This window comes from Semicossyphus pulcher, unplaced genomic scaffold (assembly GCF_022749685.1).
Source record: "Semicossyphus pulcher isolate SPU_LCO1_2020_fin unplaced genomic scaffold, fSemPul1.0.p SCAF_7, whole genome shotgun sequence".
Lineage (NCBI taxonomy): Eukaryota > Metazoa > Chordata > Actinopteri > Labriformes > Labridae > Semicossyphus > Semicossyphus pulcher.
The window spans coordinates 13701989-13845248 of record NW_027211748.1 but is presented as its reverse complement, the minus strand read 5'-3'; the positions used below and the strand labels follow the sequence as shown (position 1 = coordinate 13845248).

At 41.8% G+C, this 143260-nt stretch overlaps 1 protein-coding gene across 11 annotated transcripts; it reads left to right on the top strand.

The window, feature by feature from the left end:
* Window positions 1-43047: 43047 nt before the first annotated feature.
* On the top strand, window positions 43048-132491 carry LOC138611933 (adhesion G protein-coupled receptor L2-like). 11 transcript variants are annotated; one of them, XM_069685207.1, is made up of 23 exons: window positions 43048-43607; window positions 63681-63893; window positions 78811-79024; window positions 83608-83717; window positions 88446-89246; window positions 97671-97964; window positions 100251-100351; window positions 102255-102440; window positions 104912-104950; window positions 108327-108510; window positions 110038-110160; window positions 110673-110878; window positions 111462-111635; window positions 113994-114203; window positions 116288-116508; window positions 117243-117309; window positions 120794-120885; window positions 122223-122391; window positions 124056-124184; window positions 125436-125532; window positions 126537-126662; window positions 129833-129871; window positions 130473-130562. In XM_069685207.1, the coding sequence occupies exons 2-22, from the start codon at window positions 63818-63820 to the stop codon at window positions 129868-129870; spliced, it is 3657 nt and encodes a 1218-aa protein (XP_069541308.1). In that variant the 5' UTR covers window positions 43048-43607; window positions 63681-63817; the 3' UTR covers window position 129871; window positions 130473-130562. The 11 variants fall into 11 exon arrangements, with proteins under 11 accessions (XP_069541308.1, XP_069541307.1, XP_069541309.1 ...); XM_069685206.1 differs by having other exon boundaries at window positions 129833-129886; XM_069685208.1 differs by having other exon boundaries at window positions 129833-129886; window positions 130478-130498.
* Window positions 132492-143260: the final 10769 nt, after the last annotated feature.

Here is a 143260-nt window from a genome sequence, read left to right as displayed (position 1 = left end):
CAGCTCGGCTGGTGGAGGCTTCTGATAGTGTTCAGCAGGGAATCAGCAGGGGGCAATGTTCTCACATCAAACAATCCCAGACATGCAGCAAGAAGGAAACACTTGAGTCAAGGACGGATGAGCTCAGAATCACTGGCTGGGCTCAGTGTAATGGCAGCCGAGCAAACATTTTTCATATCCAGCACAGCGGTTATCATTGATAATTGACTATATAGTATCCTGTGCGGAGGCCTTATAATTGTAACCTAAATATTTTACACACTGCCAGACTCTACATTAGCCACGAGCATACACAGCCGGCTATGTTTAGGAAGCAAAAATGCATTTGAGATCATGTAATCATTAATAATTAATGCAATTGTAACATTCGCCATTGTGGGTTGCCTGGAAATATTTTCAGTGTAAAAGCATAGGCAGGGAGAGGGAGGGGGAGATGACAGTCTGACGACTGTTTGCAGCTTAAATTGTAACTCAGCCAGCGCAGAAGTGTCTGTTAAAAGCCTTGAAAGTAAAAGAACATGCATCGGACAGAAAGCATACCATTTAACCGACTCATTCTGTGTCTCCTGCCAGAAGTCACACTGTGGCAACACTTAACTGTAGAGGCCGCTACTGCAGTGAAACAGAAAAGGTCTGATATAATCTAAAATGGATAAAAGGGAATAGATTAATATATTAAGCTAATGAAAGGGGTGAGAGAGGGGAAACGGGCAGGCAGAGAGGAGCTCTTTGATTGAATTTAGTGGGAAGTTCAAACCGTATGCGCACTAAATTTAAGAGCAGTTTGAGTTTATTGTTTATCGCCATCGTCAACACTTGTTATATAAATCATGATGGCGGCTGTTAATAAAGCAGTTACACTGATAGGTCCACCTTATTGTGTAATACGGCTGAGTAAAAGACAGACATGTTAAATTCAATGAGATTTAGGGATTGGTTTCACAGACAGACAGCCAAAAGTTCTCTTTTTCACTGTATTAGACCAGGATTAGTTTAATCCACGTCTGTGAAATGGCCCCTTCATTTTCCTGGTAATGTCCTCAGTGCACTAGGTATCTCCTTGTTCCTTTTTCTCTTATTTCCTGAGGAGAAAAAAAAGACATTTTAAATCCACATGTCTTCGGTCATTTTCGTGAACGGTTTCAAGCAAGTTTACCGAGTTGCAGCATAGTCTGGAGAGGGTAGAGGAAGGAAAGCAGCGGATACAGAAAGGAAATTACAAACCAGAAAATGCGGGCGAGAGGGTGTGCAGAGCATCTGAAGGGTCATTGAAGTTTTACAGATTTCATTAAAAACTGTTTATGTGAGTGATTAAAGCATGACGACGAGGGAATTGATTTTATTGATGGCAGCGTATCGGCGGATTGATGCTCAGAGAAGACGAGAACGATGCTAATTTTCCACAACTGTTTTAATAAGGTGGAACAGGATATTGTTCCTGCTTTTCCAAGGAGCCCCTCACAGTGCATGGTGGGGGTAAATTGTGGTAAACAGAAACACCGCTCTGGCCTAGATTTCCCTCACACAGCGGCTATTTTATTAAGCACATCCTGCTTGCAGCAGACCAGACTCCCTTTACTGCAGCTTGTCTGATGGCTCTTGTGCTTTTTGAGATTCACTGTAGCTTCTGTTGTCAGACATGGAAATTCTGAGCTTGTAGCTTCCTTTTAGTTTTATTGTATTGCTAGACATGTGCTGGTTGTTTCACATGCTGCCTCTTTCCAGAGTTTTCCTCAAAATCTACGATTGACAGCTTACATCTGTCTTGTCTGTTTCACACTGAGAGGTTTAAAAAAGAACATCTCCAAGGCAAATACAGAGGGAGTTATTTTTCTCCTCAAAGACAGGGAGTGAAATGTGACATCCTATCCCACACACTGTAATTTGTAACTTGTATTGGCAGTTGCATAAACTGGATTGTGTGTGTATGTGTGTGTGTGTAGCTGCATGCTTCTCGAGAGTAGCTGTTTAAGTGAGTCAACCATTTAAAGTAAAAGTGACTGTTTCAAACTCAGATTTTTACCTCAAGTAAAAAAACAACAACTTTATACAGTAGAAATCTTTTCAAAGTAAAAGTCCTGCATTTAAACTTACTATTAAAAGTATTGTGTATTAGCATCAAAATGTACTTAAAGGGGACATATTATAGCTAAGCAATCAATTTTCTATTATGCTAATGTCTTTCTGAATCATGCTGGTAAAGTTTGTTTCCTTTTAAAAATTTTAAACATATTTTAATGACATTTTTCGGAGCCTCTCCTCTCCTGAAACGAACAAGCTGTTTTGCCATTCAAAGTTAGAACTTAACCACGATTGGCCGACAGTATTTGGAGTGGCCGCGTAGCCCCTCCCCTATGTGTGCGATCCTGCACTGTCACTTCAAAGTTGTAGAAAACATGGATGAATGACGATTGGTCGATTTCAGCGAAAGCAAGGTTCTACGTAGAAACCTGCAGCTGTTCTGAACGGCCCGTTTCAGAGGCAACCTTTTTAAAAATGTGATTCTGGAAAAACGCGGAAATATGCAGTTTTTACTTTTTCACTGTGAACAATAAAGAATGTGAAACCCATGCAGAATACAAGAATATCCATTAAAAAGATATGGCCCCTTTAAAGTACCTAAAGTAAAAGAAGTCACAATGCATAATGAGCAATTTCAGATTCATACATATGAATATAAATAACCATGCATTACAGTTATTGGTGGTACGGTGGTATGGTGCTACTTTAAATATAGCTGCATAGCTTAACCTATAATAAAACATACATAACACATATTGCTTTTCCCAACGTGAAGAAAAAGTAATTTTATATATTTGTAAGTGTGTATGTATGTGTACTTTATCCACCATATATATATATATATATGTTATACATATACATATAGATAATGGTGGAAAAAGTACACTATTTCCCTGCTAATAGTACAAGTATAAAGTTTCAAAAAATACTCAAATACATCTAAAATTATACATAAGTTCAGTATTTGTGTAAATGTTACTTTCCACCAGTGAACATTCACTCCAAAGCATGTGTAAAAAGGCTGTTTGTTGTGCACATAAAGCTCTTTCTCCCATCAGATTACTTACCTTTTTTTAGAGTGTGAGTGTGTAACTTCATTACATGAATGAAATAAAGTGTGAAAATCTGCGCGTGCATTAACCGCCTTGTTATGTCAGTATCACCTAATCACAGGCTTTTCCCCTCTGTCTTATAAATATGCTAATCTAACGTCAACTATTCTACTAACTGTAACACCAAATGTGTAAGGGTGAGAATTTAAAGCATTGCACTCATTAATCATTGTACCTGTTTTCTGGCTGCTTCATTCACAAAGACTTTACACATGTGGGGTTTGAACTAACAGGAACATCTGCTCAGTGTTAACGCTGCCTGCACCTGATTGGAGCGAGTGAGCGTGTTACGAGTACGCCGAGCTAATGGCCTAATCACATCCATACACACGGTCATGGAATCATTTCAGGCTTAATGCAGAATTGACTTTTCATTTGCTGTAGTTTAGCCTCAAATTATTCAAGAAAACATCTTGAACTTCAGGTTTTACTCCAGTTGTTTTGTATTTTACAACGACATGTAATAATATTTTAGTTTAAATTGTAGATATTTTTCAGGATTGTTGGATGAGCGTGAAGCTGGCCAGTCTGTGTTCTTTCTGTCTAAACAGGTGGCAAAAATAGATTTTTTTTTGCCTTCTGAACGTCATCTTAGTGACAAAAACTGACACAGCTGTGTTTGTGGTAAAAAAAAAAAAACATAAATCACACAGACATTTTAAGCTCCACCATCACCCGCTCCCTCTCTCTGAATCCTGCTCTGTGCTGGTACTTGCCTGTTTGTGGTCCACCCTTTCACTTGCTCGATTCTTGCTAGCCTCCCTCGATCTCTGCCATTAATGTGCTGCTTTTGTTGCCCCCTGAGCTTCTGCTGACTGTTGGCTGGTGGGTTGTCCAGTGCATGAAAAGCGCAGGAGGGGATTCTGTTTATGAGATACTGGAAACCATCATCCCTGGCATGGACAATCACAGCAACCCCCTCAGTGTCGCTTAATTCTGCAAAGCTTGTCCGCTCTGCTTTGTGCTGCAAACCGCAGCCATGTGCCTCTGATTCACTGTCTGCAGAAGCCATTCACTTTCACGAGTGGTGTAATGTGGCTAATGATATTCTCATAGCCGTTTGTGCCCTATTTATAAAACACAAGATATTACAATTTTTTAGGGATAATGTCAGAAAACAAGAGAGATCTGTAAATAGTTTTAGTGTTTGATTTCTCCTTACGCATTGATGCTAAATGAAATGTGCTTCTTACTTATGTTGAGGTGCAGGCAATGCTGTTTAGTCTCTTGTGCTCGGCTGTATTCATCTACCGTCAAGCCGAAGTTGATCTGCTATTCTCTTTGTACCAGATCCTCAGCGAGCATCTACGATCCAGACGCACGGGGGAGAAAACCTTGAAGAGGCGCATGAGAAGAAAACCAGCACATTTGGGTATGACTAAAACCTTCAAAGCATTCTCCCTCTGCCAGATTTCTGTGTGTGTGTGTGTGTGAGTCAGCCTATAGTACAGACACATGGAAAAGGATATTCTATATTTTCGGGAGCATGTGTTATTTGTGTTTCTCTAGACCTTGAGGTTCATGGAGCCCCCGCAAAATGAAGTGAGAGCTTGGAGCAGCTGCCAGACGGCATGTTGTATAGAAATACTACCTCCTCTGATGAGGTCGAGAGGAAAGACACATTTTTGAAAGGAGAAAGGAAATAAGAGGATTAGGGCTGCTAATGTGTGTGCGCTGCCTCCCACTAAGACAAGTGTGCCCTGTTGCAGAATACCTGTGGCTCATATAAGGGCCTGTTTACAATGGATTCAGAGACAAAGACAAAGGAGGGGCGTCTGGATTGGTTGGAGGAGGTTGTGTTATTGGCAGATGTGAAGCTTTATAATTATATAATCAAACACAAGAGCTGAAGGTCATCAAGGGTTTCACATGCATACCGCACGTTACTGACAAGAACCGATGCATCCTTTCCCATCTGAAGAACATGTTGTACTCGTAAAGCAGATATCTCTAATCCAATCCAAATCCCCTTTTGCTGTTCCTACTTAATTTGTTGATACTCGTTTTAAATTGTAAGTGAATGTGGCCAAACAGCCAGGCACCAGATGGGCTCCTACAGCGCCCCGGAAAAAACCTAAAAGTGTATTTAATGACCAGAATAATCCGCGAGTGTGAAAAATGATCTAAGAAATGTTGTTGTCTTGAAGTCTTTGCGCAGGCATAAATCACTGGCCTGTGTTGCTCAACATGTGTAAAGGATTTACTTGCAATCTAGTGTTTGGAGTACTTTCCAAAAAAAAAAGAAAACGCGTGTTATGCTCAAGGTTAACTCAGTCCAAATTTTGCAATTGAAGTAATTAGTAAACTGAGGGGAACACATGTTTATTTGCTGAAAAGGACCAGGCAGAGTAGCCAAATGTGCTGGAAAAATGCCAAAACACAAAACCATTCCCACATTTGGGCTATTATCGAATTCAGGTAATAAAAGGTTTGATTGATGAAGACGCTGGCAGAGCAGCGAAGAGCGCTCCCTGCCCATATTTACATACGGTAAATCACTGCCTGCCGAGTGAATGATTTGGCATTTGTGCCATCCGCAAACATTAATAAGACATAAATAAATAAAACGAGGGAAGGTGATTATGTACGTCTGTGGGGGTTTAGAAGCAGGATGGCTCCGACGAAAACGGCTCCAACTTCTCGTGTGCGCCCTCGCCAAGCCTCTATCAGCCTCCCTAAGTCATATCAGATGTTCGGGCTTTATTGGGACTTGAAATAGTTATTAGCCTGAGCACCCACCCTGCTGGATTTATCTCCTGCTGAATAGAGAGCCACACAATAATGAGCTACGCTTAGTGTCATATCTGTTCCTTCTATTCACCACTTTCCTTTCTTTAAATCAAAAACTGCCTCCTTTTAGAGCGATGACAGGCAGGTGTAATTGTAGTTAATATAAGAGGTAATATATCTCATGATGCTCTGAATCCGCTGGAGATGGAATAAAAAACTTTACATAACCAGCCTCATTACGGCTGACCAGCTAAAATGTCTTCTTCAGTGGATAAAACAAAGAACCACGCAGCCACACTGGCTCTGAATAGAAGCCTCATTGCCGTGCATGTCTGCAGACAGTTTGCTCAGTCTGTGCTGAAAATCTTCAGCAGGAGGGATTATGAGAGGAGGAGGAGCGTTTATGCCGTCCTCTGCATGTTTCCTAAATTACACTATGCGGGTCATTTCCATAGGGGGGGAAAGGAGGCCTGCGGCGTATCTAATTCGTCTATAATACGAGGAGAAATGGAGAATCTCCTGCCAAGCAGCATCCAACTTCTGACATCCTGTTGCCGGAATCGCAGAATTCTGCCAATCTGCTGCATGTATTTCACGAAATCAAACATAAGTCGTGCACTGTAAGAATGCTTTATGGTTTTAAATAATAAATTCTCATACGATAGGAAATTTTTTGGATACTTATATGATTGGTAGTAAATTCGCACTTTTGTGATGACACTTCTGGACACGAAATGGATAAAAATGTTCAATAAGCTGGACTTGTAAGAGTTATAATCCACAAAGTCTGCAGTAGCACAGTGTAGATTGCTACAGTTGTACAGGTATGAATGAAATGCATGGTCATGGATGAACCTTGAATAATGTAAAAAAGAATATATTGTATAACATAAGATTGAGCTGTATTCAAAGCTGATGCTCATAGCTGATAGCTCTTCTTATTTAAGATTCTGAATAATGTATAGTATAATAGAGCACAGTGATGGAAGAGAAAGTGGTAAAATACAGATAATCAAATGTCAGCCTTCTTTTATGAAGCTGATAATATATCAATGATGTGAGCGCAGTCATTTTTATGATCTCTCTTTGCAGCAGCCGCGCTGAGTGTTTGTGCAACACGGCTGCACATGTGAAAACACCTTCACTCTTTTGTTACGTGAACTAAAGCCTCTGACGCGCATGCATTTCTTTCATTTTCTTCCACCTCCTGTATTCCTGAGGTTGGCACAATGCCCAAGAATCAAACACAAGAAACCTTGGACTCCATGGAAATCCCATTCATTGGCAACAATACAGAGAAAGCTAGCATAATATAAGAGAAAGTGCTTTTTCTTCTCGAGAGGGGACATTAGAAAAAAAAGAAAGTCATTCCTCTGCATGGTCAGAAATATGAAATCATGCTGATTCAATTTAACTCTGCTGCAGGAGTGTAAAAAACATAACTCAATAAACGGCGGGTGCAGTGTTAAGCAATAATTTGTGTTATAGAAATATGGCCACTGCTGCTACTGATGCTGTCACCGTTTCTACACCGCTGCCATGTGGCTGCAGAGTGACTAAAAATTGTTGGCAGAGCAAGTGAAGTCTTTTTCCCTCCTGGAATCAAACTTCGTAGCTGCTCCAATAAGCATTTAGCAGTCAGGTGCTGGTCAGAGCGTTGCATGTGCTGCCTATATTAGATTCATTACGGGGTGAAGGGTGGCCGCTACAACTAAATTTAGGAAAGCTTTCATAAGTGAGATCTGAGTTGTTTTATTGTCTTCGTACGGCTACAGTGAGACTGCTCTCTGTCACTCAGGGTTACAAGCTGCTTCCCTGCTTGTGTTCAAAGTTAGACACACAGCACAGATCACACTAATGCAAACTGACAGGGAAGCAGAAACAATGTCAGATTTTTTTTTTTTTACCCTCAATGTGAAATTTTTACGTGTCATAATTTTCTAGCTAGCTTTAATAATCTGCTTTTGAATAATCAGTGATGCAGCATTTTTCTGCTGTAACCTTCTTCTAGCCACAGATGAAGGTTAACCTTTACTTCATGAGGAGAAAGAAGAAAAAAAAAGACATTTTTTTCTTCTGTGTGTGCGCCCTTGTTAACATTTATAATATAAATAAAACCCTCCCAAAATAGACTGAGTAACCTTTTGCTCATGCCCTCCTGAAAGACTTTTCAATCCAAAGACTCTTTTTTTCTTATTTTTTTAGAGTTCAAGATCTACTGTAGCTCCTACTGTGTAGCACAGTCCTTAAAAATACATCACTGATATTAATAGCAGCTGTACTTCAATTTAATAAAGATAAAAAGGAACATCTGAAAATGTGTTAATTACAAAACCGTGACATAGTGTGTATCTCCGTCAAAAATATTTATAAAGAAAATTAAAAAATATTGGAGAAAAAAAAGAAAAAATCTTATAAATGCCCAACTCCAATATTACCCATTAAAATTGCAATTTCTAACAAAAATAATACACCTTTAAAAATTTTTTGGGGGGAATATTTTATTTTCAAATTTTGGATTTTACAAGAAATACAAAAAACACACATAAACTCACAAACACATGGCTCTGAAACCACACCCTGCCCCACCCACATACGAACTGACAGACTCTACTCAAAAGGAGTCGGCGGTTTTTATGGCACAATTACATAAAAAAATAAAATGATAAATAAAATACTAAAAAAGGGAAAATGAAAGAGAGACACAATGTAAACAATCCTTATTTAGATGACTAATGGTGTATCAATTCTCTATATCGAATCTTATATAGGCTTTGGTAAGGTGTGCATACTGGCCAAGTAGGGTTGCCAAACCTTTCACATTCCACATCATCAAATGTACATAATTTTGTTAATAGGTGTATTAGTGACAACTATTGCAAGTCTTATGCAAAAACCTTATAATAAATCCTTCATGGTTTAATGTTCAGGTTCAGGTTTTTAAAGCTGCTTTAGAGCTGATTCAACTTAATGGTAATTTTTGAAGCTGTGGTTTGTGGTGCTGTAAAATTGTGTTGTGTTTCACTAAGGGGACAAATATTATTTATATTATAATATTACTTTTTGGATTTATTTATTTCAATGCTCTTATATTTCTATTTTTTTTTCTACTTGGGTAAAATCAAGAGTTCTACATCTTAACATCTACACTAAATTTAAATATTGAATTAGAATATTATTTGTATTAAAAATGGCCACATCCAAAATATGTCAATGTGTTAAGTCAAAAACATTGCAATATTCAATTTTATCCGTATTATTGTTTTTTTGGTAAAATCCTGACTCTGAAATTCTAAATTTTTCCGATAAATTGAAGGATCGTGTCTATCAGTTTCTCATGGTTGACATAATCTCAAGCCAGAGAGTTATTAAAAACTTAGAGTTTTATACGTCGTAACAAAACAAAATAATTGTGATTGAAACATCTTTTGACACTCATGTGTCCGTCGTCCAGGGACCGTCGTCCAGGGACCGTCGTCCAGGGACCGTCGTCCAGGGACCTGCCCTGCTTACGTTTTTAAATGTCTTGCTGCTGTATAAATCCCTGCTGTGTTAGGTGTCGTGCTGGTAATGACATAACTTATTTGTCAGTTCACAGCCTGTAGTTTGTCGCTCCCATCATTCTGTGTTTGGATAAACATTAGGGTGCTTAGAAATACAACTGTCAGCGCTGTAAACTGTGAAGGGATATTCAGCACAGCGCCACTTAGGATTGTTTAGCAAGTCGAGGAGTTCACTTCGGCCACAAGGAGCTGGAACATGATGGTGTAACACAAAAACACTGTCCAATTGACTGATATTAGTGTCAGGTTCTCTTGTTAACACAGCTGCGGTGGTCTGTTTTACCGCTATGAGTGCAGCCCCTATGTAAAAATCCACATCGCTGCATGTTGTCACCACATGTCTCTTTCACCGTTGGATAATTTCTATAATAGGTGTCTGCTAACTCTTGGTGTCGACTGTATAATCAATGCAGAAACAGCCCTAGGTGCTCAGTTTATTATATAAAATTAAATGAATACTGAAAGGTCAATCTGAAAAAATGTAAACTGGCCCGTGTTGTAAAATGATGCAGCTGCGATACTGCTGTTTTCACTCACTCTCTGCAGATCACTTAGAGTGCATTTCTGGCGCTGAAGAGTGAATTTTGTCACACTGTATGGTGCTCAAAAAAACAAGAGGTTAGGAAAACATAACCCGCCTGTCTGGGGCAATATGTTGAGGAAGGTCCTGCTGCTTCTGCTAATTCCCAGAGCAAGGAAACAAACAAGTCGAAAATAACTATGTGCCAGTGAGAGGAAATAACACATGTTGGTGGGTCTAATTCTATAGCGCAGTCGATAAAGGCAGACAAGAAAACACGATGCTTAATCAGATAATTGGGTCCAGAAAATGACCAAATGAATTATCTGCCTGTTTGAGTCACAGCCGGTGATAACCATGCAATTTTGATTTTAAAAACATCATAATATTTTGATGAGGGTCTGCAGGGCTCTAACAGATGGGGCATGGAAGCCTGAAGAATGCAGCACATTATTAAACATAATAGATAACCGAGGGAGAAGTCGCTCTGTTTACAAGTGGCCCATCTCCTGCTATTATTAAGTAAAAAAGTATTTCTGAAAATGGATTTAATTTGACAAAATATGCTCTCTATGGAGTCCCAAAACAGATATATGTCAAAATTATGTGTAACAATTATAATGCAGTTTTTAACAACTTATTTCTTCTTAAACCCACATACAATTTGTTTTCCTTTTTTAATTCACCCCTAAAATATTTTTTTCATTAATAATTCACTAGCTTATTTTGTTTTCCAACTCCGTCATTGTCCTATTTTTTTAACATATTTAATCATTTATCTTTTCCATGTTTTCCCCCGTGCAACATTTCCCATTCCTCTCCACATTCCTAGTTTTCCTAAAGCATATATGCTAATGTGATGGGCGTATCCGTTTGTGCTCAGAGCAGTGATTATTCCAGGAATTGTATGTGTGTGTGTGTGTGTGTGTGTGTGTGTGTGTGTGTGTGTGTGTGTATGTGTGTGTAAAATCAGTGGGACACAAGACTACTGGGGCTAGTTAGCTAAACAGAAAACACTGGCGCCTGCATACACACATGAGAGCCAGCCTTTTCAGCAGCCAAGCTAGCTGAAGCTAATTTTTGTGAGCTACCTACACCATTCAGTTTAGGTAGCGTTTATCATTCATGCACTCATGTCATTTTTATACTGCTACTATAGCACAGTGTACACTCTTGTATTAGCTGAAGCATTTTAGCCTGCTAAAGCTGCTAAGCTTATGGGAAGGGTTTTTACATTTTTATTCTGGTTCTCACAACAGGGTCATATTCAGTTGCCTTGGCAATTTGTTGTTCAAATAAAGACACATGAACATGAGTAACTGTACATAGAGTTCAGGCTCAGAATGACAATACTGATGTAATGACAATACTGTACATAATGTACTGTCGTCCTGCCAATCTCTTGTTGTCACACAGACCATTGAGTGCATAGAACAGTAAAGAGGACAAACGACAAGGTGCAAAAAGAAAAACATTTGGCTACCCTACAATGAACGAGGGATTTTGACATAATGAGAAAAAAGACGTAAAATTACTCCATTGTGATTCCTGATGAGCATAAAGAGGCACACACCTGGCATGACCACCATGTTTTGAAGTTAGAAGCTTTCTGTCTGCGAACCTGTTTTTGACTTTTTGCTTTTTGTCCGTTTTGGGGCTCCATAGCTTCCAGGACTAGAAAGCTATGTATGAACTTATGCTGAACAGACCATTCATTTTAATGAAGCTACTGCTTGTCCATGTTTCTCTCACATATATCCTTTTGAACAGATTTGGAATTCAAATAAAATGTTGTTTTACATTCCATCAAAGTTGAAGAAGCTCTTTAATCCTGGAAAACAAAACAAAAGGTTGCCCCCTTTAGCTGTTTTGTTTGTGTGTGCAGTATTTGTGTTCTCTGCTCTGTGAAAATCTAATTTTGGAATGAAACCCTCCACTTGATACAGATTCATCCAATTATTTTTTTTCCTGCTTGTTAATAAATTAAGTTCTAGTCAATATTGTTCGGAGAAAATGCGAAACAAGTTCTGCATCTGCCCATGTCATTAGATCCGGCTGTGAGGATTGCTCGCAGACTGGAAAGTTGCATCTCTGTAGAAACCTCTGGGCATTACTGTGGGGAGAGATTAACCCTGTCCTCTGCTGTTTGATGTGGTTAGCTGATGTAAAGCTGCACCGTCAACTGCGTGAAGAGACACGAACCGGCCTCCATGCAAATGCTCGGAGTTGTGTGTGAGGCATGCGAAGATGGTATATGAAGCATGCATTCTGCTAGCCCTCTTCCTAACAGCTTCCAGCCAGGGATGATGTCACTTCTTGCCCTGCAGAGGAGTAATCAGTCTCCTGCATGCCTGAAGGGCCCCTTAGGAGTTATCAGTCTTTGATAGTTGTCTCTATTGCAGCTGATTCAATCTGTAACACCACTTTGGGCCCTGTGCGAGCATATAACAAACATACTTAATCATTTCTGTCGTTAGAAGTCGGGAAAATCCTCCGCGAGCCTTCCTAGTTATGTTCTAGTTGCAGAGTATTAATATCAGAGCAGACAAAGTGCTACCCCGTGCAAGAGGTTTGATTACATACATACACATGACAGAGGGAGACGGAGAGCGACAGAGAGCACGCACACACCCCCAGGCTGATACAAGCACACAGACACACGCACACACACACACACACACACAGCTCTGTGTGGCACTTCCTCATCTCCTGCTGCTCTGTCCTTAAACCTCTTCACCCTCCATGCAGGGAGTAGACACTGCGCTCTTTTCTCTTTGTCATGGTAATAACACTAAGCCTAACTGTCCCCCATTTTGCCTGTCAACTTGCATTTATTTTGTTTTCCTTTTTTCTTTTCTTTCTCCGGCATGTACTGTCAGGTTTCTTGGGGTACGTTTAAGTCCCTCCCAGCGTCATTCACCGCTCCTGGAACCAATTATATTATCCGGCCAGCCCTTTTCAATTCCTTCAGAGGCAGGGACAGAAAGAAATCTAGATCTATTCTCCATGCCAGCAGCATCACACCTTTACTAACCTATTCTTAAGATCCCACTCATGAGATTTTCATTCCTCCCTTTTGCTTTCTCGTTCCCCCTCCAGCTCTTCCCTCCGTTGTTTCTCATTCTTTCCATGAAGCTGCCCCTGACAGTGTGAATAAGGGTCTTGTTGTTCGCGACACCCAACGTACTACTGTGTGACACATTATCTGCTGTAGTCTCCCCGTGCAGCAGGATGCTTGCCTCAGAGCCTAACCGTATTGTCTGAGCTTTCACCTCACCCCTGGCTATCTGCTGTGCTCTGGCTTAAGGCTTATCCTCAGGCTTCTGCAGAGCTGCCGGGCCAATGAACACTAACAACTTTCCCTTTGTATGCTGTGAGAACCTTTCTATACCAGCACTGGCACATTTACTACTACTATCTACCTCTGCTACTCGTATTATTCTGTCTGTCTATTAGTGGTGCAGCAGTCAGTTGTAGCCTGAATGTGGTGTTCAAAATCTCGCCAGTTTATATGAGATCACATCTTTTTTAACACGGCATCTGGTGTTTTTGTTGCACTGTGAGGCTTTGTTTTTTGTGACAAATGCTGAGAGACGACTCAGAATGGTTCAGATACTACCTTTCTTTATATAAATATGACTGTTATCTTTCTAATACCTTGCCAAAAGTATGTGGACACCTAAAGATTACACCTTTATCTCATGTGATTGTTAAGCATCTTATTCCGAAGCCTTGTGCATTGATCTGCAGCTATATCAGTCTCCACTCTGCTGGGAAGGCTTTCCACAAGGTTTTTTGGACGCAGGCTGCAGGGATTTGCTTTCATTCAGCCACAAAAGCATTAGCAAGGTCGTGCACTGTTGTTGGACAATAAGGCCCGGCCTCGCAGTTGGCGATTCAATTCATCCCAAAGGTGAGTGAATGGGGTTGGGGTCAGGGCTCTCTGCAGGGCCGGTCAAGTTCTTCCACACACAAACTCAGAAAGTCATTTTTTTTTTTTTTTTTATGGAGCTGACTGACTTTGTGCACGAGAGAAGCGGCATGTTGAAACAGTTACAGGCCTTCCTGAAACTGATAAAAGATAAAAGAGAAATCCCCCATGACCCACACAGCTTCTCTGGAACATCTAAAGCCTTAATAGTGTCAGCAGTCCAGTTAAGAAATAATATGATGGGAGTTTAAAAGGCCTACGGCAGCAGAAACAAAGTTTGATTTAGCACTCTCAGTCCGCCCGGCTATCTGTCTACCTATCTTTCTACCTTTCCACCTTTCTCTCTCCTTGTAAGAATGTCAGTCATGGCTGATGTTTTATGGCCCGGTGGGAGTTAATACAAGATGTGTTACCACCTGAAAGATGCCAAGATGTCTATTTGACTCCTTAATGCCACTGACGCCACTTAAAGGTGAAAGCAATCTACCCCCTTTAGTACTTGTGGTGCTTCTCAAAGCGTTTAGGTAAAAAACGACATGATAAACGAATTCTTTGATGTTCTTTCTAGTTTCTATTGCTCGTATAATCATCGGCTTTGATATGGATGCAACTCCATTGAGATATGTGTATTATCAATTCTTTTTATGTTGTATTCTTCTTCTGCCCGACATTGGTTTACTCTGACTGCAAAGTGATGCTAACTTCAGAAATATTTCATATTTTCCTGCCTCTCCTCAGGTTGTGCAGAGAGGTGGGATCCTGATTGAAATTCCAGTGCTACAGTCAAAGTTGTCCTCAGTTTCAGCTGAAAAGCAGGCCTATGTAATTAACCTTACCGCAGCTTCAAAAGCAGTGGAGCTGTCAAATACTCCCATGCAGGATAATTCACATATTGGCTAGAAATGAGGTGTTCGGACAAGCGAAACAAGGTGTCAGAAATGTCACTAGCTGAACAAAAACCCCGCTATTGTTGTTCTCTGACACCTGTGGCTACCTTTTTAGCAGACACGCTCTAATTACGTACTCAAAGAAAGATGTAGATGAGAAATATCGATGCTAATATATCTACTTCATCATTTTTAATCCATTTATAGTGGCTTATTGTCTAATATTGCAGTCTTTGTGGTGGTAAATGTCCTGAAATTGCTCCTTTTCAACATTAAAAAAAGTTTACAGATGCATGCAGCAGGGAAAATAAGCAACCGAAAGGTAACCTAAAGAAATCTATGTGAATGTTAGAAGGATGTAACTCGCTTCACTAACACAACAAAACCAAAGCAGACAGCCAAACACCCACAAACCATGTTAGGGGCTCTGCGATGACCCTGAGGTCAACAATACTCATGTCTCCTGGAGTTGCACTAATGAAAAGCCTTTTGGGGACAATGTAACCACAACAGACATGATGAGATAGACGGTTCCAGACAAGTGTGCAGTGAGATAAATACATAACAAAAAGTTAGAAAGCTGGATTTTTTTTCTGTTCTTTTCCTTCTGACAGGAGTGGAAAACAAATCAATCAACTTGCAGAACGCATAGCTGAGATTTGGATTTGCATGCAGACTGTATATAAGACGTGGATGTAGCCGTCTAATGAGAGATTGGCACTTGCTATTTTTGTTTCTTTGGAGCCAGAAGAGCGTATTTAGATGATAGGGCAGATGCAGGGCACATCCTTGATCCTGATTTACAGAACACCTGAAGATTTGAAACTAGCAATTGAGAGAATAAAGTTATGTGGAAAATCTGTTAAAAATCAATCTATCCATCCATCCATCCATCCATCCATCCATCCATTGCTTCCGCTTATCCAGGGGGCGGGTTGCGGTGGCAGCAAGCTAAGCAAGGTCACCCAGGTGTCCCTCTTCCCAGCAACGTTTTCAAGTTCCTCCTGGGGGATTCCGAGGCGTTCCCAGGCCAGGCGGGATATAAAATCCCCCAGTGAGCTCTGGGTCGGCCCCAGGGTCTCCTCCCAGTTGGACATGCCTGGAAAACCTCCAAAGGGAGACACCCAGGAGGCATCTTAATCAGATGTCCCAACCACCTCATCTAACTCGTTTCGTTGCAAAGGAGTAGCGGCTCTACTCCGAGCTCCCCCCGGATTTCCGAGCTCCTTACCCTATCTCTAATTCTGAGGCCAGACAACCTCCGAAGGAATCTCATTTCGGCTGCTTGTATCCACGATGTCATTCTATCGGTCACTACCCAAAGCTCATGACCATTGGTGAGGGTTGGAACGTAGATTGACTGGTAAATCAAAAGCTTTGCCTTCAGGCTCAGCTCCCTCTTCACCACCATGGTCCGGTACAACGCCCGCAATACTGCTGATGATGCACTGATCAGCTTGTCAATCTCACAATCCATTTTACCCTCACTTGTGAACAAGACCCCTAGATACTTTCACCTTCATTTGAGGCAAAGACTCACTCCCCACTGGAGGGGGCAATCCATCTTATTCTGGCAGAGAACCATGGCCTCAGACTTGAAGGTGCTGACTCTCATCCCAAACCACATCACACTCGGCTGCAAACCACCCTAATGCCTGCTGGAGGTCTTGAAGAAGCCAACAGGACAACATCATCTGCAAAAGAGCAGAGATGAAATTCTGAGGTGCCCAAACTAGAAACCGTCCTCCTCCTGGCTGTGCCTTGAGATCCTGTCCATGAAAATTACAAACAGAATCGGTGACAAGGGGCAACCCTGGCAGAGGCCAACACGCGGCGGGAACGTGTCTAACTTTTTGCCGAGGATGTGAACACAGTTCTCACTTAGGTTATACAGAGACCGGATGGCTTGTACTAACAGCCCAGGTACCCCATACTCCCGAAGTACCCTCCACAGGACCCCCCGGTGGGACACGATCGTAGGCCTTCTCCAAGTCCACAAAACACATGTAGACTGGATGGGCAAACTCCCATGCCTCCCCAAGCAGCCCTGCCAGGTTAAAGCGTTGGTCCACTGTTCCACAGCCAGGTCAGAATCCGCATTGTTCCTCCTGTATCTGAGGTTGTTAAAAATCAAGTGAGATGTAATATTTTTCATAGTTTTCCAATAGCATTTGGATATAGTCACCCCCTGCTGGCAATTAGAGAGAATGCAGTTTCCGACCATAGACAGTATAAAAAGATGGACAACATTACAGCTCCCTAAAAGTGAAGCCAAAATATTTGGAGCGCCCCCTGCTGACTGACTGCAGTATAGATCATAAAGCCCGCCTCCTCCATGTTAACAGATGGGACAAGAGTCAAACTATAAAATCTAAATACTCGCCAAATAAATTTTTCTCAAACATGGTTTCTGTCATTATAGTTAGTTCTTATCGTGCTGATTTACGCCCAAGTGTTCATTTTTCTGCAAAGTTTACTTTTAATTAGTTATTTGATGCTGTAAAAAGGATGATTGACAGCTCTGCTGACAAATACGGCTCCTGCAGCCGATCTGTTCTGGATTAGCAGAGTAGAGGAGGATCGAAGAGAGGAGACGTAATTAAAACAATCACTACATTCATTGAAGTTTCCATCTGTGAACGTCAACTTCAGACCATCACAAGAAGCTGTTCTGCTGTTAAATTTGCAGACGAGCGGGATCCTTACTGGGGTTTTTTCGGGAAGTTGAGTGTGTGTTTAGTGGCTACGGCGTCTCCAGCCGACTCTGCCTCCAAATGACGTCACCAGCGCAAGATAGCAGCGCCTGTCTCAGGGGGTATGTTGTACATTGATTCAGACGCAGAGACTAGGTCCACTTCTTATATACAGTGTGCTTTTGTGTGCTTGTCAGCTCCTCCACAAGCCTCTGCCACCTACTGTTACCCAAAAAATCCCTCCTTGCATATGCCTGCAGAGACATTCACATCTATTGTTGGAGAAGCATAATTCAAGCTTAACAAGAAAATTATGTAAAAGCTGACCTTCCAGCCAAAGTGCTATTGTTTGATATTGTTCAGGAAATTCACACATGAAAAAATCATCCTGCCTGCTGAAATTGATGTGTAGAAAGTAGATTATTTACAGGAAACATCGTGCTGAACAGTAAATAGAATGCAGTAACCACTGCTATGTTTTTGGGTTGAAATTGATGAGAGATGCAGCTGGCTGCTGGTGGTGCCGTAGGCGTCGACTGAAGCTCGGTCGCTCACGTAGGTTCGTGCTCATATCCGCGCAGCATCCGATAGTGTATCAATCGATCAGGAAGCGTAAAGCTTGTGATGCTAGGTGTTGTCACGACAAGTTCAGAAGCAGCTGTCTTGACAGCATGCGACAAAACAGGCTCCTGGTGAGGCTTACAAGCTCTCTGTGCACGCACGTACCGAGCAGATTCAGCAGGCGCTGCTCGCTGTTCGGGTCACTCACAGTTCAGGCTCCCAGATTTCTGGTCCTGCAGTGTGGAGAGTCTGCGCCGCGGAGAGAGGAGGAGCAGATAGAGACTACAGAGCTCTGCAGGCACAATCTTATTTATATTCAGTGTATAGATTTACCCTGACTCATCATGGTGCAGGAAGAAGTATTAAGAGTGCTGCTGCATGAGAAAGAAATCTGCTTATACTTTTTGTCAGTGATATGAAGACATGAAAAGAGAATCAATCATTGACATATGACGTCTGCTTGTGAAACAGGAACCTCTTTGTTTGGCGTCCTGACTTCACACGTTGCTTAAATTTGTATTAATCTCTTATTTTTCAAAAGCGCCCACACAAAATGCCAATCAGATGTCAGCACAGCCTCAGATTTATTCAATGTATTCCTTTTATAACTATAGAAAACAAATGCGAGATCACTACCTTCCATCAAAGCCCCCTCAGATCAATTTGATCGTCTGATTGAGTTTGCATCTCTCGCTGTCTGTCGGCTGCCATGTTCTCATTGAGATCAAACAATGCAGCCATACCATAATGCGGAGGGATGTTTCATCATATCAGGGAATAACAACTGTTATACCCAACACCACAAGCCACAGTATAGAAAAATCACAGCTGCCTGTGTTTAAGGGTCTATTACTTCCAGCCATGACTTCTGAAAGATGAAGCAGCTCGCTATAAACTATCCTGACAAACTTGTGTGTTTGTGTAGAAAGAGAAAAAAAAGGACAGCCGTACTGAGACTGTCTTTGTCTCTGTGATTTCTCTTTCCTCTATCATCACTTGTGCTACATTTTTCCAACTCTGCTAGAACCATCACTTCACAAGAGGAAGGACAGAGAGCATCTATTCCCTTACAGTTCACTTAGGACTGTTTCTCAGGATTCCTCAAGGACTTTACAGGTAGCCTTTTTTCAAGGGTTTAGTGCTCGCTCTGTGCTTCCACTGACATGAAAAATTAAACAAATGGATCCGGCATGAAACGGTCGGGACTTACAGTATGTTTTTATCCCTTGTTTGTCCCAAAAACAGTAAATCACTGCTGAAGTCTGCATTAAATAAATCAACATCCAAACTCCCGGCCACATCAGCTTAGGCGAACCACACAAGCTATTAGTGATGTATTTGATGATTAGCCTTGAAGATGCCTCCCCTTCCTGCTTGTGAACCCAGCACCTCTTGGGGGCAGTAGAGGCATCAACACTTCTTTTCATCTCTTCCTGGCTGCAGGAAAAGGGCAAGGTCAGATGGGATTTGAGCTTGGCTCTCCACCACATGTTTCTTTGCTTGCCCAGTCTTGCTTTAGGCACAGATTAGCACCATATACCGGCTACTGTTACAGTCCACCTTCGTGGGTTGTGTGCACGTCAGATCCTGACTGGCGTGTCAGGACTCTCCTTCCCTCCTTTACCTTCCATATTTATGCAACTAAAGCCTCTTTTCACTTCACTGATAAAAATATACACAAACGTGAGGCAAATTTAAAGAGCCTCTTAAAGGATTTCAAACCAAACATCAACAAAGGAGAGCTGGAAGCCATTTACAGAGCTTTAGCTGGACATGCTTCCCCTGTGTAGCCCCATTTTTACCTATTTATGTGATACTTCAGCAACTTAAACACTGATGTTGCAATTTCCATTGTTAATATCATGCATCATGGTTGATATGAATCATTTTGGAGACCATTTTCTCATCTTTAATATGACTATTTTCAGCCCGGCATCATGCTGGACACCACTTTAAGGACACTGCGTGTGATAAAAGATTCATAAAGCTTTGGGTATTCTCGCAGTCTCCGTTGACGGCACATCCTTTACATGGCCTACTTTTGTTTCGATTGAATCCTTGTATCATGAACACAATGAGGACTCGCTGGGTTTGCAGTTGTCTGTAAACTGGTGGTGTGTGGCTTAATTGTGCTGATGATTTGGCAGAGAAGGGAATTGTCAGGCAGAGCGTGAATAAAAGAGAAATCTTCCAGTGAGTAAAAAATAAATTAGAGGTTCATTATGTTTCTGGGGAGTGAGGACTGTGAGGAGAAGATATGTGTAAATGAAGAGCTGGAGCACTCCCACTACTTCAAATGTCACCAATCGTGCCATTTGAGGAATACAGAACAGTGATGAAAAGTGTTTGAATAAAAAAGAAACGCTAGAGTCCACAAAAAAAGTCTGTTCAAGTAGTTTTCCTTCTGCTCAGCTGCTATTGTTGCCTCTACTTTTCTCTGTGAAAACCAAGACACCTTAACTCTACTGACAGCCAGTCAATCGGTCAAATATTCCTCACACATTTCTCCCCTCACACAAATAGACACAAATCAAAAATGCATCAAAATGTTGTTGTTTTATATGTTTCTCTAAGTCTCCGGAGGCCTCAGGAGGACTTTGCTCTGAGTCCCAGAATGGCGAGGTCGAAGTCATCCAGCAGTGGCCTCCGTCTGGCATTTTACCCAGAGCACATCCTGTGGGAGCGGGAGCTTTGGAGCCGGCTGCGCGACCACATCAAACAATGGCTTTTTGTTGTAAACAAAGCCAGGGCAGCTTGCCGGGGGCCCTCTCTCTCTCCCTCTCTCTCTCCCTCTCCCTCTCCTCACGCTTACGGCCCGGATCCAGTCTGCCTACTATAATTCTGGACTGTCAGACAAATGTGCGCCAATGCACCACAAGTCTTTCTATTGCATTTGCATTTGTACACAGCGACCATGAACCTGGCAGCACAACAGACAAATTCAAATTTGTGGAAAATAGTGAAGCCAGATGAAAAGCAAAACTAACGGTTTGCCTCGAGAGGATAGTTAAAACACAATCACCTGAACAGTTGTTTGACTGCTCAGCATGAAACATAATGTCCTTATGTTTGTTTATTGGTGGATGTAACCACTGCTGCAGCTGCTTTGTCCAGAGGATAGAGCACCAGTTGTGCATAAAACTTTTTATGTGCATTTGTTTTTCCTGAAATATACTCAAAGGCCTGTTCGCAAGTTTCATCTCCATTATTGGAGATATATTCTTAAAAAGCACATCTCTTCCTTAAGATATTTGAACTTTATTTCTTTTAATTGACACACCAAGCGCTTTATGTCATCAAAGGCTAAATTAAAGCAGTCATGGACAATAATGCCCAATAAAAGCTGTTTAGCACTTACAGAAGCAGTGAAGCAGAGAAAAAAAAGGCTTTAACATTCTTAGACTGGCTGTAAAACTATGTAACATAGAGACAGTTTTTAATGCCCTCATTTTTTTACTTAAATCTTTTTTAATTGTTGACAAAAGACCTACATAATCCTCAGAATATACTGCACCCTGCCATTGGCACATACTCACGGAGAGCTAAAGGGAAAATGCTGTATCTTCAAGCTAAATGTTTTCTTTGAGTGAAGAAACCTTAAACTTTTTCAAGTATTTACAGTATAAGAAAGAAACTGCTTGGTGAAAGTTTTTCCAATTATTACTAATAGCACAATAATATAAAGTAATTTCAAGCTTAATACATTTTAATATTTTATTTAATAGCATTAATTCCGCTACTCTGCCTTTTATGTTAGCTTTAGCAACAGATTTCCCCCGTGTTATTTTTTTCCGTAATGAAGGTTAAACTAATTACCTTGTTTGTTAATATCATGTGGAATATTCAAGTGAATAACCAAGATATTAAGATTAAACAACCTGGGAATTTAAGCAAGTAGATTTAGCTTTGGGTTTAGCTAAAGCTAGCTGTTGCTATCTCTCCTACTAGCTTTTGCTTGATGTTGGCTAGCAGTCATACTTTAGTTGTAGTTACGTCTCTTTCCCGCAGTTTTGTATTTACTGCAAAGATAAAAATGTTTAAAATGTTTATAATGAAGGTTAAGCTAATTGCCTCATCTGTTAACGCCATGTGGATTATTTAAGTGAATAACCAAGATACTAGTTTTAAACAACCTGGGAAATTTAAACTTTGGTTTCAGCTAAAGCTAGCTGTTGCTATCTCTCCTACTAGCTTTTGCTTGATGTAGGCTAGCAGTCATACTTTAGCTGTAGTTACTTCTGTTTGCCTCAGTTTTTAGTTATTTTTTTACACATTTCTTTTAACAGATATTACACATTCTTATATTTATTTTTAATTATAAAATGTCAGATTCACCTTTGACAAAGCATGTTCATACCGTGTTGAGCCGTTGTACAGCCGCATAGATTTCCAGTGTGTTAGCTCAGTTGGCACGATGACCAGTTTAACTAACAAGCCACGCTAACCATGAAATTAGACCTAATAGGTACCCAAAGGTTGTGCACCCCAATGTCACATTAGATCAAAAAACCCATTTCAGAATCGGGAATGAATCAAAACACTACCAAATGCTGCAACGAGCTGCAACCCTGCTGTTTCATGTTAGTGCCATTCCTCCTGAGTATTTGATCAAAGGTGACAATACGTAATGTTTTCACAGTAGGGCTCAGGCTTATCCCAGCGATTAGCACCATGTTATTGTCTGGAGTGTTGCCTACACTCTGTTGGTATGGAGCAGTGATCACACTTTAACTATGATAATGAAATATTTTAAACACCCGGCTAATTGAAATGCCGGCGCAGGGCAGCAGCTGGGATGCACGCTCGCTCATTATCACTCCTAATAGTTTTGATGGGAAAGGGAAACAGGAAGGGGAAAGGGAGGCCCATCTCTTTGTCCCCGGAGCCCCACAGACCCTCTGAGGCTATTACAGCCTGTGTTTTTCTATTATGGTACCTATGTATATTTTATCCAAACTGATATTCTGTAAGCAACTCATGCAGAGTAGAATTTGGAGAGCTGCTTAATTGCAAGGTTTGCCGATAATTGTTTCATTAATTCTCGCTGGCTCCCATTGTTCCTGGCCAGGCACATGGGTCCAAGCCTATGCAGAGCTTGGCAGCAGTTTTTAAACGAAGGGGAAATGGAACAACCTGCTTCACTGCTCCTGCTGATCCCTCGGGTTTCAGCTGGTTTCTCTTTTTTCTCTCTTACCTAGTGTGTCAAGGGCATTCCCTGTCTCCAGGCTTCTAGAAACCTGCAGAGGACAATCATTCTAAAAGCTGGTGGAGGGGCACAGCAGGGGACCAGATTTACGTACTCTCTCCATATTCCCTTTCCACAGACTGGCCAGGGCGTTTGCACTTAATAAAAACCATGGCTTTTACAGTCCCATAAAATATTCTCTTCAAAGTGAATGTACACTGTAAGGTTCAGACATCATTTGTTTTGTTTCTGACAAAAGGAGGATTAGCATCCTGTTAACATTTATATTCTCATTCTGTTTCATATGAAGTGGAAATTATAATGGATTGAATTCTAACCAAGTATGTGCATGCTAATCACGCTTCCTTGCTATTTGAGATCCACATGCTGACTGCTGAAGGGGAAAGAGGCGCCCATTGACTCTATTTGAATCCATTGGTGAGCACATGTTCCAATCTCAACACTTGAGAGCTGGGGTTATAAAGTGTGGCGGTGGGAAGAACACCAGTGGGCAGAGGCCAGTGGCTTTATTGGTATTTGGAGCATTGCTGTGTGTCTTTGAGGTTTGAAAAGTTTGAATTAGATTTGCTTCAGCACGTCTCCAGCTGGTACCTATGTAAATTGACAGTAAGGAGTCTTATCTGTGCAAAAAAAAGTCAAAGCCTCTACCATAAGCCCTTTTTTTTATCATTTTATTTCCTGCACACAGACGGACGAGCCTAAAAATTGCCATGTAGCAATGATTGAGTATGCTCCTCTTCTTATCTGATACAAGATCAACAGGGAGAATGCAACCATATGGGCATATCCTGTTCACTAAATCTATTTCTGCTCTTATCCTTGAGGACTGTACTTTTTTTTCATTTGAAGGAATTAACCCAGCATGAAAATATTTTTCGGTATCTTTTTGTTCTTAAAGAAAAACAGGATGCCCCGGCTTTTCAATTCATGTGCGCTTTCTCAAAATAAAGGAAGAATCCAATCCCCTCAGTGCGGCTTAGAAGAATACATTTCAGCTTTGAATCACTGTGTAAAGTCTGTGTGCCGCCGCTACAGGCTGGTGTGGCCTGTAGACCCTGGGCAGGGCTTTACAGTGAGAGACAACAATCCTCCGTCATGGCTGGTGGCCGTTTTTCCTTGAACTGTGAAAACATATGAAGAGCCGAAGCGCCTCTGTGTAGCAGAGAAAAAAAGGGCTATCATTTATTATTCAAATGAAATGAGGTCCGGCAGATGGTGGGAGAGGGGCCGTGGGCTTGCGGCAGAAAACCTCCTGCTCTCTACCTCTGTGATTTCAGTCAGCCCGTGACGAAATAAAAAGTTCAAAGGGAATCAGCGATCGTGACGGGTCTCATTAGCATATTTCCAATGAGCAACATTAGAAGCAGAGATGGGGGAGTAGGGGTTCTATCCCATGAAGGAACTAATCAATGTTTACTGTGCATATGCATGCTGCAAGCCTCCCTTATATTTTACTATACACTGCGTTTACTCAGGGATATGTGGGTTAGCTTTCAAAATCGTAAAGGCACTGTTGCATAAATGTAAATATTCAGATCCACAGTTCAGACTCTTGTTGTCAACAAGCCGCCTATTTTTGTTTTGTTTTATCTTTTCACATTCGCTGAACAACAACATACAAAGGCTTATTTTCTCTCTTTCAATAGTTCAGACATCTCGGGAAGCGGGAATGGAATCCTGTTCAATCTTCACAAGCATTTGCAACATCTATTGCACGGTTTATGTCGCGTATAAACGTCTTTTCCGGTGTTTGGGGCTTTATATTATGCCAGAGTCTGTGAATGTTGTGGAAAGAAGAAAAAACAGAACTGACTCCAAAGAAGATCGTAAGAGCTCAGTTCTAACATGAAATAGTTGGTTAAAGAAATCGATTAATATCTGGGGAAATACCAGCGTTTATTGTTATGCTGGGAGATAGATGAGAAGATTAATATGTTTGTTTATTATGAAAGGAAAGAGCCTGGAGAGGGTTAGCTTAGCATAAAGCTAGAAAACTGTCCAAGAACAACCAGCATCTTTGAAGGCAATTAACAGTGTTTAACCTTAAACATCTCCATGTAGTGTTTCTCATGTGCTACAAGACATATCAGGGACAACATCAGCAGTCATCTCCACGGCTGGGCTTGTCTGCTTTTAAACTGCAGTGTACCAAGGACAGGCTGAACAACACGTTTTCAGATTGGCAGGTTTGAGACGTCACGTACGGGGTGATGCTATGCATATCATTATGTGCAACCTATGGCAACCACTTCGGTGATGCGCAAACCAGCTGTAACCATCATTGTAGTTTTTACAAACTCACTACTGACTACTAACGTTAACGTTACTGCTACTAATTACTACATTTCAAGCTAGCTAAGATTCAACAATTTGCCACTAACTGATGGCAGAGACGTGTTTTGTTTTTGCGACTGAGGGGACGGTTGGAAATTTGCATAGTGGGCGGGGACTATGCAGGTTTCGTGAATTTTGAATGAGAAGAAGGAGGAGATGCTTGGGAGGATTTTTACAAGGTAATTAAACGTATTTAACAGAAAAAACACATCAGACACAATTTATTATTTCAAGCAGAGCATTTTATGTCTTAAAACAGGACTGAAGCTGCTCTTTAAGTCTTGTTACTATATTCCTCTCCAAAAAACCAAGTGTAAGTAAGTTCATGAAGCCTTTGCTGGTTGCCAGAATGCATTTTACCCTTCCAAGAAAATTTCAAGCACCTAACACCCTGCAAAACCACAACTTCTTTATTACACAGATTAAACAAACAAGATATAAAACGAAAGTAAGTGAGCTTTAGAGGTGCTGATAGGGGGACTATGCTACCATTATGGCCAAGCTAGCTGATTCACTATGCTTTTAATATGCTAAGCTAAGCTAACCTGATCCAGGCACTGGCTTGAGAGGAGTATTGATCATTTTGTCTACTTTTTGGCAAGGAAGCTAGTATGTTATTATTATTATTATTATTATTATTAAAATATTATTTAATTTACACAAATCTAGCTCTGTTTGAGGGCCCCTTTAAACTCTTAAACTCTTTTACGACAAACACACACTCACATAAAACTCAAAAAACCTTGAAGATATATCAATACACAATATAAAACACGGCACAAAAGATGCTCTAAATGGTTATGTATTTCCAGAGATCCACAGTGGCTCCATTCACTGTGTGGACACTGCTGCATTATGGAGCGCAGCTTGTCATGCCATTTGCCTGAGCACTGTAAAACACTGCCATGTGTGGGGTGAACAAACCAAGGCTGGGCTTGTAAAAATGCTGAAAACTCTTTAGCTGCCCTTCAGACACATAAGACTTCAGCACCTGTCAAGGGGTTACTTAAGTGTCAGCCCTGTGACCACGTGCACCCAGCAAAATGCAGCCAGTGAATCGTCCGTGGAGCTTTGTGTTATTTAACATTTTATTTTGTAGGAGGCCGTTCACCCTTTCTTTTCTAAACAGACTAACATCCGTCTCAGATTTGAAATATTGAGCTGGGAGATTCTCTCGCCCCCTAGGCCCGACTGTATTTCAAAAAACTGAAATTTGAGTGAGTTTTTCTGAAGTTCCCCGTGGTGCTGTTCCTTTGGACCACAACAGGCCACAAATCTGGCAGCAGCAGCTTTTTTTTCTTCAGTGAAAATACACAGAAACATCTAGCCATTAAAGCACAAGAGGATTTTGGTCGGAGCTGGAATGCAATAAATGGTATAATAAAGGCCAAATTTGACTTTACACAAAGGATTTAAGGCTGTCGCAAAAACCAAACGAGGGATATAAAGGAACAAATAGATCACAATCTTTCTTATTTATGGGGTATAAAACGGGGCGGTCACATCCTGCAGTTGGGTTTTGGTTATCACATAAGACAGGAATGTTCTGTCTGCAGACAAGAAAAAGATCTGAAGCATGTTAAATATCGCAATTAGTTTATCCTAATTTGGAACTGATCAGGAAAACAGTGATTCAACTACTTTATCAGTTAATCTGGTGTAATAATAACATAATACCCTGCTTTTAATAAGTGTTAAACTGCAAACTAAGCGATCCTTAATGGAAGTCTTTAAACAAAAACATTTGGACTTTTGGCTTGGCAACACTTTGACCCTTTTGTTCAGCACAGATGAAAAATGGCTTAAATACAGCGCAGATTAATATAACAAAAATCCTGTTGCTGGGAAAACACCCAAACCTCGCTCTGTTGGCAACAATCGGGGATGTGAATGTCTGTTTTCAAGATTAATGACTAAGACGTTTTAGAAAAGACAAAGACAGAACAATTGCGTGGCAGACTGTAAGTCTCGATTTAGGGGAGAGATCAGTGTTATTAGCTCCGACTTTGCTGCGGCCACCTCCTGCTGCCAAATATCTTGACGCTTTTTTCACAACACTCCTACAATATCAGTTTGTGAATCCCACTCCTCTTTGCAATGTCACCTTGTAAATTCTTCCCACGTATTCCTCCCTGCGTTTTACTGCTCTGAAAATGAAGGGACCACCATGTGCCTGGAACATACCTTGGCTTCGCAACAGGTTCCTCCTTTTCTGACTCCCACTCAAACGCTCACCCACTTACTACTCTCCACTCTGGCGACCAGAATAGAAGCAGCAAAGCAAAGCGACATTGACGAGCACGCTGGGCCTGCAGGCTGATGTTAGGCCACCCTGGGATGAGGCTGGTGGAGGACCACCCCAGCAGGCTTGCTAAGCCCAGGGTGCCTTGACAAATTTATGACACCTACAAGGCGAGATTGCACTGTAGACACTTTAGAAAGCAAGTGGCTGAGTCACAGACCTGCTCCACTGCTTCCTGCTTCTACTCAAGGGTTTATTTCTGATTGTTTATTATGCCAACAGGCTTCTTTCTTACCGTTGTTAGTGTGATTGCTTTGCTGCAGCAATCACACTCAATTGTGTTTCATACTTATTCTTCTTCTTCAGTGCTTATTTAGTTCACTTCCTTCTAAAGAGGGGTTGTACTACAAACACCCTCCATATATCAACGCATACATAGTTCTTCCTGGTGTTCAGAAATAATGCATAAAAAGACCTTTGATTAATCTCTCGATGCGGCCACAAAGAAGATTTTCTTTTCGATTAATGTGGTGTTTTATGAATTATTAAGATGAAACGGTATAATAATAATACACTGTTATTTTTATCTAAGCCACTGTTCACAGAACAGACTCTACAACCATTTAGAATTCTCTGCATAAGACAGTGATCAAGTGGACATAAGCTCTTTATGATAACATATACGCTTAAGTACAGTAATATATTGCACCAGCTTCGATAGAGTTCCATTTACTTCCATTGAATTTATAACTCAGCCCTTGTATACTCTTCATCTCTACATCCCCATCCATTCATTGTTCAAAATGCTCAGCTTTAAACAAGCTCATTGTGATCACATGTTTGGTTTAGTGACATATCAGATTAAAGTCTACATAGTTCCATTGACTCCCATTGAATTCATATGTAAGTGCTTATATAAATTATATGCGCCATTAAAAGTTTAAAATGCTCAGTATTACACACTGATTAACTACCGACCAGCTCATTGTGATCACGTCTAGTTTAAGATAATAAAAGTGTTCTATATAACATAAAAATCCATTGACTCCCATTGAATTCATAACTTATTGCTTATTAAATTACATCATCCATCAAATGTTTAAAATGTACACACTGATTAGCTGTTAACAAAGGCATTATGATCAAATGTACAGTTTATGAGTAATTAAAATGTATTGCAATTAAGCCTATAGAGTTCCATTGACTCCCACTGAATTTATAACTCAGTGCTTATATACATTACGTCCTCCATCAGAAGTAAAAAATAAAGTATTTCACACTGATCAGCTTTAAACGTGCTCATTATGATAACATGTTTGTTTTATAAGTTATTATATTTTACATATTACAATAAAGCCCATAGTTCTATTTGCTCCCATTGAATTCTAACTCAGCACTTGTATACACTACAACCTCCATTAAAAGTTTAAAATGCTCAGTTTTGCTCGTTGATTAACTTCAGACAAGCTCATTGTGATCACATACACGGTACTGTATGAGAGGGATTTTAATTGATATACTACACGGAAGACTATAGTTCCATTTACTACCATTTAAATCATAACTCAATACTTGTACACACCACAACCTCCATCAAGGCTTTAACATTCTCAGTATAGCACACTGATCAGCTGTTAACAAGCGTATTATGATCACATGGACACTTTTTGAGGTATTATGAGTGATATATTACATTAAGCTCTATCGAGCTCCATTTTCTCCCATTGAATACCGCTCCGCTCTTGTATATGCTACAACCTCCATCAAGAGTTTAACATTCTCGTAATTGCTCCCTGATTAACTGTGGAGAAGCTCGTTATGATCTCATGCACTGTTTTTTAAATTTACATAATGTCTTCAATGTAGCCTCATTGACCTCCATCCTGTTTACATCTCTGTCACAGTGTTTTATACAGACTGCTTTAAAATTAAAAATGCTCAGCATTTCACAGCTATCAAATGTTCTGAAGGTCATTATGAGACATTTACATTTTATTAGTAATTGTGAGTTATATAAAACATCAGGTGTATGGATTGAGGCCCATTTAGTGCTGTTGTATTTATAAATCACTTGCACCTGTATGCAGACGCCAGCTGAATCTCAAAATGCTTTGGATAACACTGATCAAATCTAAATACGCTCATGATAACATCTATATTATATGAGAAATAGTCTTGTAGCAGTATTTCATAGTCTGCCAATACGACAGATTTGTTTTTAGCTTATTGAGTTTTTATGTCATCATTAAAATAATTAAAAAATGTTGCCAATAAGCATCAACGCACAAATCAATTGAATGCATTATTATTGTTATTATTATTAGACATTTCATCATCGTCGACTCCTGAAATTGATGAAATTGCAGCGCGCCTTCAAAGGTAGGACAGTAATAAGAAGCACCCGTTGAGTCTGACTACTCAAAAGGAGTGAAATTAAGACCAGACCAGACTGTGGACGAGCCTTAATCCACAGCAGATTCTCCCCTCAGCTTGAATAAAGCTTTGCAGCATGGCTCTCCTCTATGTCTGCTTGCTCTGGTAACAAGCCTCTCCTGTGACCGGGGAGAAAAATTCATAAGCAAGGCAAAGGTAGGGTAAAAGCTCCCCCCCTCCCTTCCTCTTCAAATAGCGGCATGCTGAGCTTCACTGGAGAGGTTGGTGGTAGGGGGGCACAGGGGAGCGTTCAAGCCCCTCTCCCCCTCACTCCTCAGTTTTTTAACCAGCCTTTTCCACGACCCAGTGTGCACGCAAGGCAAGCCAAAATAGATAATGAGGAATGTCAGCCTAGAAACAGAAAATCACCTCTACCAAGACCAAGCTGTTCCAGAGGACTGGATTGCATTCCACAGCAACTCTGAGTGATTTATGACGACCAAAAAAAAACAAGCCTCCCAAAAAGACATCTAGCTACACAGCTGGTTAATGCCAACTGGTTGTGACTTGTGATGAGTAATGACATCCCTTTGAGTCAGTAGCTTTGTTCTGCCATGTCTGGATGATGGATCATTCTTTTAAATCCGTTTTCAAGATGTGCAGATTACCCGTTTCATAATTACTATTTTTTTTTAAATGGAGAACTTTAAGAAGTCGTTTTCCTCTCCGCCAGGTCGGTTGTGTTATCATGTTTCTGTGGAGCGAGAGCTGAAGCCGTGGATGTCCGCTTTTCAGTGTGCTCATCAACAGTAGATCCAGGGTCCATACAAACCCAATTAAGAATCAATTTGAGCCAGTGTCAGACTGTCTGGCGCCTGCAGAGGGGTAAATGCTTTTAATATGAACATTTTATCGTTGTCTCACAGTCTTCCATCGTCTAACAGTCTGGCATGTGTAAAGTATCTGTCATGAAGCCTTATGCTTCAATACTACCACAGTAGTGCGTCCTCAGACCTCCACATATGGCAGGCATGTGAAAAGAAGAGGTTGAAAAACTGATATCCGAAACAACCCCACTTGAAAGGCGTGAATCATAAAATATGAAGACCAATGAGACTTTGACAGTCGCCTTGATTGGCGTATTTATTCTCCCTGCTGTTCAGTCTCAATTTCGTCCCCAGACATATGTCATGGCATGAAATGCGCTCTTGAATCATGTCAAACATGTTCGCCATGGGCCCAGGCTGATGTGGCTGCCACGGTTGCTTTACAAAACTGTCACCTTTGCTACTCTTATCTTGGAAAAAGACTAAGCAACTCCTTTCCACTTCAAATGTGCACCGCTCAACCGTCAGTTTTAATGGAGTTGAGTATGTTTATGGATGTGCATATGTTAGCATTTGTCTATTATTGTCATAGCTCCTGGAATGACCTTTAATGTAGTCGTAAACGCACCAATTTTTCAATAAAATGTCATGTTTAAGGCCTAACAGAAAAAGCATAAACGTACTATATCTGTGTTTGTACTGCAGACATATACCATTTGTAATGGAGCTATCAAATCAATATCATGCAATACTTCTGCCTCTGCTCCCACCAGGTAGCACGCCGTACCTGTATTTTCCATCAATTTGTAGCATTTCAGATGACAAGAGCCTGCACTTAGAGCACACGCCGCCTGAAACCAGCGCTGCAGCAGCCTCTTTCAGCTTCTCTCCCCGCACTGTCATACCTGTGGCTGTGAAATGCCATGATTATCATTGGAGGCAGCGCTGTTTAGAAAGGAGCTGTGAGGACGGCTGAGTGGCAGTCAAAAACTGAGTCATGTTTTCTGAACATATTCACCTGAGCATGAAGGTAATTTTTACACAAAGCTCCTCAAAGTCACGGATGGCAGTGATGTGTGTCGTGCTCTTATTGATTAAACAATTAGGCTCACTTGTGGGTTAGATGTGTGTTTTCAAGCGACACAGGTGGGTGAGAGGTTTTTGACAATTGTGACAGTGCGAGATATTATATTGTAGTGTTGAATGGTATTTTGGATCAAAATGTTGGCTGTGTGTAAGGCCATTCATGACTATCTGACAGCACACTCTAAGGCTAGCTTATGTACTGCAAATGTTTGCTCTGAAGGTATTCCTTTAGCGCTCTTCCTGGAAAGTCCTGAGATCATCTGTCCATATTTTAAAGTTATTTAGTGAGCAGAAACATTAAAACAGAGACAACAGACAAATGTTTGTTGTGTAAGCATTCAAAGACTACAGCTCCCATGAGGCTCGTAAATAAAACACATAAATATATTGCATGAGAGAGTAAAGGTTGCACAGTCTAGGAAATCTGACAAGGCAAGTAACCATATATTAACAATGAAGGAAAATACAGCAGAGAACTACAATAACTCAACAAATAAGAGGAATACATAAATAAATAATGGAAATAAATGTTTGTTTAAGATTGTATATTATTTCACACACCCATTCATCTCTATTTACAGATTCTACATAGAAATGTAGACTCTGTAGGCAGGGACGTGGATTTTAGTACGTAGGTAGTATGAGTAATATTGACCAATCACGTGTCAGCAGGCGGTGTATGAAGGAAAAACAGTCTGTATGGAGAGCAAAAGCAGGCGGAACGTAATGCACCGTAATGACATACCAGCTCCCGTCAGCGGTCATCTGACAACGACTTACCTCTAAACAGACGTCTGCATGCTAACAGCCTACAACTGAGATAAAATCCCTTGACGCGTTGTCATGAAAGCCGCTCAGCGTTCAGATTTCACGACGTCCTCAAATGCATCAGAAATGATCGATCTGACCTCCGTTCAACAAACGAAGTAGTTTTCTTCTCCTCTTGAGGACAGACCTGACAAAGCTTTCGGCAAAGGCAAGACCCGTTAATTAAAGTAAATCACAGGAAAAACGGGTTATTTTTCTGTAAACAATGCAGCATGCGGAAAAGGACGTTTTGACTGGAAGTCATTTATCGCTAACCGCTGGCTACACACCGGCATGTTCACCGTTATCCCCAGAGGCTATATCGTCCTCAGACTATAACTGATGGGATCTGAGATTGTACACCCATTAACCAGCTTCAATTTCAACAAAAAGCTCGAGCTGTTTCTAGCCAAATGGAGCTGTTAGAGGATTGGGGTCATAATCTGTATTAAAACAGTATCGGTAGTATTAAAACTCCCCCGGAACGTCCTAATGTAGGGCAACACTATGAAGAGTGACAAAGGAATTGGATGTTCTCTTGTACAGCGAGAAGAAGTTGCTCAATTTCATTCTTAACCAATAGATCAAATGTACAATTTTAAATGGGAAAACCTTTCAAAGTTTTTGGGGCAAATTCAACTTAAAAAGAGACCCCAAGGTAGACCTAGAGCATGAGGAATGATGCATCTGGCCTTGGAACGCCAGAGTTTTAAAATGTTGCTGGGGAGAGAGACGTTTGGAATACCTTACTAAGCTTGCTACCACTGCGACCTGAACCTGGACAAGCAGTTGAAAATAGATAGATGTAGTTTTCCAATATAAATTACACATGAAATGCAGTGCAACAGCAACTTGTGTGTGTATATGAAAGAAATAGTACAGAATTGCAGAAAGTTGCAGCTTATGACTCAAAAGAAGTGCTCTTTTTAGGCGCCGCCAAACTCAGCCACACCTGCGCAAGTGTGGTTTCAATGATGAGACCTCATCATCATGTGCATGTTGAAGTTGGGTGGAGTAACACTCGGAACTGTGTTAGTTAACATAACATTTAGATAATAAAGGCAAAGGTGTAATTTGTTCTGCCCCAACAGGTTCAAGACAACTAACCTGAGAGTGACGGAGATGTCAGTCAAACACGGTCACACCCCTGAGAAAATGACTTGTAAGGCATTACCGTAAACACCGGAGAGTAATTATCCAACACAGGAGCAGATTCCACTTTAGAGTTATCTCAGAACATAGAGAGAAAGCCCCCCTAGTGCTTCATGTTTCAGCTTTTCAGAAAGACCAATTAAAGAAACCCTTTAAAGACACGTATTAGGCGAGTGGAACAGAAGCTAGCTCGGAAAGAGAGAAGCACTAAAGTCCCTGCCCACCTTTAAGATTGCTCATTTTCCACGAGCATCTATTCCACTATGTGCTTTTGCATAAACGGTTTATTTTGCCCAATTTTCCTCCTGAGCTGCTTTGCAAATTAATGACTTCCAACCAACCCTTGAGAGGATAATATTCGTGTTTGGTGGATTTATTATTTATTGCGTCTGTGTTTGCTGTCAGGGTTAAACCGTATGGTATGCGTCTGAGCTGCAGGTACTAAAAATAGAGGCAGTCCCAGAACTCCTACTTGAGTGACAGGATTCCTTTCGCTGGCACGCAAAGATGACCCATTTCCTCTTTTCCTAAAAGTTAACCACTACCTACTATATGATGTTGTTGAAATAAACTTATGGCTTTATTCAACCACAGTGCTTTCTGCCAGACCAGTGTTTTTTTTTAGTATTGTATAGTTTATTTTGCTTTCTGTGTTTTTGTCTTGAAGAAAACTTAACCCTCAACTACCATTGGAGGGAATCATTAGATGCTATGAATGGTTTTTTTTTTCCCTGTCCTATTTTCTTCCCCTTTTCACATCGGACAATAACCATCTGTTTCCATTTTTCCCTGTGTTTAAGCCTCTTTGTGGAAAAGGATAGACTCGCTGCACAACAACAGATCAACATTCACAATAACTACGCTGTAAGATAAACAGTCATCAGTGGAAACTAAATTAAAACAAATGTTCCCCAGTTCTTCACCAAGTGCTTAAAGTATAGAATGAGATGCTTTTTCAGATAAGCTTGTTTTGGGGGCTGAGAAACACTGATATTTTTGGAGCAAATCACACAGTTGGAAAGCAGCGACTCTGGTACATTACACTTATTTGTTCAGTACTTTTCTCCATATAAGAGCATTTTTACAGACGTCCCAAGGTCGGAGGAAAGGCGAAGTTCTGTGAGCCAAAAAGATCCAGAGAGGAGACAAGCCCGGATCCATGTTGCTTGTCAGATTTTATCTATTGTGCAGAGCTGAATTCGCTTTCCGTGCTTGATCTAACTTCTGTGAGGAGAGTCGGCTCTCGCCAAAAGTCTCATGGGCACGAAAAATGGAGGACTACATAACTTCCAAATAGAGACTGCAGGACTCTGAAATTGAAAGCTACTCCTAAGACACTTTAAAGGCCGAAATTGATAATACAGTATGAATGGATACTATGGCTAACAGTCTGTAGCTTCTAAATGACTTGTCTTTTCACTATTCGGATAGTTTGTGGGTATTTTTGACAGAAAAAAAAGATTTTTAGAGAACGATATAGTACCTATTTTGATGCCTCCATGGTGGTGTCAGCAGGAGATGGAGGCCCTATGTTTTCAAGTTTTCTGTCAGACCACCCATCCAATTGTTGGAGCAGCACCTTTCAAATTTGGCACAAATACCCACTTCAACTCAAGGATGAACTGATAAGAATTCAGGTGTAAAATGTAAAGATCGCTATAAACCTTTTAAAAAACATTGTTTCCCCATAACTCAGTAATTAATACTCTAATTATGACACAATTTGTGACATCACCATATCCTTAAATCTTTTCTGGACACTATTTCCATCCCATTCTTGTGACAGTAATATCTCCAGAACGCCAACAGGGAATATCTTCAAATTTGGCACAAACGTCCACTTGAACTCAAGGATGAACTGATCAGATTTTGGTGTTTAAAGGTCAGGGTCACTGTGACCTCACATCCTTCCTGTTGTTGTCAACGGAATATCTCAACATTGCCTGTAGGGAATTTTATGACATCTGTCTTGTTTTATTTTTTCCTTATCTGATCTACCCTGGCTTTACCCCTCGGGAAGCTGTTTATTATGCTGTGGCAAGAAGCCTAACTGAAAATCACATCCTCAGCAGAGAAACAGAAGCTCCTCTCAGACATTTTCTAGACAATTTCAGCACATTTAGGTCCTGGAATTTTCCGGAATTGCCTGTCATACATGTACCTCACAGCGGGAGATTGTCCTTGTTGGACTCACAGGAGTCTTCAGTAATGGTGACTGTTTCTTGGTAAATATCTCTACAACATTTATGAGAATGTTTCTGCATTACAAAGGCAATAGCAGAAAACTTAATACAGGCAACTGAGGCGAGCAGTAAAGAGTGTAAAGCAGCTAAATTCCCCTCAAACACTAAACACAACATCCTCACCCCGCCGCCTTGCTCGCAGTGAATGTTCCAGACAATGACCTGCTGCATTCACCCTGACTTCGCGCAGACTTTTTATGAGAGGGTTGGCAGGAACAGGTATTTCAAATATTTACAATATACAAAAATATCACCCGTCTCGGCCACATTTACACATTCATTCTGTGTGAACCACTGATGGATGTAAACTGTAACATGACGGGTCAGTAGAGGCTAAATCTTTCTAGAAGTCATATAAGCCTAATTAAAGAAAGATTGATTTTCTATCTTCAGTATCAAGGGTAAAAATGTGACCTTCAGTCAGCGCTAAAGAGTTTTTTTTGTAAATTGAAAAAAGGCACACTTAAATATGAGTGTTTAAATTCTCACTCAAATCTTGTAGCTTGGTCTACATTATTTTTTATTAAAAATGTAGAACTACTATAACTGCCAGGTGTAATTGTTACCTTGCTAATGTTAGCTTAAACTATAATTAGCTTTAACTCTAGAGTCAGAAGTCAAAGAGGCATTTACATGTACAAACTGACAGGTGTAGCCTTAAGTGATGTTTAGCTAACGTTAGCTAAAACGAACATCAGCTGTTAGTAAAGAGTGTGAAGTAATAGAGGAAATATGACACATGAAAATGGGAAAAATGTTTTCTGATATTTGTATGAGAGGGAAATACTTTAACACTAACATGCCAACATAACATAATACACTGTATGTGCCTCAAATTACAAACATTACACTAAGCTAACATCAGGCTAAGTGTCAGCTACGTTAGCATACTAAGATAATCAAGTCATTCTAAAATGTGTGGTGTCTAAAACTTGGAAAAACACATCTGTCCACGGATGCGTATGTAAATATGAATAATAATAAATTAATTATAGATGCTTATGTTTACAATATTGCTAAAAAATATATTTTTTGAGGGGAGAAGTTAGGCTATGTGTTTCTTTGAGGTCCTACATGTTTCCTGGGAAGTGATTGTCACATTACTAAAATCACTAACACATTTCTAAGTTTTAATGAATGAACTGTATTAAGTAGGATAGTCTGAATATAGCTATTAGTTACTGAAGAAGACTAGAAGAATACACTCTAATCAATGTAATGGAATTACAAAGTTCATTTTAACCAATCCTCCTGGTCCTCATTGATTTAATTCATTGTCTTAATAGAAGAGTTCACTCAAAGCCGAGCCTCATAATCGAGTCCATCATGGGAACCGCCTATACATGACCATCAAGATCACAATTCCCACCCTTTCATGCTGGCCCATGATAACACAACTGTAGATGCTACACAATACGCTGGGAAATGGATGACGTAATGAGCTTCCTCTCAATGCAGACAGAACAGAGATTGTTACGGTCTTATGGAACAAGAGCATTTATTAAATCCCATAGAAATCCTCAGAAAACTCGGTCTAAATCCTTTGATTTTTCTGTTTTTCTCTGAATGGCTCTTCCCTTTAAGGTCTGAGATTGCCTTTGAATTTGCGGCTTTTGATCTTAATGAGTAAAACCACCAAATAATGACTCAAGACATATTTACCGCAGCATTCCCAGCTACCCACTTATTTACCACATGGATGTTTGTTGAAACAGCCCCACGTTATTACTTGAGGGGTTTTTTTTCCCATAATGTGAATGGCACATTTGAAGGGGGAACACACACAACGCATTAGAAGACCAAATCAAAGACTACGTGTCGAGGTGAAGGGACTTGCATTCTGAAACTGTGTTCTCTCTGTTGGGGTCTCTGCGGCCACGCCACAGAAACTCTACCACCCAAAAAAATTTAATCACCACTGCTTTAATCCAAAGGAACATCTGATGTTCAGATTTGTGCAGAATTTAGCCTGCTGTTTTCTTGTATTTCTGCAGATAATTCTCAGTCAGCAACGAGGGAAATTAGCAACAATTTCAAAGCAATGGCTGTCCTGTTGCAGTGAATTAGAATGTGTAATAAATACCAACTAAATAGCTTATAAAACGAATTCACACAACACAACCGCAAAGTAATTGTGTATGTTTGCTAAACAAGTTAAGACAGGAAATATGATGCAGAGGAAAGCAATAGCAATCAGGTAATGTAATGCGTATGTATGGGTGGTATTTAGACTCCCCCAGTGTTAATTAGCACAAATGGAGTTACTAAAGGCTGTGGTCATATGAGGAAGTTAAGAGAAGTATGAGTAGAGCATGATGTTTAGGCGCTGCTATAATTTCACACTGGCTTAAACTGGAGGTTTCATCAAGACCTATAATTAACAGCATGGAGCCTGTTCTTATGATAAAGTCTGATCTCTTGCTGTTAAATTTCTTTATAGCCTTTAGATGAGTCAGCAGCTAAACTGAGCCTCGCTTTTACTTCTTTTGTGCTGTTTCTTTGGGTTTTGATTGCACTTTAAATGCACGCAAGAATGACAGGCTGCAGCAGAAAAAGCAAAGCAAAGCATTTTCTGACAACTTCATCATGTTAGAGAAAGAAAAAGAAAAGAGAAAACAGAGACAAGGGCCGGCTGTGGTTATTTACATATATACTGCATTGACCAGAATGAATAAAACACATCTCTCCTGGGTCCGGTCAAGTGAAATAGAGAGTTTACACTTTCCGTAGAAGGCCATACATAAACATTGTGTCTCTAAATAAGAATATATGCCAGTGGATCAGCATCATTACATCTGCTTTCTCTCACTTCGCTTTTCTTTATTATGTAAAACTACGCCTCAGAAAACATGCAAGCTCTGCACTAATCCTCTCACTTTCCACCTGGTGAATTTGACCCAAATTCACGTTTCCCTTGTGCGGCCAGGGGGACTGTTTTTTATTGAAGCCACGTGTAACGGAGACCACTGACCCGGCTATGTACTTTGGCTCACGAGAGGAAGAGAAGAGATATTTAGGACATTAATAGTTCCAAACTTGGCGATCGAGTGTTTGTTCTTAGTCAGACGTTTCTCAGGCAAATATATCTTTTGCACCACTGAGGTAGCTCTTTTATTACAACGCTGAAAAGTAAGGATCTAAAAATAGGAGAGGTGTTGGGGAAGATTGAAAGCTCCTACTAACGGTATAATATCACGTTCAAAAGAAAGCTGCATGGGGCTGAACTTTAGAAACCAGAGGAAAATGTTACCATAAACCTGCCTCCAGCTGGGCAGATCATTTTCCTTGCAGTACATCGATTGTAGAGAAATGACAACAGAAGCTTCACATGATATTTTGAAGCCAAATGACAGAGCTCAGACAGCATATTAAAAATTGCACGCTTCCCGGGCAGAAAGGTGGCTGTGCAGAGACACCTCTGCTCACGACTAGGACACAGCTGGTGGTAGATCACGTCTCCTCGAATATTAGTTAGGTGTGCTGTTGGGGATTATGATGGGTGTAATGGTTCTAATGATAGCCTTCGAGTGAATAAATCTGAACATTATGAAATGCATTTGTATCTCCTTTTTTTGCTAGACAGAAAAGTACGTCGCCTGCAGCCGTATCCAAAGCAGTCAACAAATCATGACTGAATAATTGAGGAACTGCCGTGCACAAATATGCAGTTGTCCAGTTTGTCATTAAGATTACATCATATTTGTTCACAAATGGCAATTTAATGCTCATGTTTTGCAGCTTACAGTCAAATCCTAATGGGCTTTCAGCTCTGAAGTGTAATTTCATCGACAAAGCCAAACCATTTGCAGTCAACTCAGTTATAGTTTTGTGTTTTTGGGGAGCCAAGTCGGTTACAATTCTGGTCCCCGATCACGACCGTAAAATCAGGATTCAATTTGCCCCGTCTCTATTGGCAGCAGCGGAGGAGGCATGGTGCGCTTTCAGAATAAAGGCAGGGTCAATTCAATCAAATTTCAGTTTGCAGCAGGGACAATGTCTTCAGTTAAAGGAAGGCATCTGTTGAAACTGTGACAATACATAATATATACACATAATTATATTCTCCTATGCAATGAAAAACAGATATACAGAACTGCAGTTTGAAAAATCAATAGGCTACATCATTCCTATGTGCTCCTATGAGGTATTGTACTGTGCCTGCAGTCATGATGTTGGCCTTTAAGTGGTATTTTTATCTACTACTATAATAACATTCCTATATTGTAATAGGGCACTATGCTGTTTATAACAATGTTTGTTTTATGATACATGGAGCCTTTGTTTAGGGAAGAAATATCAGCCGCTCAACGCCATACAGCTTTAATGCAATAGTTATGACACATATATATTTACCATATACAAGTGGATTTTTATCTTTTAGCCCATTTTCTATTATGGACACTTTACATCAAAGCTAACCAATCTGCAAACCATGCCACGACTTTGGATAACGTAATGTATTCATTTATACAATTCTGGCTGCCATTGATTTCTATTCATTTCTATATAGTACAAAATCAGTTACGAGGTTCACGATGTATTAATGTATCACTGAAAAACAAACTATGTAACTCCATTAGCTATCTTGTGCTGTGAAATACACATACACACATGCGTCACATAATTGTTTGGTTGTAATTCAGTTTTATGGAACATACATTTTTTAAAAAGTCAAAAATATATATTAAATTATTTCCAAAACGTTTACCTAAACGTGTTGTTTGCTGTGATATTTTATAATTATCAGTTTGGGAGTTTATGAATTGATTTTCATAGCATATAGCAATAAATGGAAATTAATGGATTGGAAAATGTTCTGCAAAAATGTAATGCTTGTCTGGTTGTTCACACTCCCACATGTGAAACAAGTAGTCATACATACATATGGAGGTGTAGTGATAAAAATTATATTATTAAGTGAAAGACGTCCTTGTACCTTTACACAGAAAAAAATACACATTGAATTGGATGTAAAATTACATATTGGTTCTCTCACACCACTAATGTGTCTCATTTTAATTGACAAAAGGGATTTTTTTTTTTACATTTTATTACAGGGAATTATTAATTCAATAGAATGTATTCAAATATATCCTTGAGGTTTCAGGAGCATTGTGACGTCTCTTGTTCTACTGCTTCTGATGCTTTTACATGTCGACAGGAATGAAATGCAAAGGGAACACGCGCTGAACACACGGACTGAATGTTTGCACACAAGACGCAGCAGCATCTCGACATGTTTATGCAAGTATGACGCCTGTATGTATTTTCTATGCAAGGTGAAGGTTGAGGGTTAAATGCACATTGCTGTTTTGCTTCTGAGTATCTTAATGTTTAAAGCATTTTTAAGGCAATACTTTCAATACAACATTGCGTGCTGGATATATAGTATGTAACATAGCTGAACTAACTCTTCTGTTTATTCTATTTATTGGTTCCTTCCACACATATATATCTCACTCACTTACATAGCTGGCATTCTGTAGCTGCTTTCAAGCATTTTCCCCATTTTGCATATTGATTATTGTTAATTTTGCATACATACCACAGTTACATGCCTTCTAGTTATCTCTCATTAGTTAATTGTTCGTTTAGTGCAATTATAGGGCTGCAAGTTGCAACTAACAATTCATTTCTAATCAATGAATCCACCAATGTTTTGACTAATTGAGTAATTGTTACATCCATAAAATCTGAAAAAATAATTAAAAGGTTATTGAAAAAGGTCCAAGACCAAAAGTGATCCTTATAAAGAAATGCGTTTTGTCACAACGTGATAACCACAAAATATTCAGTTAATCTTGATATTAGGTGAACGAAAATCTGCTTATTCTGACAAGCGAGAAATTACATTTGGCTCCTTCACTTGATATATGAAGTACTGAAGGATTTATAGAAAATGTAAATGGTTACAGATAAATATTCTGTCAATTGTCTTATGACTAAGCTGACTAATGCTTTCATCTCCACTGTATATACAGCCTCTGTATACATCTGTTGATGATCTGATAGACGCTAGACTGGTACTTACAGATGAATGTACAGTAACATAATAGCTACACAAAGAGCTGTGCAGACCTGAGGATTTTCTTCTCTTTGGTGACATGACCCTGTTATACAGAGCACTTCTTGTTGAACCAAGTCAAATGCTTGTGATAAAAGGTGATATTATTATAACCTTGACGCTCTCTGCATTAACTACTTTATTTATGAAGCCTTTGGACTCACCTAATTAAAACAAGTTTCATGTCAGGCTCATTATTTTGTGTTTTTTATTATCACAAAACCTAATTATCCAGGTGCAAACTAGCTGCTGCCAACAATACTGAAATTCCAGTAGGATAAAAATTAGTATGCTATTTATATAAGCTACTTTCTGTAACAAGTTTTTGGTAATGAATGGCCTTGTACTTTTTTTTACACTCCTCTCCTGATTAAACAGCAAATACACCTGATTAAAACCTGCTCAACCTGGATTTGTTTCACTTCAGAAGCTTCCAGAAAATACAGCAGACTGTTTTCGCTGTAACACGTGCACGAAATCTTAACGCACGCACGAGATAAGGCTTCAATATTAGCCGTAACGTGGGCTGTCATAATTAGCACGAGGCTCCAGTCCGCGCGAGACCAGGAATCCGCTCCAGGTTTTGTGCTCCTCCCTGCACAGCCAGCTGCTGCAGAGCGGGGACCGGTGCGCCGTTTCTTCTCGCCTTGTTTGCCTCCAGTCCGGCTGTAGCTCCGACTGTCTGCACGGCGTGTGGAGGAGACGCACAGGGAACAACCGGGAGCGCTCCCAAACTAAAGAAGTCCTATCCTTCCTCTTCGGGGTGTACCTGTGGACCAGGCCGCTGGAGACCCGCACGCAGACTTGACAGTGTGGAAAGACGTGCTCGGAGTTTGATTTTGTAGCGAGACTGGGGCGCATCTCGTCTCCTTGAAGTGCTCCTTTTTTATGCAGTCTAACCGTCGGAAGGAGCCTGGGTGCACGCTCAGGAGAAGGAGGAGGAGGAGGAGGGGGGAGTAACGATTATTACTTTTGAATAGAGCCCCTCGACATGGAGCTATTCGTCCGGTCCTGGACGTGTTGGCTGGGAGAAGATCAGATACCTGCCACGGGAAACCCCACCACCACCATCCGCCCGCTGTGAGGAAAGTGGAGCATGCAGCCGAGCCCCAGCCGTCTTTGTGCGACCCGCTGCTTAGTTTCTGGGGGCCTCTTCTAAAAATCGGAGAGGAGAGCAAGAGGAGGGGGGCTCCTGGTGTTGATGTGAAATTCACACTCCATGCCGGGATCCATATTTTGGCACGGCGTACCACAGTAAGTAGCCCTTAAAAAGCGGATGTTTTGAGTCTTTCCAGGGAGATGCTGGCTTCTGCTCTGCTGGATCAATACCATTTATTTACACTCCCTGGATGTGATAAGGCAAATGTCAGAAAACGGGCCCACGGGCTCCTCCAGCAGTTTAAAACTGTTACGATAAGAGATCAATACATATTACAAATTGTATGCTTTTATTTTGTAGTGTCTGGAGACTCTGGATTTTAATGAATATGAAGTTGCTTGGCTTTAAGGGTCACATCGATGTGGATTTCAGTGTGTGTATAGCTTAGATTAAAAGCCCACTCAAAGATGCTTTCTTTTGTACGTGAAAAATGTGTGGAACTGCTTGTATTCAAGAGGATTTCAGGTGTTAAAATGAGATCGTATTCTTCTTTAGGATGAACCTTATTCAAAGAAACTCCTGGGTGTGAGTGAAAAGCCTCTTAAAAAGCCAGACAGGAGCTGATTTCTCAGATATTCGGGGATGATAATCAGCCTGAGAAGAGTGTGAAAAAGCCAAGCTCGCACAAACATCTCCACCCAGTCCAGGACACCAGGAGCTAAGTAGTTAGATGTCAGTTACTGTCTCCATTTACTTCTCCATTTTGCGGCTATAAAATAAGATCATTTCACAGAGCATGTATAATTCACAGACCTGAGGCAGCCATGTGTGATGATGGGACACACACTCACACATTTATACGCACACACACATAGACAGAGAGTTTTTACAGGCTGAGGGAGCCATATCTGATTCTCACGTGAAGCTTTTAGAGATAGGGCCGCTTAGACTTCAGAGAGAAGCCCCAGGAGAGCACGTCTGTGACAGGCTGGAATATCAACTTTAAATAACAGTTACACATAATCCATACTGTCAATGCCAAATCAGGGGAGTGCTGCAACATTATATAAGCCATACTGACAAGTTGGGGAACAGAGAGCTACCCAGGCGTTTACTTATATAACAGCTTTCATGCAGAGAAGTATGGATGATGAGCTTTTTCAAAAAAATGTACAAAATAAAAGCACGCCAAAGCATCGTTCCTGTCAGGTTTTTGAACAAAGGAAGCCGCAACATTATATAATCCATATGCAGAGTGTGAGGAATTGACTTGACTGAGAATATGTGGCTATGGCGGAGAAGTTTGCAGCCATTTTGGAGGACTAGACAAAGAAAATAAAAGTCGCCCCGGCTGGGATGATGCTGAATGTGGCTGTATGACACTGCCATGCCCTGTTCTGGGGGATTAAAAAGGTCATTTAAACCTCTCTGCCAATGAGGCAAGGGAAGGGAAGTTTTTGTTAATGTAGCCCACATGTTGGGCTTCACATCAGGCTCATTTTATGGAGGATTTCTTGATTTCTTCAAACAAAGCTCGGGCAGTGGATTGTAGGAATCCAAAAAAAAAAAAAGATGTAGAGGGGAACAAATGCTCTGTTGCCTCTTTCTCTCCACTCCCCTCCTCCTCCTCCTCTTCTTCTTCCTCCTGCTCTCCACCCTCTCTACCTTCACCCCCTGTCTCTGTCTCTCTCTCCCTCTCACCCACCCGCCCCAGACGTGCCGGTTGGGTCCATTTGTCTGTGTTGTCTTGGGAGGAAGTGCCATCTCATCTCACATTGCGCAAATGGCTTCAATGCATGCTAGTGTGAATTCTAGCGGGTTTTTGTAACTGCCAATTTCCATATCAAAGTGTCTGCATTTCAATAGGGAGAACTTGAGCTACCAGCCCCCTTTCCTCTGAGCAGTTTTGTTCTGATAGAGTGTTGCTGCCTCTGCTGCTGGTGGTGGAGGAGGTTTCTGACGAGATGGCTGGACACTGCAGTGGGTTTTGTGTGTGTGTGTGTGTGTGTGTGTGAGGAGCGAGTGTTAGAAACAGATTCAGTGTGGATTCGGAGAATTTGTTGGCCATAAACTCGCACCAAAAGCCACAAATTTAGCAGACAATTTGGGCGCCGTTCAGAGACGCGGTCATGTTAGAGGGAACTATTTTTTCTTGTATTTCTCAAACATCAAAGAAGGTCTTCATTTTATTTTGAAGGGGAAATCAAGAGAAGAAAAAGAAGCATAAATAACTTATGTCGAGAAGTTGTCCACATTTATCTGCACTTAAAATGACTCCAAGCACTTTCTTGCTAAACAAACGTTGAGTGTGGATGTAAAGGCGCAGAGTTTTCCAGCTCTGCGAGAGACTCGCGGTGTCTGATTGTTTTTCTGTCGCAGAGATAATATTTATTTCCCATTCTGTGCAGCTGTTGTTTGTCAGAGAAAGAATGCGGCAAGACGCTGTTTATTTTGATGGATTTTTTCTGTTATTTTTTCTCCTTTGTCTCGCTACACATGGCATCAAGTTCTCTGCAATTTTTATGCAACTTTAATAGAGGAAAAAGAAACAAAATGTGCTTTCTTGCTTTTATGCATGCCCTTACTTTGAAAGGAGGCTCAGTGCAGGTTAATAGTGAAAGAAAGTGCAGCATGTTTTTACACAGAGACAGAGTGTGTAAATGGCTCTGTGGCCCCTTCATGGTCATCCTGCTCCTTGGTAATAACAGAACCCAACTTCTCCTCTACCTGCTGGAGAAGAAAAGAAGTTCTTCTTCTTCTTCTTTCCTTTTATTTGGACTAAATGTTATATAAAAACTTGAAAGAGTGTGAGTTTTAAACCCCGGAAAGCAGGAAGGAGAAGACTTCACCTGCCATCTTCACTCATGGCGCCCGGGTTTGACAGCTGTCTTGTTCAATTCCTCTCACACGCTCGCTGTGAAATGTTGAACAAACAAACGGACAAAGAGCAAGAGAGAGAGGGAAGAAAGGAGGATGAATAATGTTAGATGAGAGGGATTTGATTGTATTGAAGGAGAAATACCCATTACATCACTTACACATAATCAATTTATGATGTTCAGCGCCATCTCTGCTGATTGATCTACTTCTTCTTCCCTTGTTGTACCGACTTCACCCTTCTTCTTCTGCTGTTAGTGATTTCCTATGTTTCCTACCACGACTTCAGAGAGAAAGCCCAGAGAACAGCGCTCCCTGCATTGTATATGTGTAGGAGGAGAGGGCAGGGGCGATATAGCGAGTGTAGTAAGTTTGTCGAGTCAAGAAAAAAGTGAGAGTTGAGTGGGATCCTCGCTGCGGTGAGCAGAGCCGAGCCTGGTTGTTGGAATTATTAAAAAGCAGCTGAGGAGGAGGAGAGGTACATGCATTCTGCTCTGTTGAGGGTGCTGTCGGTGGAGAAATTGGCACCAGTGCTCCTTCTAACATGGATTTCTTCCTGGGTTAGTGTAGCTGCAAAATGGTCCAGAGTCTAGAACTGACTCTGAGGCGTTGAAGAGAAAACACAGAACAGAAGAGGGCATTTTGTTTCTTTAACAAAGTGCTTCAGGGGTGAGTTTCTCGTTGGCTGCAGAAGCCATATCGTAGCTATTTTGCGGCTCGCCTTTAAAAATAAAGAGACAGACGAGTGGAAGGAATGATTATGCGTTCGGGTAGTTACCCCGATGGATGGATATATGGTCTCTCGCTCCTTGTCACTGACAAAATACATCTTAGGGGGGAGAAATAGTCTCCCATACTACCACCTCCTGCGTTTAAAATGACAGTTAACTTTCCCCCACTGCTTTAAAATGGATGTTTAATGATCAACAGAGGCTCTTGCAGTCACGCTGGCTGTGCTCGCACTCATTGCCGAGCCTCTGCAAAGAGAAAAAAAAGCTCCCCCTTTGGTGTTGTTAAAGGACGCTCAAAAGGGAAGCTGCTTTCTTGAGTGATGGATCATCAGAGGTCTCTTTGGGGGTGTGTGTTAACCCCTTCAGTGTGTGCAGATCTCCCCGGTTGGGGAGCCGTCGACGGCGTGTGATGGATGTGTCCCGGGTCTTTAGGCACCATATATCAGAAGATTAGCACTGACCTGTGAGTTGTCTGGGCCGCCCTCGGAGCTTCTTCTCCGACACTGGCTGGCATTAGCATACGAGGACGCTGCTCCGTCTCAGGGGGATACAAAGATAGTGTGCTTTATTTGGTGCTGTCATAGAATAGGTCACAGGAAGTGTGCAGATTAAAGGCTGAAGGCTTTGTCTTGGTATTAGGTGCGTCTGACAGGTCATCTGTCTTCAGCTGAGGAAATGCTCCTCTCTTTCTCAAATTCCTAAATAGTATCATATAATTATCCCAGGAATGGAGGCTCAGGCCATGCATGGCTGCAGAAAAATCTCCCCCTGTCCTCTTTCATGGTATTCAGGAATCACATAAAAATGTAAATCACTCGCCTGATGCGGTGTAACATTGTTATTTCTCTTTCTGCATTCAAACAGGGGACATTAGAACAGGTATACACCCAGGCCTGTGTTTGATTTTCCAGCTGAGTAATCTGCAGGCTCTTCACATGTGAAAGACAGCATGACTTCTTCCATTAAATGCTTTCACATTAAAAGCACAGGCACATTTGTTCCCTCAGAAATCAGTTGTTCGGTGTATCAAGCGGCTAAATTATAAAGCTACAGTGTTTTTCCTTTGTGAAATCCTTCCGTACTTGTGCTCTTGTTGAGTGCATTTTCAGTCCAACACTTGCATCTCACCTCCCACTGCACTGCTGCCATTAGTCTTCATGTACAGTAAGAATACATCAATGCTAATTCTCCCTTTCGAAAAAGAGGCATGCTGTCACCTTTAGCCTGCTACTTCTAATGGCTACTTGATGCCTAAGTGATGTCACTGGGCGCCGTGCAATGAAGCCAATGTGTTTTCAAGGTGACGAGATATTGTCAAAGCCCTTGAATGTTTCCCTGGCTTTGATTGGCAGGCGTTGTCACAGACAATGAGAAACGGTGGGAGTCACACAGCAAACAGAATCTATTACCCAGAATGGCGAGGCGTGCTTTCACAATGTGTCAGTGCAGTCAGCCATCTTGCTCCCTCCGTGTCTGTGGAAGAGTCCCTCCTCGGCTGCGGCGAGGGAGCGGCTTTCAAGTTTAATTTTGGTGGCTGCCAAAAGTAATGTCACTGATGTTTTATAGGTGGTTTCATACGATGATGAATTATCATGTAAAGACAAAAACATCTCAGCGCTCATCAACAGAGGCGTGTAATCCGTTTTAGGATCACTGGCAGTCAACATTTAAGAAAAAGAGGCAAGTGTTGCAACGTAAATGACATCCTGGCATGAAAAAGCAGCCGAGACAGGACTCCAGAATTCAGCTGCGCCCTTTCTTGTGCTGATTTCAAAAGCGTCCTTAAAAACAGAGAGAGAGAGAGAGAGAGAGAAGGAGGCTTGTTGTTGATCATCCAAGCAAATCAGATCTTGATATTTGAAGAGTGAAGTTGTGATTGCTAATCACTCCACTGCTGAGTTTTAATTAGGAGACTCATGAGCGTTATGTCATTCCTCTGCAGAGCATCCGACCAACTTTACAGAACAAACAATTAGCTTTCTTAACTGTTAGCGCTACAAACACAAGCCTTTTTATGCTATACGTTTATGAATATTTCATTGTATGTAGCTGCGTTGATTAAAAATACTGCAGCATGATCGTGTTTCATGTGTGCTTCATTATCTTAAATCAGATCTTGACCTTATTAAGGGATAAAAGAAGGCTTATTATGAGCACAGCGGCCGTGCGTGGACACTTTTTTCCAGCAGCCTGACTCTAATCTTGAACTGTTTTCTAGGAGATGGTGCTGTAATTCGGACGGAGCTTATTTTCAATGGACAGGTTTCTCTGCTGTGCTCCTAAGACCTTTGTTAGGACATTTTAATTACAGCAGAGCTGGATGTAATTGATCCAGGCTTAGAGGGATTTCACCGTCAATGAGAATGAGCCTGGGCGTTAATACAGCCGAGCAAACGCTTCCACCTCTGTGCTGCACTCTTTCACTCTCACACACACACACACACACATATAGGGGGAGATGTGTCTTTCTCGTTGACTTTCCCTTAATGCAGCGCGGCGTCTGTCTGTCCGGTGTAATGGTTAAATCAGCCTCACAGCACCGCTGCAGACGCCTCTCCCTCTTGCCTGCACTTTAACATATTTTCGCCACCTCCAGTGTCCTCTTACGGGGGCGCTTTCTTCATGCTTCCGTGTTGTCACCCAAAATCCTAAAATTTTTATAAGGCTGTTAGATAATGCTTCCCGATGAGAGTGAATTATTGATGGTCTTGTTCGTATGAGTGGGACAGGGCAGGCTTTTAACTCTCTGAGCTGCTGGGACTCTTATCCTGTAACTATGGGACACGGCACAAACACCCAAAGGAATGATGTACTGGAGGAGAGGGAAGAAAAAACGAAGGCGAGGGGGCTGAAAATAAAATAAAAGAAGCATGCATCCTTTACAATAGTGTTGTGCTAAGCCACAGCACAAGGGGAACTTGGCAGCGGAGGAAAGCGTTGCATCTACAGAAGCCTCGTCTTTGTTTTTGAAGCGCTGAGGATGGTATGGTGGCTGTGTGTTTGTTGCTTATATTTGTTGGTTTTTACGGGAGCACACACAGAACTCTGGCTTTGCTGCTTTTATTTTGTAGGAACAAATGTTTCAAGTTAGGTACGTTTGTTAACACGGGGTGCTCAGATGTGCTGCGAAGCTGTCAGGTGGAGAACAAAATGAGATAAGTCACCCGAGCTGAACTGATTAAGTGAGTAGAAAATGTTAATCAGAATCCATTTTGATGAGGTTGATTTTCAAGTCAAAAACATTCTCCAGTTTCTGAATGTATATTTTTGCTTTTCTCTGTGTTGTGTCATTACAAACTGTACATATAGGAGGTTTCTGATGTTTAATAGACTATCAAGACTAATAGATGTCTCTTGTCGCAGGCCTCATAGGAGTTAACTGGTGGGAGGGTGCAGAAAACTCACAGTTAAAGTGGTTTTCTTCGACTGTTTTGTCAAAAGCACCTTTCAGAAAACTTCTAAAATTGAGCTTTTTATATGAAGTCTTAAATCCTTGGTCCAAGGTAGAATAAACCATATTCGGACACTTCTTGCACACACAGAACCACACGGCCAAGAGTCAAATCCGCTTTTTATCAGCGAAATGGAGGTTTGAGCTTCCTCCCTGACCCTGGATGACAAACTGTGAAATATTCTGCAAACACACAATGATCACCTGCATTTCCAGGCATCGCTGAGTTTCAGTAAAATCAGTCATAACTGCTAGATGTACACCCGCACGCCCTGACAGCTGTCCTGTTCTTATAGCACGCACTTTCATCATTGTTCCAATTCATCCGCTCTGCACTCTCGTATGGCCCTCCAGTTTGCATCACAATGGAGCGAGCAGAACAAACTCTTGGAAATGCTGGTAAAGCGTATAATTTGGCACGCAAAAATTCAGCCGTATTGTCCTTTGAGCAACACTTTCAGTTCCATTCTACCATTTATTTAGAGATGTGGAAGTTTCTCAGTCAAAAACACAACATTTGGCCGAGTAAACAATCTGTCTTCTGTCAGAACGTAACAGATTTTGGGCATTTAAGACATAAAGTCTGGCCAAATGTGCATTCCAAGATTGGAGCTAAATTTCTGGAAACTTATCTAGTTGTTTAGAAGCTACGTTGTGTAATTATGTTGTATTTTTGTCCGCTCTGACATGTTAAAGCTTAGGTTGCATCCATGAAGGAAGACACATTCTAAACCCACCAGTCAACCTGACGTTACCCATCTCTCCAAATCACATGCGAGTGGTTTACAGCTGAATCAGGAGGAGTCAGTCTTAAATAATAACCCCCGAGACTGTCACAGTGAAGACAGGAAGAGAAAAGAAAAGTAATTATGTACAAGGAAACACGAAAAACAAGTCCAACCGGTTCCCATTTCCCAGTGGAAATGCTGCAGATTGATGCCTGTGTCGTGTTTCTAAAGGAACAGACAGAGTCTCCGGACAAATAAATAGAAACCATTTCTGAAAAAAATTTGGATTGAAAACAAGCATGAAACACGCCCAGGCCTAAAGCGCGTGTATGCATATTAAGTGCATGGCTCATTTCCAACTCAATACAGCCAAATGGTAGAGCTGGGCGACATGGCTAAAGGATATTAGCTTAATATTTTTAGGCTTTGGAGGAAAAAACTGCATCTTTCCAAGAGGATTTTTCTAATTAGACTTGTGATTCAGAGTAATCGGCCTGTAATAAATGCCATTGCATTTTAACAAGCCAGTACAAACATGTTTTCATTTAAGATTATAAAGCATTTTTAATCATGTTTGGACTAATTGAATTAAAATGTAAAGCACAGAATCAGGTTCTGTGTCCAAGACGGTCCCTCCAGGATGTGTGGGAGATGTTTGTGATTAACAACCAGAAACACTGGAACCAGAACGCGGAGCACATCTGTGAAATGATGTCTTTATGTTCTCCGTGTTCCCATATTTCCCCAATCAGAGTACACACTGATATAAACTGCCACAACTAACGGGCCTGTTTTTCTCTTTTAACTCATTTTTTTATGAAAATGATCTGAATTATTACCATGATGCAACCATCAGTTCCAAACAGAAATCACATAACTGCAGATGCAGCATCAGAAATTTCATTACAAAAATAATGGCAACCGAGTGAAAGGTTTTGTTGATTTGTTGAGTACCAAACAAGAACTTTTGCATCTTTCAAGCTGCATTTTTTAATTATTTTTATTATATAATATTTGGCCTTTTTGCCTTTATTTTGACGATACAGTGGATAGAGTCGGAAATGAGGAAAGAGAGAAGGTGGGGATGACATGCAGCAAAGGGCCGAGGGTCGGAGTTGAACCTGGGGTGCTGCATCCAGGGCTGTGCCTCTGTACGCAGGGGCACAAGCTATAACCGCTGAGCTAATCCGGAGCTCCCGCATTTTGATTAAAATTCTACATTTACTATGAAGAAAGTCACTCTTAGTGATGTTTTAGCGTCTTTCAGCTCATGGTTTTGGTTTAGCAGGCCTCAACATTACTGTTTGGTTCACACTCACCACTCTCTTAACATCATTTTCAGATGACAGGCAGCAGTTTTCAGCTTTGGAAGCCTACAGTACCCAAGCTGCACAGCATTGTATGGCATGCAGGCCCAGATACTTCCCTCAGGAGTTGGTGGAGACCAAAACAGAGACAAAACAATCAGGACGACTACAACAGGACGGCTAACGTTGCTCTGATTCTCTTCGATTTGGTGACATGTCCACTTAGCCTTTTTTTGGTTGTAATATAAGGGATGTTCAGTTTGTTGTGTTCAGGGCCACTGTATTGAATTTGCAAATAACTGGTACCAAAAAGGTGTGAAGAAAGCTGTTTAACACAATAATCCATGGTCAGACTCGTTGCATTTGAAGTACACACACAAAACCATTTAAATCTGTAGCCAAGACACAAACATGCTGGTTTAAGAAGCAAGAAACTGAAAAAACAAGCTGATATTAAACATTTCATGCACCTTTTTCTTCGTTCCGATGAGTTAACCTACAGAAAAAACCCCAACAAGCCCGTAAAACATGGTGGTGGGTCCATAATAGCATTGGCAGCCATCTCGCGGGACTCATTAGGACTGCCGATTGCTCCGCACAGTCGTGTAATAGCCAAAGTATATGAGGCAATTTTATAGGACTACTGTAGCTGTACCGTGTTTTGCAGTGGTTTCTTGAATTAAAACAAATTCCTGGTGTGGTTTTTCCCCCAGTCACCAGATCTAAAACATTATTTAACATGTAGGGAAACCCCGCGGAGCAAAGTATGGAGTCGACTTCCGTCTCCTTTCACTCTCACAGACCGGAGACTTAACTGCTCTGAGGAAATTCCACACTTCAGGACTAGAAGCTGTACTTAACTCTTGTAAGGGTCTTTTATTTATGTAGCCTTAATATAGTAAAATGTTTCTCTCACTGTAGGTTTTCCACATTGATTTTTATGTGTTGTATTAGTGAAAAAAAGTCATATATTGACCTCAGTGAACTCTGTTGTGGTATGTTGTCGTGCTGTTTTACTATATTCTAAACATTTACAATCAAGTTGTAACTGAAGACCAATAAAATGAGCAGCTGAACTTCTTGTTTTACACGTGGAAAGCCTCACGCATTACATTGTAACACAATTAATTAATTTTAAGTAAAATGTAATAATAGAGCGGCTGCAGCTAACGATCATTTTCATTAGTGGTGAATTTGAGATTATTTTCCTGTTTAACCAATCAGTAAATTGTTATAAATAATGATCACAATTACCCAGAATTCAATTTGGTAGCTTGTTATGTCGGACCAACAGTCCAAAACTGAAAAAATAGTCCGTCTGCAATGATGTGAAATAAAACAGATGTTAATAAAAATTGCATAAATTATTCAATGTTTTGATGTTAATTTATCAGCTCATTTTACATTATTATAAACAAACAGACTCACAAAAAAGTGTGCAATTTAACACTTTGGCGCAGGACGTGTGTGTGTTTTATAACTTCACACAAACCACAAAGTGTCCCTCCATGATTTTGTGTAAAAATCCAATATTGTCACTTTGCCCCTGAGTGCACATTAGAGCCCCGAGTGAATGCACGTCAGTCACGAGAGACGCCGAGTGAAAGGAGACCACACAAACAGCCCGCAGTTAGAATGCAGCACGTGTGCTGACCACGCAGAGGTAATGCAAAGCAGGCCCTAAAACGTGCTTTAAGTTGGACCGAACTTTACGTTGAATCCACAATACAGGGAGGTGATGAAACACGTGAGGATGGATCTGCGATGCGTGAAGTTGTCATTGTGGCACAACAGTCACTGCATTTAATAGTTTCCAGCTGAAAGAAGCCATATCACTTTAAATAGCTGCTACAATCAATAGGAAGATGCACCGAGCATGAAGTGTAAATCAGGATGGTCGGAGAGGCAGAGCAGCTTGTTTGAGGGATGTAAAATGTCAGGTTCACAGTTAATGTTCTTCAGATAACGTCTCACAGTGCCTGACATCACAGCTTAAATAACAAGAAGGAAGTGGAGATGCTTGTAGGACTGGCAGAGAAGTTCTGTCTCGTAGGTGTAACATGAGTTTTGTCCAAAGCTTACATGAGTGGGAACAAGTTTTTAATGTTTTAGAAATGTGTGTTAAGAAATGACTGAACGAGTGAGCGTCTTCTTGATGACAATTTAGATGTAAAATAGTTCGACCCACTTTTATAATTTCACTCTCACAGCCTGTGTGGCTTTCTCCCTTCTACAGGCTACCTCCCTGCCAGGCGTGGACAATTGATTTCAAGAACGATTTTGGCTTTTGTTTTGCATGTTGCTCTCATTTTCAAGTTATTGATCAAGGACACTGTTTATAATGCATCCGCCTACCCATCCAAATCTCAGAGACATTAAAGAATAACCAGGGCTATCATAGTCTTTCTTGCACAAGACATGTACCTAATTGGCTCTGTTAGCATCCAGGGCTTCAAGTAACTGGTGAACACTTTGGATAAGTGCTACATAATGCCGTTTTGTCACCATTTCCCCAGAGTTGCACTGCCTTCCCTGATGTTTTCATGTAAAATCCTTGTGATCTGAGTATCACCTTAATAATGGTGTTCAGGATTGTTGACATAATTGTGCATACCAACTCCTTACACTCTTATTGGTGGCGGTTGTCCTGTAGCCTTAGAGGAGACTACTTAAAGAGGGGTATTATGCTAATTTAAAGCTTCATACTTCACTCTGTGATACCTGTGGAGTAGCTTAGCATAATTTACTGTTTAAAAAACTCATAATTTTTCTCACACTGGTGCTCTGTGCAGGCCCTCATACAGCCTCTGCCTGAAACCACTCAGTCAGGTCTGTCCCTTTAACAAACCCCGCCCCTACAAGCCCACTTCCTTCTGATTGGCCAGCTCTCGTCACAAAGTGACATCACAAAGTGCAGCGTGTGGAAAAAACTGTTAAAACTGGTGTTCACAGCAGCCTGCAGACTGAGCTGAGACACCTGGGGATTACTCCAACATACTTTAACCTACAGATTTGAAACTTCACCCACATTTAGTCTGGACATCCAACATTGTAACATTACATATATATGTCTTAAAATGTGAAGTAGCATAATACCCCCTCTCTTTAAGACTGGAAATATACAGCAAACTGATCTGTGAAAATGTATTTTTATTTCTGCCATCATCAACATAATCTTAAAATTGCAGATTGTAGAAATAATGTTGGAATTTACACAATATTGAAATTCTCAAAAGAACACTACAAATTGCAAAAGCGTGATATAAATAGATATATAGTGAATATACACTGTGTAGCACCCCTAACTTCATATGCACTTATAATTCAAAATTAGTTATACTTTGCTTCTCTCCAGCCTTAATCGTGTTTGCTCAATTTGCATATATTTCTTCGTAAAAACAAACTCCTCTTTGCTGTTGGCAACAAACATGTCCCTTTGTCATTGTACCACTTTGTCATAAGCCCCATTTGGATGGGATTAGTTTTACGAGGGGAGGAAGGGGATCAAATGTAATCGAAAATGGAGCATGTCTGTAAATTTTTTTGCCCCCCATCTGAATCTAGCCCCGTCAGTGACTTGTGCGGATTTTAGCGGCCCGGCTAAAATCTGTGACCTCCTGCTCCTCCGCGGAAATAAACCTCTGATAAAACCTCAGCTAGTCCCCGCTGAACTGACAACCCGGAGATAGTTTGCAAATAGTGTGTCATTTCCTTTGGGGAGAGAGAGGCTCTGCACATATTTCAGCTTTTATTCCCAAATGTGAGATCACTCGGCGCCAGATGCAACATTTCTGCTTTCGGTCATTGTTTGAACAAGTTGCTGTCAGCTGCGGAAATGATGTTTGATTATTATGATACATTTGTGGTGCTATGGCAGCACATGAATGGAGTTCTGTAATACTGGAGACAGATTACACAGAGTATCCGTGCCTGCATGTTGTTCATTAATATCACAGATGTTCTGTATTAACAGTTACTTTAGCTGAAAACTAATCCGGACTGAATGGGGCTATAGTGTGTAAAAATCTAACATTGTGTCGATGTATTTTCCCCCCACAAGGTGTGAACACAAACACATCACCTGCTGGAAACCTGTGTGAAGGAATGAATGAATTTGTTGTGTGCGTGTTGTGAGGTGTGGGGGGCGATGTTGCCAGGCCAATCATGGCGTCTCTGTGTGTTTAAAAAAAAGTGTTTAAATGCTGCAGCGAGCTGGAGGTGAGCAGTGTGTGCGTGGGCGTGTTTGTGTGGATAAAGAGCAGGCAGGGGAGTGCTAGAATTATGCGTGGAGGAGGCGAGAAGTGAGGCTGTCAGTACATTTATGAAAAGACTGATTGAAGGAGAAGCCTCTCTTTTCCGTGTCAGCGTCAAGCTGCTCGGTGCTCCTCTCTGGTGACCCCACTGCTTAACCAACTGCTCCGAGGTCAGCCTATTCATTTCAAAGCCATGCCCGGCAGGAACGGCAAATATTAGAGAATGAAAGAGACAATTTAAGTCTTTTTTCCCAATAGATTTTTACATTTGTAGTTGCAGAAAACAGTTGGCTCCGTACGCCCGAGTAACCTTCACAAAATGGTCAGGCAGAAAATATATAATGTGTGTTTCACTATAACATTTCTGCTGCAAGCGATCACTTTAAGTATATCAAGACCAGAAGGAAAGACCAGTAAAACTGGCTGGTTTTATCTTTTAAAATGTTCACATTTTTTTGATTTTTCTTGTGAATATTTTGGGGTTTGGAAGGTTTGGGTTGGACACTGTGAGATTATGAGAAATCTTTTTTTTTCTTTTTGTATTTGTAGCCTTTTTCTGTTTGCAGCGTTTTCGTATTTGTAGCGTTTTTGTGTTTGTAGCATTTTTCTGATGGCAGCGTTTTTGTATTTGAAGCGTTTTTGTGTTTGTAGCATTTTTGTGATTGCAGCGTTTTTGTATTTGAAGCGTTTTTGTGTTTGTAGCATTTTTGTGATTGCAGCGGTTATCTGTTTGCAGCGTTTTTCTGTTTAGCTTTTTTCTGTTTAGCGTTTTTCTGTTAGCAACGTTTTTCTGTTCGGCATTTTTCTATGTAGCGTTTTTCTGTTTCTGTTTTCCTGTATTTTTGTTCTGTTTGCAGCATTTTTGTATTTGCATTTGTTTTCTTAAGTTGTGCATTGAGCCGTTATATGTTTTTGGTTTTTTGTTGATCAATCCGTTTTTTTTTCACAATAAATCAATTACTTTCACAATAAATGTGAGACATTTTTAGAACATGTCAATCAGTGTTTTCTAAAGCTCAAGGTTGCATCCTCCATTGAATTGCTTTGTCCAAAAAGATTCAGTTAACTGTCATAGAGGAGTAGAGAAATCAGAAAATATTCAGATTTTAGAAGCTGGAGTCAAAGAATTTTGATTATTTCACACTAAATGATCAATTATCAAAATATTTGGAAATTTCTGTAATAGATAAACACTTACTGGTGAATTGCAGCTCTATTTCTGCTACTACCATAGACAGAAAGATCCACTTTTCGCCTCTATGGAAGCGTCTGCTCCTCCACACTGCTCCTTTTTGAAGACTACACATCTCCCTCTCCTCTCTAAGCTTGACACTAACCTGGTTGTTCAGTCTGGGTCGTCTTTGTTCTCTTCACTTTACTAAGCTCCTGTGCTCGCCCCTCTCTGTTTCACTCTGTCCATCTGCCCGCTGGCACTCTATCTTATCTGCTGCCTCAATCATTTGGCCAGGAGCCGCTGAACACACCAACTGTTGTGTGCTTTCAATAAAATAGTGAAGCATTGCACCTTTCAGTGGGCTTTCTGTTCGGGCTTTTAGAGGTGAACTGAGGATTTCAGTCTTTCAGATGTCGTCTTTTAATGTAGAGCTGTTTATACCCAAGACAAAACAAGCATGAAAGCTGCAGTTTAAGTGCCTTGAATTAGAGATGTGCATGTTACAGTGTTACAGGAACTTATTCTGACCTCTGTAAACAGAAAACAGAAGGTGTAAGAAGTCCTCTGATGTTTTAACTATCATAACACCTGGTGACAAATACATGATTTACAGGCTCTTAATGAAGCTGTAGAGATGCACAAAGTGGCTTAAGGAACTCACACTACAAATGTTTCAGGATATTTTGACGCTCTTAAAACTTCTCTATAACTTAGTCAAGACTCAAAGCACTGAATCGATTATAAAAATAGTTCATAGTAATACGTTTACCTATTTCAGCTGTACTTTCATTCAAAATAGGCGTGATTAAGAATAAAGTATCACTCATAAAAGTTAGAACTATACTTGTACACTTTTGTCGATAAATATTCCCAAAGTTTGAAACATAAGAAATCTAAACGTGTCTGTAAACTGACACAGACTGATAAACAGTGAAAGCAACTGTTTCCTTGGCATTCTTGCTTAAAGAATTAGCCGCAGATCATCCATTGAATTAATCAACAAATCACTTCATCCCTATTCGAGACATTTGGGAAATCACTGTGCTTATCTGTAAACCTCAGTTTACACCCTGTTTATCCTAGTCGTATATCTTTTCAGCTGTGTTGAGAAAACACCCTCAGCAGACTGAGCTCGGTGTCGGCCCGTCTCTGTTTCTGGCAGTTGATGGCAGGTTCTCTACATCACTGATGGAGCCAAGGAAATGACATCATGTCCCTGCAGGGGTTGCGAGCGCAGCCCTGACAGGACTGTCATGACAAAAGAGTTCCTTGGGAACATCAGGGTGCACCGAGGACTGAAAAAAAAAGTGTCTGGAGGCTGTGTTTTCTTAGTTCCTGTAGTTCCCGTCTCCTACTTCTAGCCCATCAACCATTTTGTGATGTTTGAAATTCCCCTCTCACATGTGTGTCTTTTTTCTGTGCTGAATGTAGGGCAGAGGGGCGGGGCAGAAAGTTCTCCAAATTAGTACTTATTCAAAGAGTGGAAGAAGGATCATTGTGAGGCGAGATCCAGCTCAACAGAGCCACAGCTCTATTTCACTTGTAGGTTTTCAGCTTACACTTGGACTTGCGCATTAGTTTTGTTCCAGTCTTACTTGATATGTATGTATGCGCTCTTTATCTCTACTCTCGGCGCTGACAATTGAAAATAAATTAACATTCCTGGGCTTTATTTTTGTCTTCTCTAAGCCGGTGCAGAAAACTTGGAGGCGAACCCAGGAGGTCAGGCCATACTCACAGGCTGTCAATCCTCCTCTGTGACCCCACCGCCCCTTCCTTTCTCCCCCTTCCATTCTTCTCCTCCTCTGCTCTCCCTCTCCCATCCATTTAGTCCCTCCCGGCTTAGAAACTTCCAACTCCCCCCTTCCCCTCACTCTCTCTTTCACTGGACGCCTCTCCAGCTTGAGTGAGGCAGACACAAGCTTTGTCAAAGGAGACTCGCATTCATTGGGCCGGCTGTTGCGCACAGCCGTGTATTTCATGTGAAGACATGTGGGCTGTCTCCTTCTCTCCATTTATTTTAATTATCTTTTAATTGCTCGCCGTCCTCTTTTAAATGCTTGCTTATTATTTCTATCAGGCTGATGTGAAAAATTGGCTGTGGACTGTGATTTTCTCCATTATCTTAACTGATGATAGATTCCTCTCCTTGGGTTTCCACTGTGTATGTATAGGAGACAAAAGAAAAACAGATGTCGTGAATGTTTGTATATCATTCTTCATTTTTTTGTCTGGTTTCCAGAAAGATATACTGTTAATAGAGAGAAACCCAGAGGAATATATGAAGCTGTATTTTTCTAGGAAGAGGAGCTCACAGCGCAGATGAAAATGAATAACTTTGATTCAGTAAGTGGTCTTCTGGTGTATATTATGCGTTTGAGCTCATTGGATGTAGTGTAGGTGGTGACAGTTAGTCATAACTGTGTACCTTTTTTATATATCTGCCTCAGTGGAACATGCTGATCATTATGCGTAAATCGCTGGCCAAGAAACAACTAACCTCAATTCCCAGCCTTCAGAGCGGTGGTGGGGGGGGGTTGGTGTAGATAATTCCTTAGCACCATCTCTGAAGGGTTAACGATGCCTCGTTTAACTTACAATCATTTTCTGCTTGAGAACATCTCAGCCCCCCACCACCGTCGTCCCCCCCTCTGTCCCCTGATGTGAAATTATGATACGTCTGTCAGAACTTGTGTAAAGCATCTTAATGTTAATCGTCCTAATCCTTTTATCTCAAGTCCGGACCGATTCAGCGCCGAAATCCCACCAAACAAAACAGCATTTTAGGAAGATGAGCATGGCTGTGTCGTCCACCAGCTTAAGGGAGAAAGGGGGACATGTTGCCCAGCGGGGCGACGGCTGATCAGGAGAAAGAAACCCCGGGGTGGCGAGGGCAAGTCTGCATCCTGCAGGCCTGGCAGGCTCTCGCCCCCTGGTGTCTGGAGTGGCGGAGTGGCTCAGCGGGCTCAGCGGGCCAGAAGGGCAGGGGGATATCCCCCCAACAGTTTCCAATCTCCTCCTGTCAACCACCATTATGGTTACCCCATGGCCCCAGGCCTCATATTTGCAGAAGATAAATGGCTGAGGAAGAGGTCACGTGCGTCTCTGGAGATGTGGTGTTCTACCCGATATTGAACTGGTGGCAGTCTTGTTAAAGACTTGAGAGCGCGAGAGGTGTAGCAGACGTGTGAGACTTCCCGAGCAGGAGAGCTTCTACCCTCCAATTTTACCTTATCTGATCTGGTTCGGCGCCACTGGCAGATAAACAACTGGAGGACAATAAAACCACAATTCCAATGAAAACCACCCAAGTTTAACTGATAAATTATAAGTTAGCTGTATGTGTGTTTCCTTGGCTCGGCCAGGGTGACCTCAAATGAAAATAAACACTGTGAGGCTGCTTCAGGCTAGGTGCAGGGTTTTTATTCAGCTATTATCCCCAGACCAGGCATTTGTCATCTATAGAGTTAATGCAATACTTACATTATAACACAGTATGCTAATGTCAAAGCTCCCCATGCTATGTGGGTTTTTATGTTGCCAAAAATATCCGAGCGCATTAGCAAGCCAAGAGAGCGATCAGAGCTGACTGTTCTGCTGCTCAAATTTAGCTTCATTATAAAATAATCAGGCTGTTTGACGGGTGACTCTGGAGGAGCAGCGCTCACACACGGGAAACATTCACTCTCCTCTGCATGGCGACGGCTACCAAGTGGCCGATCCTGTTATTGATGTTGATGAGCGCGTGTGTGTGTGTGTGTGGGCACGGGGGGAAATGCTGGATACAAACCACATGGGAATAAACAAGATACAATATGTGTGGTGTGTGAGTGCGCTCATGTGGGTGTGTGAACGTGTGTCCATGTCAGCAGGAGTGTGCACGTCCTTGGCTATATGTTAGTGCAGGCATGCATATGTGAGTGTGTGTGTGTGTGGCATTTCACATACGACACAACACATCCCTCCTCGGTGTTTGACTTTGGTAAGCAGCTTATCTGTCTGGTTTGTTAGTCTGTCTCAAGCTCTAACCTTTTGCTGCTTTTTGCAGACAAAGAACTGTCTTCCTTGATAAGGAAGGAGACAAAAGTAGCACACAAAGCAGCTGTGTCTCTAATGGCGTCCTATGTGAACGTGTTGCATAGCGACAAGCTCTCTCTACCGCGGGGACCCGGGAGTTAATGGGGAAGGTGGTGGAGGGACGAGAGGGAGAATGAGTTAGTGTAAACATTCGGTTGTAACACTCCGGCGGGCGCTGAATAACTGCCGTGCAGCAGGCACGCTACCTGCTTTGTTGTTCATGTCGCTGCCCTCATAAACATTTGTAAACGCTTTCAATATTCCTTTGAACCTTGGTTCTGAAAAATGATTTTGTTCATTATATCAAACAGCAGCTTTGTTTTTGTTAGCAACTTACACATGACATCTTTTATTGCAATGCACACACGTAGAAACAGTAATGAGCTGATATTTTCAATCTTGATACCAACTCTGATACCTGAACTTGAGAATTAGCCGATACTGTGTCCCTCCAGCTCCAGTGGGATTAAAGACAAATACATGTTCTGGTTCATTTTTAACAGCTGCATACTATTAACCCTTTATACATGTGGTATGATAGCTATCATTATTGTATGGCTTGGCTCAGAACACTTGGGGAATCCTAACCTTAAAAACAAGCGAATCACCTAGAAACAAGCCAAGCTAACGTTAGCTACAGCTTAACGTCATAGAAACCCTGACTTTTGACATAAAACTGCTTTTATTTTGTGTATTTACCAATTTTAATTATGTTCACTTTAAATTAAAAAAGACTTACAGCCTTAAAATGTGTGATAGGAAAATAGAGGGTGTGGATATTTAGCTAGCTTTGGCTAATGTATTGCTTTCTGCTTTAACGCCAGTTTGTCTCTTCCACTCTTAAACTTTAGTTGCTAGTGGCAGCTATAATATAAATTATTGCTTTGTACACCACTGTTTTGGAGAAGAACAAGTCTACTTTTGATACATTATGGTATCCCATTAGAAAATGTTTTAAAAACAGCCTTAAAATGTGTGAAGAGAAAACACTGGTTGTTTGTCTTTAGCTATCTTTAGCTAATGTTTCACTTTCTGCTAGCAACACACTGTTGTTGTTTGTCTTTATTACATGATGATTTACCGAACACCACCTTATGTTTTCTACTCAAAAAATGTATTTCCTAGTGGCAGCCACAATATATATTATTATTTTGTGGGCTACTGAAAAGCAAATTGATTTTTGTCTGGGCTAATACATTATGGTATCCTAGTAGTTCTTTAGTCATCTTTTCTTAAAACAAAACACAGCCTTAAAATGTGTGAAGAGAAAAAACTGGTTGTTGGTCTTTAGCTAGCTTTAGCCAACGTTTCACTTTCTGCTAGTAACACACTGTTGTTGTTTGCTTGCTAGCTCGCTTGCTAGCTTGTGAGCCAAAAATATATATGATTGCTTTGTATGCTACTGTTATGTAAAAGAAGAAGTAAGTTGATTTTTGTTGGGGCTAACACATTATGGTATCAGTTCGTTGCATTGACTGGTGTACTGAAACCTGATGCTGCATTTTAGGCAGTAAAACGGGGAGTGAATCTGGAACAACTTGTAAAAAGATCACACCACAAACAGCACACCCAAATCTGCCATGGTACCAATGATGACACTCCATATTAATGCTCTCTCTCTTTCTTCCAGATGAGAAGATGACTGGTGATGCTTCTCCGAGAACTACTGATCGTTGACATCGCCCCAGCTTTCCGATCTCCCTGTGCAACACACTGAACCACTATAATCAGCAACCAGGCTCCTGGATCGTTTGCAAACAGCGCACAATGGCCTCTGCACTGTGGAGGTGTCCGGTGTTTCGCTGCCTCTTGCTCCTTCTCTTTTGCTTTCACTGCTCAGAAGGTGAGTTACCATGGCGTTACGTGGCTGAGAGGAGTGTTAATGTGATTCTGGTCAACCTTTCAAGAAGCCACTTACTATTCAGCTTATGAATGTGTTGAATTTATTAGCGCACATTCTTCAGTGAGTACTAATAGTTCCTCTTCAGTGGCTTTACCCTTGGACTTTTAAAAAGGTGTTTCAAACACTTTGTACCGACGCATTGAATATTCTTGGCAACCCAGGGATGCGTTCACTGACACATTTCTTCCCTTCAACAACACCTCAGAAACGGTGTGTCAGAGACCTCCGCCTTAAGGTTCATAACTGCACCTTCTCTGCACAATGAGCTTCCTAACAGATTGTCTGGGTGCACGATGAGGAGCCGCGGAGAATAGATGAAATTTTTATTTGCGCCTAAATCAGATCGTTCTCTGCAGACGATACACCTGAAACTCTCAAAAGCAGCACAATCTACTGAGAACCACACTTGAGAACCGGGAAAGAATGTGTCAGTGTTTTTGATTGTCTGCATTGACATCCCAAGGCTCTTTTTTTGGGCTCCTTCCCCCACTTTTGATTAGTACATTTGGCTGTAATTACAAGTATTGTCACAAAACACTCCCGTCTGTTACATACCCATCAAAACCACTGATGTTGGTATGTCTCCTTAATGATCATCATTACATTTTTCCCCTTTCGGTCCCATTGTAGCGGGAAGAAAGGAACCCACAATCATATGCTTGTGTTCCAAGCATTGATTACAGATAGATGTTGAAGCACATTATTTTAGAGGCTTCCTTTTCAATTTGGATTTTCCTTTTTTTCTCCCGCTTGCTGTTTTGTTCTATGATAGATTTCCTTTCCAGTTTTCTTTTAAGGTTTGGCTGTGGTGCACAATTTGTTAACAAAGACAGATTGCTGTGGAGCCGGCTATCCCAGCGGTGTTTCAAGCAGAGATGCACTTTTCCTGTAGATTAGCAATTTTAGATAATATGAAAGAATCTTACTGAGGCATGCGAAGAATAGCCCCCCCTGATTTGGCCCCACTTTAAAATTGAGTTGAATAGTCCTGTTGAATCTCTTAAAGAGGAATACTGCTTTGGTATGCAGAAAGTTCTGGTTTTGGGTTTCAGTTGATGTGAGTGCTCTCAGGCCTAAGAATGCATATTTGCCCATCCATCAATGAAGGAATGTGTGTGTGTGCGCATGTGTGTGTGTGTGCGAGTCACTCTGAAAACAATATCTGATTCTATCCACATGCCACTCACCTTCAGCCTGTCCAGCCCTGAGGGCCGGCATCCCAGCGCTTATGATCTACGTTTCCATCAGAGTCCGGGCAACAGAAAACTCTACTTGATAATTACCTCCTGTCCCTCACCAGGAGCGAGTATAATCAGGTTATCGTTTTCATCCAAAACATTCCTCTCGCTTTGAAATGCTCATTGACACAGCTGAAGGGAAAGTGATTTCTCCCTCTCATGGTATTGACTTCCCAGTCCAGTGGGAAGAATGAACATTAGTCCGGACATTTTTTAAATACAAATGTATTAAATGACAATGAGACAGATGCAAGAGGTGTCTACAGAGAGTTATCACCTGAACCTGCAGCTCAGCTCATTGTTTGGCTGACCTGTGACTATTGTTGTTACCTCTCAGCGCTCTTATAGCCTTGCATAGGCTGCTGCAGACTTTAGTGAAGAAACCACACAAACCACACAGCATTAAACAGTTAAGCAGATTCTTTTATCAGAAGTTGGTTGAGACCCAAATCGGAGCTAAAAGGCAGGGAATATTTGACTTGCCTTAGCTTTTCACTTGTTGCCAGAAACTGAATGAAATGAATTATAATGTCACCCCTAACTGCTGGATTTTTAAAAAAGCTAACGTTAGCTAACAAGGACGCCATATTCCGATTAAACTTGATGATTTGTACGTTTTGTGGTCACAACTTGTTTCTGCTGAGGTCAGAAAAGTAATTGCAAGTTTAATAAGAGATTTCTTTGTCAGAAATACAGTTTAGTTCATCCATCCATCATCTATACCGCTTATCTTATACAGCTGTTAAGGCTCGCAGGGGGCTGGTGCCAATCTCAGCTGCCATTGGGAGAGAGGCGGGATACACCCTGGAATGATCCAGCCAATCACAGGGATAGACAACCATTCTTGCTCACATCTACGAACAGTTTAGAGTCACCGATTAACCTAACAAGCTTTGGACTGAGGGAGGAAGCAGGAGTACCCAGAAGGAATGCACAAGAACACGCCAGCTCCGCACTGAAAGGCCCACTTTGTCCGAACCAGGGTTTGAACCAGGAACCTTCTAGCTGCGAGGCACCACTGTGCAGCCCCCCGTTTAATACAGTGAATTGTAATTTTTGCTTAGTTTTCCTGAGGACTTTTTGTGCATCCAAAGGCGGACTCCAACACCAGCAATTGAAACTAATAGAGAGAGAATATAACAGATTGTAAATATATTCATTGGCTATAAAGAATAAAAAATTGGGGTTAGATGCCTGCAAATCTTGCAGATTCTAACTTTAAGTGATATCCAATTTAAACTTTTTAATATTAATATTAAACGGTGCAGAGATAACACCACCTTGACACTTCAGATTTCCCTGCATACCATATTTCTTTATCTCATAATTTGCTCCTTTTCGTGCACCTCCCTATGCCATTATATAACAGATATATAAAGTAACGCTCCTGCTAGAGGAAACTAGGTCATGCAGGTATCAGATTTGTTTTAGATGTTTCCGACCGCCCAGTCTGCACGTATGAAAGCAGACGACCCGATTCAAAGCAGGCAGCCACAAAGGTGGAGCAAGTGCACATGCACATACCTGCTGTGACTGAACGAGAGCTGTTATCTGACTCTTTAAAGTGAAGAAAGCCAGATTTAGGGGGGGATTATGTTGTGCAGTCGCAGTGTCAACACTTTCAGTTGGCTGTTGTGCTTAAATGCCAAAAAGGAGGGCAGGAACCTCAGCCTTCGTATCTAAATAAAGCACAATGGGGAAATGTAAAAGATTAAGAGGTTCGTGTTTGATAGCTGTGTGGTATCGGCAGAGACAGGGAGCAGATCCGAGTAAAGACGCTGTGTTTGTTTAGGTTTTAGTGCTCAAGCCTGGGCAGAGCGAGGGACAATAACACACAGATTTTTAAATAATCAAGTCTGTAGACACAAGAGCCACGTATGAGGGACCAAATAAGCAGATTCCTTAGAAATAGTCTCCTTTTTTTCCTGGTGGTCTCGAGCTGCTCTCGTTAACTGAACATTTCTCTCTCAGGGAGATTTTTTTTTATTGGGAAATGCTCCCCGGTCGAACATACCAGCATGTTAGTGTTTCTCCCCAAAAGGTTGTAAAGGTTAACAATACGTCTCAGCACAACATTTGTCTCAAGCAGTGCCATACATTGTGCTGATGGAAGACCCTCCCTCGTGCCACACTGGTATTTCCAGTCCTGGGGTCGACTGAATGGGGGAAGCCATTGTGCTCTAACTCCTCTCTGGCCCCGGGCCATACACATCCAGTCTGTCATCCATTGATATGCTTGGCTTGCCATTTTATAATTCATATTGAATGCTGTGGGTCCATGGCAGGGCGATCATGAATTATCAGCTAAACCATGGGAGATTCACAGATGACTGGTCAATCTGTGTGCTCAGAACAAGCACACAGGAAGGGAAAAAATCTGATATATCAGTCTTGCATGGAAATCCTGCCAAACTGGACGTATTTCAAGGAATAAATCAGGGGTTCATCATCTGGATTGGATGGACTTTCTTGCAGATTAGGAGCCGTACGGAGACAGTAAATGCATTGTTTTTTTCTTTATCTCTAATACAGTTTTGTCAGCGTTTTGCCACAATCCCCGCAGAATGCAGCTTTTCACTTTCAGCACATAAAACCAGATATATTTGTGTAAAGCATTGCGTAACGACGCGCTGTTTTAATAATAACCGAGGAGCTGGAAAGTTTGGAATCATAAGAGAACATGAAATTGAAATGAGCCAAAGTCACATGTGTCTCCAGGATCAGTATTTCACTCAGAGGAAATGAAATACAATATCACCCTTGATAGGGTCATCCTAGATTTATTGCAACAGCGATTTCCTGAGAGCGTTTTTCGCTAAAGCAACAGCAGCAAGAAATGTTACGGTCCAATATGGGAATGTGAGAGCAAACCTCTTTTTCCCTTAAGGAGAGGCGCTTGTGTTTTACTGTGTGTTTAGACCTGATTGTAAAAGTTAGTGTTATACGGCCAGCTGATGAAAAACTGTTAATTTAATGGGCAAGGAGCTACAATTTTCTGACAGTTTGATTTCATTTGTTAAGCAAGTCTTAAATCTCACTTGCTCGCAGTATCTTGGAACAGCTCAATTCACACCCCTTATGGTAACAAGTTGTATAAACATTGGACCAGATGCCTACCTCACTCTTTCCTTTCTTAATTGCTGTCCGCACTTGTTTTCTTTCTTCTGCAGGCAGCCCCCTTTTCAAATAATAGATGACTCCGGCTCACAACTACAAAGCAGTTTGCCTCAGAATCTAAACTTTTGGATTTGCTGGGTGTAAGTCACTGCATAACGGGAGGGTTCAGCTGTCATAACAAAGTAATGCATTTAATCTTGAGAGGAAGCAGACGGGTTTGAAATAAAGTCGAGTCGACACTATAGAAAGCTGTAGAGTTTTACCTTTCTTTGTGCGCTGTGGAGGTGTTTGCCGGCAACATAAATCAGGTCTGGAACAGAGACAGAAGTATTTACAGAGGCAACAAGAACCTGTCGGATTATTAGCAGGGTTCAGTGTTCACCCGGTACTTTTTTAAAGCTTGGAGGCACGTCATTAGTAATTTCAATTGAACAAACATGCATAAACAAAAGCACACATGCAACATTTAACACCAAAGGGACATTGTGTTACAGTAATCAAAGCAGATTGTTGCTCTGACTAAAAACCCGGGGCAGTAACTCGTCTTCTTTCAGCACATCCACTCTCGGTGTTTTTTAGAGAGATACATTTTAAGCATTAATTTGTGAGCTTGATTTTGGAAACACATCCGTTTGAACAAAGAGTCCCTCGCTGTTAGAAAAAGAAAAGGAGCGTGAGGCTACAATTATAGTTACTAGGTGTGAAAATTAGAACGGATGCGTTTGTCGACCTGTACTCGCTCCGTATCAGAGATGTCACAACAGCTCATCTCGCACATTTTGGTCACTGCTGGTTATGATTTACACAGCAAATGCAGGTGTTAGAAGTAATGGCGACAGTGGGGAAAGGATGGCAATCAATAAAATAAATTATGATGGATTCGGTAAGTGTGCTTTCTGTGACTCAAGTGTACTTTAGTGTGCACACAGATTATCTGATGTGTCTGTTTTTATGACGAGGAAATGGGGAGAAATCAGAGGATGATGTGTAAATATAACATGGTTCCACTTTGCTTCTTACCAGTTGCTCATTTCACTCACTTTTGCATCGCTTCAGGTCATGTATGATTCAAATCAGTGTAATAACGTGTGTTGGATCTCCCTCTCTATCTCTGTGTCTGCCAGCTCTCACGACGGGCCATGAATGCAGCTCTGTTGCATTCACTGTATTAGTAATCTCCTCAGGCTGAGAGGCTGTGCCATAGAGCATGACCACACATTTTTTTCTCCAGGAATTAAATGTCACCTCAGGGTGGGTCACCTGCAAACAAAAGGCCACCAGCCGATTTGCAGGTATAAACAGTCTAAGATAAAAAAGCCCTCTCCTGCCGCGCAGGAAATTGAATAAGTACTAAGCAAGAAAAAGTCCAAGAACAGCGAAGCACAAAGGACGGTTTTGTTTGCCTTACGCTATCGGTATTGACCCCCTCCTTGTAGCAAATATTCCCATTGAGTCTGCGAGGCACAATGGCCTCATCGAAGATGAGGGGCAGGAAACTGTCTGTCATCAAGATCTCCCCATCTGTGAGTTTCTTATCAGCGCTCCTGTTTTCTGCTCGCATTGACCGGAATGCTGGCGGAAGGGAATGGGGCAAGGTCATCGCGCTCAAGCCAATCAAAGTGGTCAGTGTTCCAGAGATAGTGGGGGGCTATTGCCAAGGAATGCGTCTGAATCTTTTTCCCACTGACTTTCTTGGTAAAGCTCTGAGAGATTTCAAACAGAGCTGAGTAAAACCGCACAAAGGTTTTCCCTGTTGCATGCTATGTTCATTCCCATGTGTAGCCTACATACACAGTGTGTTAGCAGTGTGTTTGTACGCATGGGAGACTTGACGGACAGCTATGACCTGCAAAGCAAAAGTCACATGCTCAATGGAGAAAGCGAGAAGCTTCTGTTTGATCATTTTTGGTAGCATTGCTAGATTGGCTACGACTCAACAAGGAGGCGACAAAGTGAAAACCAACTGTAATCAAAATTGCCAAAACATCAATCAATGAAGAAATTCAATGAACGATGATTAAATATAAAGAAACAGACATTTTAGCAAGCTACCCATTCCAAAAGCAATTAAACCCATGATGAATATTCATGTAAACATAATCAGATTTAGAGAAGCACATCCAAGCATCCCGTCCAAATACATGATTTTAATCTTTCAGTTCTATTATCACAGATTTCCCAAATTGTTGAATGTGTCTTAATGTGTCTGTGACCAAACAAAGAAACTCCTCCAGCTCTGTGCAGCATGTCTGTGGGGAGAAATAGCCGATGATAAAGAGGTCACAGCTCGATGCCATTCTAGTAACCAGACCAGGTTGCAGGTACCTGTACCCAGCGGTACTTTAAAACAGAAACTTAAAGGTTAAAAAAAGAACATTGTTCATACCAAACAAAATAAACCCCTCCCTACCTCCCTCGTCCTCCCTAAACTTATCCCTCCAATCTCCAGCCTGTCACTGTCTGTCACCAGGGCATAGCGTGAGAATGTGGTCGTGTGTCTCACGCAGGAAGCCAAAGCTCTGTGACTTGAACAAGCTGCAGGACTGCCTTTCTCTCTGCACTGGATGCACTCGTGGATACTGAAATTTGGCACAAATTTATTCAACATGATATGGTACTGATGTAATGTGATCAGTGCCCTTAAAAGCACCGAGTCCAGTACACAACCTTAATGGTAGCCTTTTTCCAATTAATATTCATAGAACAAAAACACACAGGCGATGCGGTCTACTGTCTGACACTCGGAAGAACACATAGCAGAAAGGCTTTCTTGTGGTCATGCTAGCTCGGCATGCAGACCCCTGTGTGCAAAAATGGACTTTCCTGAAGTGAAAGTACAAACAAGGAGTGCTAACCAAAATGAGTCCGACCAATACATTTTTAAATAAGTTCTTTGGCCTGAAGACGAGTCCTGGTGCAGAGTATGCAATCTGGAAAAAGGGCCACAGCAGGATAAACATTGTTATCCAGAGCTAAGGATCTGTCCGGGAGACATTTCCGATAAAATCATCCATTAATCTAAACCAGCACCGACTCTGCCTTTAATCGAATTAAAAATGTACACTAGATGAAAAACTTATGTTGAACAAGAGAGGCAAAACAAAACATACATGAAAGGGTTTCTGTAATTTTTGTTTCTGCACCAAGCAAAGCCACAAAAATGTCTTGGGTCAGGATGAAACATGGAAACAAAATTTCATGCCAAAACGAGAACCAAAATTGCTCTGCACCATGTCATCTGCGTAACACTGCTCCATCCACTTCGGCACAAGTGGTTTTGTTTAGAGACATGGAAGAACTAAAATGGACCAGTGCCCGAAGGAAGTGATAGCACCCCTGCGTTAAAGGCTTCTGCAGGCTCTGCTGAAAGATAAAGCCTGCCTGTCCTATCACAATCGTCTGTTCATTATCGTCTCAGGGCCCTGATCTGTGTTCCTAGTCATCCTTATAGGCTCCGGCTCATTATTCATGTAATCCGTGTTCCAGTTGCAGCTACTCCTGACACCCTGTCTATGTGACGTTCTGAGTAAGCCTCCTCTGCTCAGTTCTGTACAGGGAGGGGGTTGATTAAGAGGTTGAAATGGGGAGACTCTGCCCCAGCAAACAAGAAGGAGAGACACAAGCATGTGATGTGATGGACACAAACCCACATCCTCCTCCTCCTCTTTTTTTCCACTTTTTTTCCCTCCCAGTTCCATCCCCACCCCGAGGGAGGCACCTGACTTATTCTGAGACTTTTTCTTGAGCGGAAAATCCAGCTGGGGTTTAAGTGCACTGGTAAAATATGGGCTTTGAGGGGAGTTAAGCATCACTCAGGGTAGATCAAACCTGTGAAAGTCTACCTCTGCTGCACTTGGGAGAGCTTCTTTAACTCACCTCTTTCTGCATGTTTCATCAACTCCCCTGCAAAAAGAGATGCAACAATATGTTAGATATTGAACAAGCAGTGAACTAATTCTGTCAAAATGGCACTCTCCTGGGAGCATATAGGTTTCATTCATCTTCCAAGTGAAACATTTTTTTCCCTTTCACTTGTTTAGCCTCTGTGACAGTTATTTGCATCTTTATGCAAAGGTTGTTTTCTCGGTGGACTATACAAGTGTCGCATTACACCCTGCTTTAATCCGACTGATGTGTCCGTGGACCGAACAAAGGGAGACGTCACATCTGGTAATATGTCTCCAACTGAATTATTCTTGTCACTTCTCCATGTGACCTATATTAAGCGCTGACCCTCTTTGCGTTGAGGGGATTATATGTATTAGTAATGTAATGATGCTCCTTCTTTTCCTGCTGGTTTTCTTTGATGTACGCCCACAGGGTCAGGGATCATCCCACCAATCGACAGAGGAGAGAACCTTGTTTCCAGCGGCCAAATTAAGACACAGTCATTATAGCCTCTACTTTTTTCTCTCTCTTCAGTACTCGCTCCCTTGGGAGAAATTCTTCATCTGCAGTCTTCTGCAGCTGAGCCGGCTGTTCTGTTGAACCAAAATAATCCACCATGTCGACTGTGCATCAATTCAAGTCAAACTTGCGCACATTTGCTGGGTGTTGTGTAATTCCAGACTGTGATTTAGAAAACATCAAAATCGAACAGTCTGTGCTTCTCAAATATTTTGTGTAGGGGTTGTTAGATATTCTTCTTCATGTTTACAGGAAAATCTGCTGTTTCTCAACCTCGGTCTCATTCTCATGGTTGTGGCTGCTTTTCATAATAGTTTTTGAAGGTTTGCTCTCAAAAACTTTCTTGTTTAGATTCAGGAGACATGACTTTGGCAAAACAACTTATAGTTTGAAGGAAAGCAGCTGAAAATAAATTCATTTTACTTTATAAAATTAGTTTCAACTGCTTATCTTCAAGTCAAGCTTGATTAACTGACTGGTTAGCCAGCGTAGCTAACCAGTCAGTTAATCAAGCTAGCTGTTTCCTTCCTAATAAGCAACTTACTTACCTGTTTATTTGCATTCATAACTTATTGATTCTACTGTTACAGAAGGAAACAGAACTTGACAGACTATTTCTTGGCCAATTTTTGAAACTTTCAGAGCCAGCGCTGGTTTCCAAGCAGTGTCTCAATGACAACAAGACTCCAGGAAATCAGTCAGTTACATAACCTGCTTTATAACCCCAAAAGAAATTTGGGGTTATAAAGCACAGATTATACAAACTAAAGTGGTTGACTTTTATGTGCTGGAAGGAAGATTTTGTTACCTTCAGACAGAGCCAGGCTAGCTGTTTTTCCCTAGTGCTAGTTACGCTAATTGAGCAAACTAGCTGCTAGCTTCATGTTTAGCTTCTGTACAGACATGAGAGTGGTATCTATCTTTTTATCTAACTCTCAGCAAGAAGGCAAATTTTATTTCCTACGGTGTTGAAAGTTTAACTGGTACAATATTTATGTAAAAAGTTTTATTTAGCTTTTTTGCCACAGCTGTGTTTCCTGAATCAAAGCACTGAAGGGGGTTTGTGCGACGTTAGCATGACTCAGTAGAATGACCACAATTATGAGACCCAGACTGAATTTTTTTTCCTGCTCACCTCAAACAAAAAAAAACATTGCATGCCTGCATCTGGAGAGATGGGATCTAGCTGTCTCTAAATGGACCCACCTGAGGAGTTAAGCGGCAGCAGCAGGGTCTGTCACGCTTAGCCTCAGCAAAATGACAAATCCTTACCCCTAAACCCCTTCAACGAGACATGTTTCAACATGGAGCATGTGATTCTCTCCTCCCACTAACTGTTTTTTTTTTTTAAGTCAAGAAAGAATTTAAGAGGTGCTATAGAGAAAAGGCAGTGGCCATGAATACAAATGGTAGCTTAGGAATTTGAGGTGGCAACACTGAATTCATGGATCACGAGAAAGAGAAAAGAGATATGACTCAGAGCACTTCGTCTAACCACAAATGGACTCAGTTCTTTATTGCCAGTTTCTATTTCAGAATACTCATATCGGAATCAAGAGTGTCTGATAGCAGTTGTCTGGGAAGTGCGGGTGTAGCCCCGGGGTTTGTGGTCTTGTCTGACACTGTCTTTAGAAACAATTCCCAGCAAGGTGGACGAGAGCGGGGACTAAAGTGTCATGGGAAATGCTGCGATATGTCCAACTACATTTTCAGTGTTTCACCGCATTTCGACTGTTTGAAATGAAATATGAGCCGTTGTGGGCCCGGGGTGGAGATTTGGGAGTGTTGGTCTAGGTATTTGAAAAGCAGGTGTTATTTTGCAAATCCCAAATCTCCTTTCTCATCTCCCATCTCGCTCCCATGCGTCTCTCACTTCTGATGGGTGGCCATGCACAGCATTTGTGAACCTGTGTTGCACATTTTTGGCCACACTGGAAGAAATTCAAATTTAGGAATGTGGAAATGGGAAATTTGAGTGCTTTCTTTGTGCAGTGTAAGCTGAACTAGTTTGCTGAAGTATTTAGTTTTGTCGCTTCAAAGGCATGTGGATGGACAGTGAAGTGTGCTTGTGTTTTATTTAATGCTTAAAAGGCATACCCCAGTGGTCTCCTGCATTTTGTTTTTCTAGGCTAATTTTATTCCTTGGCCGGGCCTCAAAATGTTCTCCTGAACAGATTAGAAATACTGCAGTAAAGAACAATGACGCTGGAAAAAAGGAGGCAAAACATTGATGGCTCTTTGTTCCCTTATATTAACAATTCAAATGTGTTTTTGTCCTAGTTTATGAATTTCCATTGAAAATCTTTCGTCCACCAGAGCAAAACATACTGTATGACCACTCTGTCGCTCCGGATATTGGATTACAGAGGCATCCCCTGCTGTTTGGAGGAAAAGCTTGACTCTAAGATCTGCTCTTTCTTCCAAAGATGTTGGCTACCAGTAATATCAGGACTGAAACAACCTAAAAAGACAAACAATCTTGAAGTACTCCTGCTGGGACCACGGTGGGGGCACTCTTATTTGACTAAAGGCTACACCCTCCTTTATGCTGCAGAGAAAGCGTCCCTGTCAAACCCAAGCCCAGAACAATGGGGGCCAGCCCGGGGGAAACAGGGCCATTTGCATGCAGCTGTTTGCCGTTTCCAGGACCACAAAGGCCAATCAAAGGAACCTTAATGGAGGATGACAAGCGTCAACCAACGCCTTTGCTCTCTGTCTGTGCCAGCTCTCGCCACTCTGTCTACCCTCCAAAAAGTGGCCCAGTTTTTCTTCTTTCCTGACTGATCAAACATTCCTCCGGTCCTTTCTCCCACCGCCTGACGTCCTGACACAGTGGAGTTAGTAGGGTTAAAGGTTGCTCGCGGCTGCACGCTTAAAAGCCAACAAACTAAACAGCAAAGATGAACTCAACACTTGTTATGATCTGGCGCTAGCATCCGCCAACTGCACCAAACCTCCATTATCTTTTCGTTCCATCTCCGGGGTTTTTAAAAGCCATCAAGTAAAACTCTGCGGATGGTTTCACATGCACCCATCTGAGCCACGGTGCCACTTCCAATTTCAAGGGTGTTGATAGAAAACAAAATATGTATTATGAGGTGGGGGGATTGTCGCCAGTGAATTATAGGCTGTCAACCGGGGAAGAGGAAGAAGAAAAACTCCCAGAATGCAACATATTGATGAGCGGTCTTTGCCCATGCTTTGCTCTCCGGAGCTCAATAGACGGCTTAGCAGGCAGGTCAGGGGGAGGAATCCGAAAAGCTACTTTCCTCGCAGTCACTCACTGACCAGAATGCTTGATAAGGCTGCGTGTCAACAAGGCCAGGAATAGAGATCACAGCCAATTATAGCAAAGTCGAAGTGGTTACCATGGCAGTTTCACTAAATGTTCTATATAAAGCATTATTTAATTCCCCCGCTGATTGTGTAATTTAATGTTAATCTGAGGTACAGACAACAAGAGAGCAGTCTGTTCTCTTTTCCTCCTTTTACACACACGCAGGGATTGTGTTATGGATTTCCTCCTGCAGTCTTCTTGACACCGTTTTCCCTGCAGCTGGTGCCCTTCTGTCGCAGTCTTCAACTTCTGCAAAGTTGAGCAGTCAAACAAAGCACAGAACGTAAGATGAAAAGCTTTTCATACCTCCCTAAGACATTGACATTTGTGCACACAAACAAACCTCCTCTCTTTCCAAAATCTTGCAAAACTTGTTTAAACCGAGAAAAATCAACAGAGAAGAATACCTACAGCCAGAAAGCTTTGTTGTCACAAGGTTTCTCCTTCTTAGCTCTGCTTAAATCCTAAGATCTTAGGCAACATCCTGCTAAGTCGACCAAAAATATATTCTCTTGAATTCAGCTCTCCTCCTACATAGTAAAAAGAAATCTCCTTTATATATGTTTTAACGTTTTCGACAGATTTGTCATTACTTGCCCTATTACAAGTTGACAAGACAGTCATTAATGAGACAGCGGCTATCCACAGCTTGAAGAAGAAGCAATTTGTTCTTTGGGCCGCCGGTACAGTCTCGATACTCCCCCTAATTGATGTACTGTTAGCCTATGACCGGAGAGATCTATACAGGCGAGGGAGGAGGAAGAGGAGGCCGGCAAGGCACAGGCCTAATCAATCGCGAGGCCTGTGTTGACAGCAGCATGCCATCATGCCACAGTAGTGTGATAGATGGGCAGAGTCGCCAGCGGACGGCCAGGGAAAAGGGAGGTTTTGCGCAGGCAGATGGCGTGTGGCGCGTGTGTCCGTGCGGATGTTGTAGCCCAAAGACGGTGTCTCCGCTCAGAATTTTAAAACCCCATGAAATGCATTCTTTCTGTCTGCTCTCTGTAGCTGCGTGATAAACCCGTCACTCCTTCCATGAGGAATGGCAGGCGGGACGATCATTAGTCTCCGCCGTAAAGCCGGCGACTTCACTCTGGGTTTTATCATCCACCATTCTGGACGGGTTTTCTGAAAGGCTCGGGTAATTGTAGTGGTTATTGGAATAGATGGAGTGACCCCACAGCCCTCCACTTATGGTCCGGCTACACTGACGTCTCCTAATGAGGTGATAAACAGTCCAGCTAAGCAGAATCTACTGGCCATTAGATAGATCATGGTATTATAATGAAATGTCTAGTGGCCGAATGCCAGAGAATTTCTACCATTAGTTTCATATTTTGTTTCTCTGCTATCACTACCAGCGCCTGCACAAGTTCCCCCTCATGTGCGCTGAATTGAACACTATACTCTCAGCAGTGTATGTTTCACAGATGTCTGTGTGTGTTTTCTCTTTCTGTTTGCTTGTGTGACATGTGCCGAGTGACATAGAATATCATTATGAGTGAGCCAGGCACAGCAGGCTGAGATGACTAGCAGACATGTGGGTCGGGGTTTCTTTTTTTTTGTCAGGGGTGGAATTTCAAGCCGGAATCACTTCAACTCCGAGCCGTTCAAACAATGCTAATTGCATCAGGCCCTGACTGTCAAACGTGTGAGGATAATTAGAGTGAGGGGGCAAAGTGAACCCGGGGTGGTAAGTGTTAGGACTGGCGAGCCAATGGGAGCATGGAAAAGGTAACAGGCTGCAAAGAGGGCTAATTAGGAGAGAGCAGCGCAGAAAATACAAATGGTAGCTGCCCCCTCAGGGACCCACTATTGTTAAAAACAACGGCGATTATTGACAGTTCATGCAGCGCTCGGCTTGCACATCTTAAATGGAACACATTTGCATGTTCTACTTAGATTTTGCCTAATTGTTTCCTCAGAATTGCAGACAGTTACTTTTTTCCCCCACTTTGGATCATTTTAACCTCAGATAATGGATTTCTCTGTCTTCCTGCAGTCTCTTTCTCTCCCTGCAAATCTCCATATCTGTAGTGTTCCGCGCAATTTGCGACATGACATTTTGTTGAATAGAAAAGGGAAATGCAGAGGAGTAACCTATGTCATTGTAATTTGCTGAAAGGGGAGGGAGGGGGCAGATTTGGGTGAAACAGTTAATTTTCCCCAAAAGTGGAGCTATTTGGCTGCGCTCCCATCTGCTCCGCTCCATGTATAGATTTTTCCTCCTGCGTGTGGACTCCAGACTCTTCGATCGCCGACACTGTAAAATGGATTATATTACACTCCATTCTGCCGGGATTTTGCCTTTTTCTCTATCATGCTTCACAGGGCAAGTAAAGCAAAAGAAACAAATGATGGGGCCTGTATGACTGTAAAACAAACTCTGCTCAGTCCATGCAGGTTTGGCTCTGAGGTGATCCTGCTCTCTAGGTGATGCTCTGTAGCCTTTGTGTTTGCTCAAGAATTTATGAGGTTACCATTGGTCTCCGATGACTTAGATTAGATGCCTTAGCCAACATCCAAGACCACAGAGAGATGGAGAGATGGATTGTTTCGTCTTTCCCCATTCCTGTATCGCGTGTAACAGCCCGTCTGTTTAAAACTGTGGTAAACATTGGACTGCTGCTGCCTATTTATTTTGTACCAGCGCAGTTTTACCGCATGATGTGTGGTCCTATTGTATTGAAGCAGCGATCCTTTACTCCCATTAAATCTGTCATTTGCCTAAAGTGTCCTCTGTGTCTCTGTGTCTCAGGGTTCAGCCGGGCGGCCTTGCCTTTCGGGCTGGTCAGGAGAGAGCTCTCATGCGAGGGATATGCAATTGATCTCCGCTGCCCGGGGAGTGATGTCATCATGATCGAGACGGCCAACTACGGCCGCACTGACGACAAGATCTGTGACGCTGACCCGTTCCAGATGGAGAACGTCAACTGCTACCTCCCCGATGCCTACAAGATTATATCACAAAGGTAAAACTCTGGGGAGACGAGGGGGTCTTATTTCACAAACATGACCGGGAGCTGGGGAGGTAAAATATGGGCCTCGTTTTTACCTCTCTGAGCGAACGTTTCTGCACACAAAAGAAATGTTTAAACCTACATGCAGCACACAATTAATCAACATCTCACACCTTTTCTCCTTCCTTCATTAAATAGATTATGTAGGTGGCATTTTGAGATTCAGAAAACTGGGGCGCAGATTAATTCTTGACAGGCAGGAATTGACATCCGTGCGGCAGAGCTCTTCACACCAGCTGCGCGTTGTTGCTGCCGTTTGAGTCATAATCAGCGTAGCTCCGAGAGACTGCGAGTCACATGAACACCCTCTTAATTCCCTATCTGGAACATTGGGCTTGCTTTTGTTCAAACACTTGTACTGGTTTGAAGTGGCTTTGCCTCAGGTAGTGAGCAATGCCCATCACGGAGCCTTTTATCCTGGTTACCCTCTCACAGGAGGCTGCTTCGCTGTCAAACGACAGCACAGCAACACTTCAGCTTGACTGCTGCTTACCCCTTGAGGTGTGTGTATTTTTAAAGGGCACCGGATGAACTATTCATAAATAGTAACCAGCACAGTTCATCTTCTATTGCACTGTGCCGCTGTCCTATCCCGGCCCCCCTTAAGCTAGATTCTGAGCATCATCGCCCACCATTTTACACCTCTGGGTTTCTCCCCCGCTTAACTCGCTGTATTTACTCCCATGAGAAGCAGCGCAGCAGAAAAGCTCAGGAATAGATCAGTCCTGCTGTCTTACTCTGTCTTTCTAAATTTACAGCCGGCTCCCTGTACACTCATACAGTAACGCGCCGCTGACAGTGCCCGTGCCCTTTGGTTTGACTGCAACTTGCTGCATCGTGCACCACATCTGTTGACAAGTCAGACTCTCGCTCGCTGGAGAAGCACTTCAAACTTATCTCCATCCGAGATTCCCTGGAGGCGGCGTGCGAGCGAAAAGCTTTGAGAAGACTCTCTGCACCGCAAGCCCTTAACCAGAATAATTCTAATGATTCAGATCAGAGGAAACGGGCTCCTGACCGTAATTAAGGTTGATGTGCTAACCAGGGATGTTAAAGCAGTCACAAAGCTTAGGGAGGCTCTGATCAGTCCTCCTTCAGTCTGCGGCAAAGTAAAAGCAAGGAGGATACTTAAACTGCTTCACATCAAGACACAACGCGCTGGCAATATCAGGGAGATTAACAAGAGGCAATAGCGCCACAGACAGATAAACAAAAGATTGAGAAGATTGAAACAGCGGGGAACGTGCCGCACAGAGTGGCAGTTTTCTTGGTAAGAAAATTGTAACCAATAGTATTCATCAGCGCCCGTTTTTCACAACAAAAACAACAAGACAGAATCAAGCGGCTTTATTTTCAACAACATCTTCATCCAAGTGTTTTGTCATGTAGAAATGTTTGGATGTCGGCAAAAACAATGTGTCCAAATGAAAAATGTATGAAGCAACTGATGGAAACTCAGGTTACAGAGTCTATTTAATATTCAGGGGATCGGAGATGTAGTGTAAATGGACGGTATGTCTGACCCCTCCACTCTGCCGTCTCCACCTCTCTCGTTTCTACTCGTGTAGGAACAAAAACACCGTTCACACACAAGAAAATAATCTAAGTATGGCTGCTTGGCTGAGTTGCATTTCCTCATTTCAATGGCCACATATTCTCTGACCCGGGGAAAGTAACAGATTAAATCTTTCGCCCGGTCAGAGGTGCAGCTCTTACAAAGGAAGCGAGCAGGATTCAAACACTTTAGTAGGATGAGATTTCACTCAGTGCAACAGAGATTACACGCAGTGGGTTCAGTGGCAGGTTAAGACAGAAGAAGCGTGTCCAAATGCTTAGCAACAGCATCTAAAATAGCAGCACAATTATCGCCTGTCAATTCTTATGATCTGAAAGAAATAAGAAATGTTGCAAGAAACATTTAAAGCACTTATTAATATTTTTGTATTTAAAAATAGACCAAATGAGTAAAGGTGATGTAAAAGCCCACAGAGAATTATCAACACATTTTGCAGTTAAGTCTTAAGAAGTTAAGCTTCTTTCTTGGTCCTCTGTCTCGCAACTTAAATATTGTAGTTCAGTGTCATGTAGGGATGGGTCATGATTTCTGAATATTTGTCATTCATTTATAATAAAATACAAAGTTCATGCAATTTTTTAATCTTTATTTTATCCATTGTTTTTACTGGCGCCTGGTTCTACTGTCAGACGGTGGCTGTAGCGCATCAGAAAGCTGTTTGCTGATCGCCATTAAATAACAAAGGAGAAGAAAGCATTACGGCCAGGTGCCAGTAAAACGGGTGTTGCGCTGTGACATTCGGAACCAGAGAAAAATGCAGATACGTCTTTCAAACTTTGAAATGTAAAGCTAGCATATCACAAATCAACAAATACAAGCGAAATAAAACCAACAGATTTGTGAAAAAGTAAATCGACCTCTCTTTCTCCTTATGTCTGCGTGTGTTTGCGCTCACGGGGGTGGGGTGGAGGGTCTTCGAATAATAGTCGAACAGTTCCCAGTGATTATTGAATAATATTTTCGATTGAAATGCCCATCTCTAGTGCCATCCAACCCTTTTTTGTTTGTTGTTTTGACCACACAAAGTGAACAACTAGCTTGTGAACGTCGCAGAGCATTTAGCAGCTAAACAAAGACCGACAGGTGGAGACCAAAACAGAGCTAAAAGAGAGTGAATATGTGGCTTACGTTCATCAAGCTGCTATAAACATGTCTCCAGACAAATGATGTTTCTATCTGCTGGATGGGAAGGCATTTGTTGTCAAACACACTGGCCAATAATCAATTTAAAAGGTAAAACATATCAGTGTTGTATTTACCGCTTGTGCTATTAACTAAAATGATGCAGGTTTACGTGAAACTACAAGTAGCAAATAAATGAAAATAATGACTCCATAACAAGTAAGAACTGCACAAAAGTTTTATATAAGTGAAAATATTTTTTAACAGCACAATTTAATCAAGTAAGAAGTAAGAGAGTGAACAACGATAGCTCCTTTCACTGTTATTATCACATGAGAATTATTGTAACACTTAAGCTGGGTGAAGTGAAGCAAATACAGTGTTATATTTGAATGTAACACATGACAATACATAATAATAGATAAACTAATCATATCTTTTGCATGTTAAATATTGATCTGTGAGCTAACCTTAGCTGTGACTGACATGCAACGTGCATCTTGAAACTGTACATAAGCAATAAATGTCCTCTTAGTTTGGAACATGGTGTCAGTCAGACTTATAAACTCTGAACACGGTGTAATTGAAGTGAATGTGCTGTTAGCCGGTTCAGTGGCCCCTCTCCCGCGCAGCAGCTCTTTCTGCAGAAGCTACAAGTGAATCTCTTAAGTGCAGCTGGCACCATATTATCACCGATGTTGAAAACAGCAGTGATCATGTTTTCGCTTTTTCGTTAACTTCATAATGGACTTTGCGCCTTTTTTAAATTCATATATGATGTTTAATAATCCATTAGTTTGAAGGGAAGGGTTTTGTTGTGAAAACGGATAGGTGGGTTTAGAGTGCAGCTTGAAAGGCAAAGTCTCCCTCTGGTTAATGTACACACATTTACCTCTTTATTCGTTGCTTTAACACCCTGCATGGTGAAAGCTGCACAGTCAAGGTTTTGTGTGGTTGTCGGGCAGCACGATTCCCATTTTGCAGCGACAGAAAGCCTCTTTAATTACTAATGGTCCTCTGAAAGTCAAGTCCAATGTTGAAATGTATGTCCAACTTGCATGACTGCTGCTGACCTTCTGAAATATTTATCTCAGGCTTGCAAATTGTTGAACGTCCTATTTCGGTGCCAATCTCCTCTTGTTTGCCTCTGTTACTGCTGACATCATTCTCAATCCCTCAACCTCAAGAGAGCTTGATTGAAGTGGAGCCAATTTCACCCTACACAGTATTTACACAAACTCAGCCCTCTGCAGTTCTTTCTTCCCTTCTCCCTCTTTACTTTTTTTAGCTCCCCAAAAACACTTGCAAGCACACGCTATCTTTGCAATTCACACATCAGGCTGCTAATTCACAGAGGGACACTATTTCATACTGGAAGGCATATAACCTCCGATAGAGACGACACATTCGCATCGTGTTTGTTGCACCCATGCAGAGGAGCGGCACCGTTTCACCAGAGGCCACCATTCCAGTCCACTGCATGTCACCGCCACCTGTCGTGTGTGTTTTAATGAATGTCTTCCCTCTCAATAGCGGTATGAAGACGCTGTTAAAGGAAATGCCATCCTTAATTCTTAACATGCCTTCAGCAGCTCTCTCACTCTGTTATTCATTGTCACATTCGTTCACATTCATTAAACTCTTCCTTAATGCTTTAATTCCTCTCTCTGTTTGCCAAGGTTTAAATTAGAATGCACATGTGACAGTCCTGGCTGGAATCTCGTCAATTTCTCTTAACACTGAACTTTTCCCCCTCTGTGTTATTAATGTTGTCTTTGCCGAGTACTCTTGCTGTGGGTAGTCATGATGAAATCTCTGGTCAATCTCTTTTTTCTAGGTGCAACAACCGTACGCAGTGTGTGGTTGTCACTGGCTCTGATGTCTTTCCCGATCCATGCCCTGGCACCTACAAGTACTTAGAGGTCCAGTATGAGTGTGTTCCCTATAGTAAGTATCGCCATCCAAATCTCATACCGATCTCTTTTGATGTCTTTTGAAGTGTGTGTAGAATAGACAGATGTGCTGTAACCGCAGTTTCTCTTTAGTTGTGATGTAAATGTTTGTTTTACAGATGATACAAATGATGCTTCAACTGGAAGCTGGAAGTATTTGGAAGAGAGAGAGAGAGAGAGAGAGAGAGAGAGAGAGAGAGAGAGAGAGGAGCATTAGTGATGATAAATTGAGTCGAAGCATTAAGTGTGGCAGTCATTTAAAGGGTCAGTTCAACAAAATTGTACAAATAAATCTCAATTACCTCAAGTGGAATCCAGTCATGCAGATAGTTTTGCTCTTATTCGCCCCGCTTTTCACAAAGCTGTCTTAAGGGTTTAGGTTTTGATAGCTGCTTCCATTTTAGATCTTGCTCCCAGTTGGCAAAAAACCCGGAAACATTAAGCTCGGAAGCCAAAGACTCTCTTCTTGGAGCCAATGTTAATTCTTTAATAGCTTAATTGAAACTTCTGAAGGTCTAATTTGCTCTCAAGCCAGTGTCTATACTCAGCAATAGATGGTTTATAAGGGAAAAGAAACATTAAACTGTAACAACGCCCTATGACCGGACTAGACCAGGTGTTTTTGTCGTTCATTGAGACCCAACTTTGATCCACATATCAATGTGGTAAGCTCATCATTTTAATAGTTCTGGGACGGGATCTCCAGATTGTAAAAAATAAGGTGTATAAGAAAGTACAAGGGCTGCAACTAACAGTTATTTTCACTCTCAAATAAAATGTCAAATAAATGTCAAAAAAGGATGAAAATGTGCATCATCATTTTCCAGAGAGCGAAGTGACGTCTTTAGATTCCTTCCTTTGTCTAACCCGACACCGCCTCCCTAAAGCTCCTGTGAGGAGTTTTTCTTTGGTTATGAAACAGACTGAAATTAACTCTGATCACTCTGTATGACCTACAAAAGCAAACCAGACCATCAGCGACAAGATTGATTATTTCTATATAGTTATTGTTAATGCCTGAAACTGCTGGTGAGAGGGGTAGGTGTCAGACGAAGCAGTTGACTGCACGCTGCCTTTGTTTACATTTTCCAGGCGAAATATTTAAAGTGAGTGTACATGAATGTTAAAGAAAGCAGGATGAGATATTTTGTTCAAAATCACCACTTAAGCATGTACAGGACAAAATCAGCAAAGAGATTAGAGGTACGGCTTTGTCCACAGGGGGCGCCAAAGTCAACACAAACCGAAAGTTCCTCACAGGAGCTTTAATGACAAATTGCGACCCAAATTTCTGAAATTTTTCAACCGCTCAAATGGTGCGGTTTGGACCTGAGACGGTACGAAACATCACATTATATGAACATCACACAACAGTATAATAGTCAACCAAAATGACCAGGAACATATTCCATGTACAGAAATAAACTAAAAAAGAGCAACAGAAAACTCCTGTAGGGCTCATAAAGTTTGAAGAATGTAACTGTACAACACGACGACTAATACTACTGCACGCATGTCATAGGAAACCCATGCCCGTCAAAATAAAAGCGCAGCATGGACTTTTTGCCGCAAACCACTGAAAACAGCTCCGTGACCCACTTTTGGGTCCAAATCCACCAGTTGAGAACCACTGGTCTAACCAATAGTCCTAACACAAATGCTCTTCAATTGTCATCATGCTAACAAAGAAAAGCAGCAAGTTATGACTTTTAAGCTGGAACCAGCAAATGTTTGACACTTTTGTTTAAAAGAGGCTAAAACATTGATCAGTTATCCAAATAGTTTGCAATCAACTCACTTTCAGTCGACTAAGTGATTAATCGACTAATCGATTAATCGATCACTGCAGCTATAGTTTTAGTAATATGCAGCTATAATAACCTACAAAATGTTAAAGGTTAAACTAATTAGAATTGAAAGGGGTTTCACTGGATAAAACATTGATGCTAGACTTGCTTTCAAACCCCGTCCCTGTTTGTGTGAAAAGTCTGCTTCCACACCGGCGCTACAGAACTTAATGGAATTTGTGTTTTGATGTTTGTGTTGCTAACATGATTAAAATTTAAAGCAATTAAACAGCAAAATATTCTTCAGTGTCCCTGTTGCTCTTACTTACTGTTTTGATTGTAAAGACTTTCTCCCTAAGAAATAGTCCCTGTAAAAACTGTTGTGTATTTTTTTAACCTGCTGTGAGCACCGCAAACAAATTTAGTTTATCCCTGTTGTATTTGGGCGATGGGAGAAATCTCAGAGGCTGATATTTCCAAACCGGAGCAATAAAACCAAAACTGTCTGCATGGCTGGATCCCACTCGGGGGTGACTACGAAGATATGTGTTCTTACAATTTGGTTTAACTGACCCTTTAAACGCCTTTAATAACAGTGACTTTTGGGTAATGTGTGTTTTGCTGCAGAGGGATTACAACGAAATTGGTACGTTGTAGTTTGTTCATTAGTGAAATGATCTCACTTATGTCCTGTGAAAACACATAATAGAGGATAGCAGAGAAAAGCAGCGATAAAGTGTGAAAAGTCTGAGGTTATTCTGCACATTTTACTGTTTTCTGTCCTGGATCGGTTTAAGTATCTATCTGTGAAATGGTGTAATTAAATGTAGTGTATGTTTTTTAAAGCCAGCACTCTGTCCATGGTATCTTATTTGAGGTAATCTACCTTAAAAGGGATGTTTCAGATTAGTTTATAGAAGTACCTTTAGGCTTAATCCCTGCCTGTGAAAGTACTTAGTATTTAAATTAATGAATTGTAAACACTTTCAGATCTATTCACCTCTTTTTTTTCTTCTTTCAAACAGACCTCCTTTTCACCTCCTGCCCCCTCCCCCCGACTAACCTCTTTGCTCTCATTTTTTTAAACCTCCAATCTTTCACATATATTGTCTCCAGCGTCTCCCCCTCCACCCAGTGAAAACAGCTCCGACAGTCCTCTAAAGAAACTCCATATTAGGCCGACTGTTCATCAGTCATCCCATGTGCTGTTGCTCTCCTTGGCTCATTTAAGAGTTTGGTCTGTAACATTAGCACCGTGTCATGTTTTTCGTGTGTGGGCGAGCAAGTTTGGGATGGAGATTTGATTTGTGTTTATAAAGTTTGAACAAATTCCACCCTCAGTCAATACATGCCAAAAATAACTCATGTGCTGTTTGTCTAAGAATGTTATCCATCTAAATATGAGCAGGAGGTTTTGTTTCTTCTGCCACTTAGGAGAAGCATTTTGAGAGGGATTTATTCTGATTTCACAGTGGCCGCTGCATTATTTTGTTGGCAGTTAGAGACGGTAGGAATGAGAAGTTTAATGTCCTGGAAAGCATGGCACATAGCTTGTCTCCAGCCATAACTCGTCTGTTTTTATATCCCAGGATGAGAGGCCGTTCACTAACCAACGCTCTTCTTTTTTCCCCCCCCTCACTCTTCTTTCCAAAGCAGCTCTGCGGTTCATCTCATGGTCACATCCTCCAACTAATTCTTCTCTTTGTACCTGGTAGTTGACTCATGATAACCTTTCTCTCCCTTTTGCACTCTTTTTTGCTTTCTTTTCCAATGCCTGAAATAGAAGTGGAGCAAAAAGGTAAATGAGTGGTCTGGTCCTCCCCCTCCCCCCTCTGGGTCCTTGTTTCTGTGGTGTTGAGTAGAGCTCCCCTCACGTCTCCTCCTCCTCCTCCTCCCCTTCCTGATTGCCTCTCCTGTCAAATGCTAAAACCCCCATAGGAGGATTGTTTGCACCCATGGAGTCCAAATGAATTTCAAATGACATCCTCGATCCTCAAATGTAGATTTTTTTCTCACAATGTGAAAGAAAACACCAACTGTTGGGTGTTGATTTGTTCCAGGGACTCTTGCCTAGCACTGTGTTAACCCTTGAATAGTCCATATATTCCGTATATTCTTATTGGCACAGTCGTAGTTTGCTTGGCCCAACTTTGCTGCACGTGATGTAAAATAGCAGTGATGGCTGAGTGAGATTGGCACAGACTGAAAAAACGAAGTTTGAAAGGAAAACAAGAATTCAGCATGTCCCTTTTAATCCAAAACCAATTAATTAGAAACATCTCAATGGGAACCTTGCCATGGCCTCCCTCATCCATCAGTGGTTACTTTTGTCTCCTGCCACAGAAGTAGTGAAAATCCTTTACCACTGTTGTTCGGTCTACTCCCCAAACCTCCACTTTCATTTTACCTCTGCTTTGCTGCCGCCACCATCATCGACAACCTGTTGTTCACTCTTATCACAAGATGTGAAGTCTGTTCCCTTTTCATTTTGGTTCACGACCTCAGTATGCATGTGCGGTGTGTCCATATACCCACCTGTTCATGTGACATTTGACGTCAAAGACAGGCTGGTATTTAAATCAAAACATGTGACCCTCCTTCTTTCATTTCCCGATGTCTTTCATTTGCAGGATTTTTTACCCTTTTTGTTCACATTTTATTTTGTTTTGTCCCTGTTAGGATGTAGCAGCAGACCCTTGAGATGCAAGTTCTCTTCACATTTCTCATTCTTGAATAATCCATTTGACACGTTCATTTACTTTCCTTTTCCCTATTCACTAGCAATAGTACAAACGCACTAGTTTAAAGACTCAGTCCCTGATCTTTTGTCCTGCTGTTGTTGTATGGCAACGAGAACAAAGCGTGTCATATTAGTCACATATGTTTGAAATATTTTCCCTTATTGTACTTTGTTTCACTCCCTTCTCTGTCACTAGTTTTCATTTGTCCCGGGACTCTGAAGGGTGTAGGAGACGCCACCTTCCTGTTTGAGGCGGAGCAGCAAGCGGGGTCGTGGTGCAAAGACCCGCTGCAGGCCGGTGACAAAGTCTTCTTCATGCCCTGGACGCCGTACCGCACTGACACGCTCATCGAGTACGCCTCACTTGAGGACTTCAAAAATGGCCGCCAGACGACCACCTATAAACTGCCTCACCGTGTAGACGGGACAGGCTTTGTGGCCTATGATGGTGCTATCTTCTTTAATAAGGAACGCACTCGCAACATTGTGAAGTTTGACCTACGCACTCGCATCAAAAGCGGCGAGGCGATTGTTAATAATGCCAACTATCACGACACCTCACCTTACCGCTGGGGCGGCAAGACGGACATTGATCTGGCAGTGGACGAGAGGGGCTTGTGGGTGATCTACGCCACGGAGCAGAACAATGGCCGCATTGTGGTGAGCCAGCTCAACCCGTACACTCTCCGCTTCGAGGCCACATGGGAGACAGCGTACGACAAGCGCTCCGCCTCCAACGCCTTTATGGTGTGCGGCGTGCTGCATGTGGTGCGATCGACCTACGAGGAGAACGAGAGCGAGGCCAGCAGGAGCCAAATCGATTACATCTACAACACCAAGCTGAGCCAGGGCGAGTACACCGACATCCTCTTCCCCAACCAGTACCAGTACATCACCGCTGTGGATTACAACCCCAGGGACAACCAGCTATACGTGTGGAATAACTTTTACATCCTGCGCTACGACCTGGACTTCGGGCCGCCGGATCCCGCTGAAGGTGAGAGCTGCCCCTGCTTTTGTCTTGCCTCATTATCATTGTGTAATTCTTCTATTGTTTGGTTGCAGCGTGGTGGGTCACAGATGGCTGCCTTTTAATTTTGGATGCAGTTCAGGTGCGATAAAGAAAAAAAGGGGGTTGTGTTGGTCTTGGGGAAAGGGCTCATTTGCAGACAGAAATTACAGATTCACCTTGGAATGAGGGATCGCTCCCGGTGGGATCGCGCCGCTTCAAAAAAATCTGTTTCTTTATTACCATGAGGCGAGCTGAGGCACTCACTCCAGCTGAAGCCTGAACCCTATCAAATTCTTTAATCTCAGGCCCCATCCAAAACCATTATGATAATATATATATTATATCTGAGTTATGAGAAGTATTGTGCACAGTATGACGATGGTTACCCTCTCCTTCGTACCTTTGGATTCTAACTTGTGTTGCCATGGCTACCTCGTCAACTTCACAGAAGCCTTTTTCTCAGATCAGGAGATAATCGCCATCCTATTGTGGGATAATATTTCTAACAGTACCAGGCTGAAGAGTGTGTGAGTTATGTACCACATGGTGAATCAGAGTAGTAGAATAGCTGCTTGGAGAGATCAATTACAGTGAAGGATCTTGTCAGGCGGTCCGGGCGCTTAAATTAATCTGTGAAGTGCAGAGAGGTGACATACGTGTCATCAGGCAGGGACCTTCCATTAAACTGATGATGGGCTTAATTACCTGACTGCAGTCACCTTACCGCACAGATCCTCGCTAAGTCTCCTGTTAGAAGCTGGGAAATAAGGAGCTTGACCCAACTTCATGTCATATTAGAGGCTCATGTTGCCCTCGAGCGCCGGTCTGGATTAGGTTATGATTTTTAACTTCTGGATATTCGGGAGGGGCGACCGCGGGGGAAATCTGATTCTTGACCTGAGCTGTTGAAGGGAGCTTTACGTTGATGTCTCAATGGCGGCTGTGTGCTCCTGAACTCTGGCCTCTTGTCAACGAGTCTGTTTGTTTTCCTGCCGTTCCTCCTGGAATCTCCCCCTTGCATGATAACTCGACACCCGAGAGGAGCTCCCGGTTTGTGTCCGTTTTGCTGAACAACCAAAGCCTCAATTAGGAGTATGTTAGAAGAGATATGAAAACTACTCCAACTTTAATGGCTTCTTCATGCATGCAGACTGCCTGCTCGACTGTTCACGTCCCGATGTATGTAAATGTAATTAACAGCTGAATTATCATAATTACCCTCCTTGTCTCAAAAGAGGCTGAGGGAGAAGAGGGAAGTAGCCATCACAGAGCATTTTCAATGAAGGGTTTAATGTGCTTCTCTCAGCTACTGTAATGCCTCGGTAAACATAAATGCCACATAGGCCTAGTGTTGCTACTTGCTGCAGGAACATTGCATATAATCAAGGAACCCCGACTGAACATAGTTGTTGATTTCCCTCATTATTCTACGTGCTCGTATTGGGATCCAATCAGAAATGCATCCTCGCAGCAGATCTTGTCACTTTGGATCATTAAATGTGTTTTATGCGAACATTTCCAAATGTTGCGAGCTCAGGAGGCATCTCCAGATTCCACGGCCAGCACCAGCAGCCGCACGTCGAGCTCCGTGAATGGCACTCGAAAATAATTGGTTCTTGTTTATTAGGTTTTTTCGGATCTACACCTTTAACTTCTTTACTGTGTAGCTATTAGGATTTATTGCTGCCCATGATATGGCGTTGAATTAAACAACCTATTCTGCAGGGTAATCTAATGGTGCTGAAATAATGTCTCTCTCTCTGAAACTGAGGGGCACTTGAGGCGTAAAGAAAATTAATTGTGCCCATTAAGATTCATCGACCACAGAGTGAAGTTAGCTCCAACACCGAACCAGGTGTATTTCTCTGCTTTGTAGAAGTCGTGTAACACAACGAGCGTCTGCGTCCTTTTCTGTCAGAAGCATCAACCTTGGCTGTAAAGCTCATCCTGGGGAAGCGCTCAAGTGCTGGCAGGATTAGGGGTTTATATTAAGGGAGTTTTAGCAAAGTGATCAAAGCAGAAAATAATTGACCTTAGCAACTTGTCGGTATTTCCTTTACCTTGTTTTAGAGTGTTTGCAACAGTGCAGGTTTCTTAATTCTGGCCCGGGTTGAAGTGATTAGCTAAGATCATTCCCCATATTGATCTCTCCGCTTATTGTTCCAAACAATTCACACGCATTTAAAGAAAATGTCTGTGCTCTGCTAATTCATTGTGAACACAAAACAGCTATGATCAATACGTAGAGAGTCCAGCCCCTCTGAGGTCTCTCTGAAAGAGGTGCATGCCAATAAACAGCACACCTTAGTGCCCATCGTAACCAAACTTGGAGGGACAGCGGTAATGCTTTCCCTGTGATGTGCAAAGGCATTAACTGATTCCAGTCCAATGAATTCAAAAAAACCAATCAGAGGAACCGGTAATTGCCGAGAGCATTTCGAACTAACAGGGAGAGAAAGGAGAAAATTAATTTGTCTTTGAGGTAGCATTGATCTAATGCCTTAAAGACGAGAGGCATAAATGTAATGGCTTTGTCCAAAAGGCTTTGCCACTCAGCGTAATCTGCCAGCAGTGAGCACAAGTGGGCTCTGATTTGGATTGAAATGTCAAGGAAAACTACTATATTGTATTCCGAATGCCACATGATGGATAAATATCATCTCAATGCTGTTTTTCTTTCCTTTTCTTTTTTGCTCAGCCATTTTGTGGCTAAACCCAGCTCTGCACCTCGCTGCACTTTAGTTTGCTTTTTTATCCCTGAAAGACGCCTCCAGGTGAGCCTTAAAGACGGAGGACATTTATAGATGTATCATGAGCTAAGCCTGTGTTCCACCCTCTGAAGCAACAGAAATAGAGGCTAAAGTGAAGGAGTCAGGAGATTTGCAAGAGCTCTAATTGTTCTGCTTCTCGCCATGGATCAACGCTGGCAGAATTATAGAAGGAAAAGGTGTGCATTATAGGCGCAGACGGGAGAGAGACGACAGTTTGGGAGCGTTTTTGCTCAGAGTATATTTCTGTCTGCACGTATATATCTCCCTGTCTGCCTGTGTCTGTCTGTATTGTGAGCTGCTTTGCCACCTCTCTGACTCAGATCGCCTAGTTGTGACTACCCCATGTCTGCTGCTCCACAGTGCTCAGTTTCAGGCCTCATAAATTACCCCTTGCAGACACAGGATATGTCCGGCAGAGCTTTTTCTGTCTACTGCTCTTTAAAGAACAAGTGCCAATAAAGCAGTGAGCCCCGAAACAATTTCTCGACAGCTTGGGTTTTCTTTCATTTAGCAGAAATAATGACATATTCTTCACAGGCTTGGATAGGGAACGGCACATGATTTGTCTTGTGGCCCTTTACCTTACACGCCAAGCTGTGTGCTCCCATCACGTAGGCTTGAACGAAGCAGAACAGCATGAGTGCATATAAACAGCCTAATGTAAAATTCATGTCATGTGGGACTTGTCTCTCTGTCATTAATTACCAGCACTGGCTCTAGGTAAAGAGGCAAAAAGACCAACTGTAGCTCTTATACACTTCTTATCCTCTGAGACAGTCTTGTTATTGAGTCGAGCCTGAATGCACAATGTAAAAGACACATAGATATATGAAGAGAGAGTCACACCATGTTTTTCTCATCGTTATATCGGGAATCATTAGCGTGGAAGCGTCGCTTCGGTTAAAGTTCAACATTTTGGAAAATACATTCATTTGCTTTCTTGTGGGGCGATGAGAAGAGAGTTCAGCAAAGATAGCATTGCTTTTGTTCCCTTGAGAAAAAGCTCATCGAGTTTTTACATCGGGTTTTGGGTTATTGGTTATTAAGAAAATAGGCTCTGTGGCAGACGAAATTTTGAGGCGTACACCTTAGGGCTCTTTATTGTCATATAACACAATGTGAAACTTTATTTCGCTTGTATTGCCAAAAGCCCATTTAAAAAACACCACTGACATAGAGAAAAGGGAACTAGAAGCGAAAAAATGTCGACTCATTCCTTGTTTTAAGTAGTCATGAAGAACTTAATACAAGCTAAAGCAGGCAGCTGGTTAGCCTAGCTTAGCACAAACACTTAAAATAGGGCAAACAGTACAGTTTCAGTAACGTGGTTACTTTTTTCAGTGGCATGTTGTGTAAAAAATGAGAAATTAATTTAGTAAATGTAACATTACTTTGGATGTAAGGTCTCATTGTGTGGGGAAACTAGGGCTAACATTAAGCTAGCTGTTGCTGCTCCCTAAGTACCTCCAATAACATCTTAATTCTTGTTCAACTATTAGCAATAAAATAACCATTAGGAAAAAGTCTAACATACTAAGACATGTTTCTTTTTTCAAATTAAACAACTTATAGCGATTCAGTGAGCTAGCTTAAAGTTTGCCCCTGTCTCCACTCTCCATACGCTAAGCTAACCTGCTGCTGATTATAGCCTTATACTTACCAAACCAGTATCATTAACATGCTCTTTCATTGCTTTTATTCGGTCTTGTTCACAGTGCGATAAAAAGAAGAAAAACGCATCTGTCATACACATTTTTTTCTTCATTTGTATGAACAAAAGGGAAGTTTACTCACCCTTTCATATGGGTTTGAAAAGAATTCATGCTAATTGAAACAGGGTTTTCTGACAGGATGCAGCTGAATCAGATGCGTCTCAAAAAAGGGGAACTGAAGCACGCTGATTAATTTGCAGCATTTAATAGGGCAGATTTTTTACCGTCTGTGCCGTATATCCTTTCAACTATATGTGTCTTTTTGCTATTGCACTGGGAGGATTAGCCTTGTAAGTGATTCATCTTCAAAAATTAAACCACTTAAAACAGCTTGATTTGGCTGTTCGTTGTCATTGCTCTCCCTTAATAGCAGGTATTAGGCTGCTTATGATCCATTCATCCTGGTGTTTGTATGGAAAGGTAGATGGGTAGCTGTTAATGCTCTGGCTGCATGTGTGTCATTTCAGATAAACATGCTCTTTTGAGTGCAGTGGTGTAAGCTTCAAAAGCACTGACAAACAGAATATGTAGCCCTACGATCATCTGATTACGGTTTAATATTTTTTCATCTTCCTGGCAGACACATAAATGACTCTTGGGGGGCTATAAAGAGATAAAACTAATTCTGCTTCATCTCTGGTATAATGATTGATGATCTTGTGTAATGGTTTTCCTTCATTTTAGCTCTGTTAATTTACACACTCTGTTTAGACCCTGGTGACAGCCATTTTTCAAGCGTTCAATCTCAGACTCTTCCATTATTTACAAGAGGTATTATTCTGCATATGGCAACAGTATGCCTTTGGTGTCAGATTGCCCATAAAGAGTGACTTCACTGCCTCTTGAGAGAAATGGGAGCTAATTGGTGCAGCCCTCTCTTGGTTGAGTGCTATCAGAGGACACGGCTCTGGACGGGAATTTGCTCTTAGTAATCAAAGGAAAATTGTAGCGCGTCTGGTGCGGAGACATCAAAATAAGCCAACAAATGCAGCAACATCTGACAAGCACATTACTTGATGTAGCATTGAATAGATATGTTGTATATTTGATGTTCTCCACAATCGCACTTTGATTAACCAAGACGTGCTGACTGAAAACACCCACAAAGATTGTATCTCATCTTTGATTAGAAGAATCCCTCAGTCGACGACTTCTAATTAAAGCGATATGATTTCATGAGGCTGAGAGAGTGAGCGTAAGACAGATAATGACCAAATGACTCAGCATGGGCTTACTTATATAGAAATATTAAGAATTGTGGAAAAAAAGAGAGATGTGATCAGAATATAATGTTCCTGAGATTTTATCTTCATGGGGCCAGTATTTTCTTTGTTTTCTAAAATGTCAGAAACAAGTGAAATATGTCCATCAAAATATCCCAGAAACTCAAGGTGATGTCTTCAAATTGGTTACTTTGTCAATTCTTTATACAAAAATAAAAATGATTTGGCAACAGTTATCGTCTTTGAGGATGTTGTGGATAATCGTCTAATTGTTAAAGGTCACCAAAGATTGTTCTGCCAAAGTTAGAACAGTTTTTTGACATGAGAGATTTCTGGTTTTCAGTTTCCCTCTTTGCTCTGGATTGAATATTGGGAAGAAATAAGAGGGTTGTTTGGTCGCTGTCAATCAAATCTGATCAATTTTTGACAGTTAAACTTTTAATAAATAACATCTAAAAATGTTTTTTCTTTTACTGCATATTAATTCATGAATATTCTATCTATTAAATGATTTAAAGCTAAGTTAGAAGGAGCCTTAACATCCCTTCCTGTCTCTGTCTTGTCTTTGAGAGTATTTCATTTTTTTTAGCCTGAAATAATAAGTGGAATATTTTGGACTCTTGGTGTAACAAAATAGTAATTTGGATGTGTCACCTTGAGTTCCAGGAAATAATGGTGGACATGGTAGAACTAGCAGGTAGATGTGGACTGATATTTTCTTGATACTCCCAGTTGTTTACAACAACTCTAAATAGATTTAATCACCAATGATGATTCATACTATTAAAAAGCATTTGCATTTTCCAAATGAAACTTAAGACTTTTGACTCTGGGTATGGGCTCTGGAGGAAGTTAATCAGGTGATGCAATCATGCCGTTACAGGCTGATGCATATTAGCGCTTATATAAGCCTGTGGAAAAGCAGAAGTTTGCTCAGGTATGGAGAGGTTTAATATTCCGAAACCTAATTACACTTGCCCTAGTATTACATTATATACGGATATTGAATCAACCCAGTCAGCCTATGAATCATCTCACTTTTTCAAGTCAATAAGAAAACTTTACTGGTTTTACATAAATATTTAATACTTTTTTTGGTCTTTTTTTAAAATGTAGCATTGTTATACTTTTATGTTATATGGTGTTTTTGATATGTATCGTGTGTTTTTCGTTCAAATGTACTTTAAAAATCTCCCAGAGCAGAAAAAAGGAAGACTAATGGGATCCCTTTCAACATGAAGACATTTCCTTTCATCTCAGGTCCTTTTTCATGGACTGTCTCTGCCATTCTTGGTCATTTTAAGCCGTTCTCGTATCCTTACCTTGAAGTAAATTTACCTCCCTAGCTGTGGGTGCTAACCACACACACATGTCAGCTGTGACTCCTGCAGCCACGCTGGCCTGCGCGACCTGTGAACGTCTGTGTGACAGACACACAATGACTGAAAGAGTGTAAGGTAATTAGCTGGGGCTCCTGCCAGTGGAAAAGGTCACTGAGTAAAATGTCACAATTGAGCCTCTCTGTAGGGTGGACTGTGTTTCATATTATTGATATACTGAGCATCACAGGATCACTGCTCCCTCCCCGCTGTGGCCCTCTGACCACATCAGCAGATATAAGCTTTGTAATAAAGTCAGATATTTCACTGGAATGAAAAAGCAAAGATCCCTTCTGACAGGCTGATTAGTGTGAAACGTGCAATGTTGGCTTTGTCACCATTCCCTCTCAGGAAATGGAGATATGTGTTTGATGATGGAGTGTCAGATAGCATGATATTGCATTTTCCCAGAAGCACCCGGGGAACCTGAAGACAACACTGTAGCGCCTTTCACAACGGCAGACCTCATTGTGGGAAGCTGCTTTTATCTCCAACTACAATCGGGTGGCTGAGAGTAAAAATGTTTGATCATTCATGCGGGAGAGTTGTACATCAATGTATACACGCACGCACACATCCACTGTGTTTCCTTCTTAATACACATCGGATATTCATACTGTATTAAATCTATAGATTTCCTATTTCTGCTCTCATTTTCGAGTTATCTCCAGGCTCTCTGCAGCATATATTCATCTGTGTGCACGCAGCGGTCTGAAGCAGAAACACACCTGAGCAGTGGAGCAAACACAAGCGCAGCCGCACACGTGCATGTGTGCATTCACATGTAGATCTGCTTTGCAGGGCAGGCGTGGATTGAATACAGAGGAATCGCATTATTGCTGATGTATGGTTTTTGCTCGGAGCAGTGCAGTTCTCCTTCCGTGCACCAGCTTTATCAAAGTGAGGGAGATGAACTAGGCAGAAAAGAAGTCAAATGCAGACAGGCTTTGTCTTCATTGTTGACATTTAATCAGCCCAAGGTACTGACTCCGTTGGGGAAGAAATCACTGCTGTGTCAAAAGATGCCCCTCCGCCCCAGCTTGTCTTATTTATGGGCTTAAGTAAACTAAATATAGCAACAGATAGACCGCACTGTCAGTTAGCCTTTTGTTTTGTTTAGTGGGGGAGCAGAAGAGGTGGAGTTACGAGTGAAAGCGACACAAGGCTTTTTATTTCAGGAATTATGGGCAGCAGTAACTCTGGCTATCCCAACAAGCCACGAGACTAAGGAGAGTTGCCGTTCTCCCACTGCTGGAAATGAAGGGAGTTCAAGGCAAGGACATTTATTACTCAGGCTCTAACAACGTCACTGTCTCTTTTTTAGTGCCGACCATTGAAGATTTCTCCATGTCCTCATCCATGCCCAAGACCACCTCGCTCGTCACCACCACCGCCGTGCCCACTGTGAAGGGTGACACCACTGTAGCAGGGGCAGATCCCAGAGACGGGAGGGACCCCTTTGAGGACAATCGTGGCCCCAGTACAGCAGAGCCCACCGTCCCTGAGATGCCTCCGACGCCCAGACGCTTCTGTGAGGCGACCAGGAGGAGAACCATCGACTGGCCTCAGACCCACACCGGGAACACTGTGGAGAGACCCTGCCCCAAAGGGACCAGAGGTAGGCCCACCACCTGGTGGTGGTTAATTTATTTACATTTTATATCCACCCCCCCCCCCAAAAACACTCTCATATGTGTTTCTGTCTGCAGAATGTCGGTCATTTTAATGTCAAAAATTATCGCATTAATGAAGCAGCTGTCCTAAAAGTTAGCCCACCTGCACCTCTGAAGCTTACAGAATGTTTGACTTTCATGACCGCCGATGCAAATCAGTATGATGATCAGTATGAACTATCACTAAATCAGATGATTTAACCTTTCTGGTAAATCACTATGAATAAAAATGCATGTTTTTTATTTGTATGTATTTGATTTCCATAATAGGATTCTGAATAATCAGCTTGCTACACAATAATAAGCCTGTGCCATTAAACTTTGTAACTAACCACAGGAGTCTGCTCTGTGACTCCAGTGTGTAATATCAGCACAACTCATTCCTACGTCTGTTGTACACAGGAAGTTAAAACACTAAGGCCACGTTCACACTGCAGGAAGATGTGGCCCAAATCAGTTTGTTTTTTGCTCATATGTGACTCCGGTCATTTTTTTTCCTGACAGTGTGAACAGCACAAATCACATGGAATCTGATCTTTTCAAATGTGGTCCTAACTCAGAGACAGGTCTGATACAGTCTGAACTATCATATCCAATTTCATGCGAATTTCACGTCACTCTTGATCGACATTCGTCACAATTCAGTCAAACTGTAAACATGGAAGACGACTCTGACTCCACGTCCGCACACACCTTCGTACTGAAGTAGCAGCCATTGCGCCACAAAAAGCCAGAATTAAAAATGTGGCTCTCTATCTCCTCGTCCTCGTTATCATCTGCTGTCGATTTCACTGGCTTCCACTGCACATCAATTTATACATGAAACCGTGAACGCTGACTTCCATGGCGCCCGTGTTTGTTTACATATGACAGCGTGCTGCGTGTAGTCTTTGTTATTGTTCTTTTGCGCATGCGGGTCAGTTCAGGACCGTGACCGGTTCACACTACAATCTGATATTGGCCACGTTTTAAAGACAATGTGAACGGCCAAAGAAAAAAAATCTGATCTCAGCAATAAATGGGAATTGAGCACTAAGGCAGTTTGAATGTAGCCTAAGTAACAGCATCAGAAGCCCTTCCTTGTTGCTGAAACATATAAGGCCAACAGTATTTGATGGCATCAGCATGTAAATGTGTTTCTTTTGTATTTTCAACTTGAGTCAGTCGAGCTATTTTTAATCATCTTGATTATTGACTATCTAACCCTCTAGGAGGTAAACAGGGAAATGTTTCCCTTTCTCTTTTCAGAGAGAATCGTACAAGTAATGAGAAACAAAGCTCAAAGGATCATGACATGACATGTTAAAATGGCCCTGTTACTGTATTTGTGCTTCAGGCGCTGATGTGCTACTTTGCTACCTGAGTGTGTCACATTTCACCTTGGGGGCATGTCATATTTGAAATCATAATCTAGCGTGATTAGAGCCTTTCACTTTCCCAAAAGACTGGATTTTTTTAATATAATAGTGTGATGTATATTGTTCCCTTTGTATGGGATTTTCTAAACCTATTTGTCATTACAATAATGACTGCACAGAGAAAAAAAAAGCAGTTTCCCTGCTAATAAAGAACGGATGAGAACAAAGGACAGTATTTATAAAGTTAGAAAACAGGAAGCCATCATGGATTCATCATCTTAATTGACTCAGCAAAGTAAATACATTGTTATTTCTCACACCGTGGAGGTGCGTCAACGCTGTGCCGATGGTCGTTAAACCTCTTCAGTTGACAATGATACTCACACAGAAATCTCTCACAAGTTACCTTAGCAACCTGTCTCACAGACTGACAGATCTGTCACAATATGAAGCAGGGCTATCGGAGGATGAAAGCGGAAAAGAGACAATGTTTTGACTGTGGGGGTGAAAAGGGAATTAGTCTGTGTTTTCGCTGTTGTCAGTCATGAGGCATTCATTAGGACTAATCCTGCATTTCATTTAGACATGCACGGTCTAGTATAGCGTAATATATAAATGTTTACCATTCTGAAGTGTTTGCAGGCAGTTTTGTCAGAGCCGTGCAGGAACCTGATAGTGTTTCCCTCCATAGTCTTTCTTTGTTCACTTGCAGCTTGCAGGCTTTCAAATTGTTTGGAAATGGCTGTTCCTGCCCAACAGTTAAGTTTCCTCGCACCAGAGAGAGTGTATGAATGAGGGATCAGCAGGAGAAACTGTGTTTGAGCGAGGTGCTGGCTCCCCTCCAACTGTTGTGTTTATTCTGTGCTTCTGCAGGCATCGCCTCCTTCCTCTGCACGGTGGCAGGGACCTGGTGCTCCAAAGGCCCGGACCTCAGCAACTGCACCTCCCACTGGGTGACACAAGTGGCACAAAAGGTAAAAACGGGAAGATGTCAATTACAAAATATAGCAGCAAACAAGCATGTTACAGGGAGAAAGTCAAGCGTCTAGTGGCAATTCTTTACCTGTTTGCTCGCTCGGCTTATTTTTCTTACACAAGATGGTCAAGGGGATGTATCAGGAAAATAGTGAAGGTTTTTGTAGCTGAAATGTGAGCGAGCAGACAGAAATGAGCCATCACACATCACAAAACATCAAGAGTAAATGCCAAGTTCTGCAGTCAGTTACTGAGAATCAAAAGAGCCGGAGCTGCCTTCTTCACAGGCTCGTCTGCTTTGATGTTCAACAGTCATGCAGGTAGAAATCTAATGCGAACACTTTCAGGAGCCTTGACGGACCATAATGCAACACAATCGCACAGCATCTTGTATTCTAAGCAAGAGATGCTTTTTATCTCTTGACCTGAAAAACAACTTTCTAAGGCAGGTTCACGACAGGGTTTCTGGGTGTTTGCAGAGGGGATTTGGGGAAATGATGGCATGACTTTCTGAAGAACTTTGTCCTAATTCCATCCTAGACTGTCTGCAATTATAATCAGCTTATAGAGAAGTCTAAGAGTACTGCTGAAACAGGCAGCATTTGCTGTTAAATCAGCTTGACATTTGAGTGCATGGCTGACATTTTTTCTCAGAATGCAGTGCACAGAAAGAGGCGACTCCTGATGCAAAACATTGTTAGTGGGTAAATGATCTTTGAGACACATTTTGCCACCTTGTTGGCAAAATGGGAAAACCCAAATACACTTCCAATATGGGAATTTCCAGCCACTATTCCAAGATGACGACTAATACCCCTTTCCAACTGAAATGAGCACATTGAGGCGGGTTTTTCAGACCCGGGAAGACCCACTTATAGATGCCGATTGTCTCTTCTCCATTTGCCAGTGAAGTATACTCCTGTCGGTCTCTTTTCTGCTATGCCACCGTCTGACGTCACAAACACGCCTGTAACAGTCAATATGTAACGGTGGTTAGGTCTTTATTGTATCTAATACTCACTCAGTCTATTCATCAAACTCTGCGCCAACAAATTTAGAACGATGTTAAAGCCCTTTTTTGACTAGTGGGAAAGCGGCTTAACTAATGACTAATCCCATTGCTTGAGAAAAAGGAACCTTAGTTAGCTTTTTATGTTCACATATTAGCTCTTTAACAAGGGAAGCCGGATACAATAAGTAAATAATTGGCTGCATTGGTTGTATTAGCACTGATATTGAATTTTAATTAGAGGTAACTGCCAACAATAGTGGTTTTACATCCATAAAGCCACTGTTTAGTTGACACTCATGTAGTTCTAGTTTGAGATATCGCAGCTGACAGAAATTTCTGGTATCTCTAACTCGGAATTACACCTTGGAGGCTGAATAGTACGAATGTTTTTCCCACTCTGCCACTCCTAATTAGGGCCTGTATGATAAGACATTAGCTGCAGTAGCTTTTTCTTTGTGAGCCTTAATTGGCAGAGGAATTCCAAAGTCGCAGTTTGGATTTGTCTTTGCGTGTGTTGCTTAATTTCCTCTTTTCATGTTAGTCGTCAAAGCATTATACCCTTTAGATTACTACTTATTTCAATTAAAATGTAAAGTGTATGAAATGGGAAACAAATTGGGTCAGAAGTAAAACACTTACACTATTAATATTGCAGATTACTTTTGTTTGTTTCTTTTCTTATATGTGAGTTATTATTGTGTGTTACATGCTGATATATGTCTTTGTTTACAATGACTTTGTTTCTTCTGAATAAGCACTGTTTTCATGGATTATGGCTCTGACGTGTATGAAGGATAACATTATTTCGGCTTCACTTTGCAGCAAAATCTCGAGCATGCTTCACCGACGCTTCGCTGACATTCTTGTGCTTTTCCCGTTGCTGTTTTTAGATCCGAAGTGGCGAAAATGCCGCTAATTTAGCCAATGAACTGGCACGGCACACACAGGGCCCGGTGTTTGCCGGGGATGTGAGCTCCTCGGTGCGCCTGATGGAGCAGCTCGTGGATATCCTGGATGCTCAGCTGCAGGAGCTCCGGCCCAGCGAGAAGGACTCAGCTGGACGCAGCTTCAACAAGGTACTGTGGATATTCCTGTCTGGCCTTTTTCCCCCAACTTTGTCCGAAGTCTTTGTCGGCAGGACTCTGAACATTCTTTAGCAGGACACCTAACAAAACACAACCCTTCACATACATTCCCGCTTACATCCACACACACCCACATTCATGGACGCACACAGTGTCAGGTGAGGGGGCTAGGGAGGCAGGTCTCGCCCTGAGGGGAAGCTCATTCCTCTTCGGCTCCCTGGTAATTACCGGCTTTGGAAACACAGGCTCACCTGGCAGTTCCACCTTAAAGGAGCTAATGGCCATGAGCCCCCAACCAACACAAAGAATAACTCCTCATTGCTGACAAGTGTGGAACTGCTCTCCCCTGGAGCTGCTGCGAGCACTCAGCGAGAAAAGAGTAGGCCTAAAAACGTGCCTACATCGCTCAGCTGCTGGCAGTCCCATGGAGAGATGAGTGGCAGTTTGAAAAATTACATTGTTATTCAGACTTTGCAGACAGCAGTTGCTCCGTAAACAAGGTGATTTGCACCAAAATGACGCCCGCCGTTTGTGCCCTAATGTTCACAGAGCTATATTGCTATCATGTGTTTAAAGATAAGAGCTAACAGGCTTCTCCCCACAGAGCTGATAATGTTTCAGGGATTTAGAAACACAACACATGTGATTGGCAGATTAGCAACAATGACAGAAGTCAAAGGACCCACCTGTGTTTTTTTTTCCTCTTTTAGGAATCACATACCTGTTACATCAGATTACGATTCTCAAAACCACGCTGCTGGTGTTTTGATTTATGATTAATATGTTCCAGGCAGATCATTGGTTTCCATTAATTTCTGTACTGTATAAAAATCTGTTAGCAGACATGCTTGAGTTGTGCAATCCTCCATCCAATACACATAATGAACATCAGGTCTGGAATCACTTGTGTCAACATGACATTATGGCTTGATGTTCATCTAGTGTAATTGCAGTTTGATTTGAAAGCCTGCATTGCTTAACTCTGCAATAATAATAAACCCCAGGCACAAATAATGCAGACATTATGTTTATGTTTAGCTAATCTCGAAGATCTCAGTTTCGTTCTCTTTGGCCGCACCTATGGCGATAAACGGTAATTCCAGGAGCACACTTCCCAGATATCCAGACAGTGTTGCATGTGTGAAGTCCACGGTTGGCTCCGGTTGTAACTCTTGATTTTCCTCGCTGACGGTCGCTTTCCTTTTTAGACTGTTTGCCTTCATCTGAGCGTCGAATTTGTTTGTTTTTCTTTGGATTTCACTTATTGTTGAAGTTGTATCTGTAGTCATCGATCTTTTCTTTGTTTGTTCAGCCATAGTAGATTACTGTTTACTCGCAACACTTGCAGAGACCGGAAAAGAAGCGGCTTAGCTCCGCCTACCCTCTCTGGCAGACCAACCACTGCTGGGTGATGGAAAACGCGTCACTAACTGGCCGCCACTTGCGATTTTTTTCTACGAAAGTCGCACCAGACACCCAGTCTGTAATACAGCAAATGCAAAGGCTTTCATCATCACCATTGTGTTACCTCATTTGGTGATAGATAGTGACTTAACAGACATTTATTTACTTGAAAATCTTCCCCTCCTACACCCCCTGAAAATGTTTCTGCTGTATCTGTTGTGCATGTCCGTACTTGCTGTTTGGGAGCCCAGTCACGTATATACATGGCCAAGAAGTTATCTTTTAGTCAAAGTAGGAAATCAGGTTCTTCTAATCCCCTACTCTTATTATGGAATCTGTCTGTCTCTCTCTCTGATGCCATTACAAGCCGGTGGTTGGACAACTACATCTGAAACTGTAAAACTACACATGTGCATGCATTTGAAATATATTTGTATAAGCGAACTAAAGTTACAAAAACACTGGCATGCTCCTTTGACTATCACGCCACAAAAGTAAATTGTGGTGTCCATGCCTGCGTTAAGTTATGATGTGGAGGTTATAATCTGAATGCCAAGAGCATTTTATCTCTTTGTTTTCCAATTCTGCGCGAGAGCCACAGGATGTGATTTTCTCCGGTTTTACTCAATTAGGTAGACAAGGCGACTTATTTAATGCCAACACACCAACAGAGGGTTTTTAACAAGAGCTAGTGCTGCATTATTCTCTCCATAGCATGAAATACAAATGACCCCATTCCACATTGTTTATCTTCTCAGTGTATTTTAAAGCATCACTAATGGGGAGCATCAGAGTCTGGTCTCAGCATTTTTTCCTCCTCGCTGCTGTGCATTTCTCATCTCTTCCCCTCACTATTAAGTGATCCATATTCATATTAAGAATTCAAACAGCGTTCCCTTGAAAACCATTTAGAGCTGTTGCTCTGTCGCCGTGTTTTATAGACCTGTGCCTTTTCTTCTTTTCATTAAGTCTGTAATTGATGGTAAGTGGCATGATTTAATGCTTCCTATTTTCTTACGATATGTCTCTGTGCTTGATCTTCTTGTTGTTTGAAAAAGCTTCAAAAAAGAGAGAAGACATGCAGGGCGTATATGAAGGTATAACTACTACTGTAGGCTTTCCATGTTGCTTTTTTTTTACCCCCATCCCTAACGCCTGACCAGCGGCATGCAGCGCTGTCTGTCTCCATGTCCTTGGCTGTCTTGTTACAGTATGTGTGCCTGGTGACCTGCTTGTACAAGACATAGCTGCTTCCTCATCCGGCTCGGCTGTCTTTTCTCCTGTCATTCTGTCCATCTAAGGATGCCAACGTCAATATCACTCTGTCTTTGTCCTGTTTTCCCTCCTCTGTGTGCTATCACTTGTACATCTTTCATTTTTCTCTCTCCTCCTCCTCCTCTTCCTCCCCCACTCTTCTCTCTCTCTCTCTCTCTCTCTGTCTCTGTCTCTCTTGTCGGCTTTTCATACGTTGTGTGAATAATTGCCTTCCCACGGTCGTAATTGCACCTCCCTGTCAGCCAGAAGTGTGATCAAAGTGGCAGTGTGCTCAATTTTCACTTGCTTACATTGTACAATTTCTAGTCTCCCTTGTCCCCATAGAAAAAAAAACTCTCCTTTCACGTTTCAGCTGTGTTTTGTCTGTGAGATTAATTTCTGAGCACATTAATATGTTTGTGTTTCATTCTGATTTTTCAGTCGCTCCCCCAGACAATTTGTTTTCCCTCTGAGTTTGTTTTTTTAGGTTCTGCTGAAAGACAAGGGCATGGTGTAAACACTGGGGATGAGACGCCTTGCATGGCACAATACAAATGATCTGATTTTGTTTTTCTCACTGGCTCCCTACAAGTTTTGGGTTGTTTTTACTTGTTGTCTTATTTTACTGAGATAAAAGGGATTTAGAAATGTCACTTTAGCCATGCTAGCAGCGCGATTATCTGGATGACATTGTCATAGAGTCGATGGAGGCTGGTCTGTCAGTAATTAGTCTAGACTGTTTGTTTGCTGGATTGTGATGACATTTTGTTTAGACATTTATGGTGCCCAGAGGAGGAATCCTAATGACTTTTGTTATCACATGACTCATTGCACTCTCACAGGGTGGATGAATGTTAAAAATTAGGATCAAAATCAACCCAGCAGAACAAAAGATATCTTCTTTTTTATTCCTTGCATTCCACTTTCTTGTGGAAATCAGGTACCTTTTTTTTTTTACCCATAATGCCATTCAACCACCAACAGATCCTTTGTAGAATAGATTATAGATAGATAGATAGATAGATAGATAGATAGATAGATAGATAGAGTATGTCATGCTAGTAGCTAATGTAGCTTAATGCTGCAGAGGTCTTGTAAGCTAACACCATCATTTTTATATATTCAAACTTTTAGTCTTCAGCCCCATATGACACTGACTCCAGAGACATCTCTTGGGGAAATATATATAATTATTCACCACCTTCTCTGTGACAACAAAAGCTTTATACTAATTTCAAATAATTATACCGCAGCAGTCCTCCCCATAACCCGTAAACAGACTTTGATGTGTAAAATATTTCAACAACTATTGGATGGATTGCAATACAGTTCGGTCTAGACATTCTCCTCCCCCTCAGGGTGAATTGTAATAGCTCTGTTGATCCCTCAACTTTTCATTCAGTTCCCTCAAAAGGTCAAAAGTTGAATCTGTCAAACGGCGGAACTTATTCCTTTACAACAGCCTCGACTACACCTTTTGTTTAGTGCTAATTAGCATGCTAACACGCTACATTAAGATGGTAATCATGGTAAACAGAACACCAGCTAAACATTGACATGTTAGCATTGTAAGCTAGGAGTGTTAGCAAGCTCACATTAGCATTCATCTTATAGCACTTCTGTGCCTACAGTAATTACAACTTCCCAGAGCTGCTAGCTTGTTTTGGTGTCACCGCTAATCATCTGCTGTTTGCCTTGAAGTCAGTGTTGTTGAGTGTTTGCTGGTGTGTTGAGTCGTTTCTCATGCTATGGGGGGCTCCTCTGGTAGCACCCTTGTGATTTGTAAAACGACCTTCACCCAGACGAGAATTAAAAAGGATTCAATCAGGACACAGATTCTTCCTGTGCTAGACAAATTAGAGACAGACGACTTTTTTTCCTCCCTTTTGGGGTCCTTTGAGGATGGCTCAACAGGGGGGGTGGACCATTTAGTGTCTGTCTGGTTGTAATGGCTCCGACCCTGTAATAGCCACTACTGTCTCTCCTGCACACACACACAGACCCACACACTCTGCTCCCATCATAGTCACAGCTCGCAAGCTTCTAGTTGCCTGCAAGGTCAGGGCCACAGTGATTGATTTCTGTGCTCTGGTCTAAGATATAAAGACACGCTAAGAGCACTGTGTCTGGATACAGTCATCACTGCTGCGGTTAATATGAGCTCAGTGGTTAAATGTTGCGGTTAATCATATATTGGTGCCGACTCTGGTTTTATCCCCTTTCTCGTTATTCCAGGCAAACGGATAATCCTGTCTGTGGTCAATTAGTGTTTTGGATAATCACAGCTGTGACTAATTGGTACAGTGAGCAAGGGCTTGTTGTGGTTAATTACCGTTATTGTGGTGGGTCTTACTGTGGTTAATGGCACCTATGGTTAAATTGTCACTCTGAATTATCACACCAATGCTTGCTTTAGATTTTGGATCCTTGTACAAACTGTGGGTCTTAGGTGGGATTTCAGAAACGTTAGCGATGCGGTTGTTGCTTATTGTGTCACGCAGGAGTCATGAACTCACCCTGCCGGGGTCAAAGGAAACTCTTGTTTTATCAGCATATGATACTTGTGTGGGTTTTGTGGAATGTTTGGCTTACTTACCGCTTATCAGAAAGCAGGAAATGAAAGGATTTCTATTTAAAACAAGCAGAAATTTCCCCCAATTTTGTCTTAGACTTCCACTCTGGACATGGATTTCATGGTAAAGCCCCCGTTCCTCAACCATGAGAACAGCGTTGAAAGCCATAGTGGGCATAATCTGTGCGGGGAAATAGGAGTATTGTTCATGATAATTGTTCTTTTGTTAAAAAAGCAGCCTTAAACCAGGAATTGAGGATGCAGCTTTGTAGACAGCTTCATCCTGTGAAGGGAAAAACATTTGGTTTGTCTTTCTTTTTCTCCCTCAAGCATTTTTACATTATTCAATAAAGAAATTGGCTTCCTTAGATTAGGCCTATTTCTCCTGATCGGAATATTAATGATGCTGTGTGTACTGCATTTTTTATCATCATGTTTATTTTAGTTACCCTTTACTTCCTTGAACCCTTGTGTCTTCAGTCGGAATGATCTTTGTATTTTACTTCTCAGTTGCTGCTGTCACTGTTGGCCATGCATGCCCTTTTTTTTTTATCATGTGCTGCCCAGTCCCCGCTCATTGTTATTACACTGAAGTTATGATAGGAGAAAACAGCCGGCTGACATTTCACTTGTCTCCATGGATACAGGCGATTGTGGACACTGTTGACAACCTCCTGAGGCCGGAAGCTCTGAAATCCTGGAAAGACATGAATTCCACAGAACAAAGCCACGCCGCCACAATGCTACTGGATACCCTGGAGGAAGGCGCGTTTGTCCTTGCAGAAAACCTGATCGAGCCGGCGATCGTAAAAGTGCCTGCAGAGAATATAAGTAAGTTCCTCTCCAATAACTATAAAACAAATAAAACCGCATGCACGTATCTGCCAGTCGCAATTTATGATGCTGACGGTTATTTTTTATTTCTGGCTGTTTACCACCTCTCAGTAAAATTGCTTCAGAAAGAGTTTTTACTGTGTTTTTCTTTTTGTGCGTGGACAGCTATTCTTCAAGGAGAAAATCATTCTAAAAGCGGCCACCCACAGCTGACGTCACAATAAAAGATTGGGCTGAAAAATGTGTCCCCACAGACAGTTTATTAGCCACATGATCTCATTCATTTAAGTCACCCTTGCGCACTGAACCATCATATTTCTCCTCACAGCTCTTTGTTGCTATGGTTATGGTCTCCATCTCACCCTTTTTTGTCTTATACTTCAATGATTTTTAATCTTTTTCTTGCATAGTAAAGTCACCTCATTGAATGTGTGCCGCAAGATGAACTGTCCAGACCTCTGGGGGAAAACAAAGAAACCAATTGAATGCTATTGTTCCATTCACACAGCACTCTATCTGTTCTCTCCAAGCCTTTCCCATTAAGTGGTAGTTAGCTAAGCTGATAAGGACTAGTTGCTCTGTCTCGACCAAAAGCACTGATTAATACATTGTGTAATGTGCAGTATATTGGCTTCTTAATCACTGCCATTTTTATGAGCTTCTCAAGCTCTCTCTTATCTGTGCAGTAGAGATAATATTCCAGCAGAGAGAAACATAAACACAGCCATATGAAGGAACACACGGCCCTCTGAGACAGCTAACCTGACCTCCACTGAAGAGTTGAAAAATGTGAAAATGATTGTTGCTCCTAATTAGCAGTTTGTCGAAGCCTGAATGGCACCTCCAGGCGAGCATCAAGGGCAAGACGAGGGAAGAGGGAGGGAGCTAAAAACCAGACGGAGAGAGAGAGAGCAACTAGAGAACAATTCCTCATCTCCGTCTGTCAGAAGCCATCTATCTGAGGAAGTGAGGCCATTTCTGATGGGAGGGAGTGTGCTGATACGTGTGTCCTCCTGACCCTTCAGTAATTTCACACATCAAAGGGAGCACCACCCGGCAGCTGGCATACCGGAGAGAGAGGGGCTGCAGGAATTTGGAGGATTTTCAGAGATTTGCTCGTCGAGCCCCGAGTTATCTGAACCCACAGGGGAGAGAAAAAGTAAAAGTAAAAGCTCAATGATATTTTTGATCCTATGAATATTTGACATTCATGCTGCAGTAGGCTGTGTGCCTGCGTTTGCTCAGCCTCTATCATCGCCCTTGTTGTTATTTTTTCTTTTGCTCTTGCCTCCGAGGGTTTCACAATGCCAGCCAACAGCTTAGTGACATGGTTTTTTAAGCAAATGACACTCGGTGCTCTCTCTGCCAATAAGATAGGATCCTGTTACTGCCACAATGAACCTCGAGTCTTTACACGTTCCCCTGCTGGGCCTTAAAGGAAGAGCTCTATTAAACATCATGTTCATGCTGCCTGTGAGTAATACATTTCCTTCTCTCTCCCCTTCACCTCCCACCTCCTCTCAGTGTTGGATGTTTACGTGTTGAGCACCGACGGTCAGGTGCAAGACTTCAAGTTCCCCCAGACGAGCAAAGGTGGCGCATCTCTTCAGCTTTCCTCCAACACTGTCAAAGTCAACAGTAAAAATGGTGAGAAAACACAGCAACATATAGTCCTGGTTAAGTTTGACCTTTTCTTGACCTTTTGTGAGTTGTTTCAGGGGTTGACTAGTGATGTAAAATCTCCCCCTGGTGAACATGGTAGTTGTTTTTCATGCATTGAGGATGAAGGTGGTCGGATCAGATATTTTCTATAGAGTTTAAGGCGTGAGATGATTAGCGTAGCTTAGCATAAAGACTGAAAGCAGAAGAAATTGCTAGCCTGGCTCTGGCCAAAGTTTAAATATGCATCTTTTTGCTGAAGTGAGTTAATCGCTTCATATTTAAGGTACACCAGGAGTGCAGAAACTATAACGTTATCTAACTCTTGCCAAGATAGAGAATGAGCCCCTTTCCCAAGCTTGTTATCTTTCCTTTAAGGTTTCTTAATTTCAAACACAACCCATGAATGAATATAGATCTTGTTAGTATGTACACAGTTTTGACTCGCTTGTTTCTGCTCCCTCTGTATGTTTTGATAATCGTATTATTCCCGCTTGCAGGCGTGGCCAAGCTGGTATTTGTGCTCTACAAACACCTGGGTCAGTTCCTCAGCACGGAGAACGCCACTCTGAGGGGAATGGGGGACCTGAACAAACGCAACCTTTCCCTCACCGTCAACTCCCACATCCTGTCAGCCTCCATAACCAAGGAGTCTAGCCGTGTGTTTGTCGCCGACCCAGTGATCTTCACTCTGGAGCACCTGGATGTAAGACCTCCTCCCGAGACTCCCCCCGTCCCACAGGCTGTTTAAATACTGAAGGGGCTGCACGGCCTTTTGCAGCGCTTTGATGTGTTGTTGTTGTAGAAAAACAGCTGTAGTGAAGAGAAAGCATGTGTATGATGGGATTGTGTCATGGGTATTGATTTGCACTAATAGGAGATGTAGTCTAGTAGAGTTAGAGAAGCAAATAGTGCTTCTTCGGTGCTGTTTTCAACCTTGTGCTTATTAATATCAATGATAGCGATTCTCTGAACGCACCATGTAACATTTTTCTTCTTATTTATTTATATTATTTATATTTATTTATCAAGTGTTTGGATCTTATTGTCTCTGTTCTTATAAATAACCCAAAACATTTAACGATTTTTAGTTCCCAGATTGTTACTGGTTAAACAGACACACACACACACACACACACACACACACACACACACACACACACACAGTCCTGACGTCTCACAGTGAGACATGTGAAACATTAAAGGTGTGTTTGTGTACAATCATGCATATTGCAGCGCATGTTCATTTATGTTTCATCGCTTTCTCTCTCTGTGTTTGCGTTTTGCAGAAGGAGCACTACTACAATCCCAACTGCTCCTTCTGGAATTACTCGGAGCGGAGCATGATGGGATACTGGTCCACTCAGGGCTGCAAACTGCTCGAAACTAACAAGAGCCACACCACTTGCTCCTGCAGTCACTTGACCAACTTTGCCATCCTCATGGCTCATCGGGGAAACGTGGTAAGTGGTTGGCACGAGCTATTTTTCTGTCTCAGTTGGTTGTTCTTCCGTCTCGCTGACAGATTTACGCACACACGGCATGAACAAGAACGGCAGTTCAGTGGAGATAATTAGATTATTGCTGGAGGGGAAGGTAAAGGGGATGGGGGGAGGAGGAGGGGGAGGAGGAGAAAAGGAAGCAGGCTGTCACTTTAAAAGAGCGAGATAGTGGATCAGGAAAGGAAGTGCCGTAGCATTATCAGAAGTAATTATTTTTTACCTATGGTCCGTGTCTAATATTCCTCCTTGCATACGTCCCTGGGAACCCTGGGAAACGGTACAACCTCAGCTTTAACTTATGTTTCCACCCCTCTTGAAGTGGTGTAGGAACCATTTGGTCGCGAAATGCAATTACAATCCAATTACATGATAAATAGCATATGGATCAAGGACCCAGCCAGTAATAAATGTGGAGGATAAGTTTGTGGTTGGTTTAATAATACGTCCCAACTCCTGAACTCTGTCCCTGTCATCTGTCTTAACCTCAACCTTAACCACAGCTTGAAACCAGAGCCCCGAGGCCGGGCTTAGCCTCACACCAATTCCCTCCACATCACCTCAACTGCAACTTCTGCCCTCAATAAAATTACAAATATCACAGGGGGAATTGCCTCACTTTAAGGCCACCGTGTCCTTGAGTGATACTTTGTATGGTCAAGTCTGCTATTTTCACATTTTCCTGGTGCCCATCTTGAACGCGCTCAGTTTTAGATTTAAAAAACACGGTGTGATCTGACCTCAAAAGGAGAACCCACATGTGGACGTCATATCAAGCGGTTGCGGCTCTTTGGAGCAGTTTTCTCACTGATTTCTGCAGCGTGGGCCCCGTAATGTGATCTACGCATGTTCGGTTTGAGTGCTAGATGTCATCAGGTTTAAAGGATAGCTTCACAATAGTCTGATGCCTATATGAGCACTGATTTCACATCATTCCTCCTGTTCACACGGGCCATGAACAGATTCCTTACTTTATGTGCTTTTAACATATGACAGCGAAAAAATTCACAGCCCTTCTCTAGTGCAAAAAGTACATTTGAGTTCATCTGAAATTACTGCAAAGCTTCAACAGTCTCAGGTCAAGTGTATCTCTTCCATAGTCTTTGTAGTACAAAGTTCTTTTCTTTGTTACTCTCCTTCAACTGCAGCCTATCGGGAAAACGGTCTGCAGAAACACAAAGAAGGTTTTTCTACAAAAAAAGTCTGTTACCTTGAACGATACCTTTTTTATATTAACCTTTCATTAGCTTCAAACAACTGTAGAATAGATGTAGGGCTGTGGATTTTGTCTCTTCCATTTATAAAAGCCTGAGAAAAAAAACTTTCTTAACATAATCTCAGCCGGAGTGAAGTTGCCAGCCAGTTGCCGCTTGATACAAACTCTATCCTCTCCTCGCGGTTTTGACAGCTCTTCTTCTTTATTTCTTCTCTCCCATATTTCACAAGATCCTAGTAAGCCTATCCAACTGTATAATAATGAAAAGATTGATTGCCAGTCTTGTGGCAAAAGCTGCAAAATTCAGAGCCTCTTTTTAAGGGACTGTAGCGTCTCTCCAGCCCATTCTTGTCTGCATTTTCAAGGTTTTTAATGAAGAAAAATTGCCACAGATGCTTAACTCTGTGTAAACTTCAAACTTAGGACATGGCCTGCAGTTTATCAATAAGACCATTTCTTATTCTGTTCAATGCACTCTCCACTGTTTGAAGAATTGATTTTACTGTCATGTCAAGGTGAAGTTGACAGCAACTACTTTCTCAGAGGATGTAAATATTTAAGCATTTTAAGGCAATACTTCCAGGTGGGCGCTGCAGGGGTTAGCGCTGTCGCCTCACAGCTAGAAGGTTCCGGGTACATAGTGGGCCTTTCTGTGTGGAGTTTGCATGTTCTCCCTGTGCATGTGTGGGTTCCCTCCAGCTTCCTCCCACAGTCCAAAGACATGCTCATTAAGGATCATTGGCAAATTGTCTGTAGGTGTGAGTGTGAGCAAGAAAGGTTGTCTCTATGCCCTCAGTCCAGGGTGTACCCCGCCTCTCGCCCAGTTACAATGATGGATGGATGAATGGGTTAGGGTTAGCATTGGCATGTGAACATTATTCTTAGAGAGACTTAACAAAGCACTGTAAATCGCTTAAGAGCTGGCGCCTTTAGAAATGTCCATTTTCATTATAACATCCACCTCACGGTACTTTGAGGTTTCCATCAGGTCAGCTCCTCCACTTCAACAAATATAGCTTCAACCATTATGTGCTTAAATGCCAGCAGTCATTATAAAAAAGGGTGGAGTTAAAAGTCAGTCCGTTGCTTTGTCCGTTTCTCCGCAGGGGGATGGGAGCGTCCACGAGCTGCTTCTCACCGTCATCACGCGGATGGGTATCGCTGTGTCTCTCGTCTGCCTCGCCATCAGCCTCTTCACCTTCTGCTTCTTCAGGGGGCTGCAGAGCGACCGCAACACCATCCACAAAAACCTCTGCCTCAACCTCTTCATCGGAGAGCTCGTCTACCTCGTGGGCATCAACATGACGGAACCGAAGGTAGTGAGGGGATTACCGTGCAGCGATTTATGTCTTACATTCTGCTGATTAATGGGCTCAGGCACCGTCATTAACCTTTAGACACTTAAATTCTTCCTTCAATTTCCTTTTAAGAGTCTATACAATGAGCAAGAAATCTACATTACAAAAAATACCCTCTTTAAGATCTGCAGTAATGATGCTGAGGGAAATATTCAAATTGAGGAAGATATTTTTCTCTAAATAGCTGCACAATTTACCAGACAGAAATATTCTAAGCATGATTTTACAAACTGTACGCCTACGTTATTTCTCACTTTGGAAACCTGGGATCTTTACTATGACTGAAAAGGGCAGTTCCACAATTTACTATTTTTGACAATTGACCAACCTGTGTTTTTGTACATTTTTTACTAGTCTTCTACTGAACCAGATTAAGGACAAAAGCTGGGTAGCTTTTTTTTACTCCTGATATTCGCTTAGCTTAGCTTAGTGCTGCTCACTTATAGAAGACGTACCATTAACAGTGGGTGTGGGAATCGCAGGGTTACTGAAGATGCTAGGGATGCACGATATTGGATTTTTTGCTGATATCCGATATGTCAATATTTTCCAACCCTTTTTGCCGATTGCCAATTTCGATACCGATATATTAGTCACATGTTTTTTTCCACCTAATTGCAGAGAACATCAAGTCTCCCCTGTAGTGGAATTGAAATCATGCCTACTCCTATTGTAGTGGCCAAAATGCCATACCGCAGGCATCTTGCACCCTTCTTCACGCTTGATGGAAGAAGCATGGTGCAGGCAGTGCGCGCGCACACTCACACAGAGTTAATGTTGAAGCATTACGTCAAGTTTTTCAGGGAATCAACGAGCATTTTATCAGCGGAAAGTAACGGCAGAAAAATGCCACGTCTGTGGATGCCAATATGTCATTTTCAAGCCATAATCTGCAGATGCCGATGACATGACGATAATATCGTGCATCCCTAGAAGATACGATACGATACATGGCCCATAATAACGATAATATCATGATACAACGATTCTGCAATAATTTATATAATGCAAGACAATCATATAATGATACATCACTATATCTGATTAACTGAAGAATACAAATTGCCCCTAAAAAGGTACAGTGCAGGATTAATGTTCGTATTCTCTGCAATTTGGTGACCGAGATTTCACACAAACTGAGATGAAACAATGTGTCTGTAAATTACATTTATAGAACTATAGAACAACTTAAGATGTTAAAAGTTGCTGGCGCATCTTTTAACAGTCTGTCTGACATTATCCCGCTGTCGTCTTCTTCTCCTTTTATCCTGCTATCAACTTCAGATAATCGTATTGCACGAGTCAGGACGACAATATATTGCTGCATCGATATTTCGTCCCACCCCTAATTAAGAGCAAGAAAAAGGACTCTGAAATAAGTACTCTGAGGTTAAAGGGATAGATCGGGTTATTTGAAGTGGGGTTGTAAGAGGTACTTATCAATAGTAAGCGCACTACACCCAGTAGATAACTGTCAGCACGGCTCCTGTTAGGAGAAGCTGACCGGAGTTTCTACACGGAAGATGAACTATTCACCGCTTTAAACATTTAAACCAAATACACATTTAAAACATACTTTAATCTCGTTCCTGAGGGGAAATGAGTGTTGCCTCATCCAGCGTTAATTTTGAGCAGAGTTTCTGTCCACCACATAAATGTTTACTCTCCTTTTTAGCTCTGATAACTCTGAACTCTTGAAGAGAATATTTAGCTTCAAAGCTTCTAAGTTCGATATGTAGTGAGTGAGTTCACCCTCTGTATCACATTGAGCTAAAAGATGCTGATAATCTAAGGTGACCCCTTTGACATTACACACTGTAATTTGATCCAATCAAACATATTGATTCGAGCAGCTTTAAGCTTAGTAATGAACTTGAACCTGTAGACACGGGTCTCTAAACTCTTAACAAAAGGATAAAACTGTTTGGACACTTGGAAATTCATTCTAGGAAAAGAGGGAACATCAGATTTAACGAACCCTAAATTATCCTCTGACGACCTCTCACCTTTGTGTGTAACGCCTGCGTGTGTCTTCCTCTCAGCTGGTGTGCTCCATCATCGCCGGCGTCCTCCACTTCTGCTTCCTGGCTGCGTTCGCCTGGATGTGTCTGGAGGGCGTGCAGCTGTATCTCATGCTGGTCGAGGTGTTTGAGAGCGAGTTCTCGCGCAGGAAGTACTACTACATCTCGGGGTACCTCATCCCCGCCGTGGTGGTGGGAATCTCAGCAGCCATCGACTACAGGAGCTACGGCACGCAGCGGGCGTAAGTGTGGCATCGCTTTCTTCTTTAGTGGGATGAAAATCAGGAGCATTAGTCATCTCTTCTCCCCATCAAGACACACAGTTGCATGTATGTGCTAATGATAGTAATATCACAAAGTGGAATCAACCTCTAACCCCAGGCAAATTTACACCCTGTCACTGCTAAGAGAAGAGACTGCGAGAGAAGCTGCAGCACTAATGAACGTGCTGGCGAGCTGCACTGGCCTGCTGGCTTTTTATTCTTTGCATGTGGGTAATTGCTGCTCTTGTCAGTTAAAAGTTTATGCACTTCTTCGCTTGGTCTTCATCCAAGCAGCCAGCGCTGTGATTTGTTTCGCTGCAATCCTCTAATATATGGGACTTAAAGTAAACTCCATTTTATTGCTGTAGTCTTCACTTCATTTCTGCTTCCTGGTGATAAACACAGGGCAAGAACAATTCATTCTTGAACTGTCTACAATACACTGTTTACCGCTCGGAGTCTTAGGTACACAGTGCGACAGGCCACATTTGTAGACATTTGCAGACTGTGAAGTCATGAGTCCAATAACCGCTGGCTTTGAGACTGCAGCTTCTCGTGGCGTGAGGCCAACACTCCCCCAAGGTCGGTTTTCTTCTCTGTGGTCAGAGAAGTCTCTCTTCTCTCTTCCAGCCGGGTCCTGATCGATGAGACACAACTTTGTTTTGGCAATGAGATGATTTAATGAACTAAACATCACCTCTTGCACCCTCTAGATGCTGGCTGAGGGTTGATAACCATTTCATCTGGAGCTTCATCGGCCCGGTAACCTTCATAATCGTGGTAAGTTGTAATTTTCTGCTCTCGTTTTTTTCCCTTTCAAAGAAAAGCTTTGGAAACAATTTATAGATTTTCTCTGTCTGTACTGTCGGCCTCGCAGCTCTGCTTTCTCAGATCAATTTGCATGAAAGGAAAGTGGTCCCATTATAGCTGACACGAGGACATCAGTGTCCACTCAGCTATGAAATCCTCTGAAATCAGAATTGGTGAGCGGCAACAACTTAAAGCTGTTTGGTCCTCGCTGTACATCCCGAGAATACTCCCCCTTCCCGCTATCAGGAGGAGAAATCGTCTCAGGCATGAAGGTCATTTGCTCAGTGGGAAAACAAGGGTGATGGTGGTGGGGGGTGAACATGGAAGTAATGAGTGGGTGGGCCAGACAACCATTACCACAGCTCATAGCCCTGCTGAGGATCATGACACGTCCCCAGCCAATCGCTGCGCACGGACATCTCCATCTTCACCTTTTAATATTTCATGCGCTGCTCTTGGTGTTCACAATGCACCCACACACACTCACACACACACTCACAACACATGCATGCATTCAAGCAGGAATGCATGCACGCAGCCCAAAACAAACACACACAACGTATCCATACAGGCTCGTACGCTTAACGCACATGTAAATCTGTCTTAAGGCTGTAAATACACGTAAAAGTGCTGCGTCGGCACGGTTGATTTTAAGCGCTGTTATTTGGCAGAGAAGTTGGAGACCTGAATATTGTAGAGCTCGGTCCCTCGGAGACCGGGCGAGAGGGGGAGTCCATATGTAGTTTGCTTCAGCTTTCCGCAGAGTGCCTCGCTGTCTGTCTGTCTGTCTTTCTGTCTCATCGGATCTGTGTCATCTCTCGCGGCTGTGTTAAATGCATCTCCAGCCACTCGACTCATGCGGACGTAAAATCGGCCCCAGTGGCTGGGAGACAAAACTCGGCGTTACTCTAAGCTGTGATCTAAAAGCCTCTTTCTGTCTTCTTAGCCACTCCTTTTTTTTTTTCTCCTCCATCTTTCTTTGTTGGTGTCCATCTGTTTTTCCACTCACATTCTAGTTGTTTCCATTTCAAGAACCCCCCTTTTTTTTTTCCTGTTGCCTTGTAGTGTTTCAGAGTGCATCCATGTGGGATAATAAAGAGGATCTCTCTGCTTATTCTAAATGAAGTGTTTGCGAACAATATACAGAGATGATTAGGCTTTGTTTTCCTGCCAACTCCTGCTTCCCGTCGTTTGTTTTCCCTTCATGCACAGATGATTGGTCATGCTTTTGAAACGCAGGCTCCGAGCAGACACAGGATAAAAGTTTTAATAACATAAAATCCAAATATATTCTTGTTTTTTATTGAATATTTATAATATGGTTTAATATGGTTTCATGCCAAATTGAAGCACACCTCCTCCCTCTCCCTCGGTGGCCACGGGCCCTGCAGTGCTTACAGACACACATCCTGAGAGAATGGAAACCTTTCTGGATGTATGGCTTGAATCACTTCAATGTTTTTCCTGGCTTCAGTGAAAAAATTGTTTCTAAAATATGGCACTCAGATCCATTCTTTCCTTCTCTGTACTCCTCTGCAGCTCTTGTCCGCGGTACATCAGGCCTGTTCTGACTTGATCAGATATACGTTCTCATATTCGATGAGGATTTGCACTCTGGGATCGACTTTAATGTCAAACACGAGAGGGGAGAGAGAAACTTCCAGTGCGGCTTTTCTGTTGAAGGCCAGAGCGCTGTGAAGTAGAGCATAGCATTAACCTCTCACTGTTTTTTTATCTGTGGAAGTCAGAGTGCTTTGTGAGCGGCACTGAGGCTTTATATTTTCTTATTCCTCCTGGTGAGGAATGCTGCTGGGAGCGCTCTCTATGGAGCAAACCTACAATAGGAAAATGGATATTTAAGGTAAATGTGAAACTAAGCTGCAGATGTAACATCCTGTGATGGATTGTTACTCAGTAAAATTAATTAAAGGTACATGTACAAATTCTCTTTTCATGCTGCTTTAAATTTGTACAGTTCAGAGGGAAACACTTTTTCACCAGATTCTTTGACAGCTATCAGACTAACATTTAAATCACACGACCAGCTCTTAAAATATGATCAATTTTTATTGATTAAGCTACCCAACATGATACACAAGCAGAGCAGAAACGATTAGACACGATTAGTTGAAAATCAATCAACAGCTGTTTTAATAATAAGTCTACTCTCTCATAACTCTAATGTGAGAATATGCTTCTTCTCCATCCCATTATTTAATGTATTATTATTGAATTAATGAGTGACCAAAAAACTAATTAAAAATGACACTTTCGGGGCGCTGGTTTAGCTCAGGTGGTGGAGCGGGCGCCCCATGAACAGAGGCTGCAGTCCTCCACACGCTGATCGCAGGGTCGACTCCCGGTCTGCTGATCAGCTGGTGCATGTCCTCCCCACACTCTCTGCTCCCCCACATGTCCTGTCTCTTTTCAGCTGTCCTGTCTAATAAAGGCAAACGCCCAAAAAAATCAGCTTAAAAAAATGATAATAATAAATTTCACTTTTAATATTTTAAATTTCCACCAACAAGAAAAACATGTTTTGATCAGTTGCAGTCTCATATAAAATAGTTAACATGAGCTTCACCTCAGTCAAGTGCAATAAAAAAATGGTGCTTTCATGTTAATACATGAGTATTAATAATAGACAAAGGTAACAGAAACATTAAAAACTAAAACTACTCTAAACAGGCCTATGAATATAAAAAATCATTATAATGTAACTTTATAATATACAGGAAAACTGCGTCATTTTCCTCTATAGAGTACCTTTACTTTTATGAGGCATGTTCCTGATCACACATACAGCTCTGGAAAAAATTAAAAGACAGCTCCAAATGTTCCTTATATCAGCATCTCTCTCTTTACGTGTCATGGCCAGCCCAATCCAGATCTGAACTCTATTGAAAACCTCCTGAATGTGATCAAGAGGCAAATGGATGGTCACAATCGGACGAAGCCGAGCTGCTTGTTCGAGGCAAAACGTCAACAAGCAACAGCACTGTGACAGACTGGTGGAGAGCATGCAGAGTTGAGTGAACGCTGTAATTAAAAAGCAGGTTATTCCACCAGATATTGATCTCTGAACTCCTCCTGAGTTAAAACATGAGTATTCTGTTGTTAAAAGATAAACATGAACTTGTTTTTCTTTGCTTTATTCAAGGTCTAAAAAATATCTTAACCAGCGATTTTCTGCGAATAAAAGACCTGAATGAGAATATTTTATTTCAAACCTCTAAATAGTAGAACCAGAGAAAAACACATTTTTGATTTTTCTCCAGAGCTGTGTATATTTCTACCATTTAAATAACATTTTCCATTCCATTCAGTCTTGTATTATTAGTACTTTATGTGGAAGCAAAGCGTCTAAATACCTCCTTCCACCGCTGTGAGCAGCAGGGGTTGGATTCCTCTCTAAGTGCAGTCTGTTAACAATGATCCGCGTATGTTTTGACAGGTCAATGTCATCTTCCTGGTGGTGACGATGTTCAAGATGGTGAAGCACTCCACCTCCATGAAACCCGACTCGTCGCGGCTCGGGGGTATCAGGTGAGGGTGTCACTCTGGGAGATTGGGTGGCCGCTGCTCGCTGGCTGCTCGCTCTGAGACTGCATGTGTGTGTTTGTTTGTTGAGTGGCGTGATGTGTGTGTGTGTGTGTGGGCGGGCGGATGGTTTCACTTATATGTGAAAAGAAAACTAATAAGCCCCATTATTTCTTTTCCTTCCCTCTTGAAATTTGAAAAGCTGCATTTGACCAACAAGTCTATTTGACTTTCTCTCAAAGCGGACCAATATTTTTCCCTTTTAGATTTGATTTGCGCCCGACAGCCTTATTAGTTCATTTTATGATATCAGTATTTGCACTACGCTGCATTATATTGCCTTTTTCTTTTTCTTCATAACTGCATTTTTGACCTTTGGTATCTTTTCTGGCATAGTTTACAGGCGTCTTCTGAAAGCGCACATCCTCCTCGATTTAAAGATGGTAAAAACAGAAAAAATGAGACACCCCGCCCCCCCGCCCCATCTTTCCGCTTCTGGTGGGCTGCATTTTCCTCGATAGAAAAGACGAGTCCCTAAACATTTCCGTGCCTGGATTCTTGTTCAACAATATGTTTGACGGCAGGCCAACACACGCTATGTGGGCGCTTGATCTTAAGGCAGCCTCTCTGATTTTAGTCCAAAGAAAAAAGCGCAAAAAGGGGGGAAAGTTGTTTTTTGCACGTAGAAAGCTTCACATGTGGATGCTGGATTTCACACATTCGCTTCAGAAGTGAAAACTCATTAACTGTCATTAATTAGGGCTTACCTCAAATCTGCTATGTATTTAGTGTCTGTGTCAACTGTTGTAATCAAGTGAAATAATTGGCTCATTTTTGTGTGCGTATTCACACAGAAAATTGTATTATCGTATAAAAAGAGCGTCCAGTGAGTGTAATGAGCAGCTCTGCCTCTGTGGATCATCTGTCTCTGACATGTCGTCGCCCATTTCTCCTCTCCTCCCCGCGCTCGCTGCATCTCTCTCGAGGGGGGGCTCGCTTCTTCTTGTGTATCAATAACGACCGGCCATCATCATCGAAAGTGACTGTGAAGTTATCTTATTTCCTCGAGGCTTTCCTGGAAGCCACCAAGGAAATAAAAACCTGCTGCATGTGCAGTCTCTTTAGCCAAAAACTCGCCAATATTTTTCTGACTGAACATTGTATCAGCATTTATTTAATATACCGCCCGAGAGCAACTTGTCTGAAAGGCAAATAGCAAATTAGGTTGTTTATTTTTTAACGAGCCGCCGTCGAGGAGAATCGTCAAACCGAGCAAAGCTGATGAAATCTCCCGCAGATGTTCTGGTTCGAGAGGTAACGTCGCTGCTCTTTCTCCTCTGCAGGTCGTGGGTGTTGGGAGCGTTCGTCCTGCTCTGTTTGTTGGGGCTCACGTGGTCCTTCGGCTTGTTCTTCCTCAATGAATCCTCCATCGTGATGGCTTACCTCTTCACCATCTTCAACACTCTGCAGGGGATGTTCATCTTCATCTTCCACTGCCTCCTACAGAAAAAGGTAACAATCATCACCCGGTAAATCAGAGGAAAGTATTGGTTGTGTAAGTGATGAGACAAGCAACAGATTTTAGATGAAGGATTATTAAACAAGATAATTAAACAATTCTTGCATAACAATTACTATAATAACAATAAAAAATAATAATTCAATACAAATATTAACTGAGAGATAGGTTAATTGTAACCACAATAATGGGGTTGAAGATAGAAAGGATCACACAGACAATCATTCAGTTATGTGAGATGAGAGATTCTCCATGAAGCTGATCAAAGGTTTCCATATTTTATAGAAAGAGTGTGTCTGATTCCTTAGTGAGTATTTTATCTTTCACAGAGGTTTGCAACTGTTCACTTCCAAGAGCCACAGTCCAAGCGGATTAGAGTTTGAGAGGTTGCCATATCTGGCACATCTCAGCATCCTTTGGGAATGTAACTCCTTGGATCGTGGATAAAGCAGATCACAGATCCCAAAATAATTTTAAATGATTTTCTTACACTCTACAGACGAGACATTGAGAGATCCGAAATCTAGGTCGCAGGTTTCCTTGCTGATCAGGAGTGATGTTCTCCCTCAGCTGATGGCGATCAGCCTGGCTGGGAGGCTGTATCAGGAGGATGGGGTTGTTGTTTTTTCGGTCTCCGGAGAGTCAACACCATCAGTTGGCTTTCTGAGTGAAAATCAGGGTTGAGTGTGTGTTGGAAGATGTATTCTTCTTTTGGCCAGTTTCCCACTCATCTTGTTTCCCCCCCTGTCGGGTGACTCCCACTTCTCCTTTGTTTTGGGTCCAATTCTTTCGTTGATTTATCATTTTGATAGAATCAGTGGGTGGCTGTGGGGAGAAAGGCCTGTTTTGCTTTGACCCTTTTGGGACACATGCAGCTTTTTGAGACCCCTGTCCTTCAGGTCTTGTTTCTGGGGAAACGTAACAGACATAATGAATGAATCTAAAAACAATTGACTGAGTATAAAGTGTAATGGAGCGGAAAGAATTAGAAGATTCATCATTTTGCCAATCGGCACAAATAATTTAGCAAATAATTTGCTAATGGATGATAATAAAAGCCGCCTTTCAAGCAGAAATACCAACTACTTTCTATTTTTAGCCTCTAATAGGAAGATTAGTTGTTTTATTGTGTCTCATATTGTAGTAATTTGTAGTTTTGCTGTGTTTTTATTTTTTTTTGTTCATTATAATAATGTTACCTTTTGCTCAGGAAATTCTCAGGATTTTATAGAGAAACAATAACAACCAAAAAGATGAAAATGGATATAAATTGCAGCGGTGCTTTCAAACAAAGCAAGAACAGGACTTTTCTCTCCAAATGAATACAATCCTTGTTCAGGGGAGCTGTAAAATTAATGTTTCATGTTATGATATACATTCTCAGCAGACAGTTCAAAGACGTCCAGGTTCATCGGTGACTCTAAATTGCCCGTAGGTGTAAATGTGAGCATTAGTGATTAACTGTCTCTTCATGTCCGCCCTGTGATTGGCTGGAGATCTGTGCAGGTTGTACCCCGCCTCTCCCTGGATGTCAGCTGTGATTGGCTGCCACTCCGGGGTAGAGCTACTGATTGAAGGATTGATGGATGGACGTCTTTATGTTGAGATTGTGTCGCTGCCTGTTCTCACTCTGTCCTGATCTCTTGTTCCTCTGCAGGTCCGCAAAGAGTACAGCAAATGCTTCCGTCAGTCTCAGTGCTGCGGCGCGCTGCCACCCGAGGGTCCCCACAGTGCGGCCAAGACGGCCACGTCTCGATCCACGGCCCGGTACTCATCCGCAACACAGGTACGTGCAGGCCACCAGGAATCTGATACATCAAGGTTTAGGATGTAACTTAACTTATGTGAATTACATGTCAGTGGATTTTTTTGGTTGTATGGATTGTTTGGTTTGGTTTTTCTTTAAAGTTAGTTTAACAACAAAACCAACAATGAATGATCCTACAAGCAATTATTTGTCCGTAAAGCCAAAACTTGGTATACTGTAGCTTATAACTCCGTGCTATAGAGCTGCATTATTGTTCAGAACCTAGTCGACCACGTAAGTACACACTAGAGCACCAAATATTTATTAATCCACAACAGAAAATAGTCCCAAACAAAAGCAATATTTACTCCTTTTTAGGTCCTGTTTGCTAAAAACTACATTACACAGACACTTAAAGAAATTCCTGTGCTCTTAGAAAGTTTAAAGTTTTTATTTGTGAACAGTTTTTAAAGTCCTTATAGACACGCGGCCTTGTGTCTGAGAGTCGCAGAGAAGGCGAGGAATGAAGAAAGTGTTGAGGAAGCACTCACACATTGTTGGTTTGGGGCTTTTCACAGGATTTGTTGACAGTAAGAAAAATGTTGACGTCGTCAGACGCATCCTTTTAATAAAGTCTGAAAGTCTCGTTTATTTCCAACCTTTGACTTGAATTTTATCCCTGCATAGTGCAGCTTATTGATTCTTTTAACTAAACGCACATTAAAAAGAAATTTCAGTGCAGCACTTTAATTCAACTTTGTAATGTTAGGCTTTGTTATCAATCTGTTGAGACTGCCAAGGTCAAGAGATGGTGATAATTTCTACATCAGGAAAAGTAACACAGTGCAGCTGGCCGACAGACATCATTAATGTGTTTAAACATTCCTTTTGTACCTGTTCTCATGGTCAGAGAAATGTAGAGCACATAAAAAACAACATACAAACAGATCACTGATGTTGTCTCGTCTCTGACTGTGAGATCTATCTTGAGAGCACTTCTGAGAATCTGCCGCCTTACTCCCCAGAAGGAAAAAAGAGCTTCTCACGGCTGATGTCTCGCATTACAAGCTGTGAGATCCTTGAAGTATCCATTTTCTGTATCAATCAGATCGATAGCTTGTGCTTCATAGCGTGATCGTGTCGTCAAGCCGTGGGTTCGCTGAATCCTGTATACAAGTGTAGCTCTATATCAATAACTCTTGTAGCCACTCAATCCTCAAGGCCGGTCGCCTTTAAAGACAGCGGCACCATGTTGAGTCCTGATCAATGGCTGCTTTTCTCTCTACCCAGAGCCGCATCAGGCGGATGTGGAACGACACTGTGAGGAAGCAGTCGGAGTCCTCCTTCATCTCCGGAGACATAAACAGCACCTCCACACTCAACCAGGGTGAGCAAGCGTTTCTTCCCCCGCCACCAGACGAGACACATACGCCATTCTCTTTGTGACGGAGCTCTGAATTCACAATAAACACTTCAATGGAAGCAGCTCGGGAAAAGCGGGAGGCCTGATTTAATGTCGCATTTCTCTTAGTGTTTAGCAATCAAAACAAAAACAGCTGCCTGTGAAGCTTTATTCCAGCTCTTTCCTGCTTCACTGGGCGGAGGAGAGGTAGAAGAGTGTAATATTTTAGTGCGATACTGATGAGGACTTAAGTTCAAATCCTAACAGCCCTGACTGCGCTACATCCGCCTAACTCATCCTCGCCGCAGAGTGATTGTCAGTATGAAGGTAGGGGTGCAGGAGACGAGCAAAGTCAGGCTGAGGTCAGAGCACATTTTTGGGAGGGATCCCGGCATCTGGAAGCTCTGGCTTCAGACGGTGCCAGCGCAGATTTAAGCTGTACTTCTGAATTAGTTTAGATTATTTTAGAAAACACACATGCCAGAGCAGAGTTTGTCCCTGATCCATCAGAAAGGCCGAGCATAGTTTTTTTTACATTCTTCAGGATTTACACAAGCATTCTTACGATGATAGGGATACTGTATTATTCATGGCAGGCCACTTAGGCGAGTTTTTTCTAGTGCCTCGACTGGATGAGTTTGTTTACATGAATTAGTTTCACATAAACACTGCCGTTGATTGTGTTGCTATGCTTTGGTCAACACTTTTTGTGATAATATTGTTTGTCAGTAACATCGGACGTCTGTTTAGATAATGTCGTGCTTTGACCGTCGTTTCTATGGCTGCTCCGTCTGTAATAGAAGGCAGACGGATTGTGGGTCATAAATCAGCTTTTGGACAGCGATGTCAGGGTTTGTTTATGTCGACCGCGACCCAGCGCACCACCACAGACCATGAAGTACAGTACCTCCAGCTCTTTTTCCTCAACTGTTTTTTTCCCTCCTGATTTTTTTCCCCTCTCTCTCTCTTTTCTCTTCCTGTTATTTCAGGGATGACTGGCAACTACCTCCTAACTAACCCTCTCCTCCGAACCCACGACACTAACCCTTATAACAACCTGCTGGCAGAAACTGTGGTGTGCAACACCCCCTCTCCACCGGCCTTTCACTCCCCAGGTGCACATCCACCCTCCACCTTTATTTTTATACAGATTTGTGTTTGTTTTTAAGCTAGAAAAATACACTTCTGGGGAGAGTAAAATGAGAGAATGAAGACCACTATCATGTCTGTCTGTTAAATATGTGCCTATAGCATGTAGCCACATAGCTTAGCATAGCATAAAGAGTGGAAAGAGCACCTGAAAAGCTCACTTATTAAGACCAAATGTTTTGAAGTATTTTTGAATTTTTACCAAAATCCAACAGTAAAACCAACAGGCTGTGGTTTTATGGGAAGCACCTAGCTTAAACAGCTAGCTTGGCAGCTAGCTTAAACAGCTAGCTTGGCAGCCTGCGCCTGGAACAAACTCTTCCAGTAGCCTTTAAAGCTCATTTATCAGTAAAAAGAGAAATAACAATGTCTGACCAGATAATGGATAAAGATTTGATTCATGATTTAATTATAAATCATTGTTTTTCCTATTTTTATTCGACTACTGTCCCTATTTTTAAAAGAGCAAGTGCATTTCTTACTTCAGCTTCAACACTACTGTTTTTATTACCAAGCGCAGCACTCCACGTTTAATTTTTTCTCACTTATCAACACTTTCTATCATGTTTGTTTAATCCGTACAAAAACAAAAATTTGCCGTTTCACAGGGGAAGTTCTGTCCTGGGCTGTTTCTTAGCTCGAAAGCAGTTGCTAGGCAACCAACAAAGATGAAAGAAAAGTTACAGGTCGCGACCGAGAAACAGTCCAGCAAATAACCCCCTGTTAAACGGTGAATTATAATTTCAACACTTCAAATTTTGTTTGCATTAAACAAACAAGAAATGACTGCACTGTGCTTGTAGCTGGATTTCTGCTTCCCGTCTTTGTGCTAAGCTAAGCTAACCGGCGCCTGCTGTAGCTTCTCATTAAACAAACAGACGGATATGAGGGTGGTATTAACCTTCTTATCTAGCTCTCTCCCTTAAGTGTGTCAGCTTTATTAGAAACATGAAGAATGTTAAGGGTTTGGCTCTGACACTGCATGCATGCAAACATGTTGAGAATAATTAATCTGGATGAACTGTTTGTTCTTCTTCATTCACACCTTCTCTGCATTTGCGGTAGTTCGTATCTGTGCAGGTTTCCTTCTTTGTAAACACAGAGGCAGATAAACTCAAAGATGTGAGCGCTATCTTATCTCATCTGTTGAGAATTCATGTGGGAATTCTACTGCCTTGAAAGAGCTTCACACGTCGGCGAATCATTTATGTTGTTAACCTCTATACGAGGATGATATCTTTACATTCTCTTACTTTCTTACTTTAAATTAGACGTGAGTTTGATTTAAAACACGTCAGTGTTTATGGTGACCTAGTTCCCTCTCTGGCAGAGCAAAAGAAACCCAATCAAAGCCAGAAAAAAAACAGAAGCGCATGACGCAATGCGGGCAGAGTCGTAGCCCTCAGATATTCACAGGCATTTGATGATAAAAGAGAATATAGAAAAACAGCAGTATGGCCAAAGTGTGGAAGGAGAGGATTTGCAGTAACATATAGCTTTGACCCACTGCAGTCATCACGCTCTTGTTTAGAGCTAACATTCATTTCTAATGGAGGAGGCTGGGGACCAAATAATGTCTGAAAAACAAGACATTTTTTATATTTCTTTTTCTTTTGTGTGAGCTCAGCAGCAGCTCAGACGCACAAGTCAGTGTGTGCATACAGCTCGTGCGTTATTGCCCTAAAATGTTTACCTGCTTAATCACCACACGGATAATTGCATTTTAACGCAGGAGCACTGGAGACAGATTAAAACGTGGCGATATTTATAATTAGCAGGTAATTTAAACGACATAAACATCTCCTTTACCTGTAGGAGGATTTCTTCCTTCTCTGAGACGAGCCGCTTGTTCTCTGCCATGCTCAAACAACGGGAGCAGAAGCAGATCAAAAGAAGTGACATAAACTTAAAGATTTAACAAATGGAAAGTAGTTTCGGGGTAGCGGCAGCAGCGTGACACACAAATGTCAAAAGCGGGTGTGAAGATCACCATCGAGTCTGAAATATGCACAGAGAGGCCGTCAAGTTTAACATGAGCTTTGTGAAGAATTCTGCCTGCTATAGTCATTACATTTAGCTCCTGGAAAAGGATGAGCGTGTCCTCTATTGTAAGTGTATTAATACTAAGTAATGCTCTGCAGATGTTCTGATGCAGTAAAAATCTGTAAGGAGAACATCTTGGATGAATCTGTGCTGGAACGGTTCCCAGAGTGCAGCTGTCGCCGTGTCCAGTTGAATTCTGTTCACATCATTTCCCCTGCTCCCGGTAGACAATACCTGTCTGCAATAAAAATCACCGCCTGTGCATAAACAAATGCAAATTTGGAAGTAGAGTCTCTTCAGAGAGAAGTCTAATAATCTCCCCCTCCCCTCGCCTATTTTGCCCTTTTGCTCCCTGCGCTCCTCTCCGTCTTTTTCAGAGAAAGTCTTTGATGTTGTTTTTAGACTTTTTTTTTCTTCAGTTGCTATCATCCATTTTCTGACACGCTCATTTGAAAGCTAAGACTACAGTTTCCCCTTCTTTTCTTTTTTTTTGTGCGCTGCCTGTGACGACATCCTCACCCGACAAAATGTCAAGCCTTTCACTTGCAGGCTCACAGTGTACCCAGTAAATAAAATCCTCATATCAAATCAAACTAGCCCCCTTCACTTTCATCCTGCTACTTGAGCTTAGTCACAGGGCTGCAAGAAAATTAGAGTGCTCGGCTGTGTGTGTGTGTGTGTGTGTGTGAGAGTGTGTGCATTTCCTTCACATAAAAGTGATAGATGTACACTTCTAAAAGTCATTGAAAGAGAAATAATGTTCCTTCTTTTCTGTAGACTTTTTAAAAAACGACTGTGCTTGCTGCTGAACCCTTTCACCTGCTGAGTCCAGGATTCAGTTGTCCTTGGTTTGTCCTTTAGCTCTCTCAAACTATTACACATCATTTTGCTGTCATTCTCCACCAAAGCTGCAACAATTTGGGCAAAGCATCACACAGGATAAATTATAGTTAATTGCAAGGACATGATCCGAGTTGGATTGACTGAATCCGGGCTGGATGTGACGAGCTTCCACTTTTGTCTTATTTCAGTGATTTTGTTGTTTCTGCTGCAATTGAAAAAAAGCATCTGTTTTACTTTTTTTGCACATCAGCTGTTCTTAGGCCAGATAGCCTGAGCAGACACACTTGATGTGAGTGGTGGCAAAGTGAGTCATTGCACCGTGCCTGTCTGTTGTAGTGTGTGGGGGTTGTTGCCGTGCTTGTGGGGCCCCAGTGCAGAGAGGGAGCTGGCCATCTGTGTACGACATTACTCTTTTGTCTTGCCTTCTTTTAACAGGTGGAATGTTTTATTCATTGTTGATGTCACAACACTTCCTCATCAGCTTGTATTTATTTTTTACCTCCCATCCTATCCTGCTGCTTCCTGTATGCTGCTGTGTTGTTACCCGGTCATCAGCTACTTTCTATAACGTGTTTCCGTGCTGTACTCTTCAGTTTGACGTCATCTTTTGTTCTCATTTTCAATATTGTTCAGGATAATCTCTTAGATTGGCTTTAATGAGATTCAGCCATGATGAGATTCAGCCATGATGGGGAGCTAATTGGTTCTCCTTTGAATTTTAAAACTTTTTGTATTTGCATAAAATTGAAATTAACCTGGAGATCAAAGAGCACGAGAGTGCAGTGTCCTGAGCAGTATCCGGTTGTCTGTGGATGGTGTGGTGGAGACTTTTTGTTTGATGAGAAGGCTAAAGATTAAATCTCACAGACTATTTCTGCCTTTATCTGCAGGACAGCACTCTCTGAGCAACAGCAGGGACATCAGCGCCATGGACACCCTCCCCCTCAACGGCAACTTCAACAACAGCTACTCGCTACGGGACGACGACTATGAGGCCGTGGGCGTTAGAGCCCCGGCTGACCTGGGGGGCCTCAACCTGGACGACGCCGCCTTTGAGAAGATGATCATATCCGAGATCGTCCACAACAACCTGCGGCCCCGCGTGGTCCCCAAAGGTCGCGACGCCCAGAGGGAGCGGGACAGAGCCCCGCCTCCCCAGACCAGAGTGACAGTGGACCGAGGTGGGGGTGGGAGCGGCAGCGAGGACGACGCCATCGTGGCGGATCACGCCGAGGCCTCGTCCCCGCCGAGAGGAAGTGGACGAGGAGGGCACGCCACCCTGGAGCTGCTCTTGCACCCCCACCACAAGGAGGCGCTGGAGGCCCCCCTCCTGCCTCAGAGGACTCACTCCCTGCTCTACAGCGCCCAGAAGGCCCCGCGGCGCCTGGAGGGGCAGGGCGGCCATGGCTCTGAGACTGTTACTGCTGTGGAGGACACGGGCTCTAACTCACCCAACAATAACAGAGACTCCCTGTACACCAGCATGCCAAACCTGAGAGACTCCCCCTCGCCCTCGGCTTCCCCGTACCCCCCCGAGGAGGAGGAGGAGGAGCTCTCCCCCTCACCTCGAAGCGAGAGTGAGGACGCGTATCATAAAAGCATGCCGGAGCTGGGCGACGCGCCGCAGCCCATGTCATACTACCACATAAACCGAGGCACCAGCGACGGCTGCATCATCCCACCCAACAATGAGGAGTGCGCGCCGGAGGGAGAGGCGCCCACCGACGGACAAATGCAGCTCATCACCAGCCTCTGAGCGCGCCGTCTTTGTTTTTTTGCACAGGGTTTAACAGATGGGTGCTTTCGGGATGAGAGCCGGCGAGCCTGGCTCCGCACCCCACATGCCCTTCCTGTGAGGACAGGAAGTGAAATGTTGTTGGGTGGGAAAAGGAATGAAGAAATGACTTTTTGCACACAGATCTCATTAACACACAAAACACGTCCATCAGAGGCCGGACCAGCGTGGACTGTGAACACTCTGCTGTTGGACTAAAGAGGTGCGGGGAATAACACGCAGGCGGCCGAGTCAGAGGAAAGTCTGGCTGTTGTTCTGTGCTGTCAGAGAATAAGGGATAAAAAATACTCAAAGCAAAGAACTATGAAACTCCTGACATACTCCTGGGAGGCTTTGAAGGACCAGGGTCTTTTTAGTCATGAAGTACAGAACTAGAACTAGTGTGGCTCCACTGCACAGGAAGGACTGTAACGTTAAGAAACCACTAATTCAGACTCAGGCCTTATATTTTCTCTATTGCACATTTAACTGTTGTACAAGTAACAGCTAAAGAAAATATATTTTGCTGTACCACTAGTGTAAAAAGTCAACAAAAAAGAAAGAAAAAAAAAACGGAAACGGCAACCATTCAGTAGTTACGCCCTTTCAATGTTAATACAACTCTTCAGACAAGGTTAATCCAAGCGGTGGAAACGTGCTTTCTCCTCTCACACTTGACTCTTGTAGTATGTTTGAATATGAAAAAAAAAAAAATTTCGAGAGATATCAACCCATAAGAAATCATGCTCACGTCTCTGCTTGTGAAGTGCTTTTTGCTTTCATGAATGAGTTTTTCGCCAGTAGTATCTTTGTTAACACCAGGCCATGCACAGATTTGGAGTGAATTGGGAACTTGTGTAATTTATTTTACTTGAAAGAAATTGTCAGGTTTAAAGACTTTTGTTCGTGTCAATGCGATGGTGCGTTTTTTTTTGCGGACATGTTTCATCCTTTGACACTAATTAATTTATTAACTGAACTATTCAGAATAAAAAAAAGATCATGGTTGGAAAGTGTGAAACGTTGTTGCGGCACTGATTAGGTTCATTTGATTTCTTTTGTAAGAGCCCATCATCAGCTGATATTTAATTCAACTCCTGTTTGATATCAAATAAATGTGAATTTTTTTCTTGTTCGCAGATGTCTGGCTGCTTTTTTATTTTGTGCGGAAGCAATCTAGTAAAATGCTAATAAAGCTGAGGGAATTAAACTTATTTATTACTGACAACAAATCCCATTAAAAGACCAAAACTTATAACGTGTAAGTGGTGGCTGTCCAATTTTCAAAGCCTGTCTGTTTTCTGGGACGTTCTACTCCAAACTCCACCCTTCCTAATTAAGACGTTTATTTTTAATAATCACTAACTAATAAACTCACTGCTTGAAAGCTTAATCATTTCCTAAAACAGCAGGGTGTCACAGTTTTAAGCACATTTTCAGACTCAGACAGGAACAAATCGTCAGACTATTTTCAGCTGCAGATTACACACATTTGGAGCGCTCCAGAGGATTACCAGCAGCACGACGATGTCTGTGGGATGGACTCAGAATAAACTGGTGTGTCCGTTCATTGTAATGAAAGGTGAAGGTAGTTTGAGGGTCTGTTTGGAGCTGGAACTATTTCTTGCGATTAAGGGTCTCGACCACGAAAGCTTGTTCCAGAGTGAACAATTTTTGGGGGGATAGGATTATTATTATTAAAAAAGTATGGAGTTGAAAACTGAATCGCTCCTAAAGTTAGGTAAACATTTATAAAGAGATGATGTAGTCTGCCATTGTTCTCATGCTTTCATTTTGCACTGGCACTGCTGGTAAAGCACAGACGTAAACACACTTTAAAGTGGCGTAATGATGTTGATCTCTACCCCGTGGAAATGAAACCAACTCTTAGCAACGTTTTATCCAAATGCAAACCTGCACGAGCACCACCCTGGAACTCAAACTAGGTTTGCATTTGTTGCAGGGGACGGACCAGTTTGAAAGTTTGAAATGTTTTGGGACTAGAAGAAGAAGAAGACATACTTTATTAATACCAGAGGGGGAATTATATTTTCCCCTCTGCTATTGCAAACATGCTACACACACATAGGCCCCGAAGTACACACACATGCACAAACAGAACCCTATGGACATGCATTAATAGGGAGCGAGGGGGGCTGCGCATGGACATGCGCCACGAGCAGTTAGGGGGATGCTGTGCCTTGCTCGAGGGCACCTCGACAGTGCCCAGGAAAGGAACTGGCACCAGCTACCAGCCCCAAGTCCATGGTTGGGCCATACTGGGGGTTGAACCAAGCCAAGTCCCTACAGACTGAGCTACTGTCTACCCCAAAGTAGTAGTACTACCCACTACACCACACTTCAACGCCCACTCACTCAAAAAGTGAAAGTGTGTTTTTAAGCTTTCTTATCTCTGCTGCAAAATGTTTTGTGAAAACGGTAACTCAGTTTTACCCCCTGCTGTGTGTGTGTGTGTGTTTGTGTGTGTGTGTGTGTGTGTGTGTGTGTGTGTGTGTGTGTGTGTGTGTGTGTGTGTGTGTGTGTGTGTGTGTGTGTGTGTGTGTGTGTGTGTGGAGAAAGGAAGGCAGAGGAGTCGCACATGTTAACTAAATTTAACAGCATGTGAAAATTGACACTAAAAAAATTTTCAAATGAAGAGTAACTCATTTCAATTAAATATTTATCCGTTCTTTTTATTACAATTAATTAAATCTATGAAAAATGTAGGCTTGAAAAGAACGACAGTTGGCCTAAAAGTTTTGCATATTAAGACACAAGAAGTATTAAAACTATAGTATAAAATATCGCCCGCTCTTAGCTGTAACTGTATGAACACTATGTAATTTTGCAAGTTGAAGAAGATGTAGCATAATCATTTTTAATAAGAGCCTAAATCCTTCCATGTGCTGAAATAAAACACATCATCCACAGAGTAGCGAGATCATAGATTTAACACATCAGAGATTTAGCAGATTTAGTGCTCAATATGTCGTCCAACCGTGGCTTTCCAGGAGTATCCCGCTCCAGCTGACCACACACACACAAGCACACAAAGTACAATACAGTGCATGCAGTTGCTGTAGGATGTGGGTGGTGCGCTTTATTAGATGGAGCTGGGTGCCAGTTTGCTGTCAGGAGACTGACACGCAGGCCAAGGCAAAGCTCTGAGTCCACTGTGGCTGTCTGCCGTGTTGTTTGAACATCAGCCTCTCGGTTTACACAGAGCCGTCCAGAAGCCCAGAGAGACTCCAAAACCGGTGTGTGAATTTTACAGAAACTTGGCTCCTGCTGCTAGAAACTCAAATTAAATGCAAAGTTGATGACCCGCTCACGCCTGGCCGGGAGTGTTCCAGCGTTGTCTGTGAAAGTGTCTTTATTATGAAGCACGGGAGGAACAAACCCCGCAGGCCGTGTGTGATGTCACTCCGAGGAGGAGAGGAAGTCTCCCTGTCTGCGTTTTCATAACACACCAAATCGTGATGAATGAATGTGCTGAGCTCCTTTTGCCGAGCATAAGGATCGCTTTTGCATGATGCATATATATTGGTTCATTATCACTAAGTCACCTGTGCTCTGTATTAGCTCTCTCACCCTATTATCTTAAAGAACATTGGATTCTGAAATTGAACAATATATAGATGATCACGTCCTTTCCGCATACGACTGAGGGTGATACTCGATACAAAGAGCAGCGTATCCGCGGCTCTCCTTATCCTGCTGTGATGATTTCCGGCCATTCATGCTCTTCAAAGATAATCCCTCCACCTTTGACTTTACACCGAACCCCGACATTACCCTCTGTGATTATCTGATTGTGTTATGATGCAGCATATTAGCCATGCGGTGTTTGTGTTGCAAATAAAAAAACTTGTCAAAGTTTGCAGGAGATGAAAGTGCTTCATTTATCGACTCATCTTTTAGAAGCCCGGCTTCCATGGGGCAGTGGCAAATGAAGGCGCAATAAGGCTCGGTCCGAGAAGACATTACCGTGTTTTCATTTGAATCTGTTTGATGTTCCAGCCTCTGGTGATTTGGACATTATTTCATGTCCATCATCAAAAAGACATCAAACAAGATGCTGAATTCAGAATCAGATCACAGAGCCGCTGCAAAAATGTGGTGTTAGCTGACTGCAAGCAGCAAATATCGAGCTCGTAAATGTGACTACACTTACATATATTTCCTTGTGAATCATCCGAAATTTTTATGGAAAATGAATTATTTTTTGACCTGTTCCACCCTGCTTTAAAAAAAAAAGAGAAATAAAACAACCATGATTATTATTGAAATGAAAAGGTGTTCCTGCAGACAATGTTTATATTCATGGATAGAAATCTTTTCTTCAGCCTGTGCAGGAACTATGCATAATTACATTAGCACAGCCACAATGCAGAAGGAGTATTATATTTCCTCAGGGCCTCTGTAAATGTACAGCTTACATTCCCTCTACATTTCACTCTGCAACAGGAAGATAAAGAACATCTGAATCGCTCCGGCTCTGCCGCCGCCGTCCCGCCGAACAACTCTGCAGCGCCTCGTCTGACTCGGCTTCCCTGTGTGCATTTAAAGCTCCAGTGAAGACGGAGAATTCCTGCATGCACAAACAGCAAAACAAGCCAGAATCAGGATCCCTCGGCAAACAATGCATCCAGACTGTGTTATAGAGTGTGTGTGTGTGTGTGTGTGTGTGTAAAGGAAACCTGCACATGTTGGCCTAAAAAATCCTGCTGCGCTGCTAAAATTAGCATTTGTGCTTCTGTTGCATCATCTCCCGGTTCAATTAATGCAACTTAACTGTGGTGCACATTTTTTAATCTTAGTCTTAAAGCATTTATAGTTTGTTGTTTTAATGCTTGTTAGGATATCACCACACAATCACCTCCTTCAACAAAAGGGCTGTTTGAGAAGAAACATGGACTTCCTGCTCGACTTCCACAAAGGGGCCTATTATGAGAGATTAAGACTTTAGGCTTAAAATATGCTCAAGAGTCCTCTTTGAGTCCGGCTGAGAGAGGCCTGATATGATTTCTAGCCAGTGTGCGTGTGAGGAAATGAAAGGGAGAGTGTTTCAGACGGAGAGTCGGAGCAGCCGCAGAGGAGGAAAGTGAGAAAAAAAAAGAGGGAGAGATTGTGAGACGGACGGAGAGCAGCAGCAGTCGAACATGTCAGAAACAATCCGAGTCCGAGCCCGGCGGTCGTAAAAGTGTCATACTTTGTAGGAAACACCAGCAGTGACCTCGCAATTGGGCTAAGGTAGCCTGTCACGCCCATTATACAGTAAACACTCAACAGAGGCCTGTGTTTGTGTTGGGCTGTCTCTGTTAAAATAATAGCAGTGCATTCCCCTGAGACACAAACATAACATATGACTGCTATTAGCCAAACGCTCAAGAGAGGAATTTTCCCAAGTTTAAGCAATCGGTCCCACAGTTTTTTGGCCATTTGAGACTAAATGTAATGATTGCAATTTTAAGGATGCTTGAAGGAAAATTCCAGTCAGTCCTCTCAGGCACGATTTCTAACATTAACGTTAAATATAGTCATTTTCACTGTATGTCCCATTTCAAAGCAGTGTGGGTTTTGATGTGTCAATTCAGAGAGACAGTCCTGTCAGAAAAATCATAAATAATATATGAAATAGATTTTTTTTTTTTTCTAGCTGAAACTTGTGCGGTACAGAAGATAAATGTTTCAAGACAAAGCCTTGTTCTTGTTTTGTTCGGTGGCGTTTTCAGAGTGATAATTACAGATCACTCTGAAGATGTATAGCATGCAAGGAAACCGCACCATTATACAAACACATCTGTAGCTATTTTGCATTTCCAATTTAACGCCAAAAACAAAAGGCAGAAAAGAGACAAAAAAAGAGGCATTACTGATTGTCTTCTTAAGTAAAATAACACTTTAATGTGAACAAGGAATATTATAATAGGCATGTTTGAATGACTGATTTTTATAATAGTTTTGTTTACAGAAGTAATTCATAAGTCAAGACACAGACTGGCAGTGTGGCTGTAGGATCGCTGAGAGCATTTACAGCTTGAAACTGCAGGGTGTCTTTGACTAATGCTGTATTTAAAAGGCCTTTATTCACAGCTAATTTACTTACAGTTGTTATAATCACTCACCCAGTTTGTATGGAGCCTCGTCTGACTGTGAAATACACTGGTACAGTAGCATGTGGAGATAATTATGCAGCTAAGATAATCAATGTCATGCTCGAGGTTGCATTCAAAAGATGCTCAAAGCTATGTTTCTTTTGGGGCCGTTGGTTTGAAAATCAAAGCGATGTGTTCATAAAAAAGAAAGTTGAATTAAGGTTCAGCTTTGAGACTGTTCGGCTGTGATGAAATGAGATTGTTCACATGGTGACATGTTTTATTATTGCTGTCTTGTAGTCTGTAAATGACCTTTACTATGGCACTAAATCAACAAAGTTTCAGGTTTCATCATAATATTTGGTTTGGGAGTTAAGTAGAACACACAAGCTCGAAGACACCCACAAGCATACAGAAACAAACGACCAGCTGAAACAAAATCCCCAAAATATTTCATTCTGACATTTGTTTTGGAAAGGTTTTGCTATGTAAACAATGTTTAAAAAATACTTATTTATGAGAAATTGTCTTCAGGCTCATAACTACACAGAATATGTTGAAATTTAATGCTCTGGAAAGATTCCCAACACTTTTAAGGAGATGAAGATCAAATGTCAGAGAGAAGCTCCTCAGGTGGTTCAACTTCCTGCTATCTGACTGCCCTGAAGCAAGGCATCTTTCCAAAAGGCTCCAGTAGGGTCTCCAAAAAGTGACTTAACCTACTGCCATAAAAGTATACAAGCAATATGTGCCAGTTTTACGGTCATTACAACTCCCTTAGGCTCAGAACAAGAGAGAAACAGTAGTATATGTTTTGTTTCAAAATCTGATATAGTCTAAGTGCAACTGAAAACAAAGAAAGTCCCTGAAAGAGAGAAAGTGTTATCAGATATAACTTTATGGTTAATAAAGACATGACAAATGCTATCAAATCCTGTTAGCTAGCTAATGTGCTCTTAAAGCTAGGACAGGCAACTTTGGAGAAAAGCACAAAAGCATGAACGTGCACTGCATCTGGAAGACTGGAGAAGGACTATCCAACCAAAGAGAGCACTGGGGTGAAGCACCAGTGTGTCGCTGTAAACGCTAACGGTATCACTGTATCTAGCTTGCTAGCTTTAACTTAAAGGAGCAATTTTTCCCCTGGAAAAGCCACTGTCAGTCAAAGCTGGTGTTCTCTGTAATCGATAGAAGCAATAATATTTGAAATTGACACCATAGCTGTGGAGAAAGTTGTACAAACAGCTCGTGGTTTTGCCCATTCTACATTCCTACAACACCCAGCGTGCATTGCGCCCCTCCCTCTGAAAGGAACGGCCCGGCCCAGTGAGAGACGCTGGAGTGAAATACTACTGTTTTGCTGCAGGCAATGGCTCAGAGCGGTACAGAATCCAAAATATGACGAGAATATACTGGTGGATCGTCTAAAAAAAACGGGTCTGCAGTCTACATTTCAAACCTGACGATTTTGAATGAGACATGACATCGGAGGTGGGCGTCCTAGATTGAGGAAGTGTAGTTTAGCAAGCTCCCTGGCCTCCGCCGGATGAGGCGTTGTTTTCCAGGGCCCATTGGAGGAACGGATAGCGTCCTCCAACAGCACAGAGCGAAATTACATTTTTTTTCTACCATAATGGCATTAGCTCCCCAAAATAGCATGATAGGACTGAGGCTGAAAATCTTCAAAGTGGCCCTTTAAGGAAGACTTTGCTCATGTGCAATGAGAAGAGAATGTACGTAAGTAGGTAGACAGGCAAGTAAGCCATTAAAACATTTTATTTCGGTCCAAATGAAATAAATGTACAGGCTTATACCAGGAAAGCCACAGATACTGGATTTCTTTTTGTTTTTGTCACATAATTTGATCGTTGACTGCTGTCAGGGATTTAGCTATCGAGAACATTTTTTTAAAATAACATGAAAGGCGTCTGAAATAAAATGTTCTTTCCTAGCTATAAATTATGAATTACATCAGATTGATCTTTGTCTTTATCTCCTTTTATGTTCCGTTTGTTACTGACGTTAGCATTTTAAAGCTCCTATGAGGAACTTTTGGTTTGTGTGGATTTTGACGAGCCCTGTGGACAAGGTGGTACCTCTTATCTCCTTGCTGATCTTGTCCTGTACATGTGTAAGAAGTGTTTTTTAACCAAAAATGTCATCCTGCTTTCTTTTAACATTCAAACATACCACTCGCTGTGAATCCTGAAGGCTGATTTGGCAGCACAAAGTTAATCGCCTCGTCTGACACCTACCCCCTGGAAGTGTTTGCAGGCCTTAAAAATAACTAAAGATGTGATCAGTCTTGTCACTGATGGTCTAGTTTGCCTTTGTAGCTGAAGGCATCAGTATTCATTTCCGTCCATTTCATAACCAGCTAAAAACTCCTCACAGGAACTTTAACATTGACAAGGTGTGAATAAATAGAGCGGGACCAACTTAATGTGTGTAAAATGCTGTTAGCTAGCTAATTTTCTGTTAAATATTAGCTTGTTGTAGCTATATAATGGTTTTGTGTTTGTATGATCTAATATATCTTTATCTTTGGTCTTTTATAAGTCATATCTGTAAGTTACATTAGCATTTTAATATTAGCAAGGTGGAGATAAACAGAACAGGACCATCTTAATGAAGATATGAAATGCTGTTAGCGAGCTAATGTGCTGTCTAAGATTAGCTTGGTATATATGACGAATTTGTGTTTGTTCATGAAGTAACCACACCTATTTTTCCTATCCAGAGCAGGAAGAAGTAAACAGACAGATTGAGAAACACCAACACCACAAGTTGTTTCTGTTTTATTTCAGAGCTGACATAAATGTTAGCTTCTCCAGCAGGCTAATCATCAGGCTAATCACCGGCATGTTATGTTACAACCAGGTTGTATCTTTGGGGTAATTAAGCATGTTTTTTTTCTACCCCTAACGCACTTATAAAAACAATTTAGTTAATGCTGCTTAAAGACTTGAGCAGGGAATGTGACAGTTTATAGGTCTTGTAAAAGAAACCTAAGTAAACAAAGAGCGCTAATGGAAATGACACATCCAACTTTCTGGGGACCCTCTCTGCTCTCAGTGGCTTACACAGACAGGGGTTCCCAGCCGTGAGGTTCACAGCTGGACCCTCTTGATGTTTCCTCCAACTGCTCCATAGATTTTTTCCAATAGTGTAAGACAGTATGAATGTGAGTCAGACTGCTGGTAAAAAGCGAGCTCAGATTTCCTGGAAAGAAACGATTTTAAAATGTAAAAAATTTAATGCAAAATAAATAATAAACGGAGGGGAAATTTCTTGTGTTGTTCAGAGGCAATTCCTTCTCTTCTTTTTTCCATTTGTGCAAAGAAAAAACATTCACGAACCAACAGCAGAAAATCCTTGTGTAAAGTCACTCAGAGCTGCAGCTTTGTGTTCTCTGTGCTGAGAGATCAGACCCAAAAAACGCGAGGCAGTCAGAGGAATTTCCAAGTTTTCACCCCACACCTCCATACATCTTTCACATTTCAGTCTGAGGAGAGCAGAGAACAACACTGGTTCCTGCCACCCTGGTGCCAGCCAGGGGCGCAATCTTCAGTCAGACATTAGGGGGTGGTAGGGCCGAAGGGGTTGGGGGAGTAGAAATGTTTACATATACAGTATATTCACTTAGTTATTCACAATCGTTTAAGTTGAAGTGGAATAACAACACTAATAAATTGAAAAAAAGCATGAATGGTACTCTGGGAAATTAGGCTGGAAGCGCCTCTGAATTCAAATGTCCTCACATCTGACACAGTGTAAGCACATTGTGTGAAAGGGAACAACAGGCCCAGTTTTTAAAAGACATGTGACAGAGCAAACAAGGCCAGGCGGAGTGGGGGACGATTAATCAAATCACATATTTTCTCTTATAAATAAACTTCTTAAGGATGTGCATGTGGTGAACCTACACCTTCAACTTACACTTCAACTGAGCAAAAAAGGGGCAAGAGGCGTCCTTTCAGTAAATGTATAAAAGGAAAATCCCAACTGCACTCAGGGCCTGTGTTATGTGCCCTCTGTTACTCTCCTTATCGCTTTGATTTCTCTACACTGAGAAAGGTCTTGACTCAACACAGCTTTAAGAGTGCTGAGAATGTGAATGCTCTGTGCTGTGACCTCGACTGAAGGAAACCTTGTGGAGGAAATAAGAGAAGTACACAGTGGTGGCGGTAGCATACCTCTTTTGGTTTATACCAATTAAGATGAAGATAAATATACAGTGTGTGGTGTGGTAGGAGGCGTTTTAAAAAATGAACCTCATCTAAAAGTTCCCAGAAAACATAGTCTTTATGCTTAAAAGACAAAAAAGAAAATATTGCATATAATGCAAATGAAGTGATTTTTTGCTGCCAGCATAGCTTAAGGCATAGAAATGTTAATCGGTCCGATAGGCTACAGACTAAAATATCTTGATGACTTGCTATGAAACTTTCCACAGAAATTCATGGTTCAGATGATGAATTCTTTTTTGCCGATCAAGTCAACATTTATAATTATTCAATACTTTAGTTTACAAAATTAGTATAATTCCCGGCCACAGCTGTCCTTTTTGTTCAGTGCAGTACTTTGTTTTAAATACCAACTAGCTTAATGTTAGTATGACATTAATCCTAGCTGTGATACCTAAAGTGCTGCTTTGGTAGCCTAATGTTAGCATGCTATCATTTTTAGCTGTACTTTTTGTTTAGTGGTTATTTGCAAATGTTACCAAGCCTACAAGATATGGAAAAATGCTGTATGGTTAAGATGTTCATTTAATATCAGCATGTTTGCAATTACTGTATATTTTAGCATGCTGACATTAGTATTTAGCACTGCTGTAAGCTTACCTAAAAACAGACTAAACAAGCTGCTAGCATGACTGTAGAATTTAAATTTAGCTGGTGTACAATTTAAAAAAATGTCTGCTCACTCTAGAAATTTTACAGAAAGTTGGGGTGTCAATGTTGAAGATAAAAAAATATTAACAGTTCTATGGAAAGGTCATAAAGCAAACAAAACATGCTACAAGCTACAAGATGCCTGGGAAACACTAGCATGTAATGTAGTCAACATAAAATGCATTATATAGACTAAGAGTACATGCTTTATTACTACTAATGTTCTTAGCAGAATGGCCGGTGTACAAACAGCTAATATAAAATATGCCTTCATAGGATGTTGTAATAACTGACATATACTTTACATGAATATACACCTAAAATGTCCTTATTGCAGGGTTTGAAATGATCGTTTTCCTATCTGAAATGTCCTTAAAGATGCGTCTGGATTTCCTCTTTGCACATCCACACAACTCCCCCCTGCAAAAAAAGAAAAAGATTTAATAGTGCATAAGGATTGTTCTTGACCCTCCCTTGATTTTCAAACAGCATTTCTTGTTTTCCCCGGTGACTTTTCAGGGGGGAACCATCGTTTAATGCACCGTTAAAAGGCTGCAGCTGGAAAAGTGAACAGGAACATTTTTAACAACCTCACAAAGCCCCTGAAGCTTAAACCCGGAGCTGCCTCTGACAACCTCACGCAATAAAGAGGAAGCAGTCCCTCATAGCGCAGACTCCAAATGCTGCTTGTCAATCTTCCACATGGGGCAGAACACGGTGGTCATTTCACTTTCATTTTTCTGACCAAGCCCTATCGAGTATTGATTTTGAAAGCATCTCCTGACCACGGGTGAATTGTGATAAACATAGTTCAAACCTGGACATAGGGAGTGTGAGATATAGTGGAGACCTTGAAGGCATCCTGGAGAAATGGGGAGGACAAGGCTTGCATTATAGCTTATTTCTAG

Excerpts from the sequence above, each read along its gene's own strand:
- LOC138611933 (XM_069685198.1), top strand. The coding sequence starts at position 63,818 with ATGGCCTCTGCACTGTGGAGGTGTCCGGTGTTTCGCTGCCTCTTGCTC. Across the intron at positions 100,352-102,254 it reads TGACACAAGTGGCACAAAAG|ATCCGAAGTGGCGAAAATGC; the intron begins GTAAAAACGGGA and ends TGCTGTTTTTAG. Across the intron at positions 125,533-126,536 it reads CACCTCCACACTCAACCAGG|GGATGACTGGCAACTACCTC; the intron begins GTGAGCAAGCGT and ends CTGTTATTTCAG.